We start from the raw sequence: 142,654 nt of genomic DNA on the forward strand, positions 1-142,654 counted from the left end.
CCCCGCAGCCGAGCGGCGCGGGGGATGCGCTGCCCGGGGCGGAGGGCGGGGATGGCGCCCGGCACCGTTGGTTTCGCTTTCCGGGCGGGCGCCGGTCGGAGCGAGACAAAGGCGGGCGGCCGGGCGGCAGCTTCCCTGCCGGCTGCGGGCCCCGCGGGGCCACCGGGCACCGGTGTGTCGCCCCCTCCCGGGGAGCGGCGCAGCCCCCGCAGGCCGGGCCCCGCCATCCGCTGCAGGTCCTCGGGACGGCAGCGTGGTGGGTGTCGAGGGGGTTTTGCTCGGGAGCCCTCGACCCCGACTTTGAAGTTTTTGGGGCTCTGGGAAAGCGGGATAGAAGGGTTGTTAAAATCGGAGCTGCTTTTCACTGGACAGTGCCTTTTTTTGGTGGTGTTTTTTTTTTTTTTTTTTTTTTTTGTTTCTGGTTTTTTTTTCACAAAAAAAAAAAGAGGGAGAGAAATGTCTCGAAACATCTTTTTGTATAGATTTGTGTAAAACTTTATTCCAGACTAGGGGAAATAGCTCTGAATGAGCCCAGCGTTTGCAGAGCAGAACTGGGAGGTGGGGGCTGGCTCTGGTCTGTTCAATGACTTTTCTGCAACCTTGTGAATTACTCCTGTGTGTAAAGCCAGAAGTCAGGGATACAGATAGTACAGTCAGCTGAAAATGAGAGGTTTTGTTTTTTTTTTTTGCTAATTTAAATTAATCTCAAGATGTTTGCTCTTGTTCCATTTTTGGTGTGGAAAAATATTCAGAATAGATGAGTTTTCGCAAAATGGAAAATCTGATTCCTTCTGTCCCCCATTTACTCATTTACTCTAGGGTTTTGCAAATTGTTTCTAGTATGCTTAGGAGCAGGGATGCTGGGGAGGCTGCCCTGTCCTGCTCGTCTCAAGCTGGACCGTTACACTAGGACTTCCTAGAGACCGTTTCACATTGCTAGTCCAAAACTACTGGGGATGTACAAACTTGTTAAGCTTCATAATTACACAGCAGATGCAGTAAAACTCTGTTACGTGGAATACTTTGTATTGTTCTCTGGCATCGTTTATTTGACAGGTTTGTCCTGTTTACTCTTTTTTCTGAGGAAAAAAGTAGTCCCTGCAGGAGGTGATTTTTTTCACAGGCAAGGTGGTAGCATCTCCATGACTGCCAGAGCTGTGTGCTTTGGGGATTTGCAAGAAGAACAGATTGCCCAAAGAGCTCCATTCCGTGGTTTCCAAGAGCACAAATGCATTAATGTATGTACAACATCAGAGATGGGGCTAGCTACTTACCGTTTGGTGGTAAATAGGAAGTAATGAAAACAAAAATTACCGTAAGTTCTTACAGAACAGAAAAGAAAGACTTATTGACATGGAATCCATAATGCCTGTAGCCACTTTCAGCACTGAGGAAAACCATGTAGGAAGTCTGTAAGATACTCTTGTACCTATGACACATCCTGAAGGTCCTTCTTGAATCCTGGTGCCTCGTCCCAGTGAGAGTGTATGACTTCTTCCATGGAGAAATGTCAGTTTTCCTGTGTTAGGTGACAGCATCTTGCTACTGTGGATAAATTAAGATTTTTCACTAAATTTGAAAGTAGGTATTTTCTCCCTGAGGAATACATGCTCTCAGTGCATACATCTGAGAATTTCATATTTCTGTGTTGAAGATGCCACTGAAGAGCATGGGTGTTTCCTTGTTAGTAGGAGGGGAAACTGAGGTACAGGAAAATGGCATTTCACAGGTAACTGTCAAATTGAAACACAAGACTCAACCCCCAAGTCATTTGGTTTAACTAGTAGGTATAGCAGCTTCTTAAACAAAGCTCAGCAAAAGTGCTAGAAGCATCTTATTTAATGTGAAACATTCTGAGATCCTCTGATCACAGGAATATTGAAAAGTATGTAATATAGTCTGGTGGAAAGGAAATGGAGGGACAAGCAGGAGTTGAGGTAGTACTGCTTGTGACTGCATAACTTCTTGCTGAGGCTCTGGCAGCATGTCCGTAGCCTTGGTCAGTATTGCTGCTCCCACTCTACTGAGGGCTGATGGTGGAGGCAGAAAACAAGCTGCTTCCTTGGAGAGTTCAAACCTTGGAATTCTTATGACAAGATCCCATGGCAGTTTACAGAAATGGTAAAGGGGGTCTAAAACAAGAGGTATGGATAGCACAGATGTGTGGGTTGAGGGTAACCTAGATCCCTGCATCCATGTGGAAATGGTACCTGGTAGTGGGGACTCTGCAGTTTTGCTGACAATGTCATAATGTAATGTGGTGCCAAGCAACAAACAAAAGGCAATTTAACCCTGAAGGGAGATGCAGGTTTCTGGCTTGGAGTGTAAGGCAGGAAGAGGTTTTTGGATAAGGTGGTGAAGTCGATAGCATGTGGAGTCTTTTAAGATATCTTTTTATAATCTATAATTCAGCATCTTTGAGATGTTCTAGGGAGTGAAGATGAAGGGATCCCTTTGGCCTTGTAATTTGTGGATCTACTTATTCCCACACATCAAGAACCGGGGAGAGGAGTTGTTTTCCAGCATTGTAAATGTGCTTTTAATACCTGTCCGCTTGGTTAAGACAATGACTGTCCTCGGATCGGGTGTTTCAGGGCTGCTCCAGGCACCGCATCGTGTCCAGGAAGGCTGTTTCTTCTCATGGCGTAATTAGTCAGATGAATTTAACTTTTGCCTTCTTCCAAAGTGTTAGAAATTAACTGCATTTGGGGACTGAGCATGCCAGGAAGAAGAAGGTAGGGGGTATGAGGGGGAGGAGAGGAGACTGTGCACTCTTCCTGTGGCAGGGGGAACTTCCCAACTTCTTGCTATCATCACATGCTTTGATGGCAAGTCTTGTTTGTATCCTTAGAATCGTACTTGTCGCAGAATCTGGGGCCAGGCTTTGTAGGTTTTCTCTTTTCTCTGCAGCATGGGATTGGTCACTAAATGTCATCTCTGTGAGACTCGTTTTGAAGAGTCCTTTGCAAGTTTTGGAGTTGCGTCACTGGCTGTGGTGTGCTTTCTTGTGCTTCGTGTTCATGGTATGCACATCTACTCTCCTTAAACTAAAGAACTTCTGTCCTTATCCAAGTTGCTGAGCTGTGTTGCAAGAAACTGCATGAAATTTTAATAAAATGATCTGCAGGAGATTTGACTAGGTTTTAGGCAAAAGAGTCCCTTCTGTTGTTAAACTGTCCGACAACAGAAAGAAGTTTTTCCTCATGGAAAATGATTGGAAAGCATCCTGAAAAAGCTTCTGAAAAGGAGAAAATATATTGAGGAGGCTTAAAGAGTGGTGGCATGGAGAAGACCTTGTTCTGATGATGAAATCATAGAAGTAATGGAAAATTTTATTGTTGCAAATTGTACCTTAGGATTTTTTGTTTCTGGATTGCCTTCAACAAATGCCATGTTTAAGAAAATGAAATTAAGTTGTTGTGATGTTCTGTTTCTTTTTTCAGTCTCAGACAGCCTGCTATTACATGGTAAGAGGAGACGTAACACCATTGCTAATTAAAGGGCAGCAGTGCTTCATTCCTTAGGGCTAATTATTCTGTAGAAAATGGGTCAATTACTTAAAGAAATTGTTTGCCAGCAGGAGGTAGGAAAAGCCTTTATTTCCACTCCTCACCATCCTTTTGTGGGAAGCACTTCCTACCTCCATAGCAGTTGCAGTACCTTGTTAAGCTTTCAGATGCCAGAGCCATGTCCTGCAGATGGGGAAATGGCACCTGAGCAAATTTATATGTGGTCACTTCTGTCCTATGTGTTCCTGTATAGCTGCAGATGGGGCAGTGTCCAATGGTGTTCCTGGGTTGTTTCTGGAGTGAAAGAAGTGAGCAATACAAGTGGGAGTTCTGTATCAAAACAAAATTTGCTTTATGTGAAAGGTGAAGAAATATGGTATATTTCCTGATTTCTTTTGAAAGAAGTTTGATCATCTAGTTAGCTAATGCTTTCCAACATAAAAGGTATTACCTGCTTGTGGCTTGCTTGGTACAGGTTTGTAAATGATCCCTTCTCAGATCTGCTTCCTGTATGTGTTTTGGTATTCTCTGGTGGCTTTATCAGCTGACCATGCTGCTTGCTTTAGCTCCTCAGCCTCAGTACAGACTGGGTGAGGGAGCAGAGGGCTGGTTAGCTCTCTATGTCAGAAATGAACTGGTCTGCTTTTCACATTTCTGTTTACGATATGTGAGGCAGGAGTATCCAGATGGTTCCTGAGCTCCTAGGTAAGGTGGCTGTGCAGGCGACTACAAAAAGTCTTGAAAGAAAGCCAGACTGGGCAAAGACTTTGGCTCTGCAGGAGCAGATTACCAACATCTGTGCCAATTCAGAACAACGCTCTCTTTCTGGTTAGTCAGAGCACTACATTCCTTGTAAATGATACGCCCAGTAATGTCTACTGTGAGCCAGAGCTTATGCACCTTGCAGTACAGCCTAAATGAGTTTAAAAGGATTTGCAGGTGCATGCTGCTCCTTAACATGTCATCAGAGGCAAAATAAAAGCTAGACTGCTTTAGAGATTTGTTTGTGGGCATATCTGAATGAGCATACCTATCAGTTACTAGGTCAGAGGTGTCTAATCATTGCATAAAAGAAGGAAGTGTTTTATGTTACCCTTTCTTTTGTTCTGGATTTTTGTTGGTGTCAGTGCACAAGAGTTCACCACAACCTTATTTCAAAACTCCCCCGCCCTCACATGCTTCTGTCAAAGTTGGATTAAATGACGGAGGGAATCTTCCCTACCACAAATGCTGCTGTCTTGGTTTCATGGCATAAGATCCAACTATTAGTAGTCACTAGGTGAGTGTTGATAGCATAGCGTAGTGAAGCTGCTGTTTGACTTCTTCCTTGCTGGATCTTTGCTCCCAGGTGTGCCATTTATTGGATGTAGCCTATGTGAAGAACTTCTGTGGAGCACCTCTCTGTCCTGTTTTCATGATTCTGCTAGGAGCATGACAAAGTACTTCTGAAGGGGGAAGCTGTCTCTCTAGTATGGGTAGCTCTGGCATAGTGCTATGTGTACTGCCAAGTGCCTTCTGGGGATGGGGAGTCTGTTTTGTTTTTATTTCTTTCATCCAGAATACAAGCACAGAAGATGATCCAACTCATTTGGCTCCACCAGCCTAATTTGGACTGAGAAATCTTGGCTGGGGCTGTGTCTATGCAGAGCTGCAGGTAGAGTCATTCTCTGCTTGCAGCAGAGTGTTCCTGATGATCGTGGTATATTTGGCTGTTTCCTCTCCTGCTAACCGACCTAGCAAAGCTGGGCTTGCTTAACCCACGGGACACTTTGAGCCACGTATTTTCTTTGGATTTTGTATCAGCAGAGGGTTATGGTAAGGATGCTTCCAGTAAGTTCTAGAGGAGGAATTATTTATTTTTGTAATTTTTGGCATTTTCCAGATGTGTATAGTTTCCCCTAGTGGTATGATAGATAACATGTGATTTGGTTTATTTTGATCTAGCAGTTCTTTCCAAGGCAGACCTCACAATTAAGCTTTTAATTGGAAGTGGACTTGCACAAGAGCTTCAGGATGCAGTATATAAAAATGCTTGAATGTCTTACTAGGGAGACAAGAGCTGCTGTGAAGATAATGTAATGATTCCTTAGCAGTATTGGGCTTGGCTGTTGTTGCTTTCCGTTTTCCTTTGCTGCTTCATACTTTACCATGGAGATGAGATACTTTCCAAACCATCAGCCTCAGCCACTTGGGCTGACAGAGGTTAGCATGGTATTAGGAGCGCCCTGGGTAGCTAAGCCATTTCCTGTGCAGTATATATATATAGTATATATACTAAGGTGCATATAGAAAGAAGGCAGTTCATTATGTTATGTTATATTGCCTTATAACTTGTGCATGTACAAAGATCAACTTCTAGAATCCAGGTTCTCCTCTTAGATAGTTACAGCTTTTTGGAAACAATGCCTCACTTTGGTGTTTGTATTCTAAAGACCAAAATGTATAGGACACTACTGCTCACCATAAGACAACTCTTAATTCTTTTGTGGATTAGCTAGAGTGTAATTAGTTTTTCAAAGATCCGACCAATAAATAGAGCATGTTGATTTATAAAAATGTCATGCATGCACATTTTCTGATTTCTCTCTGATTTTCATGGTACAAACCCCAAGAGCTGTGTTAATGCTTAGTACTGCAATTCCAAGTTGCAGTACTTGGAGTGCTGCCTTGTGTGTGGGGCAGTGGGAGTAGGTTTTTTGTTTTATTTTTTCTTTCCCCAGCTATGTATCAGACATAGAAAGTGGGAAAGTGTCCCATTCTGATGCGAGAAATGTAGTTTCCTTGGTTTGAGAAACAAGGGCTGGACAATGTTGTGACAATGATGAACATTTGCTACGCTTAAGGACCAGGGCTTAGCAGCATTTGGAGTACTAAAAAGCTGTAAGTGCTAACACCAGCACTTCCACTGCATCTTTCATTTGAGATTCTCTCAGTTCTTAATGAATTTTCAGTGTGTCTCTGTGAGGCTGGTATTATTAGTGTCATTTTGCAGACAAGTAGATAAGATAAAATGCTTGTATAAGCACATTCAGCAAGCTGGGAAAAGAAGGAATAAAAAATCAGGAATACTAATGTTTCAACCTGGTTTTGAGCTACTATTTGTACTTTTTTTCAGAAAAGAAAGATACGAATTTTGGTAGCTTTCCTGCCCCCATCGCCCCCCCCTTTTTTTCCCATTGGGTTAGGCTGCATAGAAGTGAGACATTATTATGCAACATATCTAAGCGTGCATGTGATTCTTGAAAAAATGGTAATCAGATAAGTTGCCAGGCAACAGTACCCTGCCTTCAATTACCAAAAAGCCAGTAAGTGTGCTTTCATGATGTAACGTGCGTTCTGTACTTCTTCATAAAGAAAGTGTAGGTGGAGTTTTGTAAGAGTTGCTCCTTTTTGACTCATCTCCTGCTTTATCTGCCATATTGTGAGGTCAGATTTGACCCCAGTTTTAGAGAAAAGTATTCACAGAACTGGAAATCAACAACGAACTTAGATGAGCTCTCAAAGATAATGAACAGTATGTGAGTGTATATGAGTAAATAACCATTCCCTGTGATGGGTCTGTGAGTGTTTGATGGTTCAGCAGCTTACAACAAGTAGTTCAGAGCTCATCCTTGGGACCATGAAAATTAAGAAAATGGGTGAGAGATTTATGTTAAAAGGTAGATGACAGGAATACACGGCAAGCTGTGAGAAGTATTAAAACACTCACAGTGGCCCATTGGCCCAAAAATGTTGAGAGCCATGGTAATTAATGAAAATATGTATGTAAATCCAGCTGGTTCATTTTCATTGCCTTAGCAGAAGCAAAATGGAAGGAACATATGCAGGGATGAGTATACACAGAGGAAAAAGTATAATAATGTAAGACAGCGTGAGGGAATTCAATTGTGTGTTTGTTTGAAACCTGAGTTTAATTTTTTTTTCAAAGATATTGCAAGATAACAACAGCAAAAAATAAAGACTCTTGGAAGTTATTCTAAATGCATTTTTGCTTTTGGCAATAAATAGCCACAAAAGCATTTACAGAGACTGTAGTTGTGTGGGGATGCAGGCATCTGCCCAAGCCTGTTCAGATGTTAGGTGGTGGCATGGCTTTTAGAAGAAATCTGAAACTCCAGAGGTCTAATGTGCTCCTCAGGGCTTTGACAGAAGTTTTCAGTACAGATAGGGGACCCACTTGGATATATCTGGGAAAGTATGCACATAACCCTGAAATCCCTTGTATTCCTTGGGTTGCAAGTTGTTGCTTTACAGAGTTGGTTTTCTAATTGTTTTGTTGTTGTTCCAGAAGGAACAAAAGGCATTTGCATTTCAGGACATGGGGGACTGTCCCACATATCCTGCAGTATTTCAGTCCAGTGTAGGAACAGGTTCAAAAGTCCTCATCAAGAGGCATGGTGGGATGTCAGTTGAAAGGGAAATCTGCATCATCCTCTGCCAAAACAGGGGGAGTTTCTAAGAAGACACATGCTCACTTTCTGTTTCCAAATGTGGCACTTTCTTTCCAGGAGAATCCCAGATAAGTCACGGAGCAATGTTGTGACTTGATTTTTCTGTTGCACAACTTACCACTGGGTAGTTGCATGCACCTGAGCTTTCTTTGTAGAGAACTGCAGAAATAATGAAGAAGTGTAATTACTAAAATAGGCAGTAGAAGGGACGCACAACTAACCACTTTCCAGTTAGGAATTCGCTTTCCTTTTTTTTTGCTTTTCTTTGTATTCTCATTTGATGAGCAGTACTGCTAGATTATGCTCATGTGCAGTCCCCAACCTGCTGACACCAGGAATGTTGATGTCTGTGTCAGAGGAACAGTCAGAGCAGGAAGTGCTGTTTTGGGACATCTGAGATTTTAGTTTTTAACTATTTTGTATATGCAAGTGGATGTTCATGCTACTCTTATTGGTTTTCTGTTTGATTTTCCCTTACTACAAACACTACGCATTTTTAATCATTGTATTTTGACACAAAAAGTCCATTTATATACAAAACAAAAAACCAAATCCCCTTTTCTGAATGGCTTAAGCTTTGTATTAATCATGTGAGCCTTAAGGTCAAATCTTCCTCTTCAGCTTTACTGCTCTGCTCACGTGTATTAATGACATAGTCTTTACTAATGAAGATTTCTTCAATGAGTGTTTTCCTTCAAATGTAGAAACATTTGTAACCAAAAGTATGGTTTCTCCAGCACTTGGAGTTCAAAGTAATGAAATACCTTGTGAAAAGGGAACTTCTTACTTCTGGGCTGTGTGCTGTGAGCCAAATCTGAGAGATGATGATACAGCTGAAAACCAACAGTCTTTAGGGTAGCATGGGGTAGCATTCAGATGGCTGATGAGTTCCTTGGTCTGGCTCTGGGTGAAGCCCCGTGGGTGGCCTGAGCACTGGTGCCAGGGAAAGGGATGGATTGAGCAGGACTGTGTTGTCCTAAAGTTAGGTTGGCTTGAAGCCTTTTGTAATGTTAGTGTTTCTGTGTTGAAGGAGTTGGGAATGTGTTGCAGTTGCTTATTTTGTATGATTTTTTTCTCAGTCTTTTACATATCAAATTATAGACAAGTATGTCTGACTATGTAAAAAGCATTCTCAGTATTCTTGTGATTCTAGGAAAATGCCTTTTGAAATTTTATTTGCATATGTCTGATAAATAGCTCAGTAGAAATCTGTGGCAAATATCCAACTGTGGCAAAATGCATATAAGGAAAATAGATTATGTGCAAATAATTTTTAGGAACACTGATGTGACAAAAATTTATACCAACGCTAGACAACAAACAAGTTCTTTCCCAGTCTGATACACAAATATGTAGCTAGTAAAATAGCAAATATTTCTCATGATAAGAGGGACTCCAAAGTAGATGTAAGCTTCAGTGCATAGGCAGAAGGTGCTAGATGTGTCCCAATAATACCCATATTACATTGATTTAATTAGTCGGTTTATGCTATTCATTGCTCCATTAATCTTGTTGGGATTTTTTTGGGGGGGGAGGATTAGTTATTTAATCTGCATTTTTAATTGGAGTGGTTTTGTAGTTCAGTGTCATCTAAATAAAAACAGTGTAGGTTTGTTTTTTGTTTATTAAGGAAAACATGTATCTCAAATTCCTCTTGGATTTTGGTGCTCAGAAATGCTGAGATTCATTAGGATAATGTGAAGAACTCACTTGTTACACAGTCTGACACATAAATGTCCTTGCTTTAATTTCTTCATAGGCAATTAATCCAGAAAAATGCTATGTATAGACAAGCCCTTGGACTGTAAGATCTGTGAGGCTGATTTAAGTAAGGTGTTGGATACTTACGTTTTGAAGCTGTCACCTCAAGGCATGACTTCTGTCAAAATCAGGAATGTGGTATCCTAAATGTCAGCATTTGATGAGGAGAGCGCCAGCTCATGGGTTCCACTTGCTTGGATCATGCAGCTTTGCTGCCTGACCCCAACATGGAAGTGAAAGGCAGTCAGATCACTGGAGTGGGGATGAGAGTTAGTGCCAATGCCTCCAGGAACAGGTGGGGTGCTGGGTGGGTGGCAGTGGCAAGGGTCTGCTTACATGAGGTCCACACTCTGTTCTGGAATGGGAAAGAGAGAAGTAAAGTGTGATGATTGGAGAAGTGAGGATGAGAGGAGGTTGGGGAAGATGAGGCACTGTTAGGAGAGGTAGGATGGGGGTGGAAAGGTATCAGCAGTGAAGCTTACTTAAAAAATTGAGACATTGATGGGGAAAATAGAGGTAAAGCAATTTCTGGCAGACCCTCCAAGGGTTAACTGAGAGCTCAGCTGAGACGGTAGCACTGAACCTTTGGTCACTGACTCCAGTGAAGTTGCTCCGTGTGTTTGCTGTGGCTGAGATCCAGAAGGACAGTGGAGAGCAGAAAGGCTCAGCCTCACCCAAGGAGAGGCAGCTGTCAGGGTGCCACCCTGGGCAAGGGGCAGGTACAGGTGCCGTGTGGGGGCTCTGAAGAAGTCAGGTCTTCCAGGGCCCAAGGTACTGGAGCTAAGCTATCCATACACTTAGCTCGTTCAGTGTTTAAAGCCTCTCTTGTGTTCTGCTGTATTAAAATTAAACTGTACTTCTTTGGTTTAGGAAGGCTGTCTGGTTGCTGTATTAGCTGTTGGTCACACGCCCCTGGGCTGACAACGACTGGCATCTGAAACGGCTTGGACTTGCTGGAGGCAACCTAGTCTACCTGTGGATGCTGTGAGCTAGGAGCTGGCCAAAAAGTGGGAGATCTCCAGGATCCCTCCCCAGAAAAGGTAAGGTCTGGAGGGTAAAACTGGTGGGACTGCACTCAGACCAGAAAAACAGAACAGTTCTCTGAGTACAGAGCTGACTGCGTTGTAGATGGGACCTTTGAAATTTAGATATGTAGACTGCAAAGTTATTTCTATTGGTTTAAACCTCAAGTTGTTTTCTGGAGGCGTAAGATCGCCGTTTGCACACATCACCCTTGATTTCTGTCTGCTGTGAGTCACATCATTCTGATTGCTTGTAATCTATACAGCCAAACTTATCAGTGTTATTGTCTCTTTGAAACCTCACACTCTGATAGCCTTAGGCAGTTGAAACAATCAGGACAGTGGAGCAGCATCTCTGAGCTAAACCAGAGCAGTAGGTAAAGAGCAGAGGGTTGCTCTCTCCTGTGAAAGCACAGGTGTGAGTTGGATGATGAAGAATCTATTCCTGGCCCTAACAAGCAGTGCAATCTCTGCACCTGATTCATCAGTGTGTTACTGTACTAATCTTTTTAGTCTCATCTTGCCACTCTCCTGTATGCTGTGGCAATCAGTTACACTTCCACAGAGTGCATGTAAAATGCTATCAATTTGGAAGGGTGATTTATATCCCAGAGCAAAACTTTATATTGATTCTGGTCAGTGGGGTGGATATTGTGGGACCAGAACAATTTCCAGACCCTGCAGCACTTACGACATGCTCTTTGTGTCTGCAGTATGTGGCATGGTTCAGGCTACAGTATTGTTTTCCCTGTTGTGGATCAGCTTTCATGGGTAGGTTGTGCACCGTACTTTATTTCTAACTGGGAACTCACTTTGAATATGTAGATGCTACATGCATAAACTTCAGATATATGTAGCACGATCATCCCTCAGTCTGTCCTGTCTCAGATGTCTCATTACACTCTCCTAGTTGTAGTGCCTAAGAGATCCTGTGTTGGGCTGTTCTGTTGTCCCACTCCTCTGGGTATTCTTGCTCAGAGACCCCTGATACTCTCTGAGACTGGGGAGCAGACCCAGTCAGCTGCTGAAGGAAAGCAGTAGACTTAATTGTGGCAGTGTTAACAGTGTGGATAAGCAGGGTCAGCTCCTGCCTAGAGCTCCAGCTGTGATTTTGCTGCCCATTGTGTAGCTGATTACTGGGCTTCAGTTGATCAACAAGTGTCATCTATTGAGTGGCAAAGTCCAGACTAGTGCTGCAATGTTATGACAAAGCAAGTGTCAGCAGCTTTCCGAGAAGGCAGATGGTGATGGACTGAGCTTTGTATGAGTCCAGACGTTATGTTAGTGATGCAGCAGTGAATATTTCTGAAGAAAGCTATGTCTGGCAAGTGCTCTGGTATATGGTACTATTGCTGTGAGTAGAGCAAATGCTGCTTCTTGCTATCCTCAAGAACCATCGAATGAAGCGCAGAAGTCTCCTATTACTGTTAAAACAAAAACTGAGTGCTGTATGGGCACAAGAAAACATGCATCCATTGGCAGCAGAACAAGACTATGAATTATTCATTCCTCCGCCTCCTGTAGGTTCCATCCACTCAGGCTATTCAGTATGCTGTCTGCTGGAGATGCAGACAGATCTGCTTTCAAAGCCACGGGGACAAGACCCTGCAGACTGTGATCACCACTCTGTTGAGCTTGTCCTTCATTAAACTGGCTTGGGCATTGTTGTGATATCCTTGAAGACATAGAAGTAACCTCTCATCATCCCGTGGGCTGTAGAAATGATGGTCTTCTTAAAGCAAAAGTTCAGCCTTTGTTGTAATGTGCCCTACTCCATTTTGAGAACACTTCAAATGTTCTTAAAGAGCTTCTTGGAAAGGAAGGGAATGTTACTTCAGTCAAAACAAGACATCGTATCTTGTGTTCAGACCAGTTTTCAGCTTCTCATTATGTCAACCAGCTGGATGTGCCCTAGAGTGAGTCACCTTTGAAGTTGTCCTAGTCCAGAAGCTGAAGGAAACTGTGGAGGCTAAGATAAAATCCCAGACTGCGTTTGAAAAGTCCTCACTAAAAAAAGTGGTGGAAGCATGCTGAGAGGGATGACTGTCCAGCTGGGTTGAGAGGTTGGGTAGGTTTCACAAAGAGAGCTGTCAAGGAAGAAATGGTTGCTTCTGAAGAAAGTAAAATGTGTTTGTCATCCTATGGTCTTGACCAAAGTGAAAAGGCGATAAACTGGAAGAATACCTTTTCTTTGTTTGTTTTTAATCAGTGAAAGAAGTAGACAAACAGAGCAGGCAATGGATTTGTGGTTTCCATAGTGATGTAGCTGTGGAAGCTTTTGTGTGGCTGAGCTTTGCCCTCACTGCAATCACACTTGAAGGCTATGACTGTTCAGTTTTCCTGCCAGGGAAATTAAGTATGTATCAAACATGGAACTGGCTGAAAATGCAGCTGCATGTTCATGAATGTTTGCTATGTTACCTGAATATGTGGATGCTTATTTCTCCTTTATCTGTTGTTCTGCACTGAAACAGTGCATCAAACAATATTGATACCACAGTTCTTGCTGCACCAGGCAGTGATGTATTGACCTCTGTCTGTCCTTTGCTTTCTGTCATCTGTATGTACACACACATCCCACAATACTGGTGCCTGTGACTCTGCAGACACACTGATTTCAAACATCCACTGGTCAGGAAACATGCTTAACTCTTTTGGGGCATGCTAACTGATCAAGCACCACCCCGTGAAACTTGACAGGTGTACTTCATGTGGTTCATAGCTATCAAGTCACTTGTCCCTGTATCTGACATTAAATCATGCTTTGTTTTAATGGGCATTGTGAGGGTGTTTTAATAGTCAAAATACATGATCCTTGGGGAATTTTTGCATGTGGAGAGAGCTGTTTCTGACTGTGAATGGTTGATTAATTCTGGCTTTCAAAACAAGTTGGAGGGGAGTTTTTCAGCATCTCAGTGATGAGATTACCGGTGGATCCTAGAGGCAGGGGAAGGAAAATGCTCAGTGTGAATGCTGCGTGCACAGATCAGGCAGTTATGCACATACTAGTTCTGCACACACACTTGCATTTTCCAGTCTTCATGGTTCACAGGCATTTGTGAACCATTCTTTTTCACTTGTACTGCTGCTGGATGCTTTCTTGCTGTCTCCCTGAATAGATCTTCTTTACCTTCAGCATTTGTTTTGCTTGTCTAATGGATGTAATAGGTCATCTGTTGCCTTTATAGAAAGGAATGTTAATTATTTTCAGAAGGCTAATTAGGTTGCTAATGAGAAACTGTACTGCAGAAATATTTCCTTTAATTACTCAATCTTAAGTGCTGTACAGAGAAGCTTATTGAATGTGCTGTTAAGTACAAATGCTTGTATCTGGCTTAGAGATGGACCTTCAGGCACCCTGAAAGAAATATTTTGGTAAACTTGGGAATCCATGTGACACAGATGACTGAGCAAATGAGACTGGTGCTAAGAGCTGCCTAGTTGTGCAGCCTTTTTGACTGCACCTCAGTTTGCCACTTCTGCAAGTGACTGGATGCAGTTGCTCTTTCTATTTCCGTTTTGCCTGATGACTTTTGTCAGTATAGGTAACTGTTTGTGTTACCTGCCAGTCCAATCTATAATTAGATGCAGCCCTCACACCAATAGTTCAGTCTAATCAGCCAGATGGCAGTCAGGGAGGGGCACAGAGAGGTGGAGTGACGTGTCCAAGGTCATATTGCAGATCATGGCAAACCTAGTAATAAAGCAGAGGTTTCATCAGTCCTGTGTCAGTTCACTGCACTGTTTGCCCCTTGTGCCTCTCCTAGGGCTAGCACAGCTCATTACAAGACTTGCATCAGTTTGCATATTGCTTCATGAGGCAGCAGAGCTGCTCAACAACCCCATCCATGTAGCCACCTTGGCACTGACTTAGGAAAGTCCTTTTCTTGCTTCTACTTGCTTCACTTCCTTGTTGTAGTGATACCGAAATCAGCCAGAAAATAAACTTTCTAATACAATTTGAAGTATTAGAGAGCAGGCATTCTTTATTACAGTGCTGGACACTTTCAGAGGATATCTCCTCTAATTGAATGTGTGTCATGAAACTTTACAACAGGGTATTTATTCCATCATGATTATACACATTCATTACAATGTACTTCCTAACTAATACAGAAACATTACTTTCCCTAGAACTAATTTGCATTCATCTGCCTCCAACTGGAAGTCCTTTTATGGTCCTGGAGGGTCATCTAAAGGGGTCTCTGGTGGTTGTACTTACTGAGTGCCCCAATATGACAGGTGACCATTCCTTGAACTTTTCTTTGGGCATGCATGTTACTTCTTGTTACATAACTTGCCAAAACCCCCACTATATTCCTAATTTTCTGTTTATCCACTGGTTCCAGCTACATTTATCATCCTGTGTGCATACTTTTGCATTCTTTTATCTTTTTTTGATAGTTAGTCTTTTAAGCTCTATCTAGCAACTTCAGGGGAACTGAAAATTTTTATTCTTTGTGTTATCTATCAGTCTCAATGCCTTTTAGAATTGCTTTGGAAGAACTACTGTAGTCTAGTTGATATTTTAGTTTTAGTACTCCCAGGATGAAAGTTGGAGTGGATTGCTAATGTCCCCTGCTTTTTGACTGCTGAGCCTTCATGCAGCTCTGTAGAAGAGCTTCACTTTTTTTCAGCATCCTCTGATACCCAGTCTGCTTGTAGCCAGACTCTTGGAACTTTTTACATGCTGTGGCTCTACCAGGGAAAATGTGAGGGCAGGCTGCTGTATGGGGGCTGCTTCCACGCATAAGATGCTCCTTATTCTTTAATATACTGGTCATTGTAAACTCAGCAGGAGAAGGAAGGAAGATCTGTCAATGTTGTGGATGCAGTGCAAAACTTTGCATCTGGTACTGTGCTGCCAGAGTGTCTGAGTGCAGGTGACTCAGTAGAGTGACTTAGACATAAGAAATACCCAAGAAAACTACTATCAGCATGGGATGGCAAAAGTCACCCTCCATTTCTTTTCAGGCACAGATGTGTGCTGCTAGAACTTTTATCTATCTGCCACGCATGCAGCACTGCCTTGGCTGAGGCACATTCATTTAAAAGTTCACTTTGCCTATGTAATATTTAAGTTAACTTTGCATATCTTTCCAGCTGTGGGAACTCTCAGAGACAGTGAAGATACTTAGCTGCAGTGTAATCTAGCTTCTAAGTACAAGCCGATGCAAAACAAGCACACTTGAAAATACTAACACTTGGAACACCTTGGCATTGCTATGAACTGTTGTGCAGATAGTGCTGTTTGGTCTTTGTGTAATGTGATGGATTTGTTGTTGCATGTGTCAAGACTAGTAATATTATGGAATGATATTTAGATTGTTTTAGCAGGAGACAAAAACTTACATTCTTACTCATTCTACCAACAGTGTATTGCTTAATAGCTAGTGATTGTCATAGAAGTCCTGGTATGCTGCAGGTTTGTGTACATCTAAAAAGGAATGGACAGCTGACCAGAGTGTGTGTCTCCAGGACTGCCAATAGTAGAAGCACAGTTCAGGCACAAAAATGACAACTCTTAAGCATGGACATAAAAATGACAACTCATAAACATGGACAAGACAACATATGGTGCCTCTCTGGTTCTATTTGCTATGGGTCACCTGATGCTCTGTTTGCTGAGCAGATTTTAAAGATGGTTTAAAAAGAATTTAAGGTTTGGGGTTTTTGAAAAGGGTTATTTTTGGTGTCCAGTGTGAACACTATCAAACCATTTTACTTAAAACTGAGGAATTCTTTTCTAGTCTTAACACAAGACAGTTCCCAACACACAGATGAGAACTGACATCTTTGTTCAATTGGTATTTTGCCCAGAGGCATGAGGTGCCTATTGTTGCCCAGAAGGAAAGCAAGATAAAGAAAAAATCTTGTTTGATAAGACCTGAAACTACCCTATGTAACCTCAAGTATTTCACCAAGGTGAATAAATCAGTGTTGTACATGCTTTAAGCACCTTTAAGTACGTACTGGAAAGATGCAGGAAAGATAGCATCAGGAATGATCAATTCCACTTTCGTCTACAGAATGTGCCCATCTCTAGGTACCTTCACAGGCTCTAGTAACTACAAATGGGAGCCTGTACGGAAGTGAAGCTTGTAAGGTACCTTGGATAAGTGCCTGAAATTCGTGAATTAATTTGGGCCGTTGTATGCATGCGTGTATGAAATGTTTATATGAAATTCAAAATCTAGTAAAACCATGTCATGCAAATAATTAATTTGTTAGAATGGTATCATGTTGTAGTAATAGTGTAAGGCAGATTACTGGAGGCAAAAACCAAACAAGTCAGAAGTGCATTTCAGTCAGTGAGAGCTCAGTGTCAGCTCAAAAGAAGTATCAGTTCCTCACTGCTTAAATAACAGCTGTGCCTCCTAAAATAACAACCAGTTGTTTAGAGGGTATCTTTAAACTTTTCTTGAGATGGTAGAATGAAAGCTGAAAAAATCAGTTGAGTATAAAGGGCACCACAAATGAAGATCTGGGCAGAAAACAGTGTGACCCTGGGAAAGCCCTGCCAATTTGGGAACTCTGTGCCCAATCATTAATGGGCCAGGACACTCTTGTGTGATTCAAGACAGCCAGCGCAGCTTCACCAAGGGCAAATCCTGCCTGATAACCCAGTAGCCTTCTATGATGGAGTGACTCCATCAGTGGAAGGGTGCAAGCGTCATTTATCTGGACTTCTGTAAAGCCTTTGACAAGGTCTCCCACAACATCCTTCTCTCTAAATTGGTGAGACATGGATTTGATAGGTGGACTGTTCAGTGGATAAGGAATTGTTTGGACTGTTGCATCCAAAGGGTAGTGGTGAATAGCTCAGAGTCCCAATGGACTTCAAGGAACAAATGGTGTTCTTCAGGAGTCTGTACTGAGACCCTCTGTCCTCATAAGACTCTGCTTGGAGTGCTGCATCCAGCTCTGGGGTCCCCAGAACTGGAAGGACATCACCCTGTTGGAATGAGTGCAGGGGAAGGCCACCAAGTTGATTAGAGGGCTGGAGCACCTATGCTGTGAAGACAGGCTAAGAGAGCTGGGGTGTTCAGCCTGCACAACAGAAGGTTCTGAGAAGGTAACCTTATAGAACCTTCTAGTACCTAAAGAGGGCTACAAGAGAGCTGGAGAGGGACTTTTTACAAGGGCATGTAGTGATAGTCCAAGGAGTGATGGCTTTAAACTAAAAGAGAGTGAGTTTAGATTGGATATTAGGAAGAAATTATTTACTGTGAGGGGTGGTGAGGCACTGGAATAGGTTGCTCAGAGAATTTTTGGATGCTCCATCCCTGGAAGTGTTCAAGGCCAGGTTGGATGGGGCCCTGAGCAACCTGATCCAGAGGAAGGTATCCCTGCCCCTGGCAGGCTGGTTGGAACTGGATGGTCTTTGGGGTCACTCCCAACCCAAATTATTCTGAGATTCTCTTATTCTTGTCTCCCCTCTTTAAATACAAAAGGACAATTACATGGTGTCTAGGTAAAGCATTAGGTTACAGTTCAATGGAAGGAAGCCAGTTGAATTATCCATCCATTGAAAAGCCTCTACTGTGTTTGGATGAGACCCCCGGTTGGCAGGTTTGCCTCCATGCTGTAGAGGATGACACAGCCGTGGTTGTTTCCTTTTCTGGTTGTGCTTGCCAGGCCCCATGGGGAAACTGAGTCTTTCCAACCAGGTGCAGAGTGCAATAAACTTCCTCTGACAAGTTGATAGAAATGAGTGGAAGCTTGGTACTTGGCAAAAAGAGAAGCTGAGTACAGGAGGTGTTAAGAAAAAAACGAACTGAACCTCATGGCTGGGAAGTTGTGGTCTTACCACTTCCTCTTCCATGTTCCTATCTGATGTAGATGACTCTTCCAGTGTTTCAGCTGAAGGTGTCCTGTGTTTCATAGCATTCAGCTACTAGGCTGCCATGAGACTTCAAAAATAAGCCTCTTCTGGGAACCAGGTGAAGTCTGTTCAGCTCAATATTCCCTTTTCTAAGGAGAGGTGATAGGTTTTACTGAGTCAGCTGATATTGAGAGGGAGGTGAAAGGGGGCCAGTAAATTACAGATCCTCACGCCATCTTTGGGGTTGAAGCTGTTTGAAGTTGAATATCATGTTTCTGTCTCTGATCTGACCAAAGCAGTAAGATCAAAATTACTGAAAACATCATCTGGATCTGCAGTAGCTAATTCTTCCTGGCATGAGCATTTTCTTGTGGAGCCCTGCAGTGGGGAAAGATTGAGCACATCACAACCCCAGCTGGATGGAGACACTGGGCCACCAACTCCTCCTTCTTCACACTTGTGTCTCCACATTTTCCTAAGGCCCCTCCATGATCATCACAAATACTAATTCAGGGTCATTGAAAGTTACTGTCTGGATTGTGCAGAGAAACATAAGTGCTTTTTTAAAGGAAAGAGAAGCTCTGATAGTGAGAACATGAACTTTCTGCGTTATGCATCAACCTGAGTTATCTATTCTGGAAAAAGCATTTTCCAGAGTCAAGTAAAAGAATACTTTGTTATCTTGTCTCTCTTCTGAGATGGCCAATAATCTTGGCCAATTAGTGCCTGTGTTTCAATTACGAGCATGTTTTGTCAATCACTGGGAATTAAATGAATATGTATAAGAAAAGAGCTCTGTGTGTTTTGGAACATTTTCTTTTTTGAAGCATGTAAAACAGAATAAAGACAAATACACCAGCAAGAAAATTGCTGTGTCTTCTGCTGCAGTAGCTGTGTGTGTGGACTCAAATTCAAGTCTTCTTCTATCATTGTGCTTTTAGTTTTTGCAACTGTGCCATCTTTCTGCAGCTGAGAGTGGAAAATGTCTTCTGTGCAGATTGACAGTTGAGTGAAGACGTGAGTAGTATTTTTACATCCTTGCTGAATTTAGGATTAGACTTAGCAGTTCTTAAGGATTTTCTTTTCTAAGGTGGAAGCTTAATTCCTTTTTCAGGTGTTTAGAAGTAGGTGATATTGACATAATGCAGTTACATTCCACAAGTCCTGAAGCAGATGCATGTTAGCTGCTATTCACAAGAGATGGTTTAGAATTTTTCAGAAGGCTGGATGTGTAGATTGGATCTCAGAAAAGGGGTGAATGTGAGTTGGGTCTCAACCATAAACTGATAGATCTGTAAAGCAGTCTGAAGCTATGGTATAGCTTTATTTCATGATCTGGGCTTGCTGTACTATGAAAGGTAAATTCCTGAACTTCAGGCATTTAGAATATTCTGGCGCAGCCCTCTGCACATATGTACAGACTTTTCTGTCTTAAGGAACCCAAGGTTAGGGTTACACTTAGGTTGACTAATAAATACAGGTAGATTTTGAATATTCTTCAGTATTGGAGCAATGAATTTGTTGGTTTTATTGGGGATACTGTTTAGTATGACATGGTCATTTGGACATGCTGCAGGCACAAAAGGAAATGTGGAAGAAGGGTATAAACATAATATTAAATGGATCTATTTTCAGAGAGGCTCTGTAAAGGCTGAAGTGAGCACACTCTGTGAAGCTGTGATAAATGATTGGCAGGTTGAAGGTATGAATCTAAATCCAATAGTAGTGTTTGTAGCATTTGTAAAAGCTCACCTCAGCACAAAAATGAACACATTCAGAAGAGGCAGTTATGGGAAAAAAAATCCATCCCCTTCAAGCAGAGGGGAAAAGAGGACAAATCAGCAAATAAAATAGGACAATATATGAAGGTGTCTCTATATCTTTATATATCTATACAGCTAGAGGTAGAATTCAAATTTATGTAGACATAGCATGTTGCCTTCATTAAAGCAGGTATCTATGGTCCAGTCCAAACTAGAGAACAGTCCACGTCTGTGATTTGGGAGAGAGGCAATAAGAAGCTCAGAAACAGTAGGAAAAGAACCAAGGTGGCATCAGCTCTAGTCAGGGGAGACACAGGCCATCCTTATGACCCAGCTCCCTGGTTCATGAGCTGGAGTGCATGAAGCTGCAGCTGGAAGCACATGTCTCAGTTGGAAGAACAGTGATGGGAACCACTACTGGAACAGTACCTTCAAAAGCTGACTGATTGGAAAAGGAGGGAACTGTAGAATGCAACAGCAAAAGCTTACGGACCCATGCTGAGCTAAGAAATTAATGTCTGAAGAGCTAAGACCTTCCTTGAATGCCAGGGAGAAATGCCCTGGCAAATACCAGTTCTACATGGGGCCCAAAAGTTGAGTTATTCTTTTTTTTTGAAAGAGCTCCTGAGTGGACAACTTGCCACCTTTCAGAAGATTGAGTTTCAGTCATGTTTCCCTGTGAGAAAACTCTTGTGCTTCCTTCTTGGGACACACAGCACATAATCAAATGAATGACCTGAAGGGGAGTCATAAATAGCTAAATGTTAGAGGTTTATGGAGGATCTCAAGCTTCAGGCTTACAAAAGAGAAAAATGACAGGTGTGCATAAAACATGAAGATGGTGTTTTTGTAATTGTAACTTGAATGCTAAGCTTCCTGATACCTTTAGGAAATAACAGTGCTAAAAATGTCAGCCGTCTTTTGCAAAGATATAAATAGGAACAGAAGTACCCAATACAGTGGGGCGTATGTTTGCTGTATAGGAACTAGGCCCTAAAACCTAAGTTTTTGTTGACTTGTTATTCAGGACAGAGAAATTTGACAAGTCTATGAAGGCAAATTTACCTAAGTGATGCTGAATTGAAATAAATATGAACAATAAAGTACAAAACTCACCACTAATTTATTTGTGCATACAATATCTTTCCACTGCTGATTACATACTTTGTAAGCTAGTGATAGCATGATTAATACCCATGGTATGGTAATTGGTGGGCACTAGTGGGAAAAACTGGGCAACTGCTTAGAGGAGCTCCTTTCCCAGCTGTTGGCATGGTTGTCTACTTGAGGATCTTGTTGAGCATGATGAGGTGGTCAGTAGAATTCTGAGATTTATCCTCTTCTACCCTTCCTTTCCAGGATGTTTCTGCCTCTGATGTCTGTGTGAACTTGAAATTAAGAAGATGAGGTAGATGAAGTAATCTTGGAGGCTCCACAGGGATTCCTGTTGTGAAAAAGCATAATTTAGTACTCTGAGACTGCTCAAGTTTTACACCAGGGATGTTAGGAGGAAACTTGAGGAGTCACAGCCTTGTGAGTAGCAGATAGCACTTAGGAGACCTGATTCTTTGACATCTCAGAAATTGTTCAATATTAGGAAGGAAAAGATTATATATTGAGAAGCAAAAATTATTTGATGTAGAATTACCACCAAGAGATTTCCAAAAGGGGAAAGAGAGAAGGAAACTCTTCATAACAGTCTTGGGCTATGAACCTGAAGGTGCTTAAAAGTGTGCTCTCTCCTGTTTCATCTGACTTTATGCAGTATCTTCTGCTTGCAGGGTTTAACCCTAACTCAGCTTAGACCAAGATGCTGCGTTTCTTTATGAGCTGCAGCAGTTCTGTTCCTTCTAGAAGAAGAGTGACTGTCCAGTTAAACTATCCAGTTACCTACTATCAGTTGAATTCTGGGAATTTTTAAAGGCTTGCGCACCAGTGAAGAGTAATAAAAGGAGAGGGAAACAGTTCTTTACAGTTGTGTATATGCAACAAGAATTTCCATAAAAGAAGCAGCTAGTTTTATGAAATGATGCTTTGACCTTTGCCTGTAGGAAATGAGGAGAGACTACTTTGAATCTGTCAATGATACAGTTTTAAGTGACTTGGATTGTGTCAGTATGTTAGCAAGCTAGGATTTTAGATATTTCAGCACCTTGGTCATAGTATTTTTCTCTGCCAAGCTTTATTTTCAATGTGAAAAATGTTTGAATGTTTTTGTCTTTTTTTTTTCCAAATCTGGCTTTCATCCATTTCATCCTGATTCTGGCTTATTTCTGAAGACTGTTCAGAAGTGTTGGGCTAAGCATATTTGTTTGTTACTGATACTGACCTTTGTAAGTTGACCAATTTTTTATTGTAGGTTGAAGCAGAATGATTTATTTGCTTTTCATTTTGCTTTGGAAAGATGAGGCATTTGCTAAGAAGAAAAAAACTCTGCCTTTTCCAAAATGAACTGTCTGAATTTCCAAAAAGCTGTAAGAAACCATATAAGATGGGTGACACATGATGTCTTGCCATAATGTTGTCTTCTCTTTTCATGTGTTGGCTGTGTAGTGACAGTGGAAAGGATAAAATCTTGTAAACTCTTGTGTTTCAGGCAGGACAAATTCTCTCTCTCCATTAGTTACTCTGGTTTGGGTTGCTTTTAAGGCATGATATGCATTATGTTCTTCAGTCAGCTAATATCATGTGTTAAGCTTTTGAAACACACATGAATTTTGATTACCACTGTACTTGAATACACAGTTTGATATGAAGGGGCCCAGCTTACAGGAGCTTAAGAGTCAGGCAGTTGCCCATTAGGGAACTATGAGGCCTGCAGTCACAGTGTGTGAACGTGTCACCTTTTGAAAACTGGGTTGTAGGAACTCAGGTCTGCTCTCACTGCAGAGAAAGAAGTCAACTGTCCAGGTTAAGATAATGGTGAATCCAGCAACTAAGCGCCGAAAACTGAAGGATGGCTGATACAGATTCTCAGAGCAGATTGTGCTCCCTGGACATGCCATCTCCTTGGGGACAGACCTTCCGTAATTCTGGCTCCCTCCTCCTCAGTGTTAATGGGAAGCTCTGCCTGCTCCTGTAGGAGAGTTCTGGCTTCAAAGTCTCTGCTTTGTGCTGGAGGCACGTCAGGCACTTGGGCTCTTGCTGGACATTTGCTTGTTTTGAGAACCGTAGTATCAGCAAATGTTGGGAACTCAGGGCAGATTTTTTCGAACAGGGAAAGGCAGCAGGTAAGGCTCAAGAGCCTTATAGCAACAGGCTTGGAGAAGAACAAGACCTTACCTGAAGGAGATGCTGGGGAGATTTAGGCTTAGTACTTGTAGATGTCAGGTTTGGATTCAGTCATTTCCACAGTGTCTTTCAAGTCTGCTACTTGCATGACTCTTGGGGCTCTTAACTTCTGTCAGGTACAAAGGAAACATTCCTCTTGGTCACTGTAAGTAAAGAGCTACTGCCTTAATTTGTTCTCAAGTTGGAGTGGTCACTCAGGTGGGCTAAGGTGCCTTCACATAAGGTAACATTTCTTGCAATGTGTGCGGCAGGACATGGAAAGTCTCCACTTTCTGCACTTCTACTGCCATTCATGAGATCACCTTAGTCAGAAAGCTATTCTTTAAACAATGTCTTCATATTTTCTCTTTGTCCTCTGAGAAGCCACCCCCCTCTACACTCCTTCCCAAGAAAACCCTACCTTTCTCCTTCCCGTTGTGAAATGGTACGTTCTGGGCAGTCCACACACAGGCATTACCACTAAGGACCACACTTCCCCATCCCTTTGGGTTAGTCTGGTAATTGGATTAATTTAATCTCCTTTTGTCGTCATTCTTTTTGACTGTATCCCAATTCTCTTTGGACCAGATTTGAAAGATAGACAGGGATCAGAGGCTGCCAGCAGGTACAGAGTGAACTGGGCAAGGGAACAAGAAAACAAGGAGTGGCAGGAAAATGATGTGCCTTTTATGGGAAAGGAGCTAGAGACAAAAATGAGGGGAAAACGCAGATAAGAAATAGACTGTGCTTTCTTACCCCACAGTATGTGGAAGGGAGACAGTGTGCATCCTGATGGACGTAGAGTCCAGACAGAGAAGTGGCAAAAACAGATGAGTCAGAAGTGACCAAAATCCCAGGGCTCCAGATCCTTCCTGAGGGCACTGAGAGTCTGTATTTGGAGACGTCTGTGGTATGCTTTTAGCTTCATTGCAGGGCTTGATTAATCGATCTGCTGGAGCTCTTCCACACTTCAGTTGAAATCCTATTTTCTGAGCCACAGTTAATTGAGGCTCTTAGTTACCTGAAGGATGAATATCTCCTCAGAGTTATGACTTCAGCACATAAGTACCACTAAGACTTTACTGTATAAATCTTTAAACACTGATGAACTAATGTCTTGGGGCCAAATCTAGTACCTAGTGTTCTGTACACATCTACTGTTCTGTAAACCTTTACTTCTAATGGTGTGTGAGACCTCTCTGACAATGTTGAAGCCCGATTTTCAGCATCTTCATTGAATGTTGTCCATGGTTGCAAAGGTACGCTTGTTAGGTGTTTACTCACAGGGAAAATGCAAAATAAGAATTACACTTAAAGAGGTATTGCTCAAAAATGCATGTCAATTTGCATCAACACGTTCTCGTATCTACTGTAATCCTTGCTAAAGCAGAAAGCAGATACACATCTGATTCTCCCATTCTTAAGAAAGAACACAGTAGCTGCAGTGATGTGCCAATGAAAGTAATTAAAAAGTCATGTAGAATGGTTACTTTTACATAAGTACTATTTGGGTAATAAGAATCTGAGGAAGGAGGACATTAGCAGTACAGCTCATGGGCAGGAAGAAGCAAGTGCCCTTCACTTCAGCGTGGTGTGCTACTCATGGTCCTGTCGTTTGGAGAGACTGAAGTATCCAATTATGTATATATCTCGGTTGCACTTTTTCAAATTTAAAGAGTAATTATGATATGTAATATAGGGTTATAGATGTATCTAAGGCATTTCTTAGAAATACAAACATGCATGTTATAGAACTAAATATTAGTAAATATTTAAAATATGAATTTATAAAATAATATTGTGCCTTAACTTTTTAACTTGCAGAAATAACTGGGCACTATGAGTAAGAAACATGCTGCAATAGTTCAAGTTCACCTGCGGTGGATCAAGTAGCTGACAGAATTCATAGCCTCAGGACATCACTGAATTAGGCGAATTCTCTCATGGAGGTTTTTGTTTGTTTTTTTCTTTTATTAGCACTTCAGAGTTAATTCAGAGTTTTCTTGATGAAGTCTCATTACACTCATCCAGAGCATCTAAATAATTCTGCTGGATTAAAGGGAATAAAGACAATCTGTGAGATACTTTTTTTTAAGCACAGTCTGGCTTGGTAGCGGGGAAATGGGCAGAAAGCCACTGCAAAGGAGAGCTTTGAAAAAAAATGAGCCAGGCAGTGATCAAGAACTTAATCAGGCGTGAATACAACATACACTGAGGTCTCCCCTGCAGTGCTTGTGTGAGACAAATCTGCCATTATTTCTTGGTCTACCACCAGTCCATATTCTGATCACTTCCCTCTTGCCTGCCAAGGCTGCATCACCTACAAAACCAACTGTGAGTATGGAAGTGCCCCTCTTGCACAGAGGGGTCTCACGTGAAGTGGGGCAGTTTGGGATGTCAGTCCTTTCTCCTTACTTGGCCTGGTGCATCAGTTTTACCTGTATCTTACCTCAACCTAGGGGATTATTAATACCCATTTCAGAGTTGAAATTCTAAAATATTAAAGTGTAATCCTGGTTCTTTCTTGCAGCTGTAAGTCAAAGTCCTGCGCTGATGACAGAATCACAGAATGGGTCAGGTTGAAAGGGACCACAGTGGGTCATCTGGTCCAAACTCCCTGCTCAAGCAGGGTCGACCCAGAGCACATGGCACAGGATTGCATCCAGACGGTTCTCGAGTATCTCCAGTGATGGAGACAGGACAGCCTCTCTGGACAATCTGTTCCAGTGCTCAGTTACCCGCACAGTAAAGAAAGTCATCCTCATATTCAGGTGGAACTTCCTGTTCATCAGTTTCTGCCCATTGCCTCTTTGTCCTTGCATGGAGTTATTCTTCCTCAGGTGTGGGACCCTGCATTTGTCTTTGTTGAATTTCAGACAGTTCTTCTCTGCCCATCTCTCCAACCTGTTGAGATCCTTCTGAAGGGCTGCACAGCTCTAGGGGATATCAGCCACTCCTCCCAGCTTTGTGGCCTCAGTGAACTTGGTGCTGCAACCAGATTTCTGTAGAGAAACTCAGTTCTTCATATACTTTCCCGCTTGTTTCCTTTAGGTGGAGTGGGCTCTTGGCCCCTTCATTGCTAGCAGAGTTATGCAAACGGGCAGGGCAGTCAGGGAAAGGACTTGAGTGTTCCTTGGAGGTCCATGTATGGTTTCCATAGACTTGGCTTTTTTTTCTCAGCAAGCTGGAAAGAAGGTCCTACTAGAGAAAGAAAGAAAGAAAGAAAAATTTTGTGCTGGCCTAGCTCAGGCTTCCTAATAACTTTGTGTTAGAGGAACTATTTCTATTTAACTATTTGAAATGTAATTTGCTGATGATGGAAAGCATTTTCAAAACTTTGAATTTAAAAGTGCCTTATTTTCCCCAAAATAGCACAGTTTGAGCAGCCTCAGTGCAAGCATGGTCATCCATGCGCAGTCTCCATGCATTGTTTGCTCTCTGCTGAGACAATTGCATAGCTGGCAGCTGTGTTTCTGATTTTCAGGAAGCTGCTGCCCATCCCACTGTAAGTACCTCAGTAATGAATGTCATTTGTTTTCCTCAGGAGACTGAATAGCTCTCATACATTCAGAGCCTTTTGGTCAGTATTACTGTCACGCCGTTAAAAGTTTTGCATCACCAAGTTCAATTATCTACTTGAGGCTTTTCACAAATCAGTATTTCTTAACTGAATCCAGTCTTGGCCTTCTGTTTGGATGCTTCTCCTGCTAATGTCACACAACTACTTTTCAGCTTGATTCTTTTATCATGAATTGCTGCCCAATAAAACAACAGTTTTCTGCTTTATGTCCCTCTTGAGACCTTTTTGTGCAGTATTGCTTACCAGACACCAAATAATTTGGTGGGGCTGGGAAATAAGATGCTTGGGAAAAGCTGCAGTTTTAATTGTTTTGTAAATGCTCAAGTGACTTGTAACCATTAAATTGTACAGTCCTCAGCTTGTGCAGTGATGTGCTGTGGCTTGTGATAGCCCCCCTAAATGTATCCTCCATTCCTTTTATGTCTTACTGTGTACTTTTTGTTTTATTTTGGATGAAATATTTTACAGGAGGAGCTGTGATTTGTGGATTTGCTTAGTGCCCAGGACAGTGGAACCAGTTATGTTTGGGCTAGCACAGATTGGCATCTGCCCTGTCTTGGGATGCTCCTAATCAGCAGGAAGTCTGTGAGGACTCTTTCAAGCATATTGTAAGAAGAAGTTTCCATTGAGGTTGGGCCACCTGGGCACAAGACAGTATAGAAGGCAAATATTCAGACAGCGCCATTGCATTGATGTTTGTCTCTTTGCAGTTGTGGTGAAAGCCATTGGATTCAAAAGAACTCAACGGTGGTCTTTGGATTGGGTTAACTTGTGTTGTAGATGTCCCAGACTTGATCTAGATTCATTCAATTATCAGATTTCTAGTGTAGTGACTAAATATTTGGCAAACAGTAAAAAAGAAACAGAAAATAAATAGAGTTCTATTAAGCATGTGGTATAGAACCAGGAAAGAGGAATCTTCATTGCACAGAGGAAATAGTGGGAAGTAGAACAGGACGTGGCTTGTTGGACATGTTTCTATGAGTCTTTGGCTTTTATAGGGAGGTATAAGGCAACGGAAATAATTGGTGAGGGCAACCTTGGAATAAAAATGGAGGGGGAGAGGGAAGGAGCCTCTGTGCATTTGATCCAACTTTGTGAATAGACTTTCAGAATTACAAGGGTGCTCCCAGCTAACAGTTCAAATACATTTAATGTAAAGCTGTAGAGAGAAGTGCAAGGACTAAGGATCACAAATGAAAAAGTTAGAAAGGCTTATAGAAAAGAGAGGAAAGCCATACAATCCCTTGGCAACTTAGTAAAATCTTTACAATAATTTTCTTCTCTGGGTAATGATGTTATATATTACAGAAACATCACAGAATATTCTGAGCTGGAAGGGACCCACAAGGATCATCAAGTCCAACACTTAAGTGAATGGCCCATACAGGGATCAAACCCACAACCTTGGCATTATTAGCATCATGCTCTAACCGAGCTAATTACATTATTATTACATTTTACTTTGTTTCAATTATTAAACTCATCTTAACCCATGAGTTTTACTTTTTTTTTCCCCCCTGATTCCCCTTCCCATCCCACTGGAGAGCAGTGAGCAAATGGCTGTCTGGCACTTAGTTGCTAGCTGGGTTTAAACCATGATGCTTTCTTACTGCTTTCTCTTACTACTGTACCTCTGATTTTTGATTTGTTCTTGAAATTATGTCAGAATGGAGTAATGATATGAGGATTCAGAGTCCTAAGCTTATCAACTGTGTTGGCAAAATAACCAAGTAACATTATATTGACAAACTGTCCTTGTTTTGCAGTGCCCTTACGCATCAGCTTCTTATGGACTGTGTGGATATACACCTCCTGCGTATTTCTCATGTACCACCTCCTCTGCTGTCTTGCAGGGTTTCTTGGGACTGAATTGTTAGGAGACATGAGGCAATCTCTAGTGATTCTTTAATCCTCACTATATGCTGTTGACCTTTCTCTGTAGCATGTATTGATGGCTCAGTGTCCTGTGTGAAATGGATTCTGCCATTAGAAAATGGGTCTTTGTTCAAGCACCCAAATCATATGAACTGTCAAGGCTTTGGTTGTGTGTCTCGTTAAGAGAGGTGTGAATAGATCATGGATACAGCTCTGTTCTTTTCACTTTCAATATTCCTCTGTGCATATCTTCTTCATGTTTATTACTATAGTTCCGTTTTTCCTTACAGAAGTTTCTCTTATCTCCTATCAGAATGTCAGTTATACTGCATGTTAATACTTTGTTCAGAGAGGCACTGTGTTTACAGGGTAGGGCAGGAACAGTCTCTTTCCAGATGGCATGGAATGACTGTACATAAGGTTAGTGTGGTCCTTTCCTAGCACATTGCACCACAGAACTGACAAGTGCAGAGTAGGTTAAATAGGGCTTGGTAAGGAGTCTGGAGAAACTCAACTTGAAAGAGTAAGTTTCTAAGAATGAAAGAGGTCAAATTCATCCTGTGGTGTAAATCTGCAAGGCTTCCGTAAAATTATGCTTATAATCACCTTGTGTCATTGACTGTAGCATGGCAGATTTGTGAATCTCTACAGAAAGTGTAAAAGCTAATTGTGCTGAAACAGTTCAGTGATAAGCATATTGTGCCTTTTCAAAACCTCTTCACCAATTTCTTCCTGTATAGACAGAGTTGGTTCTCATTTCCTATTTATCATGACTAACTACCCCTCTCTAGGCTCAGCTGTTCCTTTTTATTTTCCTCCTTTGTGCTTTGCTGTGCTGAAGCCAAATCTGAATGGATTTCAGTGTCTCTCTTGTGCTTTTTGACTTGGTATCAGGAAGTCTGACACCATAAGAAAATTAATTTACAAATTCTAGCCATACAATGGATGAGTTCTTCAACAGGCAAAATAAAAGTTCAGCTGAATAATGAGTGCAAGTTATGGTGTCTCTAAGTGTAAAATCTCTGAATTTTCTCCTGCAGTTCCCTTGCTGCAGCTCCCATCAAAGCTCAGTTTTACACTACAGTAAACATTTTGGGTATAGAGACTGGAAAGACCCAGTTTTACAATGCTGTGTTCATCTAATCTATTCCATAGTAGAATCAGAAAGGTAAGGTACAGTGGTGTTTCTTGAAAAGAGCAAACATGTGATGTGGGCTCCTTGTGGAGTGACTATATTTTTCTACTGACTTGCAACCAGTAAATTCTTTGGCAACCTTGCCCCTGGCAAAGCTTTTGTACTTATCAACTCCCTCCTTATCACCAATATAATACCAGCAGCATCCCATTTTTCAGGCAGAGCAGTATATGTTGTTCAGGCCCATCCTGAGTCATGGAGCCCTGTAAGCTGCCACCTTTCCCCAGGACTTAAAATGTGCTGTGGTAAAAATGAGAGTCACTTCTTTCTCAGATTTATCCTTTGTTACAAGTTTGTGTGTTGCCATCTAGGGGACAAGGACTTGTGACATCCTCATTGACTCCTCTGTCCCTCTCTCTCCCTCTTCCTTTCAGAGTGCTGCTGGGGTGAGTGCAGAAGAATGGCTGCGGCAGAACCCCTGACGGCTTTCTCACGATGGTACCTCTACGCCATCCATGGCTATTTCTGTGAGGTGATGTTCACAGCTGCCTGGGAGTTTGTGGTCAACTTCAACTGGAAGTTCCCAGGTGTTACCAGTGTGTGGGCACTCTTCATCTATGGCACCTCCATCCTCATTGTGGAGAAGATGTATCTGTATCTCAAAGACAAGTGTAACATTTTAGTGCGCTGCTTCATTTACACACTGTGGACATACCTCTGGGAGTTTACCACTGGCCTCATCCTACGCCAGTTCAATGCCTGCCCATGGGACTATTCCCAGTTTGATTTTGACTTCATGGGCCTGATCACCCTGGAGTATGCCATCCCATGGTTTTGTGCTTCTTTCATCATGGAGCAGCTGGTGATCAGAAACACCCTGCGCTTACGATTTGATGAGACTGCTGAGCCGGGGGCCCCCACCGCCCCCGTTGCCTTGGCCAATGGCCACGTGAAGACGGATTGAGCAGTGACTTAGAACCATACTTAGCAATCTGAGAGAGCCTAGACCTCTACCACAGACTGACAGATCTGGCTCTGAGGTACTGCTCCTTGCTGTATGATAAGATTCATAAACCCCATTTTTCTAATGGGGGTGTGCATGGGATATACCAGAAAAAATGGAACCAATAGATTTTCTATGGATTTTACTCTTTGGGCTCCAAGGACCAATATCAGTTACTTGTTAGTTAGGTCGTTTCTGATTTTAACTTATTACTGATGAAAGCAGTCCATTTGCTTACACTTTAAAGTGGAGAAAGAAGAAAAAAGAAATGCTACATCAGAAACACATCCAGAAAAACCCCACCTAATCAGTGGATGGGCATGGACACGCCAGCTGAGTTAGTGATTGGCTTACTCCATTAGGCAATATTCAGGTGCTTGCTTGCAACCAATACCTCCCGTGGGACCTGAGATGCTGCAGGAAAAAGGAAAATCCATCTGCTGTTGAGAAGTACCTAAGACTGGCAGTCTGCTGGGGAGGTAGATGGTGTTCCCCTCTCCAGGTCCCATTGGCCTCTCCCCAGGTTCTTTGTTGCACCATGAAATAATCTGGTGCTGGACATCTTGCTGAATTTATACAGATCTTGTACTTTTTGAAATCTCAGTCCTGATACTCACTAGAAATTTTTTCCTTTTTTTTCTTCTTTTTTTTGTTTTTCTAATAAAGGCCTTTTTTGCCAAGTGAATTTTACCATAATCTGTGCTATCTGAATCTTGGCAAAAGGCGCAAGAAGTAGTGCAAGTCTTCCCATCTCCTCTGTCCCTCCAAAGCAGATCTTGCCTGGGGGTCTGCTGCACATTCCAGCTCCCATCTCAGCCGTGCAAACCTTGTAGAGACTATACAGCCCAGAAGAGTTTTCTGCCTTCCTTTCCAGGGATTCCTCTGTTTCTGGTGATGTCGATGACTTTGCCTGCAGCCCATTGTATTTGAAGGTCAAAACCTTCATGTGGCTAACATGGCATTCACGATTTGGTCCTCTGGCACTGACTCTCATGTTCCTTCAGCACTGGCAGGCCTTGGTTCAGTTCTACCTAGTGTTCTGCTCAGTGTATCAAGTGGATTTGCTTTTTCTTCTCTTTTATTCTGCTTTAAATAACCACAACCATATTGTCATGACAGTAACTGGAGGCAGCAAGAGATATAACATGCTGCCTGATACATTTATTAAAAAAAATATAAAGCAAAACACCCATCTGAAAAGCACGCCCTTCGTCATACTCTGCCTGAATGAGTTAGGGTGTGAGAGCAACTATGGAGAGGTGGAGCAGGAGGGACTGCTGCGGCTTCACTGTAGACCTACCTGCACCAGGGACAGTTTGAAATTTAACCTATTGGGAACACTTATGGAGTACAATGACAGATATGGTGCAGGGAAGGTGTTTGATAGGGGCAGCCACAAGTTTGTAATTCACTCTGTCAAGTCTTGGCCTTTGAAGTTAGCAAGAAACATGGAGCTTCCAGCTGTCAGATGCCTCACTCCTGAACTGAGTTATGGGGAAGGTTTGCCATAGTTGTCCTGTAGGGCCAGATTAATTTTTCTTGTTCTTCCACCAGAGCCAGCAGAGCTGTACCAGGGATAATTTGGCTTGAAATGCAAATCTGTTGTAGGATTCCACTCTTACTTTGGAAATAGTTGGGCCATTTCTGTGTAGGTCCCTTGTCTCTGGTAGGGGGTGCTCAGCTGTGAATCTGCTCCTTGCCCTGGCACAGCCATTCCTGAGAGGAAAAGCACTGCTGGCCCTGTGAGTAGAATTGTTTCTTGGTTCTGCTCTTACAAGGCAGTGTTAATCCCTTTTTGTATCACACAGAGAGCAATTATTTTATTCCTTCCCTTCCCCTTTTCACATGGCATCCATTGCTGGCAATGGACACATGAAAACAATGGTGGCAAGGAGTTAATCAAATCTGCCCTGGGTATGCAATGTATCCCGAATCACTGAGAATACTTAGGTGGGTATTTAGAGTTCCCTTTTTATAGTTCATTTAATTAAAAGAGAACAAACATGGAACAGATAGTTCTTTTGATGCTGCGATGCCAGTGTTATGAAATCAGAGGAACAGTATGTAGTTTATCAGCCGTGTTGGTCTCAGGAGTATAGACCCAGGCAAAATAGTCACCTGAAACTGTACCTGGAGGAAAAAAAAGCTTTGTGTGTGGGATAATGTAGATGAGCTCTACTGAACCAGAACAAGAATTGCAAGGTGCAAATGAGGATTGGGATCCCACCATTTTGGCCCTGGTTATGTCAAGATCATCAAATGCAGTGTCTAAAGCTGGGTTGTCCTCTCACAGCATAGCTTAAATGTGGTGTTGTGCTGTCTCCTACACCACCCCCACATCATGTAAAGCCCTCAGCTTTACAGAAATATCCTTAGGATCCCTGCTTCCTCCTTAGCTGTTACAAAGCTCTTTGGAAAGGTTAAAAGGAGTTAGTAATGTGGTGTGGAGGACTGGTTGTCCACAGAGCTGACCTGGTGTGCAATAGCAGTCGTGTCTGTTATTGCCTGTACTTTAGAAGGTCCCATATAAATGACACTTTATTTGTGTTTTGCTGAGTTATGTAATATTTAACTGCTAAACTATGGAAGGGTTTCCCAGCAGCGTCTCGTATCCTAGGGCATTATCCTTATTGCCTGTGTCATTGAAACAGCTGTTGTAGTCTGCTTTCCACTGGTGTCTGATGTGTACCACCCAGCTCTTGCATCTTCATAGAGTGGTAATTTATACCCAGAAGTGCACTTTACTTGCAGCTTGCACACCAGAAACAGAAAAGGACCTGGCAAATTCTTAAATCATTTAATTATGTATAATACCACATACCTAATGCAGCAGGATTAGCCAGACTTCTCCTTTCTGAGCAACATGGCTGCTGTCAGAGCTTTGTCTTTTCTGCAAAATCTCCCTTTTTAATACATGTGATGCTTCTTACAACATCTTGCAGAACTGCCCAGAGCACGTTACCAGGATCTCAGTGGCAGCTCAGTGAGAGCTCGGGAGCTGGACTGAAGTTGAAGAGACATTTACATTAAGAAGAAAAAAAAACGCACAAGGCCTAACATTTGTTTGTATGTGTATCTTCCTCAGTAGATTAAAGTTGCCTGTTTTGAGTTCACCAGCAATAAAAAAACCTTGTGATTTATCTACCTTGTCCTAACTGCAGCAAAGATAGAGTGACCCTGATCTCTGCCTTTCTTTTCCAGGGGGTGGTGGGATATGGACTTCCCAAGGTTCCAGTTTTGCATCTGTTCTCTCGCTTATCTCATGTATAGTCCACCCTAAAGGATCTCAAAGTACGTGATAAATAAATACAGAGTCTGGTCTCCTTCACACAAGAGGCAGTTCAAGCATTACTGTGGTATCTGTTCATAATCCAAAGATCTTGCCAGAAGGGAATGTTTGATCTACAGCAGGACCAGATGGCATTTTGGTCTTTGGTGTTATAATTGAGAGAAATGTGTACATATGTACCAGGTACTATTGTGCCTTTGGTCTGAGTGCATTTTGTAATTAAAGCAGAATAATCCAATCAAGATTTTGCTTGACTAGTCCTGTGACTATAAAAGGTAAAAAAAACACTTGCAGGGCTTTAGCTGCTTTGAGAATTAGGAAGCAGGTGACTGAAGTCCTGAGTTCAGTAGCACTGCTCTGCTGCTGACTGGTTTTCTTAAACCTGCAAAGAAAGGGGATTTCTTCACTCATGGAAACTTCTGCCCTTTCTGTAAATAAAACGTGAGCCACAACCACGATGTGAACTGAAACCAAATGTGTTTCTATTTTAGTTTATCCTAGGCCCTGAATACATGCAAATATGCCCTGTATTCGGGGGGAGGCGTGCAGACCTGAGCTCTTTTCCTCCACTTCTGCCTGCAAACTGCAGCTGAACCATCTGAGGGGGAGAATACTCTCTTCCCCTTCCTTCCTGCACAGTGGCAGCTGCCAAATCCCTCTGTGGTCTATCCCCCGTTGTAGAAAGAAATTTTTCTTCTTATATGGCCCCTTAGCAAACCAGAAGCTGTTAGTAATGTGTGTCACCTCACCCAGCTGCTTTGGCACCTAATGACCACTTTGCATCACAGAGCTGGTGAGAACAGATGAGCATTGTCCTTGTTTGGCAAATGGCCTCCCTTTGAACCTGTCTTCCCTTACTCCTCCTGGAGTGCCCTGAGCCAACTGCTGGGGAAGGGACGTTCCCTTCCTTCCACCTTCTGTCCCAGAGAATGGAGCAAACTCTGCAGCTGCTCAGGGGCATTGGCACCACTCAAGTTTTTATGCTAACACAGGTCTGTCTCCACTTGGGCAGGGGAACTTTGATTTTTAAGGGCTGTAAGGCTCTGGACTTCAGGCTCATCACAAGCAAGGCTTCCACAGACCTCAGAGTGATTTTGTAGCATGTGGAGTAGCTTACGTCTTCTAGGATGGAAAGGGTTTGCTCCATTAAGGGTTTGACCACTGGGTTTCCTGCTTTGTGAACAAGAGGAAATTTACAGAAGCAGGTGGTGCCCCCAGTATGTGCTCTGCTTTTGGCCCCTGGGCAGCTAGCACAGATGCCAAAGGAAAAGGTGCTGTTTTGACAGAAGTCCTAGGCAGGGGCTGGGCGTGCCCCGGTTAGTTTGTCCAAAGGCACCGCATCTTCAAACACAAAGTTGTGCTTTCCCACTGAAATCTTCACTACTGGTGGAAATGCAAATGTTTGCTTGCCCCAAAGTGTATGATTGCTTGAACTTACTCTGAACTCTAAGGAGCGTTTAAAATGTCCAGTCCTCTTTCTCTCCAGGTGATTCCCAGCTTACAACTTTGGAAAAATACGTCACCTTGGGATATGCAAGCTACTGCTCATTAAGCCAGCATAGGTACTAAAAGCCATGCAGCGCTGTGCTCCATCCTGCTGAGTTAATCATGCTGAGAAGCAGAATAGAAACACTTCAGAGTGTGCTGCCGTTTGGCTATACCACTTCAGGACCTGAATTAGTACAAATGCCTGCTCAGGAATGCATTTTGCCTTATAAAATGTACTCTTAATTCCATGCTTAAGAGGAAGAAAGACAGAGATCCAAATGAGCTTCATCACTGCTTCTGATCTTACTTGAGATCTTACTTGCTTAAAATTTCAGCTGCTTAATTGAGACCCTGAAGACCAAATGTGGAAGGTGACTTCTTAAGCTCTGGAGCTGGTCAGTAGCATCACACAACTGCACTCTGCATTGCACGGGCTGTGCTGTGCAGCTCCAGTGCACAGCCAGGATGGGCTTCCACCGTACAAGGACTGTGATGAGTAGAGGGGGTGATAAAAGCACTGCTGATCATGGTGGCAGAGTAAGGACTGGTCATGACATTCCCAAATCTTCAAGACCTAGACAGGTTGAAAGAAGCTCTTCATATTCTCTGTATCTGGCACTTCTCACAGGTCTAAAGCAAATTGGCAGTTTTTTTATTCTAAGAGATGCATATCATTTCCTTGACTCTTCACTCTGGAGTCTGGGCAGCTCACTCCTCCTATTCTAGGCACTGGATTTTCTGCTATGAATGGCCTTCATTAGTGTCTCAGAAAATAGCAGTTTTTAAATCGTAATCCCAAATGTTTGACGTCAGTTTGTATTTATGCTTTAGTCAATTTAGGAGCTAAAGACCCTTAAGTATCTGGTGATGCTGTTTGTTTATACTGTTGTTTGGCATGCTGTCCTGCTTTAATGCTATAATGCAGAAGAAAGAGAAGGAAATACAAGTAATTTGCTCCTTAATAAAAATACATAAACATGCATTTGAGACAACATTTATTAAATAGCTGAGATGTGCATATGCTTACAGATGTCTGGCCTTTCAAATATGGGACACTTTCTAGTGCAGAATTTGCTTTCCATCATAGTTAATCACCTTTGCAATGTTTCTATATTGCTATTTCAGTGTGGTTCTTTACGTAGTATTTTGGGAATGAGAATAACAGTATTTTCACTTATCACTGAAGGATTTTTTAAGTGCTTTTCACAAACTAATGAAATAATTCTTCCTTCTGAAGAATTACTGAAGTGGGTCAGAATTAACTCCAAATAGCACTTACCAGGAGCTAATGAAAATGTCCTGACAGTTCCCAAAAGGCCATTTCAGAAAGAGAAAAGGGAGTTTAACACTTCACCTCTTAACCAAGTTTCCGTATTTGTGGAGTGAGTTAATAACATTCCAACAAAGTTGGGAAACTGGGAAAGTGCTACCTGGTTTCCACCATATGAAGCTGTCCCAGAAATGGTTATGCATATCGTCACGTTGCTCTGTCTGCCCAGCACATGAAGGGACTGTCAGAGCCGATAGCCCAGTATCTTGTATAAAATAGGACTGATTCCCTCTGTCTGCTACATAATCCCATCTCCATCAGTAGAATACTTTTGGGTAAATATTGCTAGGGGCAACAAGCTATGTTAAAGGCTAAACTGAGGTGACCATCTGCTCTATCAGCTCGTGTTGCTGTTACTGCAGAGCTTATCTGTGATGCTGTTTCCGTTGTCAGACCACTCATCTGATACCACAGCTCTTCCTACTGCTCCTCTTTCTCCAGCAGCTCCTTTGGGGTATCCTGTCCTTTTCCATGCTTCCAAGCCCACTGCTGCAGTGACAAGTAACCAAGCCCCCCTACCCTAGTCTGAACCCCTCCTTTGACAATTGAACAAAAATGCTGTGTTAAATGATTGCTGATGAGTGTACCTTCCATTGAAGCCTACAACAGTTGCGGTTTTCAGTGCTTTGAAAAGCAGAGAACATTTTACACACTTGCCTTCAGGTAGAAGTATAGCAATAAGTATGCAATTACTGTTCAGTGCATTTGCTCTACCTTCCACATAACGGTGGAACACAATAGATTTTCAAGGCTAAATTCAGCAAAAAGCTTCTCTGGTCAATCTCTTTGAGTTTCAATGAATGTAGAATAGTACATAATTTCACCTCATCTTCCACATAAATGTGTATACACATAGTGAGTATGTTTAGATGCACAAACATAGCTGGTGGCATACATGCTGCATTGTAATTCCTACCAGCAGCCATCCCCTGTTTAGCTGCCCACTCACTGCCACTTTCTTGAGCAGATGAGATCCAGAGAATATCTAAAATAAAGTCCACATACATATGAGAAAGGTTAAGATCTAAGTTGAATGTTCTTGACCTTGCAAGCTGCATGTCTGTGTGCTTTGGTATGGCCTCAGTTAGATGTGTCAGGGTATTAAAGTCCCTAATTGTTAAGCAGTCAGCTCAGAGAAGGAAGCTAGGCCTAGGTTTTTCAAATATGTTTTACATATGGTGTTTAAATCAGATTAAGTCCAAGGCAAACATATCATACTATCCTGCTTCATCTTTAAAAAAAGGGGAGTTATCACTTGGGGGCATTCTGGTTCCTTTGATAGGGTTTGGCTTCCAGCCTGTATGCACTCTATTATTGCTAAGGAGAGCAGTGTGTACTCTGCTGAGTCAAACCCATCCCATCCACTCCTTTTCCTCAGCTAAGGCATCAACCAAAAGTACTCCCACCCAGGCTGTAATGTTGATCCTAGTTGTCCTGTTCTTCTGCTGCTCCATCTTTTGGCCACTGATCTGTCTGCTGTCTCCAATCTCAGTCACATTGCAAATTCTCCAGGCCAGGCCTCGTGTTTTTGTCATCACATTGATGTGAGCATGTCCCTAATTGGATCTGTAAGTGCTATGTTATTAGAGACAGTAAGCATTAAAAAAAGTTTCTTGAAATTTTCAAGGATAAGAGTAAACATCCCAGCTCTGTTCCACAAATAAAAGAGCTTGACCAAAACATCCAGGAGGTACCTCTGTTGACCCTTTCCATCCAGCCTTGTCTGCCACACAGGAAGGCAAATCCCTGATAATGATTTGAGCATGCCAGCAACACCAGAGTGGAGCATGGCTTGTGGCACACTAGGAGCCTCCTCTGTGTGACTCCTCTTCAGGTGACACACAGGTGTCCACCTTAGCCAGATGCTGGCATTCTCTAGCAAAACAGATTATTAATGTCACTGGATGGTGAACTGGCTCTTCAGCAGAGGCTGATTTCAGTTAGCATGGTAATGATAATGCTACTTTAGTAGATAAGTGTGATGACAACACACAGCTGTCCTTTGATCTCACAGTAAGGACAGCATGGCCCCCAGCAGTGTGCTTATACTGGGGCTTTGTGCTGCATGACTGCTGAAAGTAGCGCAAACATCTCCAAACAACAGCATAGGCTGCAGTTGTCCTGGCCACTGACCTCTGAGCATGCACCCAGCATGAAACTTGTGGTGTTACACCATCCCAGCAAGGCTACCTGTAACCTTATGGCTGCCAGCAAAGCCAGCAGTAAACCTGGCCTTGACTGCTGTCTTGTATGGTTCATTAAACCTTATTTCTCTGCTTTATCTTCCATTGCCCATCCTGTCCTTCCTCTCTGCCTCACTAGCTGCCTCCTGGCAAGGTTTTATTGCCCGTTAGGGCTTTAGTGTTCATCTCTATTTCCTGTTTTGGATCCGAGGACTTAATCCTTGCTACCTGACAATTTTTTCTTGGCTGGGGCTTCACAGCATTGTTACCTCCAGCTCTTTGTTGTCACCTCCTTATGGCCACTCTGTTGTCTCTCCTTCCTCAGGAATCCCTGTTCAGATCAGCTGTGTCCCCAGTCCCCAGCACCCCCACCCAGTTATGCAGCTTTTACTGCCATCTTCCCATGTTCCAGATCTCTGCCTCCCTCCTAGCTTGCCACCATCTCACTAGACCAGCATTTTTCTTGGCTCCTCTGGCATCTCTTCCTGAATGAGCTACCAACAACTTGAACCACCAGCAGCCAGGGTGGATTTCTGGTCCCCTTTTTCTTCTCATGTACCCCCCTTTTGTCCTTTCTCCCTGGAAGATAAATAATGGGAGATATTATCATAAAAAATGGGAAAGGCAGAGACATCTTTGACCTTGTCTTCTGCTCTTCCATATTTGCCTGGCCTTTATGTTTTACTACCTTGTCCCTGCCCCCTGAGGTCTCCCTCCTGGACTGGTGCTGGTGTTTCACATTACTCATCCTGTACCCAGCTGACCTGCTAGAACATACCCTTCTCCCCATGCCAGTCTGTCTCACTAGCCCTACAAAACTCAGCAAATTAAATCATCTGCGTATCTATTTCACATATTTATGAGTGAGATACTAATCCCTGCATAGTGAAAGGGTCAGATGCACAAAAGGGGAAATGAGGACATCAGCATTAAAGGGAGAAGTGGGGGAGGGGAAGACTGAGACCGAGAACAAGGGCAGGGCAGACGTCAAGGAGATGAGTTTACAGTGTTGAAAAAAAATACAGAAAACTGAAATGAGCAGATCTGAGTATCATTGGCAAGCCACCTTGATTGTTCTTTCCTTGCTAGTTCTGCATTTAAAGCACTCTTTTCTGCTTCCTACACCTATGTATTCAGAGCAGAGACCAAGTCCTCAACTGGCTCAGAAAAATATATAAAGAAATTTAAAAAACAGGAGATGCCCCTTTTCTCTTGTGTCTTCTATGAAAAGAAATGTCTCTCCTTCCCTTTCACGCCCAGTGGGAACGCTGATCTGTCAGACTGATCTATTTGCCAAGGCTGTCCTCCCAGGCCTCCTTGCCAATTGTCACTGTGCAAGCAGGAAAACTCCTCCTGGCTTCCCCAGCACAGCTCATGTGCCGTGAGGTCCCGGTGGGCAAAGGATTTGCATGTGATGCCATGACCGCGACCTCGCGAAATGGCTCCGTTTCCCATCTGTTGTGTGCTGTTGCCTTCCAAGGACACAAAAGCATGTGAAATGTCTGTTGGATACAGATACCTCTCAGGCTGCAGCCACGATAAAACAACCCTCCTTAAAGCAATAGAGAGAGATTGGGTTTTTTATTGCCCTGTAAAGGATTCTGCAATGAGTGAGCTGGAGATTTGACAGTTGCATCCCAGTCATATTTTAACACAACACAGACAGCAGATGCTTCAAGAAGATTATATTTCTTCATGTGCATTGGGTCTCCAGGGAGATTACACATTCAGGGTCAAGGGCTTTAGAGGGCTGGCCCTACAGCCCTGCAGGAGGATTTTTCTGTTACCAGCAAAAAATATCTGTAAAGCACAGGGCATTCTGCCAAGCCCTCTATATGGAGTCAGCAGGAAATGCTGCTCCCAAGAGATTTTACCTACAGCTCTGTCAGGGATAGCTTTTATTATAACAATAGCATTGATCAAATATCCCCATTGCTGCATCACCTTGCAGCCCAAGTATTGGGGCTGAGCCTGAGCAGAGGAGCAGTGGTTACTCATTGAACTGTTAAAAGGCTATTTGTGTGTGGGAAAACTCTCTGCTTTTGTAAAGGCGGGCAGAAATGGGCACTTTGTCACTGTATGGTGTTTTTGAAATGCAGATATCTTGGCCAAGAAAATCATTAGCTGGTCAGCTCATAAGACCATGCAACGGAGACAATTATATGCAAAGATGCAATGAAAGCGCTCTTGGGGTTCTCACTGTACACACTGACAAGACAGAGATGTTTTAATGAGGTTTTACAAAGAAGCTCCCTCCTCCTACTCTCAATCCTGCGTGATTGTTATCTTCTTTGTATATTGAAGGATTAAGACTGAGCAAGCCCTGCTGGAATAGGAATTGCCATGAGATTTAGCAATCCAAACCTTGACATCAGCCCCTCTAAAATCCAGTCCTGAACTATCTGTAAGTATCAGTACAACTCAAATGCAGATACAGGCACTCCAGGGTGCCAGCTCACAGCCAGAGTACTCAGTGGCCTCTGGGACCAGCCTAGCCCAGCACAGGCAGGTGGTACTCACCCAGGTTCTGGCAGGTGCTGAAACCAGACTATTGCAACAAGGAGTGCCTGTGCAGCCCAGTTGCTTGCAAGACAAAAGCATGCACCAGCACAGACATGGACCTTCCTACAACTGGTTCCTGAAAAGAAGGAGAAGGTAGTGGCCTTAGTCTGGAATAATTTGTTATTCTGTGTCTCATGCTTGCAGGCTCTCGCTCATAGCTTGCAGGCTCTGTGTAAAATGCTACTAAATCATAAAGGGAATGTTTTATGCTCACTGAATGGTGAAATCAGTAACACTGGATGAGAACCAAAGGGAACATGGACCTCACTTATTACTGCCTCAGACAAAGCTGCTTCAAATGTCCATGTTTTGGTAAGGAAAGAACACCAACCAAGGAAACCAGGATTTACCTCAAGTGCTGAAATCTGCACAAGAGAAGGAAGCTGGTTTTAACAAGTGCCCTCCAAAACCTGCAGAGCCATATGGGGTATCAGTGTGGCTTTGTAGTGCTGCTGGCTTAAAAACATGAACTACCCCACTATGTTCCCCCCACCCTCATGTACAGAGGTTAATGGTGTCAGAAATGGTAAATGTCAGGAAGTGTTCCCGAGGTGGAATGTAGATAATAAATTTCATTTTACTAAGTCATCAGTCGTCCCATCTGGTGTATAAGAAGGAGGTCTTGCTCTTCTTGGATTCCTTCAATATCCACACTTCCGTGGCTGAAGTGGTGTCAGATTTCCTTTTTTCTCCAGGTTTTGAACAGGCAGAAGGAGGAATGGAGGCACTCGTAAGCAGAGGAAGTTAGCAGCAGGGAGGAAAGACTCTGAGAATTCCTGTCCATACTGTAGTGGTTTGGCTCAAAATACTCATTACTGTTTATCTTCTGTGAGATAAGAATTACGAGAAATGCAAAGCAGGCACCAAACTTGAAAGAATATAAAGAAGTTTATTAACAGACCTAAAAGAGGGAAAAAAAAATTATACCACCTTCAGAACTCTCCTCCTTCCCCCACCTTCCTCCCTTCTCCCACTGACAATGTAAAAAGACAACCCTTGAGATGTTCAGTCTGTTTACCATTTCCACAATAACCTTGTTCAGTCCATTTAGAAAGAGAAGTCTCTTCTTGCTCGTGCTATGAAAACATTATCACAACGAGACAGCCGCCCACTTCCAAATATTGTTCAGTCCATTTAGGAAGAGGAGTCTCTCTGCCTGCATGTGAGTCCCTTCCCCCGACTTGCAGCTTTTCCCGCAACTGCTTTCGAGGGTCCACTCTTGAAGTTTTTTGGGGTACAATTTTAAGGTTGAACCGTTCAGAAACAAAAACAGAGGCCCTTCTCCTTCCCTGGGAGCAAAGGGTCTTCCTCATCTTCATCGTTAGGACTATCTCTGGGAGCATCTCTAGGGACTGAGGTTTTCTCCTTTCCCATTTGGAGCAGAAGTCCTCATCTGGTCCATCTCTAGGGACTGAGGTTTTCTCCTTTCCCGTTTGGAGCAAAAGTCCTCATCTGGTCCATCTCTCCCTGTCCAAACTTCTCATGAAATTACAGCTGCGTCAGCATCTGCCTATCTCAGTGCAGGTGCTTTTGCTCACGAGCTGAACACTCCACCCCCCATATCTTCATGAAATGACAACGGGATACTTTGATATTCACAGCAGAATTTCAGCTTTAAGCATCTCCTCTCTCTCTTCCCTCAGGTTTTCAGCTCTTCACAGCAATAAAAGGGTTAATCTCACCTCGGCCTTGCAGCTTTGCAGCTGGAATGTTGAATTTTCCTTATCGCAGTGGAGAGGGGGGAGAGCCGAGCCGCTCCGGCTGCCCACGGCAAGGCAGTGGGGGGGGGTTCCACGGCTGGAACAGGTCCATGGCTTCAGGATGGCCGTGGCCCTCTGGCCCCCACACGGGGCCCGCAGCCACCTGTCCCAGCACCGGAAACGAGAGAGAGCTTGGGGGGGAGTTTGCCTATTCTTAAATGTGGATCACAGAGGTGGTCACAACTTTAAGTGGCTTAAAGAATTGTCCATATTCAAACTGGCCAGCTGATAGGTTCTGTCAGGTCCCAGAGGAAACTGTAAGCACCCCTTAGCAAGGACATCCCTTCTGGGACTGTGCTTGCTAACCGATGACACATACCAACCTATTTTTTTTTTCCATTTCATTTAAAATACATCGTTTTGATATTATGTGTTGATTTCAATTGTTGACAGATTGCATAAAGGATCCAGTGTGTTACTCTTGGCATTTTTGGCAGATAGGAAGGCAAGCTATCCAGTTAGGATCAGCAGCTAACCCAGAACAAAGCTTAATCTCCAGCCAAAAGCTTAATCCAACAGAAACCAAACATCTGCCCTTCTCGGGTATGCTGAGATGGAGACAGAAGCCTTGGCTTCTGGATGGCTCCAGAATTGTTCTTCATCTTCTGATTCTTCCCAGACAGCAATGCAGGGCATGGGCACTCGCTCTGTGGTTTAGGTAAAAGACTGTGGTGTAGGATGGCAGAATTACAGCTGTGAAACCTCAGAGTGAACCCTACATAGGTCTAGGACAATTAACAGTATCCCTCCCTTGCCCTGTAAAACATTCTGCTCTTTCTGGATTTTCTCTCCTAGTGTCTCTTTTCATACACAGCAGATTGAAACCATTATCCCTGGAATAAGAGGGTGAATGCTGCTTTTTTTTCAGTGTATCTCATTTCTGACCTCTGCTGCTTTTTACTATTCTAGTCCTGGTTTATAATAAGAAATTGAAAGCTCAAAGATTTTCTTCACATCTGACATTCATTCATCCTCCCAGCTTCTTTCTGTCCCTGTCAGATTAAAGGCAGAAAGAAAGAAACAATCAAAATTGTGTGTTTATGGTCTGTGTTTTTAATACCCAAACCCCTGCTTCTGTTCTTAGTCTGATTTACTGTAACTTGATTCACTTCACTGACCTTATTCTGAATCCTCACCAATGTAAGAAGAAAGTTGGGTGATATATTTAAATACTATATATTTTAAACATAACACTGAGAGTTAAGACAAACAAGTCATCTTGCTCATCTGTCCCTTCCCCAGCTGTGATGACTTGTCTATATTCCCAATCTTAACATTCAAGCCTAGATATTTGAAAAGTGACCATAGATTTAGAGTGACTCAAGTTTTATCAGTCTGGGACATCTCTCTCCTGATTCTCTTCAGATGGCTCCAGTAAGAAGTATGTCAGCTGTGCACCCCTGGGGATGAAAGTATTTCAAGCTGGAAGCCTTAAAATGAAGCCAGCTCAAATCAGAGGCTTTAAAAAATCATTTGGCCTTTGTATGTGACTTGGTGAGTCCCCACTGCGAGGTCAGGGAAGCACACAGCTCCCAGTGGAAGCTGAATGAGATCCAGTTGAATCAAACTTTTGGTACCATACGGCTGTTGAGTCACACAGCCCAGGATACACCTGTCCCTGCTGATGCCGTGACAGCACAGCTGATGAAAGTCATTGATGAATGCAGGATGTCTCTATCTTCTGTCAGCTCAGTGGCACCTTTCCTTATGGTGCACTTTATTTTGCAAGGCTGAGAGTGTTCTCATTTAATTCCCTTTCCCTCTTTGCTGTGAAAACTGAGGTCTGGGAAAATATTCCTTCAGTTACTGAACTGGATTGGACTCTGATGCTTCATGCAGATTTACAAGCCTATATCCTAAAGACCACTGAAACAAAAGTTCAGTTATTAGACAATTAATAGGACCCCAGCTCAGCAAAACAGCTAATCATGCATTCAGCTTCTTGCTGTACAAATGTCCTATTTTACTTCAATTGAGTATAGGCCTAATTTGCTGCATAGTTAATTTAATGCAATTTGCTGTAATGATTTATTTAAAAAATAGCTGTGGCTCTGTAAAATCAATTTGTCATGGGTAGTCAATATAGGGTGAGGATAATGTGATCATAGCTATAGATCATGCCCAAACACTGAGTGACAAACATGCTTGCCTGGATAGTCTCTATAGTAATTGAGTTGCTCATCCCAGTAAAATGGATAAGAAGTACCATGCTTCAAGGTAAAAAAATAGTCACCACAGAATTAACCTGAGCTCTTCTTTCCTCTGTGGTTAAATCTTCTATAATTATCCACTAAGAGATCTCTTCCATCTGTTCTCCAACACTGCTAAGACACAGGACACTGGGCCTCTGTTTTGATCTTGTTTGAGACTGCTGAGTTCCTTGTAGGTGTGTGTGAGCATGAGTAATATCCAATTGCAGGGCATGAAGATGTCTCATTCTTTCACAGGCAAGCAGAAAACTATAAAGCACAACTACTGTGGCAGTGGAGACATTCTTCTGCTTTCTCTGCCCAGGTTTGGTGGAGTGTTCTGTCTTCCAGGCCACTCGGCCACCTTTGGAAACCCTTCAGCAACATCTTCTAGGAGAATGGTGACGATGTCTGGAGTAGTTTCCTTTGTAGTTCCAGCCATAGGGATCTCATTCATTGCTTTAAAAATAAGTAGAATGAAATGCATGCAACAGCCAAAGGCCCCAGACCAAACGATTAAAGGAATGAAATGTTCCAGGCTTTGTTTGCTTTCTGGTGTGTGTGTTGTTTGAAATAAGAGCTACTGGGCTGAGATCAGCTGCAGGATTATCAGAGCAATCAATCTGTATCATCACAAAGTGAAGACTCTTTTCTCCCATTTCTGGCAACTGCACAGGGATGAGTGTCTGAGATCTACTCTTCTCTGCTGGTGTTGTCTGAGCAAAAAAGCTCATCTCTCAGTCAAGTCCACTGGTTCCTGTTGTCTCTTTTCTCCACTGAAGAATTCTACAGATGGAGCGAGGGCTGTAGCTGAAAGCAACAGACGTTTTACCCTAATTGCTAAAACCAGGCACCATCAGTGCTAATTTCATGGTGTCTGAGTGTGATGACAAGGGATACACAGTGCACTTTCACTACTGGTCACTGTGAGGTACTTGGATTTTTCTAGTCTAATTGCAGCTTCTCAATAGAGGCTGGATGCTGTGAAAGCCCACTCCCGTGATATTTGTCACTTCTTTGTCTATCTCAGCATCTCAGGGAAAGCTGGAGGAAATTCTGTGTTGAGAGTGGCAAGGTCTGGTGATTGCAGACTGCTACTGGGACAACCACAGCAACTTCAGTAAACAGAAGGTCAAGACAAGGCAGTAAAAAAGTGGATCTGGTAAGCCACAGGTTAAAGGCAGGAGCATGTCAGGTTTGTTTTATGTGAGGTAAATGTGGTTTAGCATGTACAGGTAAAGATATGTTCTGGTAACAACAACTTCACAAAGACTTATGCTGCTGCTATATCAGTTCATGCCCTTCTCATCTACCAGAAACTTAACAGGGAAATATAAAAAGTCCAAAGACTTGAATGAATCCTCCTGTCCCTTTAACCAGAAAAAGCTAAATGAAGTAGGAAGCTGATCTTGGAGGGTAATCTTCTTAGATGAGTACAGGCTAAAAGTGGAATAATCCCCGAAGTCTCTCAATTTGTTTGTTGTAGTTTGGGTAGAAAGCAAACGCAGATGAGTTTTTCAAAGCTGTAACGTGCAGGTGGGGCTGTCCTTCTGCCTGCAATAGCAGTGAGTGTGGCTAGTCTGCTTTTTTGTGAAAAGGGTAGGAGGTACAGACACTCCCTTTCAAAAAACTCTATATTGCTGCTGAATATTTCTGAAATAGTTTTGGGGGTTATGGATAATTCTGGGTTCATAGCAGCATGTATGAAGAGGCAGAAAACAGAGAAATGCCTTCTGTCTTCCTGAGGAAAAAAAAAGTCTTTTTCCTGGGTGTAAAGGTGTGTGGTCAGACAGGTCTTCACTAACACCTGAGGAGGATTCATTAAAATTGGGTTTAATCCTTCCTGAGCAGGAGGAAAAAGGTTAATTGCCTGGGGAGAAGCATTTATCCGGTCCACAGACGATTCAGAGGACTGGGGGGTGGGGGGAAGAATAAGTCAAAATGAAAAGATGGGTTACTGTTTCACAGGTCTGTTGTTCTTGATTTGTTTATTATAGTTGATGGCAACAGTGCTGAGCAGCTTCTAGAAACAACAGAAAGGTGGTCTCCTTTCCCCCCACCCCATCCCTGAAGCAGATGCATCTGGCAAAATCTCGAGTTGAAGTAGCTTTGCTAAAGCTGTGCTGGTATGGACGGCATGGAAAATAAAGTGTTTTTAACCAGGGTGCAGGCCTCCTTGTGAGATCTTTTGAATTTCTTTTTTTGAGATGGGGAAACCTCAAAGGATTGGAAGTAAATCTCCAGTTCCTCTGGGGAGATAGACACAGACAGAATACTTTATTGGAGGGTCCTTTGTGTACTGTTATTGAGTAACCTCTTGGGACCTTAATCCCAGGAAAGCATGGGCTGTTCTATAACTGTTTTCCAGTCTCCAGAGCTCATGGGTAATTTCTTTCTATTAAAGAATGTGGTAGGCATCAAGCAGATAACCCCAAGGAATAAGAATATATTAGGCTAATTAGACACTAGTCAGCAAGCATAAGGTGGAGAATTGCTTTGAATATCTGGATTACCCTTGTGAGTCAGAATTGTTGCTGTATTCTCCTGGAGTAGGCGCTTTTGGGGAAATATTTTCACAGGAGTAGGGGAACACTGCTAATTTTAAGGCAAGAATTGATAGTTGGAAAATAGTAATAAACCTGAGGATTGTAGTCAGTATCAGTGAGCTGATGCTGTGTTGGTAATTACGTGAATCATCTGAAATGTTCCAGAATGCAAACTATTATCTGAAAATGCTCACAAAAGGCTGTCTTGGCTTTGAGGAAGAAACTTTTCTGTGGAATCTGTTCCAGAAAGGAAACATTTTACCATTATCTTTTAAATTCTAGGGACCTGCAGAATTATTAACTACTGAGTATTTATTTGGGTAAGAAATGATAAGTATTTCATCATGTGTCCTTAAAATTAGACTCTATCCCTTTCTGCTTGCCCCTGAGCAAGCTAATCACCATTCCCCTTTTTATTTTAATGGGTGTGCTTGATGTTAGATCCTTTTGATTCTATGAGACCTCATTTGTTGTTGCTGTTATACTTCTGCCTTTCTGTGACTCTTCCTCCAGTGTTGCCAGTTTAAATGACCTTCTTATGTTAATGTGGTGGAACTCAGTTCTTCTAAAGTAATCATCTCTTAGCTTTATTAATCCTTTCTTGTTATAAGTTCCAGAAGGAGCAAAAGGCTTAGCCTAGCACAGTTCTCTGCTGTATCATGCCTGACACATGAGTCTATTGGACCGGCACCCCTTACTCTCTTTGCAGACTAAATAGGTAAAACCAAAGCCAAGATGGAAAACAGATACCCTGTTGTGGAGGGGCTTGACCAAGGTCACAGAGCAGAGCTGTTTGCAGAGTGCCCTGATTCCCCAGCGACTACTGTCCTAGTCAAACATATGGAAGCTGTGGTGCTGCCTGCTGTGTTGCTGCTTGAGAATGTTGGCAGTGACTAAGCATATGTGAACACAGCTCTGGTTATCCTCTGAATGTTCTCTCTCTCAAGTTACACAGAGAAGATGATGTACAATTATTTGGCAGTAGGTTTAAAGGTGTATCTGCATATCTGAGAAGCAGACTGTGGAACAGTCACGACACCTCTGAGAAATGATGTTCAAAGAACTTGCAGGACAGGCACCTGGCTGTATTGATTTCGCTCACAAATTTTCTAAACTGCTTGGCTGGTAAGATTTTCTTCCCTTGCTCAACATCCCAAAACAGTTCTCTGGTTTAATACAGGTATTTTGTTTATGTAGAAAGTGGAAAGGAAGCCTGTTGGCCTGGAGGTGAAGGGAAAGCCCTGATGCATTTGTGGGAGGAAAGAAAAGTCATCAAGGCAATGCTCCCTTTTACTCTGGTGGGAAGGTAGGGCTTCTGCTGCCCCTGTACTGGGGAGGAAATAGTAGTTCATAACAAGTTATACTATGGTCATGTCCCTTTTTACACTGAAACTAAACTGCAGCAACAGACATCTTTTCCCTTTTCTTACACAGCTTTTCCCAATTGTGACTCATATTTTTCAAATCAACTTTTAAAGGCCAACTACACTAGGAGGAGCTCTTCCTCCATGCCATCTCTCCCTGTTCGGCTGCCTTTTCACTACAGCTCTGAGTTGCTTTTGTATGGGCTGCTTTCTCCCTGGCCAGCTTCTTAAATCCTCTGACTTCTTTGAGCATGTAAGTTCCCTTCAGGGTATGACAGAAACACTAATTCCCTCACTCTTTTTGAAACTACGGTTGTTGGGCATTTCATGATAGCTTCGTGCTGCTTCTGCTGTTCACTCATTTGGAAGAGTGGCTGAAGTGTTCTGTAGTTTGCAGCTTCACTGTGGCATTTGCTTTTCAGAATAGACAAAAGCCCAGACATGAAGTTCCCAATGTGCAGTTTTTCAGTTAGGTGTCCAAGGTAATTTGGCTCATTTTTTCTTCAGTTGGGTTATTTTTCAGTACTGTAAAGATTATGCAGATAACTTGTACACAGTATTAAGTTCAATACTTTCTACTATAACTTAGAGTGAGTTGGAAAACTCACCCCCTAGACATTCATGTCAGTCATGTTTGATGACTGCTTCTCCCTGTTACATTCAGAAATTCCCTGTATCAGGAATAGTGTGGCCAGCAGGACTAGGGAAATTATTCTTCCTCTGCATTTGGCACTGGTGAGACCACATCTCGAGTACTGGGTCCAGTTCTGAACCCCTGAGTTCAGGAAGTACATTAAGGTGCTGGAGCATGTCCAGAGAAGGGCAACAGAGGTGGTAAAGGGTCTTTAGTTCAATGAGGAGCAGCTGAGGGAGCGGGGGTTGTTTAGCCTGGAGAAAAGGAGGGTCAGGGCCTTATCATTCTCCACAACTACCTGAAAAGAGACTGTAGCCAGGTGGGGTGTGGCCTCCTCTCCCAGGTAACCAACAGGACAAGAGGACATAGACTTAAACTGCACCAGGGGAGGTTTAGGTTGGCTGTTAGGAGGGATTTCTTCACAGAAAGAGAGAGTGGGCATTGGAATGAGCTGCCCAGGGAGGTGGTGGCGGCATCACTGTCCCTGCACTTGTTTAAGGAAAGACTAGATGTAGCACTTAGTGCCAGGGTGTGACAAGGTGGTGTTCGGTTATAGGTTGGACTTGATGACCCCAGAGCTATTTTCCAACCTAGTTGATTCCGTGATTCACATGATGGGGCATTTCTCTCACAGCTGGCAGCAGACCAGGTGTCTGTGAGCCCTAAAGATGAAGGCAAGCACATAATTCCAATATTCTTTACTAACAACTGACCGCGTGTATGGCACTCTCCATGCTAGGGACTTTCGGGTTTTGTAGATGCTTTTGTGCAGAGGACGGAAAGAATTTCTACACTACAGCACAAGAACCCCGTGCAAGGCTCCACCTCCTCGGAGGCGCTCACGTTCACGGGCGAAAGGAACACTGAACACCCCACTGGGCCCTCAGTCTCGGCAAAAGAGATCAGTCTCCTGACTGAGCGAGTGCAGGCGGACACTACCCGGAGCAACGCCGCCGCCATACCAGGCGCGCCCGCTCTCGGGAACTACCGCTCCCGGCATGCCGCGCGCACCGCCGCTGTCAGCGCTGCACGATGATTGGCGGCAGCACAGCCAATCGCGAGCGCAGGCCTTGCCCGGGGGCCCCGCCCCGCCGCGCCCACCGCGGGGAACCTTTGAAAAGTTTTCGGCTGCGCGGGGTCGGTCCCGCGGCGGGGCTGGTCCGGCACGGCCTGGCTGGGGCTGGCCGGAGACCCGCGGGGCCGGGGCTGGTTTGCCGCGGGAGACCCCCGAGGCGTGGGGTGAGGCTGGTTTGCGGCGGGAGCGGGTTTTCTGGTTCCCGCGGTTTTCGCTGCCGGGGCGAGAGGGGGCCGGGCTGCGTCTCCGGCTGCAGGCGCATCCCTGTGACCCGGCCTGGTGCGGCGGAGGGAGCTTGAAACTTTGGGGTCTCTTCCTGTTTAAGGAGAATTTTGTAGAGTGGGCAATAAAGTTTCCATCTTGTGAAGATGTGAAGGCCTGTGCATCTGCAAAGTTGTAGCAATTGTGTTATGGCAAACGTTTGCAATATTTGCACTTGCTACATTATAAAAACCTTTGTTTTGCCTACATGTCCGTATGAATTAATGCTAGGAATGTTGCCTAAATAGTATGTGTGAAACAGCGCCATGGTCAAGCGTATGTGTGTGTGCGCTTTCGGTTGTACTGGGCTGGACAGCATCCCGTGGCGTTGTGTTCAGTAGAACTCAGTGTCAGTGGGTCACCAAAACTGAGTGTTGTATTCTAGCAGTGTATGTTCTAGGGCTGAATGCTCACTGTGATTGCTCTACAGTTCATGTTCAGGCATCCAAAGATAATTTTTTTCTTGCCAGTGCAGTGTAGCTTGAGTTCTTGTTCAGCTCATGACTGTGTAATTTCCAGCTCTCTTATGTCCCTGAAACATCTGTCCTATAGACATTGCTGACATTTCCGTTCTTACTGGTATGTTCGCATACATGGTCAAATATGAGGAGATGTAATTTAACGAAACTGCATTCAGACTGGTAACGTAATTTAATGTGACACAGGCTTACATGGGAAATCTATATCACATTACATTATGTGTATGTGCACACCTCCCTGTTCTTTAGCAAGGAGTTAGTGGAATCGTCCACACAGTCGTATTCAAATCCTCTTTCAAAGATTTTTTTGTTTGCCCTGTAGATTGGGAAGCATGGCTGCTAAGAAACTAAGAAGAGCACAGTTGTCTCAGGAGATGTGTGAAAGGCTGAGTCGCTATCAGATCACTACCTGTCAGGTGAAAGGGTTATTTTTTTTGTGGGGGGTGGGTTTTTTGTGGTTTGATTTGGTTTGGTGGTTTTGGTGTGGCTTTCTTTTTTTTTTTTTTTTTTTTTTTTTTTGGTTTTGTTTTTGTGTTTTTTTTATGGATGTCAAATTCAATTTTTGGTAGTTTAATTAAACAGGGAGCTTTACTTTCTATAAAGTAGAGGGGGCATTTCAGACTCTATCTGGCCTGCTGCCTTGTAAAAATAGAGCTTCAAAATGATAGATGCCTAACTAAAACATTTAAACTTTTATGTACTTGCTGTCCGTGTGGAGGTAGGGAAGTTGCAGAAGCAGCTCTGCAGAGAAGGACCTGGGGGTGCAGGTGGACAACAAACTGTCCATGAGCCAGCAGTGTCCTTGTGGCCAAGAAGGGCAATGGGATCCTGAGCTGCATTAGGAAGGGCATTGCCAGGAGGTTGAGGGAGGTGATCCTGTCCTTCTACTCAGCCCTGGTGAGGCCTGACCTGGAGTGCTGTGTCCAGTTCTGGGCTTATCAGTACAAGAGAGACAGGGAGATCCTGGAGCAGGTTGAGTGGAGGGCTATGAAGATGAAGAGGGGACTGGAACATCTCTCTTACAAGGAAGGGCTGAGGGAGCTGGGTCTGTTCAGCCTGGAGAAGAGATGACTGAGAGGGGACGTCATCAATGGCTATGAGTATCTGAAGGGAGCGTTGGTAAATCTGTGGAATATGTACTAGTTTTGTACAGATTGCATCAGTTTAGTCCCCAGCCTGGATTTGTAGGTTGAGCTCTCTGAACTGCTCTATAATCTTTCAGGACTTCTTATGTCTTTCCCTCTTGGAGCTAATGAAAGTGACGGGACAGAGCTTCTATGAGGTGCAGAAGCTTCTTTGTAAGGTCAGCCGAGCTTGTGCTCCCAAAATGCAGACAGTAAGTATGCTTGTGTTGATACTGTTTTGATACAATATCTGGGAAAAAGCTGAACATTGTTGCTCATCTTTTTAGCTGGGAGGCTTGTGGTGTCTCAGTTTTATTGCGCAAGAACATAAAGTTTTTATTTCTAAATGTAGGTCTCTGATGTACTTTAGGTTGATGCAGTTACATTTATTAGGTATTATAGCCCCATGAGATTGTTCAGGCTTGCAGCATCGGTTCCAAGTGCAGTAGGGAAATAAGTCATACTCTCTGGCAATCTAGCATGTAAAATTGCTTCTAGTTTGGCTCCTGCAACTAAAAAAATAAAAATTTTGTTTAGTCCAAGAAAATAATAAGAATTCTGGTATAAATTTGGTTTAGGTATAGAAGTGGTGCCAAGAAGTGAAGTGATCCTGAAAATAATTTCTTGAGGACTTTTTCCACCCGTGTAAATGAGCTGTAGTGTAGCCTTAGGCTACAGTAGCCTAACTGGGGAGGGTGCAAGAACGAAACGCGTTAGCTGCAATGCAGTGGCGGCATTTTCTTATCTTTTTTGAATTCACGTGAAAATGTCTTTTAGAACAGAGAGGATACACACAGTTCTGACCCCATTCAATGCAATCCCCTTTTTATTCCTGACAAAAATAATCCATGTCAAAGTTTATTATGTGTAATTGGCGTAGTAATTGTAGCAGTAATTCTGTGAACCTTTAAATTCACTAATATGCTGCAATAAAGTTAGTAATAGAAGAATTAATAACTTGTACTGAATGTATTTAAAGCTAGCTAATTACTAGTTTTTCACCAGTAACTGTTACTAATTAATAAATTGGAGAGAAGTGGAAGTTTAAACAGAGTTCTAGAATTTGCTTTTGCCTGTCATCCACTCTTCTCTATTCAATCAAGTTTCTTTGCTGAGAAGCCTGGCGAATGCTGAAGTTTATCAGACAGCAGTGGTCAAGGTCTGTTAATAGAGAGCGAGCTGACAGGTGATCAGCTGTGTAAGTGCCTGCAATACAGAGCTGTGCTTCCAGAAACAGATGTTAGCTGTTTTTAAGGGATGTGAATTTAATCTTTGCAAGCACAGGATACCAAATGGACTTCATGTCTGAGTGAGTGATGTAGCATCAATACCAATGTAGCAAGAAGGTTTGACAATACCTTTGAGTAAAAAACCCATCTAAATAAATTAAATAATAAGAGGTATAAATAAGGGGAAGATACTGTCCGGATATAACATTGGAAGCAAAATTTGAGAGTATGCCAGGATACACATTAAAGCCCCAATTTCTGGAAAACTTGCCTTCCATTATGAAGTATAGAGTGAGGACTACTGAGCTCATCAGAGAGGAAGTTAGTTTAGAGGTGACTTGATCACATTGTAAACTGAGTAGAAAAAGATAATCATGTTAGAGACCTTCTAGAATCTAGGTGAACAAAAAGCTGAGCAAGATTCAGTGGCTGGAAGATAAATTTAAAAGTAAATCCTTGAAATGGGAAGAAATAAGAAAATCTTTAGAAACTAACAGAGGGTGTGATTGGAAAAGCTTGTCTACAGATGTTATAATTTTTCATTGACTCTTGCTTTAAGGATTGAATTTTTTTAGTGAAAGACAGTCTTGTTCAACTTTAATTTTGTGGGCTAAATCCAGAAAATGCTGGGTAAAATTTTAGAGACCATGTAAAGCAGGAAAGAAAGAATAGAATATTCTTTCCATGGTCTACAGTGTTTATTTGCAGTTTACAAGGTTGAAGTCCTATCAGAGGTTAAATGAAGAAGTGATTAAATTAAAATGTTTCAAATCCTTCTACATTAGTTCATGTGTTCACTCTTAAAGTTTGCAAACTCCTCTCCCTTTTGAGTGAGGTACATGCCCTTGGTTATAATGGCCTGTTGTGTGTCTTGAAAGCTGTTTTGCTGGCTTGTTGTCCCAACAAATACGGACTGAAACATCTGGGATTCAATGGTGTGGTTATTTCCTTAGTTATCAATGATTTCTCTGGAGGTGCTTCCATAGTACATTGTATTCCCAGCAGAGTGTCTTAACACTGGAATGAATCTGATGCCTGCATTTCTCTCAGGCATAGAGAAATCTGATTTTCTGGAGTGGTCAGTCATGGCAGGTTATGGTGGTATGCTGTAACAGGGCTTCAAGAATCTCTCAAATCTCTGTTGTTGGGCCAGGAGCCTGAAACCTCTGGGAACTCTGTACTATAGAGCAACTCTGTTTATAGGTCTTGGGCTGTTTCTCCTAAAAATCAAACTTCTGATGTTCAGGATGCTCTGTGGTTAAGGTAGTGTCAGTTCTAGCAGAAACATGTTCTGGTGTTTCCAGATATGTTCTTTCATTTTGTTATTTTTTCTTTGTCTAGTTTAAGTTGATTTCCCAAAGGAGAATAATTTGTAAAAAACACAGAATTCTAATCTTGGACCAGTTTGTCTAGTCAGTTGAAGAACTAGGAATGCCAACCATTTTCAGTTCTGTACCTGTCCTGTCTTCTTGACAAATCTTCCTCACCAAAGTGGAAAATTATGAATGGCTATAATATCAACCCAGGCTTATTCAAAGACTCAGGAATCTTTAGGAAACGTTTCCCTTAATCCATGTAGTTGCAAATTGGTAATGAACATTGATCAGGGAGTTTTACAGGTTGGAAACAAAGTTTGTTGAATAGGAGCAGAAACAACTTTTGTCACGTCATGATTAAAGGCTTATTATTTAATATTGTGGTGATGGAGAAAAAAAGACTTAAATTTACTCTGTGAGCTATAAATGGGATATAAATATGAGGAAGGATGATGAGCTAAGAGCAGAGTATAGCTGAATATAACAATACTTCTCTCACTGTTGGTGTTAAGTCATACCAGGTTGTTGAAAGCAAATGCGATTTTCCTATTTCCATTAAAAAAAGCATTTTCTGATTTGCTTGTTTTCTTCTGATATTTTTCCCTCTTTTTGTAGGCTTATGAAATGAAACTAAGGAAGTGTGTCAATCCTTCTTCAGCTTTTTTATCTACCACGCTCCATAGTTTGGATAAAGTCTTGCATGGTGGAGTGCCTTGTGGATCCCTCACAGAGGTAAATTGTTTAATATATTTTACTTTAGTTGAGCATTCTACCTAGAAGTCAAAAGTCACAGATACGTTGGACTGTCTTGTGTCAGGTGCTTCAAACACTATAAAATACACAAAAATTTTTGAATGAGAACAGTCCTTGCCAAGTGCTTTTCTTTGTCTACTGTGGCAAATTGTCACAGCAGAGGAATAAAAATGAGACATGATGAAAATCTTACTATGAAGAAAATACTTTTGTTTTTTGCACCCTATAATCAAGCTAGATTGATTTTGATCTATGATAGAAATGACTTATGAAATCTAACGGTGATTTAAAACATGCTAGAGTTCAAGCAACACTGAGTTGAGACTAAACAGTTTCTGCTCTAGGATCTCTTATGTAATGAGGGGCTATTATTTTTTAAAGATTCTGAGTATTTCTTTTTGTGGACAATGGAATACACACCATACAGGTTACCATAAAAATGTTTAAGAATGCATCCATGAACTTAAATTGATCTGTCAGAATTAATATTTTCTTCATATCTAGACCTAGCTTTGTTGTCAATTTATTGTAAGAAATTTGGAGCAGAAGAACTTAAGGTGAATACCACAAGTCTTTAAATTCTGGGAGAAACAACTTGCTATATTCTGTTTCTTTCAAGAAGAGCTGTTCCTATATAGTAGGAAGTATATGTAGTAGTGATATGTGTGGTCCTGAGATTGTAACTCTGCTGCTGTTGAGCATAGTGCCTTAGCAGGAGATGAGCTTTTGGTTCCTAAAAATATTTTCTTTATCAGCAAAGCAGTGGCTGGACTTTGTCTTTTCTTATGGATTGTGGTTCATGTGGTCAGCTGATGAAATAGCACAGTCCATGTTTGAAAAGAGATGATGCATGCTTACAGCTACAATGTAGCTTTCCAGGAATTCTGTGTGGTCCACTCACCATTCCTCACTGGCGTCAGAGAATGGCTGTTCACATGCCTATGTTGCTTAAACTTCTGAATTGTGCTTCTTTAGCCGAAGTGGAGAGCCACTGCTGCAGAGGCAGGAGAAAGAAGTAGAATAGAGATGTGTCTTTTCTGTGATAGGATGATTTGTCCTTGATCTTGTAGCTGGCTGAGGAGTGGTGCCCAAATATTTGAAATACTGAATATGAATTTTTTTTTCTGCTAAAAAAACCAAGTGAATGTGATCCTTTTGGATTCTAAGAGCCACACAGTTAATTTACAAGGCTGCTGGTAACAGTGTCATAAATATTTGTCTGTTCTTAATCCTAAATGGAGCTGTCACTCAGCAGTCAGTGCAGTCTGTTTGATGTGTTCTTGCCTGAAGACCAGGTAGAATGGCTCTAGAGCAGTAATAGAATTCAGGCTTGCTGATTGCCATGTTCTTGGCATTGCTCCAGAGGAAGATCTGGGGAAAAACAGTGGTTAACATGCTGGGAGTTTTCGGGGAGTTTAGTTGACCTTTAAGCTTTATGTTGGCTAAGTTTTGTTTAAAAGTAAGCTCTGCAAGCAGTTGATCTCAAACTATGGATGTCAAATGTAATTTTCCTGAGATGATATAAAATAATGCTCTACAGGAAGTTAATGTAAGTGCTTAATTTTCCAGAGCTACATGTTTTGTACTACCTCTTAACCTGGTTAATTATCACAATACTCAATTTTAATATTCCCCCCCAGTGATTTCCTAAAATATTTAGCTCTTTAAATATAAGAAAACATCAGTAACTGTTGATAAACTGTACTTTAAGAATAGTCATGCTCCCTATGTACCATTGTATTTAAAGTTAGTTGGGGGGGAATGAACATATTCAAAGACAGGCCAAACTTTTATCTGAATGTAAATGAAAAGCACAGCACCAGGAAAGGTAAAATTATCCTTTTAATTTTTCTTCTAAAAAAAAGCATTTCAATGTGAATTTTTTTGTATTCTAAGATATTTTGGTTAAAAATGAGAAGACCTGCCTGGTGCAGTTCTCTACAGTGGGGGATCTCACCAAGGGAGGGAGGGAGATGTTGACATCTGTGCAAAACACGTAGTGGATGAGACCAGAACTGCAAGCACTGCGTCCTTCCACCTTGAGCTTCGTTGATGACTGATACATAACTATTTACTCAGAAATACTGTAGAGATAACTAGGTAGGATCCAGAAATTTGATGAATAACTCAAAAGATAAGATGTGTCTGAGAAAAAATAAAATAGTGTATTGCTTTTTATTTGCCTTTTAGATACTCAGTGTGGAGAGCAATTACAGCACCTATTAGGGGTTTCTCAGCAAATGTAAAGGCAGATAACCATTAACTATACAGAAACTGTTTTTTTTTTCTTTTAAAGCCTGGTTCTTGGGATTTTTAAAAGCATTTATGCAAGTGTCTTGAGATCTGAAGTAGTTTAAAAGGTTGGCAGCACTCTGAGTGTTCATCAGGATTATTAAATGAAATTTTAGTAGAAAGCTATCAAGTGCCTGCTGCTGCTGCTTTGATGCTGTGCTTCTGCTGCTTTTATGCTCTACTGCAGCTTGTGAACGTTTTCAGGTCTTTTTCTTTTCTTTTTTTGGATTCTAGTGATTTTAGGATTTAACAACTTTAATTTGCTTTTTTGCAATTCACTGGAGCATAGCTGACAAGTAGATTGTCTTCTAGTATTTTTGAATTAGACAGATATTTTAAGTCTGAGAGAAGTTCTCTTCAAAAGTATGCTGGATTCAGCATTTACTTCCTTATTGGTATGGCTAAATCATTGTCTTTCTGTTACTTTAGCCAGCAGTGAGGGTGGCTGGAAACTTGGAATTTGAGTACCTTATCAGAGGGATTAAGATTTGTGGTGGTATCTTCTACAGCCAAGACTTCTTGCTTTTTGAGTGCCAGAGGGATTTGATTTGCATTACACTGTCTCAGATCATTCTTTTTCCAAGCCACTATTAGGTTTTAAGTCGGAGACTAAATCATAGCTGAAATTCTGTGGTCAGAGCTTTTGGCCAAGTTTCATGACGAAAAATTAAAATAGTTACTTTTTTTGAATATTGAAGAGTTTAATCTTCTGGTAGATAAAGAAGAATTAGCTCGTTGTGATTTCATCCAAACCCTACAGGTGTGCCAGAGAAAATAATACATAACTCATTGAAAAATAATTTATCTCTGCCTAATAAAATATACTTTTAAAAACTGTTGGAGTCTTCATGTTTCTATCTAGGTGATTTTTTTTTCAGAGCAAATTTAGAGTAAAACAAACCAAAAAAACTTTTTGCTGACATTCAATTTACATTTATTAGAGGGATTTCAAGTAGGATTCTGTTGTTCTAAACACTTGCTGAAACAGTGCTAGCTACAATAAAATGTAGTTTTATAAAATTGTTCACTGTGGATTATTTAAAAGCCTGTTTTAAGGCGCTTTAAAGGAATGCGAATTAAACATGAAGTATTGTCTTTGGGAATAGAAATACTTTCTTGCTCCACTGGCTTGCTTCCTTGTGCTGGGTCATACTGCAAGGTTCCCTCATTTTCTGATATGATGCTCATATCCTTGGACATTTCTATAGCATCTCTGCTGAATTAGCTTCTGTATCAGCCACTGAAATGGATGTTGGTTCCAGTGCAACTCCCAGGCAAGGCTAAAACTACAAATGTTTTTATGAATTATCCTCACAGTTGTCCAAACATTTTAATTTAACAGTCTGGATTGATATCCTTGCCTCATTCATTTCAAGTCGTCTTTTTAACAAGAAACAACTGGTGAGATTCATTGGCTATCACAGTCTGAGGAATGTGTATTGCCTCTGCACTTTTTATGTATGCTTTGGGTTCATATGAAATTGTAGCAGCTATTGCTGATATGATAGTTTGTAATTTATGTACACTGGCTGGGGAACAGATAATTGCATAAATATGACTGATTCCTGATCTGTAATTCACTAAATGCAGTGTGTGCTTCTAAACAAAAATCATCTAATGCTTCTCTTGCATTAAAGCTTCAAGTAGATTGATTGATATGGCTTGGCTTTCAGGCCTTGTTTAAAGACAAAAGTGATTAAAAGGATTTTAACCAACTTTAACTGTAGCTAATGTGATCCTTCAACATTTCCCTCTGTGCTTCAAGTCATGCTGCTGCTGCTTAAAAAAAACCCCATAGAAATACTGTAATATCTCGCAGTGGAGGAGTGTTTCTGCTTGAAACCAAACTACTGTGCATGTAGTCTCAAAAATCAGTTTGATTTTGAGTGTCTGTTGTAAAGTTTCTTTTTAAATTTAAAACAACAGCTCTGTATTTAGGCTTTTGTTCTGGCAGTACTAGGTGTTTTGAGAAGGCATGCTTTGTTTTACAGTTCAACCTCCCTGGAGAGACTTGCTTTTACACCTTGCATTACTTGTTTGTTGCTCCTAGCATCAGAATGAACCCATCACTGTGTTTTTACTGCCTAAAGTCACTTTGGTTTTGCTGTTTTTTGGCCCTCTTACTATTTAAGATTTCATCATATTCCTTCCCAGAAGTGGTGACAATGCGATATTGTATTTAAAGACCCTCTGTAGTAGTAATGAACTTACAATTATCTGAACACAGAGCCCAGCATTCAGATACAATCTCTGGAAGATCTGCAGTGGATAAAGAACAGCAGACTGCCATCTCTAGGAGAAAAATACTGCTCTTAGAAACTGGTGATCTCATCAAACAATGTGTTCTTTGGATCCTGGTGGTTTTTCTCTTCAAAATCACACTGGAACCTTTTCATTTGAGCTGAGTCTGCTCTCTTTGAATGCTGCTTCACCACAGGGACTTTCAGTGAGCGCACGTGGAAGCTTAGAACTGGGGAGCTGGTCTGGATCATTGCATGGTGTTGGTGTTGAAATATGGTAATAGGGAGTTAACACCAATGAAAAACCACACACTGCATACTGCAGTGTAGTCTCTGGGGCAGATAAAATCTGTCATGTATATATGTGGTTCATATTGACCATTCAGTCTTTATAAGCAATTATCCTTGTGATTTCTAGGAGACCTGGTTTAACCAAGGTAGTGATGATTCCTAAGGAGTTGTTTATGTCTGTGAGCTCTTTAGCTCTGGACTTTGTTTTCAGCTCTAAAAGCCATTGATGACGATGTCAACTGTGAATCTTCTAATTCTGCTCTATTTTAGAAGGTAGCACAGAGACAGATGGAAGAGAGCTAGGTGTCTCTAGGGAAGATCTTGTGAGATGAGGGGGAGAGTAGGCGACCTTAAATTTTAAAGGTAACAATGATGTCAAAGAAATAAAGTGTAAGCATAATGCTGTGTCTGAAAAGCTTTTTATTCTTCAGGGGATGAGTTTGTCTGCAAGGTACAGATCCAAGAGTAACTGCAAGTTGGTCTTTGTGGGCTGTGTTGTGTCTTTTCATGGCTGTCTCCTCCTTTGGTAACTGGAAGAGCAGAATTGGAGGGACACTGGCTGATGTGACTGAAATAAGAGTAGAATTATGGTGATGGATGTTATGTTGCTAATCTTTTTTTTTTCCAGATAACTAGCCCACCAGGTTGTGGCAAAACTCAGTTTTGTATTATGGTGAGTGTTCTGGCTACACTGCCTGTAAGCATGGGAGGACTAGATGGGGCTGTTATATACATTGACACAGAGTCTGCATTCAGTGCTGAAAGGTAAGATGCAAAATTCTAAAATACGCATAACTTCTTAGCACCTTTTCTCTTGGAACCTTCAATTATTTTTTGAGCAGTAATTGTGCACTTTTAAATACTGGTGGTAATTATTAAACATTCCTCTGGTATATGCAGCTATTCCGTAGACGATGAAATTAATTTAATAAAATGGTTTGCTCACCTTCCTAATTTGTATGATGTTGCAGATTCTGGTATGACAAGGTGAATGGCATGATTTTAAATTTATAAATGGTCCTATCAGTTCTGTACCTGAAATCTTGCTTTGCAGTTTGGTTTGTGGAATTAACGGGAAGTTAACTAGAGCATGTAAAGGCCCAGCATTTTGACTACAAAGGCAATGGAGGTTTTCCAGTGAACAGCGGGACTTGACATTGCCCGTTTTCCTTCAGATTTCCGTCCTGTTTCTGTTGAACGGGGCCTTGTATCCTCCTGCATTTCTGATTCCCTTCTGCATCTCCTATGTCCGTAGCAGCTATGCAGTACCATATTACCTTACTTCTGTAATGTTTCTGGTTCTTCTAATATTTCCTGCTTGGCCCATGCAGCTGAAAGGGCTCGGCTGTGCACTGCTGGTGTGTTCAAGTGCTGAATGGACAGGAGACACTCTGTGCCTTATTGCCTGAGAGTTACACGTGTGGGTTGCCACTGCTTCCCATGTTAACTGGCTGATTAACTGTTGAAAAATCCAGCAGTGTAGCTCTAATTTACTTTGCTTAGTTACCAACTTTGCTAAACTTTGAGGCTTTGATGGTTTTGGGATTTCAGTTCCTGTGTCCCTGTTGTTTGTTGTTTGGAATGAGCAAGTTCAAAAGTTATTAAGGGTCTGGGGAGGGACAAGAAGTAAAGTATTCTAATCCTTATTTGTGTAGAAAAATGGGCAGAAAGAGGTTCACTGAAATAATTCATATATTTCCGATGATTTAGTAGCTATAGCCATGGCATTAATCTGGAGTATCAGAGTAAATGTATGTCCATTGATTATTCGTTTCAAGTTATCATGGATGAGAAGGTGGGATTTCTAACCCTGTTTTTTATCAAGGTAATTTCACAAAAGTTTAAAGTATAATATATTAAAGAAAAAAATCTTCAAGCAATGGCTCTGCAAAATATGGTGCTTTCTCCTTACATACCACTTAAGTTTTGTTTCAGGTCCCTGAAATGTAAGTAGTAAAAAAAGTAGGACCTAAAGAGTGCGTTAAGACTTGTCACTTAGAAATGAATGCTAAAGAAAAGGAAAGCAGATGCACATGAAAATGAAACTGCTGAAAATAGAATAGGACGTAGAAAGGAAACATGGTGAAAATAATATTAAGGATAAGACTACTTATGTATTAAATCGTATTTAATATTGCTCAGTTGCAAATGATAAACACAGTTCCAGCAGACTGACTATACCTTATACTTTCTATGCTGCATCTTCTAAGGAGCTGAACCATCAGAGCCAGGGAGGTGCATATCCCCTTTTCCCAAGGTGTTTGGGAGCTGGAGCATTTTCCATTTGTGGAGAGACCGAGGTCTTGCTCAGTATAGCGGGGAGAAAGCATTGGGGCAATCTAACAGTGGCCTTCTCTTGCCAGTGAGGAGGCCTTAAGGAGATGGCACAGGGGTGTATGCTGGGAGACAGCAGGCATACATTGAGCTTCATTTCTGGGCTGATACATGGAGAAGATTTGCAATTCCTAACTGCCTTCGTGGTGAAAAAACTTCGCCCAGAGAGGTGGTGCTGCCACCTTGAAGACTTGTGAATTAGATAAAGACTCAAGTAACTTGTTCTGACTTCATAGCTGGCACTACTTTGAACAGAATGTTCCCTCAAAATCTCCCGAGTTCTCTTTCTAATCCGATTTTCCTTATGATTCTGCAATCCTGTATTATTAATAGATGGCAGGTAGAAGATACGTAGTTTTTGTTGTTGCTCTCAACACTTAAGACAAATACTCATTTAATAGCACCTTAATTTAAAGGGCTTGATAGAGACATTTAGCTGGCACTATTTTTATTTAACATTCAAAAGTCTCTACAGAAAGTCTGAGAAGAGTGTTTGTATCCCTTCTGCTTTGTAGGGCTGAGAGTTGCTAAGTAATACAGGCTGTAATGCTGTGCTGCTTCTAGAAAGATACTGCATAAAGCTGGGTAATTTTATTTCTTGTGATGTAAACTCTGCCTGGCAGGTCTTACTTCAGGGAAGGGAACTTTGATTCCATGAACTTTCGCAGTCTCATTATTCTCTAACATGACAGTTTAGTTCAGTGTAATAGCAAATACTTGGAAGAGTGATCAGAATTGAGGCTGGTCTTGTAAGATACGCCACGGGTTTCTGTAATTTATGTATTTTTCCCTTGTGTAAGAGAAAGCTGTAGAAGTGCAAGTGGTGTCTGTCATTCCACTTCACCAGAACATGGACAGTAGGACTGGTAGATGGAAAGGGCCATAATAAGTGTGGAAATCAAAATTGTTGTAATCAGTTATATAGTAACCAGCTATTAACTGAAAACTTACTAGACTTTTCAGAAAGTCTGAAAAGAATTTAAGTTGGCTTTTGTCACTAGTCATACTGCTGGTGAAAAACACTAGATACAGATTTCTGTGTACCAAAGCTGAGAAAAAACAGATTTATCTATCCCATGGGCTTCTGTCCTGATTGGAGAAAACACGTTCTGTGCAATTTTTGATCTCATCATGACAAAAGGCATTTAAATATTAAAGAACTTTAGCCTGCATGGAGCTCTGTAAGTAGTGCTTCAATCTCAACATGTCGTTTTAGGTCAGTGTGTATAATGATGTTCTTTGTGATATGCATGGCTGTAAGAAAGCACAGTGGCATCTCGTTTCATGCAGGCTATTTAATGGCAGCTGTAGCGGGTTGGGTTTGTAACCGGGCGGAAACACCAGTTTCGTGTAGTGGTTTGGTCGAAAATACTCATTACTGTTTATCTTCTGTGAGATAAGAATTAGGAGAAGTGCAAAGCAGGCACCAAACTTGAAAGAATATAAAGAAGTTTATTAACAGACCTAAAAGAAGGAAAAAAAAATTATACCACCTTCAGAACTCTCCTCCTTCCCCCACCTTCCTCCCTTCTCCCACTGACAATGTGAAAAGACAACCCTTGAGATGTTCAGTCTGTTTACCACTTCCATAATAACCTTGTTCAGTCCATTTAGAAAGAGAAGTCTCTTCTTGCTCGTGCTATGAAAACATTATCACAACGAGACAGCCGCCCACTTCCAAATATTGTTCAGTCCATTTAGGAAGAGGAGTCTCTCTGCCTGCATGTGAGTCCCTTCCCCCGACTTGCAGCTTTTCCCGCAACTGCTTTCGAGGGTCCACTCTTGAAGTTTTTTGGGGTACAATTTTAAGGTTGAACCGTTCAGAAACAAAAGCAGAGGCCCTTCTCCTTCCCTGGGAGCAAAGGGTCTTCCTCATCTTCATCGTTAGGACTATCTCTGGGAGCATCTCTAGGGACTGAGGTTTTCTCCTTTCCCATTTGGAGCAGAAGTCCTCATCTGGTCCATCTCTCCCTGTCCAAACTTCTCATGAAATTACAGCTGCGTCAGCATCTGCCTATCTCAGTGCAGGTGCTTTTGCTCACGAGCTGAACACTCCACCCCCCATATCTTCATGAAATGACAACGGGATACTCTGATATATCATAGCTTCACAACAGAATTTCAGCTTTAAGCATCTCCTCTCTCTCTTCCCTCAGGTTTTCAGCTCTTCACAGCAATAAAAGGGTTAATCTCACCTCGGCCTTGCAGCTTTGCAGCTGGAATGTTGAATTTTCCTTATCGCAGTGGAGAGGGGGGAGAGCCGAGCTGCTCCGGCTGCCCACGGCAAGGCAGTGGGGGGGGTTCCACGGCTGGAACAGGTCCATCGGCTCCAGGATGGCCGTGGCCCTCTGGCCCCCACACGGGGCCCGCAGCCACCTGTCCCAGCGCCGGAAACGAGAGAGAGCTTGGGGGGGAGTTTGTCTATTCTTAAATGTGGATCACAGAGGTGGTCACAACTTTAAGTGGCTTAAAGAATTGTCCATATTCAAACTGGCCAGCTGATAGGTTCTGTCAGGTCCCAGAGGAAACTGTAAGCACCCCTTAGCAAGGACATCCCTTCCGGGACTGTGCTTGCTAACCTATGACAGCAGCTCACCATTGCCCTAATAGTCTACATGATTAATTGTACAGGTGAGCAGACAAAATTCTGTCTCTGGAAATTCTGCTGGACAAGTTTAGATGTGATAAGTGATGTACCTAATGAAGGAGATTCAGGCTATTGAAATGGTTTGCTCAGGGTAGGTATATTGACATTCAAGCTTAGTATTTCTATTTTTGAACCAAATAAAACTGATTTTAATTTTGTTTTCCCTAAAATCGCTTTAACTTAGTGTTTTAATGAAATGGGCCTAAATCAAAAGCATTGAGATAACCACCAAGTTGTGCCCACAAGTATAATCCACTAGATGCCACTCTTCTCAAGCTATAGGTGGTAGGATGTGTCTGTTTAAAATACAAACAATTAAGTATTTTTTGTTACTAAAAAATAAAATCTTCATTGTGGAAAAAAATTTCTGTGTACAGATTGTAACTACAAGTTTCAAAGTGAAGTTCTTGGATTGTCTCTTTAAGGATCTAGGTGAAATTGTCTGGTGGTCAGAGGAGTGGAACTTCTTTCAAGTGATTTCTGAGGAGTTTATAGGCAGTCAGCATTTCTAAAATGCATACCATTTAGTTTCCTCAATGATTTTACGTAAAAAATATAATTTAACTGAAAACTGTTTAGTTTTACATCTGTATGAGAGATTTTTTCAAAGTCATAATTTGTGAATATGAATGTATTTTGACAACAAATAATAAATATCCAGTTTCCTCTGGCTTCTTTTGGTGTTATCACCTGTTATCTGATATACTTCCTTGGTCTACTCTGATAATAAGTAGTGGTATGCTTAGCAATTGTAATTCAAGGTTTTGAAGGGTTATGAATTTGCTAATAAGATAGTGGAGAACATTTATTCATGGAAGCCTGCATTCAGTTCTATCAGTAAAGGAGCCACTTAAACTGTTCAGTCTTTTTGTTACATCATGTCTTGCTGTTTGGAGCTGTGGTATCTGAATGAATGCATGCTTAGTTGTAGATGCCTTGGCAGCTGGAGCCTCAGTCACCTTCTGACACAATGGTGTTTACTTTTTTGGTTTTTTTGCTGCGTTCTAACAAGTGTATTTTAATAAGATTTTACAAGCCCTTTTCATAAATAGGTCATATAAACCAGAAATGGTTATGGTGGAAGTCTCCCATCTAAGTGACATTGTTCATGTTTTTAAGGAGATTATCTGTGAAAAGATTTTTACTTTGTCAGGCATATTTTCCATACATGTACTGCATGCATAAATATTTGCAGTTGAGCTGGGCTCTGTTCTTTGCAGTCCCGCTTCCATGTTCATTGGGTCTTCTAATGGTTCTTCTGCTTCTTAGCAGTTTGTTAAATTTCTGTGGTCACACAAAGCCAACTTTATGATTTCACTGCAAGATAAAGGTGAAAAGTAAGATGGTTAGAACTGGAGAGTACTTTTGTTGAAATGAAGTTAATATTTAGATAAAATAATTAGAATAGGAAAATGCTTGGTCATTGAGTAGAACCTCTGGTATAAAAGTTGAAGAACTTATTCAGTAACTAAACTTTGCAGTTTCCTTCTAGAGGAGATAGGCCCTTTCTTTGCATATGGACACGTGATGTCTTTCCCTAGTGTGCCATGGACTCAGCATCACTGGAAAGAGACCCTAACTGTTCTGACTTCCTCTGTTTCAGTCTGACTGATAAAGTATGCTTTTCCTTTTAAAAAGGTTTCCAGTCTTAGTTGGTATCTGCTTATGGCTCAGAGGTTTGCTGTATTGGCTTTCTGAATGCTTGGTGCCTTATGAGCCTGTATTATTCTTTGTGCAGTATTATGCCTTTTGTTTTTTGGGTGGTTTTTGTTTGCTTGTTTGTTTGTTTTAATAGATTGATTGAGATAGCAGCAAACAGATTCCCTGCTTATTTTGACTCGGATGAAAAGCTGTTCTGCATGACCCGTAGCATCCACCTGTACCGAGAGCTGACCTGCTGCAGTGTACTGAAGAGGTATTCTTTTCCATAGTTTAAAAAAAAAAGCAAAAAACCCACAATTTTGACTGGATTTTCTATATCAATATTTTTGTATATCAAGGTTTTGTAAAGAGTAATTAATTTATTTGAGACCTTTTCATGTGGATACCAGCATGGTGTCTAACAAAGTAACAGAAAGATTGACATTGCTCTTTTCATTTCATAACATGTGACTATTCCACTTGATGTTTTTTAATTTCTGATAGACAATTTCTATGTTATCTGATCCTTCTAAGCCTTTGAAGGGGAATGTTCAAGATACAGATATTCTCTTGGATTGTGGAGAGACCATACTATAAGAGTTACATTTTCCATGAAATAGAGTTTGTTCCTCCAAAGCAGTTTACTTCCAGGAAGATGGGGACTCCTCCAGCAGTGGAAGGGAGGAGTTGTTTAACGATCACCAGCCTGAGTGCTATTGTTGGCAGTGTTGTATTGTCATGTTGTTACCTTATGTTGATTTGTGAACAAATGTCACAATGAAAATTAATTAAGTTACATTTTAGCATCATGTTGTGTGTTTTATGTTAGTGGGAGAATTATTATAAGAATAGTTTCTTTCTAATACAGCTTTATCAGTGAACAGCTAGTAGCATATTAAAGAAACATGGAATGGCTTGGGTTGGAAAAGAGGTTTAAGATCACCTAGTTCCAAACCTCCCATCATAGGCAAGGATAGCATCCACTAGGTCAGGTTGTTAATGGCCCCGTCCAGCTTGGCACTGAACATTTCCAGGGTTGGGGCATCCACAGCTTCTCTGGGCACCTTTGTGGGTGCCTCACTACCCACTGACTAAAGTATTTCTTCCTAACTTCTAACCTAAATCTCTCTTCTTTTGGTTTAAAACCATTTCCCCTTGTCCTATCATTATCTGCCCATGTAAAAAGTCAGTCTCCCTCCTACTTATAGATCCCTTTGAAGTACTGGAAGGCCGCAGAGAGGCAGAGTTTCAATGTCCACTTTACTTGCTGTCTGCCATTCAGGAGTTGTACAGCATAGTGTTGCTAACTAGAGGTCTTCCAAAAGTTTCTTTTGGAGAGATCCTGCCTTGGGCCCACTGAGCCTCAGATTCCTTTTCAAATCTCTTTAATACATGCAGATGTTAATGGAGGTGATGTGTGAGGAGGGAAAAAGAGGGACTGACTTTCAGCTTATGAAAGGAAACTTTATTTAAAAAAATTTCAGGGTTATAAAATGGTTCTATTGTGTATATAATGATATCAGTGACTTTTTTTTTTTTTTTCAGGATTATGTCTTTGGAAGAAGAAATTATTTCAAAGAAAGTTAAACTCATAGTAATTGACTCTGTTGCTTCAGTTGTCAGAAAGGAGTTTGATACAAAACTCCAGGGCAATCTGGCAGAGAGAAGTAACTTTTTGACTAGAGGAGCATCAGTGTTGAAGTATTTGGCAGAGGAGTTCTCAATACCAGTAAGTTCTTCTTCCTTTTCTATGTTTTTGTCTTACAGTATCAAGTAATAAAATCAGAGGAGGAGGAAGATGACAGACGAAGACCAGACAATGATTCTAGTAGGAATCTTTAAGCAGGTTCCAGTTGGAATGTAATTAGGTAATGGAAGAACAGTAGTTGTTCTGCTTGGTGTGTTTCTTCTGTGATATTTTTAAAAATTTCTTAGAAATTATTTTTATTTTTTGTTAATTTGTGACTTTAAATAAGAAATTACAAGATTCCCCAGCTGTCTCTCAGTGCATTGTTTTTGTTTTTTGGTTTTTTTTCCTTAAATCCTACATTTTGTTGCCGTTAAATACTGTTTATCCTGATGGTTCCTTTGTACTGTATTGTCACTGTAACTAGTGTATACCCTGGGTAGCTGAAGATCTTTTTCTGCCTCTGTTTCTTTTACTTAAGTTAATAGAATCTCAAAAAGGCTTATGCTCTGGAACAGCATAAATTCCTTTTGTAGCTGATAATGTATGCTAACTTCTGCAGAAGGGAAGGTAACAGCTCAGCAAATCCTTGTCTGTGGACTTGCCCATAAAATGCAAAGGAAGACATGGACACTCAGTGCAACGACTGGGTAGACCTGACTGAAAAGTGCTTTAGAAGATGTAAACTGCATATGTGTTTGTGTGTGTGTTTGTTACGTGATCCACAAAGGGTCATTGCAAAAGATACCATTGAAACTCAACTCTTTAAAGTATTTCCTGGTATGGGTAACTACTCATCACTCTAGTGTAAGGAGAAGCTGTGGTAAGAATGTGAGTAAGACTGGTGGGGCCTTTTTCACTCTGACGTTCCTGAGGTCACAGAAACTATCACATCAGAAGTAGGCTGATGTAACTTAAGAGGAATGGATTTCCTTCTGCTGCGTGACTTCAAGAGTTCTGATGGAGAAGATGAAACCCTGCCTAAGTGCCTTTAAAGTTCATGTACAAAAGATAGCATCCTAGTCAGTGCACCCAGTAATGTTTATACTGCTTTAAGAAGCCTGGAAAGAATTGTGTGTAAGCATGTACACTCTGATATTTTGAGAAAATATTATGCATTCCTTTGAGAAAGGGGAGAATTTTTATGAAAAGACACTATTTTTCTCTATTTCTCCATTTTCTTCTTCTTTAGACAGCCCCAGCCCCTCCTTCTGCCTTCACTGAAATGGTGAAGCTGAGCTGCATTTGAAGCTCTGACATTTCATGCTGCTGTCCTGCTTAGTCAGAGCAACAGTATTGATATGCACAAAAATCTTAGAATTGGACATTATGAAGTAGCCTAAGACTGTGATCCTAATTCTTCCTACATAAGAAGAATATAAAGCTCTTAACATTTAGAGGTTTCATTATGTTAAAGCTGACATGTTTGCTTTGAGACATTTTCAGTACCTGATATTGAGATTGTTTCTCACTGTGAACACTTCAGCAAGGAGTTCTGGGATTTTTAGCAGGAACCTGTGCTTTGGTTACAGCCTCTGACTTTTTGAATTGGTTGATGAGATGTCTTACCTTTTAATTTAAATCTTTGAAGATCCGTGTAATTACATGTGATACACAAATACACAAATTGGAAACTTGTATGTTTTTAAAGCAACTATTGATTAGATTTTTCCAATTTATTTAATGCAAATGCACTCTGTTTTCGTTTATCATCTTTAGCAAGCATTGCTGGTTGGTTGGTTCTAGAGTATTTTAAATATTTGTTAAAGTTTATGTTGCAAAATAAACTCTAGCAAGTATTAGTTAAGAATTCTAGGAGGGCTTGGGCTAGAGATTTGGGTTCTTGCAAACATGGATTCCTAAGCAAGACTGTCTGGCTAACATGCAAAATCCAGTGGTGGAGTGTGTTATGCATCAGCAACTGTTGGTGCAAACCATAAAATCAGTCTGCTGTTCCATATGTTGCATTAACTTCCCCTACAGAGTATCTGAGGTTCTCACTGTAAATAACTGTGTTGGAGTTATTTCAGATGTTTTTACTTACCTAGAAAATCATAAATACAAATTTCTACTTAAGGACATTAGTAAGGTTGCAAAGTGATTTAGATCACTAATAAATTGGACACATGAATATAATGCTTCATGGCACAATCAGTGCAGCTAAATACTAAATCGGGGAGCAATTAGGGAGACTCAAACTGAGGCTGATAGGATTTGAACTTGAAGTCAATCCTTTTGGCTGTAGCTAAAGGTCTGGTGAAAAACTTTGAGTAGTTGAACAAGGGAACTGGAAATTAGGAGATACCAGCTATAACTCTTAATGGAGCAGTACATCTGCTGTTGACAGTCCAGAGAGGGGGGTGAAAAATCAACTTCCAGAGAACAGCCTGGAAAATGAATGGGGGAGAGCAGTCTTAGTAAAGCTTCCTTTGTTTAGCTTAGCTAAGGAAATGTTAAGGGCTTCATTAGTCAATATGCACCTACTCGACAAAGAGGTATTTGATAAAAGCTCTCTTTGGCTGACACAGGTGTACCACAGGTCTGTGGCTGGAAGCTGAATTAAGCAAGTTCAGACTTCAAATAAGGGGTGTGTTCTTACTGGACTAATTAACCATTGGAATGCATTACTAAACATAAATAGCTGCTTATCATGAGCATGTTTAAGTGGGTGTTCTTCCTCCATTTCCGAAAAGGGAAATGGGTTCAAACAGGGTTAAGTTTGTGGAAACCCTGTGCTACCATGTTATGCCATAGTTAAAAGGATTTTAATGCAGTTATTTTTGTTGGCATTATAAACTCTCTGTTTATAATTATGTGTTCGTGGTGTCAGGTTATTGAGTTTGATGTGCAAGAGTGGCTAGCAGTCATAGTTTTTACCAAACTCAAGGGGAGCTGTTCCAAACCCAGGTAGCTCTGTATGGTATGAAGTATTTGGAAAAAAAATTGACCTTGATTATACCAAAACTGATGGTGGTTGTTCATTAACCTTTCTACACCTCTATTTTCAGTTTGTAAAATGGGGCAGAACTGTTCATTGAGAAGATGCTGTGAGGATAGGGTCATTGCTAATAACAAAGAACTTAATACTGAGTCCAGGACAATATATAGATGCTCATTGGAAAGAAGCAGTTGCCATCCTCAGTGTAAAATTTAAAACGGTTGTAGTAAATGAAAACTTAATCTATGTCTTGAGATGAGAAAAAAATAATAAACATATTAATTGAATGGTCCCATCTTAGCCACTGAATGAAGCGAGTGAAAGTGGTTTGTGACTGTAATTTTTTACTTGACTGAATTTTTTGCTGTTGTAGGTTTTTGGTGTTTCTTTTTGTTGTTGTTTGTAAAGTACAAAGAAAAGCAAAAGGTTTTTTTTTAAATTTATGGACATTAGTAAAGCTTAAGTTGTTTCTTAAAAGTCAAGTAGGATGCCTGATCACCTTTTTTTATCTTTTCTTCCATGTAACTTAGCAGTAAGCCCAGGTTCATTCTAGGCATTTTAAGTAATGCCAGAGCAAGAGGCAGCACAAGGCTTAGATCACTTATGGCCGACTGACAGGTGACCTGGCAGCCATACTGATGACTGAACAGTCTCTAAAGCTTTTGCCTCCATGGGGTAATATGTAGCATTGTCCCTTTTTTCTGGCACAGAGCTGAAACCAAAACATCCTTTTTTTCTCCCAGATTTGGTTGGAACTAGCCAGTGAGATCAAAAGCAATTCCTAGAAACTGAGAAGGACAGCTTGATTATCAATCAAACAAAATCCCCTTTTGTTTTGAAATCCAGTGAATATGCAAATCTATATGAAAAAATTACCTTTATCTGTTGATAGAGCATCTTGTAGTTGAGAGCATTTGGATCTGAATGTGTTCTCTTACAATGTGTTGATGCTGTCTACCAGATTACATTTAAGCAACAGTAATGAGTCCTGTATGTTTCCTGTCGAGCTTCCTGGCTTCCTTAACCTTCTGCAAAAGAAAGAAGGTAAAATGCACTTTGGATTTTCTTTCTTCTCTCCTTCTATATTCACAGGAAACTATATATTATTAGTAGGTGGTATTTGGTGAAAATAATTCAGGGTTCGTGCTAGTTAAGAGATGTCTCCTTTTCAGTAAAGAGCTAAAACTAAAACCCAATATGACTAGAATTGTTGTTGAGATTTAAATATTTACCTTATAAAATGAGTTATTCATAGACTCTGATTTTCAAGTCATTAATACTTGAGAAAATGTGTGAAGCTGGCTAGACATCTCCGTGAAAAAGTACTCCAGAAGCGGCAGTTGCAAAACCAGACTGCTTTAAGCATTCTCTTAAATGTCAAATTGAGACTGAAGATGAAATTTATTTTGGAAAACCCTAAGGCTAACCAAATTACAACACTTGCTGTCCTTTCTGCTTTTGTCTGGATTGTGTTCTTAGATCACTGAAGTGAACCTTTGTTATTTATGATCAATATGTTGGTTATTAGTACCAGCAAATGTATAATAGTATGATCTGGGTTTTTTTTATTTGTTCTTTCTGAAATTATGAAGTAACTTAGGATGAGAAACTTTAATCTCTCATGTGTGAATTTTTAGAGCAAATGAAAGACAAACCTTATGTAATTACTCCCCAATGCTTTCATTTTCTATGCTAAGTAAATTAACAGTAGTTCAAGAAGCCCACAAGTTCCACAGGTAATATTTCTCCCCCTTTAGAATTGACATTCTCCACTTAAAACGTAAAAATACACTTCATATTTATGATATGACAACAGATCTGTCACAGTCAATTTTCTTTTCACACTCTGATCTCATAGATTTTAGTTTCAGTGCTTCACAATCACTTATGCATTGTGCTACTTAAACTTACACCCAACATTTTCATTTACTTTAGAAAGCCAAATGTTTAGCTAAATTGTATTTGCCTTTAGGTCGAGTAAGTTTTTTCTTCTCAAAATCAGTTCATATGCAGAAATTACTTGACATCTGCAGTGCCTTTTCTGCTGTCTTTCGTTAAGTGTATTTACTTGTGTTGTCTCATCTTCCTGCAATAAAGTGTCTCAGAACTGAAGTGCTTCTGTTGGCACAGAGGGAATATTCATGCTGTTTTCTTTTTGTTTATAATCAAGTATTCCCATTTGGTCTCATTCTTGCTTCTTTTTGTTCTGTTTGCACATAGATCATTGTTGTCACCTCCTGTACTTTTGACATGTTGTTCTGATATTTGAAAATACTAGTTTAGGGAGTGCAAAACTAATTTCAAAATAAAAGATTTCTGAATTTCAATAAAAATTGTTTAGATCCCAGTTCCCTTTGAATTGGAAATAAATATGTAAAGAGTTTGGTACAAATGGATAGTTGATTTGTTGCTACATTGTGTAGCAACACTGTTTGATGACTTTTCCAAAAATATGGGGATACATTAGACTTTCAGGTTACTTTGTCTGCATCTGGACTGTAAGCTGCTGAAATGCAAGCTTGGTTTCTATATTTTGCTATTAAAAAGTATGTTTAGTACCAGTGTTACAGAAACAGTAATTGAATTATCTTTGCAGGTTGTTTAAATCTAGAATAAGCGAAACTTTACTTGAAAAAATTAGGGAACTACTTCCATTTTGAAGTTTTCTAAAAAGAGAAATCTCTTACAAGTTATACCACATTGAAACATGCATTTCTTTAATGAAGAGTTAACCTTAACAGAAGAAAATAATTTGGAATTGAGTTACCAGAACTTAACCAGCCATATATAGGCCAGATGTGGTTCAAACTGTTTCTAGTGGTGAGAATTCAGTGGAAAGTATGGGTCCTTTTCTGTTAAGCTGCTGATATTTATGTATAGTGTCATGTCACTCAGGTTTTAAGCATATTTTGGGTTTATGTATGTGAACTTGAATACCCTTTCCAACTGCTAATAGAAGCATCTTCATATTTCTACATAATCACACTGAACTCTTGGCCATCTGCTTGCTCAAGGTTTATGTAATGATGTAGTTCTCCTTTCAGTGTGGGGCTGCTACTTGTGTTGTTCCTCTCCTTCTCCCTTCATATGAGTAGCTTTCATACTTTTTTCCATTAAGTTTGTGTATTCCTCTAGGCAGCAGCCTGAAAGTTAAAACAGTGTGACTGGTTAGAAGACACAGTAGAGCACCTGAACCTGCAGAATTTTATTAAGGTAATTAACCAGGTTCTTGGAGAAACTGAGTAGTCCTCCAATCAACTCAATAGGATGAAAAGATCCTAGTGTCTTATGCTAATCATTCTGTGAACATTACCCACAGAAGCATAAATATTTAGAATAATGTAGATATTGCACAATTTGCTGCCTTTATTCTTCTGTATGAAACAAAGAATCTTTGAGTAGACCTGCCTTTGTTTTGAGCCATGGAAAACAGTAGTTAGTTTGTTTCGTAAGTCAGGAAGATTACTTCCAAAACTAATTTTCTTGTAATAAAAAACAATTCTTGTTCTCTTCAAGATGTTTCACTTCCCCTGCACCAAAATTCATGTTGGTGTTCATGGCCTCATTAAATGGTGAACTGAACAACATTAGAAAATGGCATTCGTGCTAGCTGTATCAGAATTTTTGGTTTCAAACATATTCTTTTTTGGTATAAAGAGGAGCACCTAACCTTGTTCAGTGCACTTCATCTGCTTAAGTAACAAATAGTTTGTGAAATGAGTGTGGTGAGGCACTGGAACAGTTTGCCCAGAGAAGTTGCAATGCACCATCCCTGGAAGTTTTCAAGGCCAGGTTGGATGAGCAACTTTATCTAGCAGAAGGTTCCCTGCCCATGGCAGAGGAGTTGGAACTAGATGATCTTTAAAGTTCCTTCCAACCCAAACCATTCTATGATGTTAAGATTTCCTACCATGTAATATTTAGCAGTACTTTCATGCCCAGAACTGAGTCTATAGCTTGGATTTTTTTAAAATATTATAGTGTTAGCCTTTATTTTTTTACCTGCTTAAAAAGTAAATGTCAGAATTTCACATTTATGTGAACAGTGCTATTTGTAATGTGGGATTTGGCATGAATTTTAATTTTTGTTGTTGTTTACTTGGGAAGCCAAGATGGTTAAAGGGGACATACAGAACAGCATTCCTTCTTTGCCCTTGCTAAAACTTCGTAAACTCAGTTTTTATTGGCAGACTGTTTATGTTTCAATTATTCCTCCACTCCACAGTATTGAGCAAAAACCAGTTTTGAGGAGTTAATTTGAATGTTAAGTGTTGTTAGAGTGGCAAAGTTAGATGGCTTTGTCTTTATGGTTGTTAAAAATTATCCTCAGAAGGCACAGCTTTGTTTTAGTTTAAAATAGCTGGTTAAAATGTAATTATAACTGTCTGCAGTACTGCTGCCATTTGTGTTCTTTTTTAAATGTGTCTGGAGAATATATGTTTATGCAGTTTATGGCCTGACACTGTTCCTTTTGGACCATCTATACCATAAAAAGTTCAATACTGCTGAGAAAAAGGAATGAGGAATGGTAGAGCAATGTTTCCTGTTTTCATGTGGTGGTGAAAAGGAGGTAGTTTAAAGTTATGTGATACTTGAATTCAGTTTGTTTTTTCTTTTAAAGTATTCCCTTCATTGCTTTTTCCATTTTACAGTGCAAGTGACTTTGCCAAAAGCTATCATTCTGCACAATTGCACATATGAAATTATGCAGAAAGAACCCACCAGGCTTAACATATAGGAGAGGGAGTTGAGAGGAATGAGATTTTGTTACCAGATTTGTTTTTGATCTGCTGTATGATTATGCACAATATTTGCTATAAAGTAGGGCAGGCACTTTCTCTGATATCTGCCTTGACTTGAATTTCTGAAAGAGTTCTTCCAAAATAAATAAGCAGTTTCTTGTGTCTTCCAACCCTCATTGTTGTTACAATTCTCTGAGTTACCTTCAGCTGATTTACATAATCTTGAAAGTGAGGTGCCCAAAAGTGGACGATATTCCAGATGAATCTCTAGCAAAGTTTAGTCATGGAGAAGGATTTCTTCTCATGCCTTGCAGGACATCTCATGCTTATGCATTGTAACCCAGTTTGCTTTCTTTGCAACAGCCTGATGCTGTTTACTTACCAGTTATTAAAATCTTGGATCTGCATTTGCTGACTTTGTTGTTTAGCTAGTTGCTCCTTCTAATGTTATTTTTCCTGACTGGCCAAGATGATTTTGAATTCTGATCTCATGGTTTACCTGCAATCTCCTCCCTGCTTACCTGTTTTTCAAGAAAATTGATTATTCTTTCCATTACAGATTCTTTGTATAACTATTGGATATAACAAGATTTCATGCAGACTCTACAACTTTATTCAATGAGAGACCTTTAAACACTGATGATTGCTATGTGTCATTTTCCAATAAACTTTGCATAGATTAATCTAGGTTATAGTTTCCTAGTTTTAGTAACATACTTATGTATGATGTTCTGTTGCTAAAATAAAAATACAGTATTTGACAGGGGTTTTTTTGTTTGGGTTGTTTTTGTTTTGTTTTTTTTTTTCCCCCTGCCCTATCACACTGTTATTCTGTATGTGCTGTAAAAAACAACAGTTAATTGTACTGATGGGCTTTTATGCCTTGGCTTGGGAGTTTAGGGTTTGACAAGATGTACTGTTTTGACTGTATGAAAAACTGCCTGAACCTTTAGGCCAATAATCTATTTGTGACTGCAGAGAAGTACTTATGTTTTGAGTATTCAATGCTTTTTTTGCATTTTTTCTTGTGCTTCTTCCTTCCTCTGATTTTATTTAAACTGTAAGTTCTCTAGGAATATTTCTGCATTTGCATAATGTACAGCTGAAAGTGATTCTAGTCTTTAGACGGGATAACAATGCAAAGAATAGCTGACCAGATTGCAAGTTGTTAGAAAAATCTTGATGGGTCTTGAGCTCTTTGTTGAATCTTGAGCTCCTGTATGAGCTCAGTATAGACAAATGAGTGATTTGATTTCCAGATTCTCTAGTGTTTGTTTGCTTTTTGGTTATTCAGCCCCTGGACTTCTGGGAATAGTGAGGACCAGCTCTGCAATTGTTACTCCTAAATAATATTGTACCAGCCCCCCTGAGGCATAAAGGGATGGGGATAAAACAAAATTAAGATTGGGCAATGCTATGTCTCTTATAATACAAATGTGCCCAGAGATCAAAAGTAAAATTCTACTTTCTTGGAAACTGGCAGCAGTAGAAGTGATGGTACCACTTCCTTCTTTGTGTCTACAGGGCTGCTTTGTGAGAGCATTGCAGTCATGTGGAACTAGGTGTGCTGCTGAGGCTGCTCTTTAATCAGATATGGTCTGGAAGCTCCATGATGCAGTCTGCTTGCTGCTAACTGCAGAACCTGCCTTTTGCAGTCTGCAAAATTTCCTTCTTTCTACATGTAATAACAGACAACCAGACTAAACTACTGCAGCTAGATGGTTGATGATCCTGTGCTGCCTTGAAAATAGAATTATCTAGGTTTACAGGACAAGCTTTTCAGTCTGCACTTTTTCTTCTGCTGTTGAGGCTCTTGTGCGTTAGAAGAGTTCTTTGTTTTGCTCTGGTTTCCTTACTCTGTTTTGATTGGAATTGGAATCTGTGATCTATAACATAAAGTCTCCTGAGAAACTTCATTCTGACTTTTCTACAAGAAGACTCCATCTTCTTTATTGAGAACAACTATGTTTTATATCATTGTTCTCTGAAGTTTCAGCTGTATGTGTTAATTTTTTCACCCCAGTTTTCTATTTAAAGTAGAAAACCTATCATTTTAATAGCAAGCATTTTAATTAATTTGGCAGAAATGTGGTATAAAACTGAGGGAGAGCCATTTCAAATACAGATTCCTTTGAGAGTCTACATGATCTCAGCAACCTCATCAAAACTGTCATGTTACCTCTCTCTAAAATGCGTAGCTATATCTCATTTGAGAATCTAGCATTTCTGCTGTAGTATAGTAGGTAAACAAAATGAGATTTCAAAGTTTTTATTGAATAGAACTGAAAAGTTTTCTGCAAAGTTTTGATTAGAGCTGCTGGTTTTTCTTGGTAAGACTACATCTGAATTTTTGTAAAGACAGTATCTCTTTCCAATTCAATAATCCTAACATCTGATACTCCAATTTGGATGAGCTGTATTGCCCACTCCAGCATTAAAATAACTTTCTTTGCCTCTAGATTACAGTATTTTGCATACTTTACTTTTGTATTTATCATATCTCAGACTTTTGACCTAGGCAAAGAGTGCTTTTCTCTTCAACAGTATCCGAGGTCTTGACTGGATTCTTGGCAGTCCAAAGTATTACATATTTCATTATGTTCTGATTAGCAAGATACACTAATACATGAACTAAACACTGTTTTTTTACGCAACTGAAACTCTTAGTTCTTGAGAGAAAAATTGCTTTAGTAGTATTTACTACTTAGATGCTTTTTGTAACTTCATAAAGATCTCCCCTAGGGAAAAAGGGTGCTTGCTTAATGCTGCAGGCACATGCTGGTGCTCTAGGTACTTTACTTACCAAGAATATTAAGTTAAGTAAAATGGCTTCAGATACTGGCAGTCTTTGAAATACCAAACTGAAGTTATTTTCCTATAAACTTTATAAATGCTATGAAAAATACGAGTGAGCTACAACTGTGTAATTGGAAGTTCAGTGTGGGGTGATGTGTCTTTTTCTATCAGTCTTAAATTTTTGCGTCACCGAAGGTTGGCCTTTGTTGGGCTTGTGTAACTTCCTCTGGTTGCATGGAAGAGCTCTATGTCACAGCTCTTTCTGGAATTGTAATGGAAACAGTCATACCTGGGCAGTGAGTACAAAGTTTCTGAGGAGCCCTTGGGTACAGAACATAGGCACAGAACTAGAGTACTGTGTATTTAGAGCAGATATTTTTTATTCTGCTTCTGTGATGTCCCTAATCTAGAGCTGCTAGAAGCAAAGAGAGGCTTCTGAAACACTTTGTGAAGCTTGCTCCTGCTTGTCATATTTTCAAGGAGCAGATTGACAATAGTAAAGGAGATAGTTATTTTAGAGATACTGTTTGAGATTGGCAGCAACACTTACTGCTTTGTCTCCTTTCTCAGTTGGCTTAAGGGAGTCACAGAAGAGCCACCACCAGCAATGTGGAAATCCACTGACCTGCAGCTGCCATTCTGGAGGTGTCCCTAGAAAAGAAGACATCAGATACAAGCTGCAAGCAGAATAAATTACCTGTGCAAATCACAAGTGACACACTGGTAGTAGGTTAATTGAGCCTGCTTACAGAAAGCATGAGTAGTCAAAAATCAAGAGGTGGTCAACCAATGGCAGAGATTAAACAGGAAAGAGGGGATAATGCATGCTTATTTCTTTCCTACTTGCCTTGTAATTCATTTCACTATCACATTTGCAACTGGTTTGTGCTTGCTTATGAGCCTGAACAAGGATGTAAACCAGCTGAAAAAGCAAACCAGGGGAAAAAATGTAGTGGGCAATTGTGCAGCTGAAGAGGCACTAATATAGGCAGAAAGGAGGAGCAGGAGTGTGTGGTTTCTGGCAGTAGCACAGATTTTGAATGTAAAACTGCATCTTTGGTAAAAAGGATAGCATGAGTAAAAATGCTAGAGGGATCATTACTGAGAAGAAGCAAAGAAAAACCTTGAAACATTCTTTAAACTTTGAACAGTTCTAGGACAGCCTGTATAACATACCATAATCACAATGCTTTGTACTTTGACTAAAGGTGAACCAATGCCTGGTTTTATACAACCTATGCTTACACTGCTTAGGGCTTTTGTGCACTGTTAGGTCAGTGTCCTGGTTTTAATCTGCACATTCTGATTTTAAAATGCATCATAATATGCTGTATTTGGAGTTGTAATTTATCTGTGCATAATGAATTATAGCTGAGGTCAGAAATTATGCTGAATAGTAGATTTTCAAGCCACAGTATTTCTTCCTGTGCTAAAATTCAGAATGATATGTATAACAATCCATAAAATAGTTGGTATGGTTCATAACATGCTTGTGTTCCTTCATTATTAATCGTTTCATATCCATCTGTCAGTGTGCTATGGCCGAACTGTTACCCAAGTTTTTGCAGCTGCTGCTTTAAGAGTCTGTATAATATAATTATCTCCAGCTCCTGTTCTTTGTCTGCTAGTAAGAGGGAATTTTACTGAGAACTTACTAAATTGTCCAAGACTGTAAGTTCAAGTTCAGGTGAAAGTCTGTGATCTTGATTTAACTTACTTGGCATGTGGTACTTTTCCTGTTCTTTTGTTTTTTGGACTACATTGGTTGCAGCAGTTGTTTCAAGTAATAGTGGTTTGTTTCATCTCATTAGAAGTTCTGTACATAGTTGTTGTGGTCCTGTATCTTGTTGTACTATTTTTAAGAACATTTTGTGCAAATTATAGCTGCTGATTTGATCTGAAGATAGAGCCTGTAGCGAGGTCTGATTTGAAATGAATGGGGCTACGGTAGTATGTGGGGGGCTTTTTGATACCCTCTGTTAAAACGTGGATGAAGATGAATTTGTTTGCAGCAAAGTTAGCTCTTGATGTAGAAAGTAGTATGTATGTAGATTGCCAAAGAACTTTGTGCTTGATACTGAACAGTTACTGGAGAATAACAGTTCAGATTATTGCTAAAGCAAAATAGTTTCATACTAGTTCCTTGGAGATGCAAAGTTTCCAGAAGTATTTGTGTGGTCCTCTGTGTGTGCATGTGGTTTTTTAAAATTCCAGTGCTGTCAAATTCCAAGGACCACAATTTGTAAATCACAATAGATACACACTTTTTTTCTTTTTTTTTTGTGCCAGGTAAAATCTGTTAGCATACATATGAAATTTCTTTAATTATAAAGTAATACTTGTGTATGTTTGAAAGAATTTTTGCCTCCTAGAATAACATATTTTTTGCTGATAGGATATGATGAAATAGTTGTCATCTTTTAAAAAATAATGGTAGGGAAAAAATTGCATTGTGTATACATGACTGTCTCACCTGCATTTGGTCCAATCATTCACCTCTGACTGGATCTCTTGCCAGTCTAAGATGGTGGTTGTTAAAATGGAAACAAGTTACGCTTCCATTAATTCCCAAAGCCCTAAAGTTATTCTCCTGTCAGAGGCCAATTATTACCAGCCATTAAGTGATAGTAGACTGGTCTGTTACTAGGAATGTATTTCAGTGGCCTTCATTTCTTGTGTGTTTGGGGCTTTTTTCTGTTTATGGAGTGTTTGTCAATAGGGCTAGTTTGAAAGAATGTCTTCTTTTTGGTTATTTCAATGCTCATTTTTACTTTGAGCTCCATTTGCCCTAAAGCACCGCAATTTTGCTGTAGGCTTTGCAACCATTCCTTCTGAAGGAATAATTGACTAGGAATAATAGTTACATGTTTCTCCTCTCAAGGCTGTACAATCTGTGCAGAAGCCTTTACTCTTTCTTCTTGGTCACTGCAGCTGAGTCTTTGGATGGTAGAGGTGAGGTCTGCATACTGGTCATTATCTCATGGATTATTGCTACAATGACTTAGATACTGCTCTTTTGTCCATAGAGCACTCCAAATATAAGGAGGTACTAAACAGAGGAGATCTGTGAATAGCTAGGAAATGAGAGCTTGTATAGCAACTTAATTTGCTGTTTCTGGAGTGCAGTAAACTACTGGAACTCTGTACATTTCACCAACTTGTTTGGAGTGAACAAGGCAGCCTGGCTGGTAGATGCTGCTTAAGAATGTGGACCTAGCCCTGGTACACGTGTAGAGCCTTTTGAAGTTTGGAGCAGGAAACCTAAGAATTTGTAGCCAGGCCCAAAGCCTATTCATGTCATGCAAACACTGCAACTGATTCTGTTAAACCTAACTGTATTATTTATCTACGTTTGGGTTTTTGTAACTGTGATGTTCCTCAAATACTGAGCATTACCAAAGAAATGCTGGTAATTAAGAATGATCTGTCACTTTACCCCAGTTCATCTGAAGGATAGACAACACTGACTCTCTTGGCATAGCAAACTGCCTTCTTTCTAGCAGCCGAATAACTGACATTTCGGATTCTGCTGTTTAAGGAATGATATAAGTAATTGGCATTTTCTTGAGGCAAAACATGATTTATATTTGGTCCATAAATTTTGCTAAATGTGAAAATGAAATTTCTGTGGTACCAGACAAAGGTGCCTGATTCACGATGCTGTGGTATCAGTGATAAAAGTCATATAGGTATTCCTGAAATCTGAAAAGTATGCACAAACTCAGTTGCTGTCGTGATTCTGTCAGAAACTAGATGGAATTACAGTGTTAAAATATTTTTTATAAATTCTAGAGATTTTTCAGTAATCCATGTACTAACACAATCTGTGACCTCAGAGTATTTCTATTACTTCAGCTTCTTTCTCAGCTTCAATAAATCTCCTTTCCAATTCAGAGTTGTAACTGATGAGGTAAAGCGAAGAAAGACTGATAGGAAGTGGTGTGAAAGTTTGGGAGTTTTTAAATTAGCTCAGTTGATGCAGTCAGGAAAAGGGAGAGCTCACTAGAAATCTGAAGAGGAGCTTGGGGAAACCTGCCTGTCAGTTGGTCTAGTAGAGTATTTCTGCCTGTAAACATTCCTTTGTCTAGTTTAGGCTCTGTGGAGTTACTGATGAGCAGAGACATTAAGCTTTCCTACTTTTGCTGTGTCATTTAATCTGAAAAGTTCATTTATGTTTAAATTGCAGGTTTGTAATACACTGTAAGACACCAAATGCTTGTGGTCATTTGTAGCCCTTTGAATGTGAGCGATGTAGTAAAGTACACACTACTAATATACTTAATAATTTGGCATGAATGAATTTCTTTTTGGATCCACTCTCCTAGTGTAGACATGTGGAAGTTTTATCAGAAGAATAAAGACAGCAGAGTTTTTTTGTGAAATACAAATACTTGTAAATTATTTTGTAGAACAAGCAGCTTGTAGTTTTTGATCATGCTGAAATGGAACCTCCTCCCCCTTCCTGCAACAAATTTTAAAGCAATTGGAAGTGAAAACTGACATTGAGACCTCTCTTGAGTTTTTGCTTTGTCATCACCCTGGAGCTTTATCTATTGTATATAGCCGTTGAGATCATCTGTCTTTCTCCTAAAGGTTTTCTTTTTCCTTTCCTTCAGTATGTACCTCTCCTGTTTTGCAGGTGAATGCCTTTTATTGTTTATCTTTCCTCTTATCTGCTCTAATTTCCAATTTAAAGACACCTTTAAATCTACCATCTTGTTATACAAGTCTCAAAACTAAATCTAATTTCAATCAAGAGTGATTTTTTTCTTGGAAGTAGTGAAGAAAGTGCAGCCTAAATTGAAGTTAAACCCCTTTGTGTGATTTTCTTGCTAGTCTTCTGTTTTCCACTCTCTTCTTTACATTCTTCATTTTATCTGTTCAAGGCTGAAGGGATGTTCCCCACATGCTTTACAATAGCTGTTGGTTTACAATGCCTGTTTAGTCATAGCTGAATTTCTTGGATTTTTTAGTTTTCTGAAATAAGCACAGCCATGTTGTCCTGGCCAGTTAGAATGAAAATGTGTGTGGCTGAAAAATTCAGGCTGTACTCATCAGACTTAGACTCACTAATATTTTATGTATTTTACATACGCATATATTTTATATATGTGGTGAAGGTGAAATAACACTCATAATTTTCTGACAACGCTGTGGACTTTTGTATATGCATAAATATGTAATCATACACAAATAAATCCGCACTTTATCTTATGAGGTATTTAATTTTTTTCCTGAATAACTTTTTTCACTGGTATGATAGGATGCAATATCCTTGCATTTTGACTTGTTCATCTGTATTCTGCTGTAGTTCCTACATCCTTTGGAAAGGAACAGCTGCGTTGCTAAGTGGTCTTTTTTTAAACTTGGGTATCATTGTATCAGCTTGTGCTTTCTTGAATTCATCTCTCCCATTCACTTTTCTTATTTTTGCAAATATTTCTCCAGTCTTAAAAAGACCTTCTTGAATGCTAAACCTGTCTTATTTAGATTCCTTCCATTTGTGGTGCTCATGCACAAGCATTTTGCAGGAACGGTACAGGCGATTTTTGGTGCTGGATATTGTGCTGTGGTTTATTTGTTCCTCTCAATTCAGTTAAAGCACTAATTAGACAATAGATGTGTTTTTCAGCTGTATAGGTTAAGACTAAACTTAAATGTCCTAGTTCTTCTCAGGTATGTTTTCTCTATTGATAAAATGAAATATAGGTATGGCAGGTGATTTGCAAGAAATAATTTCAACAAGGTTCTCTAATTATACTGAAACTGTAGGGACTGGCTCTTGAGTTATCAAAACTTAGATAGAATTAATTCCCTGTTCTAGAAGTCATTGCAATCTATTTTTTTCTTCAATTTTTTGGACATTGAAATACTAGCATTTACATTAAAATACTAATCATAGAAGCATTTTCAAGAACTGCAAGGAGATTTTTTTATTCATGTGGGTTTTTTGGTTGCTCATTCTATGTAAATTGCATAAATGCTCTGGCAATGCTGGTAGAATATAGAGATGATGTAGAAAGGAGCCAACTACCTTTTAAAAGATGAATCACAGGCGTTTTTTGTTTTCCATATTTTCTGAATACCAAATACATAGGTATTCTGAATTGTATTCTATTATTCATTTTGTATTGCACCAGCTCATTGTCTTTAATTTTTGTTCCATTGATCGCTTTTCAGAAGATGTTCATGGCCTTTTGATAGACAAATTCTAGTAGCTAGATGTCGAACTAGAAGTTGTTTGGATTATATTCTTAGCTGTGTTGTCTGATACATCCCCTGGCTCAAATTTGATATGCACAGGAAAAAGAACCTTTCATGAAAAGGCCTGAGGATGAAGAATTCTTTATGGCAAGTCTTATTTGCTCAAGACTGAAATAAGTTTGGTATTCCTACTATGATGTCCAGTGTACTGTCCTATAAAGATTTTGGGTGGTTTATTTCAGACTAAGTTGTTGAGTGTGTATTTTGCACGGTGCCTGATTAAATTTGCTTTTGACTGTGACGGTTGTCTGGCTATTGCCTATGGAAAACTGGTACTGTTTCTACAAGCAAATCAATTATGTTAATTTAGATTCTTGCAGTAAGTGTCTAATCAGTGCTTGCTGGAGAATAATAAGTATAGGTGGAGTTGTGGAGAAGCTTATTTTTGTATGTTGTAAGTTAAATTCTTTCCCTAGTAAAGATTTTACATAGTTGATTTAGCTGAAGAACTTCAGTATTCACTTTTAGATTGAACAAAACAAAGCCTTAATTACCCACTTAAGTCAGGCAGAGTGCTTTGTTAGCTGAAACATGCTCTGGTATTCGTTATTCAGTGGTGATTTTTTTCATTATACAAGTCTTTGATGCTCCCATTGACAAAATTGGGGATTTGCTCCCATTGACAGAATTGGGGATTGGCTGTACTGGAATTTTTTCTGCCAGTTGGTGAAGCCTTTCATGCAGAGCAATATCCACAAGGTGGTGCCTTTTCATCACCAAACGGGGAGAGGAGCTTCCCTTTGCAAAGTTGTGTTGGCTTTCAGCCTGTTGCTTGGCAGAAATGGGAAGTTCAGATACTGAGGTGAGTGTATCCTTTTCTCCCTGAATGTGGAATGAACCTTATCATTCTCGGTTCTTTCCAGCCTTTGTGGTTGCAAACTGTTTGTGATGCTCAAAAGCTCAGAGAAGAGAAAGGTAATGGCTTGGAAATCAAAATTGAGCCATGTTGGCTGAATCATGAAAAGCTTCTCCCTGAAATACTGAAGTTGTACAGGTCAGGGAGGATATATGCTGCCAGAGTGAAATCACACCTAGAATTGCAGCAATTTTTCTGTCAGGTTCAGGTCACCTTGTTGTAACTATGCAGGAGCCTGAAAATGGAAGAATGTGCAGTGCTTTAGGCAAGTGCTCTGCAGTTTGGGGAGTGGGCAAAGGGGAGCTGGCATAGCCTTGGCCATCATAGTTTATCTTTGTAAGGTGAATCCAGTTGAAGATGAGGCAGCTGGAATATATTCTCAATAAATCCTATTGCAGAATAAGACTTGAGAACAGAAATATTATAAGGAGAGTTTTTCACATGACCTGTATGTAATTCCCAGCTGTGAACCCTCTGGCAATAAGCATGAAATCCAAAACACAGCTGATAGGGAAAAGGGCTGTTGTCAGCTCAGACTGAACACTTGAGTATTCATAGCATGGTACTTTGACAGACAGACATTGGAGTACATTAGAATAATTTGGTTTTGAGATTTGTGCAGGGTCCTCCTCCTAGCTGTGTGTGCTTCCAGTTACAGTGGTAATCAGGGCTGAAGGAGAACCAGGTGTACACCATATTGTACTTCTTTTCCTGCAGAACAGCAAGCCTTCAACCGCCTCCCCCAACCACTCCCTTTGTACCTCTCTGCCAAATTTCCTGCTGTAAATTGGTCTTATATTTGCCTTTATGTACCTTGTGACCCCTTCAGAATATTTGTGGTATTTTAAACCCTGAATTGTGTGCATGACACAGTGTTTAGTTTGGAAGCAAAGTTTAATCACACATGCTGATTGTCGTGTTTATTTTGGGACCAGTAAGTAAGAGGCAACCTTTCATATTTTATTAGTCTGGATGAATTTTCCCTGTTACTTGATAACCATGTATATGTTTGAACTTAAAAAAAGTCGATATTTAAAGGAATTCTGGAACACAGATGGCATTTGAATGCAGCCTCTCATCCATTCTGGGGCTGGATTCCATTGGACACCTAAACTTGGGTGTTTGTGGTGCACTGTGGTGATAGTGATAGAGTGGCTCTTTTGTTTTTAAAGGATTGTGTATAATTTCTCTCTGTGTGCCAGTGAAGCTGGAGAGGGAGCTGTTCTGGAAAGAGCAACATTGGAGGAAAGTCTTTTTCTATTTGTTTCTTCCATCTACTACAAATGAAGGGAGCTGTGTTGGCAGAGGAAGGTTATAGCTCTGAAGCCCTGACCTTATTTTGTTTGCTTCCCACACGTCTGCATTTACAGCAGAATAAGCAAGTATAAGATCAGGATTCGCTACTCCTCCCAACCTGCCATCTACCCCTAACATCCCAGCAAAACTGCTCCCATGCTCTGCAGTTGATAATACATGTGGGGGTAATTTTAGCCCCAAATCTTAACTTTCTTCGAATGCTGAAGGGCTTGGGGGTAAAAAGGAGTGAGTTTCCATGAGCCCTTTTTGAATAGAATGTAATGAAAAAGGATGTAACTGAAAGCTGAGAGGAATCCACCAGCAAACTTTAATGTAGCATTGCAAGGACACCCTCCTTGAGTATTCTGATTGCTGAAGGAAAGCAATTTTGGTGCAAAATTCTGTACATCATGAAATAGAAGACATTGTATGAGATAGTTAAAGCTGTGTGTTGTGCGAATAAATCCAAGCTGTTTTTTTTCCTGTAATATTTTACTTGTGTTTTTCTTCTATAAGAAGCTTTCTTTCAAGAGAAGTGTTGGAATTCTCCCCTAATAAAGCAGTACACTTAAAAGATTTGATAATCCAGGGATTTCTGAGATACCATGTGTTTTCTGTTTAAAGCCCTTGTGTAGCAAAATGCAGTGTTGTTTTCATGACAGTTATCTGGGGACTCCGGGCAAATGCTGTTTCTCTGGTGTTTGCTGTAAGTCTTCCCTCATATCTGAATTCCTTGATCTTGTGAAAGAAAACAGGAAATTTTAAGAGCATAATCAAGATGAGAGGAAAACTAAGCTGATTCTTTATTGTGGTTTTTTTCCTTTGTTCTTTTTAAAATTTAATTGAAAATATGAAGATCTGCTTTAGACCATTATATTAACTTGAATTTCATACCTCAAAGGTGACTGTCTAGTCTTCTGAGCACAGTGTGTATGTCAATCTGCATGGAAGACAGTGCTTGTAGATATGGTATCAAATCTGGCATAAAATTGGTGAGTTATTTCTGTATGATGTTTTTGGCAGTGTTTTCCATTTCACTTGAGTGCAGACACAGTAGATGGCACTTGGGTCACTAATTTTATGATGTAGGAAAGAAAGCCAAACTCAGTTACAGAGTTAGCTATTTGTAGCAATAGGCACATTTTATTGCAAGAGCAGCTTCAAAGGTTGCTATCAGTTAAGTAGTCCTAGGAGAAAAGACAAACATGCACAACTTCTTTTTCAGTACAAGCATGCCATCTCCAAGTCCTGAGCTGGTTGAAGTTTTGTAAAGAAAACTGGGCAGGACATGATCAATTTGAATCATAAATACATAGTGCCAGGTTCCCTTCAAACATGTTGACAGTGTTTGGTTTCATAATCTCTTGTTTACAGCTTATTCTCTAATAGAAGTTCTTCATTTATTTTCTTCTAGTCTTGCTTACTCCTGCAGAACATTTGTGATGTGACCTCTGATAGCAAGTGAAAGATAAAAATCTGCTAACAAAGTGGATGTCTAAAAATATTGTCTTATTATCAGAACAGTTTGAATACCACGTTCCTTACTGTGGCTAGGTTTGATAACCAAGGCTAAGTGTATGCTGGTAGTTCTGCTAATCAAAATGTAAACATTTGATGTAGGGTATTCCAAAGTGGTTACCTTATACTGTGTTTGGTGATGTACCCTTAGACAGTACTGTTTGGTCATTTGTTGATTCTCAACATTTTCAGTACTAACATTAGGTAATGGACTGACAGTCCTTAGAATCAGAGCAGCAATGTGGACTTCTCCAGTAATGTTCTCTCACTATGATTCAGCACTAAGGTTTATTGCTAAGTTAAGAAAATTTAGTCAGACTTAGTCCATGATTCATTTTTTGGCCTTTCTGCTGATCCTCTTATAATACTTATTATAATGAGGAGACTATCAGACTTGACTAGAACTGAGCTTCATTTATGTTGCCTTCCTATGTTGTTTTATCTCTCTGCCAGTTTTAGAGTTCATAAAACTGTTTGAAAGCAAAAAATTGATGTTTATTTACTAGAAGACAGAGTTCTAACTTTATCTTCTGTTTTATTTAACTAATGTTTTTACCATCTGTAGAGATCCCAGTGGTGCCTCCAAGGCTTCCAGAAGCTGCACCATGCCATGTCTCCATGAGGCCAGTGCCAAATCCCTGCCCCATGGTGGGGCATGGGACATGTGGTGTGCAGAAGTACCCTTCCCTGGTGATCCTCTTGGGGGACCCAAGTCCTTGTCATCAAGGTTGCAGCCCATGGATGGTGTGAGGCCTGTGGAAGCCCCCTGGTGCTCTGGGCCTGTGGCTTTTGGAGTCAGGTTGGTTGGGAACGCAGGCCAAGTAGGTAAAGTCTCTCTGGTACAGAGGAGAATGGCTGAAATGTAAATATGGGGAGGCCTGGCAGATTGATTTTATCACACTCTCCCGAACCTGTTGTGGCAAGTACCATGTGCTTACAATGGTGGAAGCAACCACAGGATGGCTGGAAACATATCTTTTGTCCCATGCCACGACATGGGACACTATCCTGGGATTTGAAAAGCAAATATTATGGCAACACGGTACTCCAGAAAGAATTGAATCAGACAATGGACCCCAAAACCACTTTACAGCCACTTGGGCCAAGGAACACGGCACTGAGTGGGTATGACACATGTCATGTACCAGCCTCTGAAAGATGGAATGATGTAATGGACTGTTAAAGACTACACTAAGAGCAATGGGTTATAGGGCCTTCAGACACTGGGATAGACGTTTAGCCAGGGCCCTCTGGTTAGTCAACACCAGATGAGCTTCCAGTCAGGCTGGCCCTGCCCAATTAAAAGTTTTATGTATTATAGAAGCAGGTAAATGTCCTGTAATGCATGTTAAAAACATGCTGGGGTAAACAGTCTGGCTTATTCCCGCCTCTGTGGGATTGCTTTTGCTCAAAGACCTGAGTGCCTTTGGTATAGATATTTATGTATGTTTTACCAATGTTTATGTGATTTGTCACTACATTCGGAAAAAAAATGCTGTGTGTTAAGTAGATGCTACCTGGCACTGAGTTTGAACAGTGTGACTTTGCAAGGAGCTTACATCTTGGTTTGTTTTGCCTTGAGTATTTGCCAGTGGCTTTCATCTCATAGTACTGCTCTTTCTGACAGGTTTTATGTATGTGTACTGGACAGAAACATAGAAACAAGCAGAAAAGTGTAGGGAATTTTATTTGGGAGTGTAAATTATTATAGCTGTCTACTAACATGGTGTCTTCATGATTTGGACAAGTCCTCTGATGATGTAGCTGCATCTGTCCCTATTTCAGGATGCTTCATTTAGGCTAGAAGGTAATTAAACCCTTTTAGCAGCTGTCATGTTTTTTCCTTCCAAGAAGCCAGCCTTTGATTGAGTCTCCCCAGTAGGAGGTGCCTTTTTGCTTTGCCAGTTGGAGAAAGCCCACATCCACTTACAAAGACTATACTGGAACTCAGAGGCATTTCATTTTAATTCCAGGCAACCATCCCTTTGCTGCTGCCTTTGGAACAGCTCAGCTGTGGAAGAAGTGAGCTAATGTGAAGTACTCAGTGAAGCCCTGAGGTTTACAGTTGGAGTAATTAAGGAGAGGAATTGCACACCCTGTACTTGATTTTTCTTTTAATTAGTCTTCCTTTGATCTAGTAACTCAATTTAAATTTTAAGATTTGAATCAACAACCTGCCACAGTATATTGCTTAATTCCTCTCCTTCTCAGCCCGTAGACTGATGCAGAATATGGTTTATGCGTTCTGTTTTTTATTATGCTAGGGAAGGTTTTGGCTGTCACTCCTACTTCGAATTTTCTACTGGGAGTCTTTCGTTCTCTCCCATCCTCTCTTTTGCTCCATTCTCTCCTCTTCTCCCCCAATCACTTTCTTTATCCTCAGATATCTTTACTAACTTCATGTTCATTTTAGGATGTAGTTGAGAATTGTTTTAGAAATCTGCCTCAGGCATCTTCATAGATTATCTCCCTCACTGTGAATTAGTCCCACCCTTCCCATGTGACTTCTTATTTGTTCGAAGAGCTGTCTTTTTCACTGTTGCCAACTGCTTCCTGCACTTCTCTGCCTTGCTGGATGAACCAACCAATTTTAGTTCTTATTTGAAAAATCTTTTTTTTTTTTAACTTCTACCTTGGCATCTGAATTCCCCTTTCCTATGTGAATATGTTCCATGCCTCAGTTTATCATCATGTTGTTTTGTGATTAGGCACAAGAGAGTTTGCACGTACATTTTCACATTGTATCTGCAACTTGGATGTTGAAGCATGCTAGAAGTCTACTGTGATTGTATTACTGATGAATATTCTTTATTTTTCTAGCAGGTTTTGATTAGTATAGTCTATGTTTGTTGTCCCGGCCCTCTTTGATGGAAACTACAAGCTTTAGAAGGAGAATGACAATTTAAGTCAGAGGCATCAGGCCAACCATCGTTTCTTGAAGAAAAGTAATGAAAACATTAATATTAACATAAACCAAATAAGACTTTAAGTTTTTGAAGTCTTATCCAAAACATTTTCCTGCCAAAAAGCTGCTGGGCAAATACAGGAAATGGTATAGGAACCTGGCCTATCTGCTTTAGAAAAATAAAACTTTATATGAATTTCGCTTCTAGAAGTTGGATATTTTAGAATTCATCTAAGCTATGTTACTATTAAGCTTTTGTTGTCTCTGAGTGGATGTGTGCCCTTTTATATTTTATAAACAAGCAGAAAGCTTTTGGAGCTTCTTATACAGTTCAGTGCACAAAAATGCTAATGCATACATGCTGTACTTGTGATCTCTATTTGGCAACCAATCAATCTTTTTTTTTTCTTCAAGTGAAGGAGACTGTGCTTCTGATTTTTCCATGATAATTTGCCTTATCAGTGATACAGCTACCTATTGTTTTTAATTCTTACCACGATATGTATATTCCTGCTAGCTTTTAAATTTTGCCTGCTTTATGTTTCCTGTTTTGTTCCTCTCCTTGAGAATCCCCAATGCAGCTGCCATGTGGCCAGTGGAATTGCTAGTAGGTGGATGAAAAGAGACCTCATTTAGTGCCTTGCCTTATTGGTGAATTTTAGCTAGCTGCTCTTTATTTTAGTAGCAGCATTACAAAAATACCTTTTGTGGGTTTCTTTAGTTTGGTTATCTAGTTGAATCCATTGCATTTTGAATTAATGAAATAAAGAGGAGTTGTGTAGGCTTTCTTCTCAAATGTAGTGGAATCTAGCTTTCATAATTCTGTATTTACTCTCTGATACTATACATCTTAGCTTTGATAATGGCAATGAAAAGCCAAACCAGTTCAAGTCTTATGTGATTCCATGGTATAGCAGATTATGTTGAAATATATCAGGTAAATTTTTCTCCTTTAAACAATGAAAGTGCAAGTCTTTATAGCCTTTAAGCAAGCCAACAGAACCTAAGGAACAAGTGAGACAACCAAGTATTCAGTATTTAAAAAATATGAGTATGCACCTTAAATAGTGTAACCTTTATATGCTTCTTGTCTTTGACTCAGGTGGTGGGGACTTCTTTTGAGAGAGATTTTTTTTCTTGCTGTAGTTAGGGCAGTTTCCAGTAAAACTGATCTATCTTGAGATTTTGAAGAGCAGCAATGAAATAGCAATGAAATGATAACCAAGAATACTGTCTTGGCTTTTTTTTTAGATTGCATACCCTGCAATCTAAATGCTAGGCCACATTGGATATTCCATTAAACTGTTGTGATGTAGCATATATGCATTTATTCCAACAGTTCAGATTATTCCTAACTGCTTAAAGTGGGGTTTGCCATTCATGTTGAAGCTATTCTTATAATAGTGGCTCCCAACAGCTGACACTGAGCTGGAATTCTTGAATGTGATTCCAAATCAGATAAAATCATATTTGAAAAGCTCCAACATAAGTGTAAAATTGTATCTTTACACATCTTTCATATGGAAGTAACTGTTTATCATAGAATATTTTAGACTGTTTGCTTGCTAAAGGAATCTCATAATCTCTACCTAGTAATGCAAGTGATGCTTTGCTGTTGCTTTTAGAGAATTTCAGTCCTGCAGGTTATAGGATGGCTTGGAAGGAAGTAAATAATCTTACTGGGCTCAGGCTTTTTCAGTATCTCTGGTAATTTGAAATACAGATGATGGTGCGAGTGTTGAGTATATGGTCATATGTGAGTGTCCGAGAATTGAAGGGGTAAGGTGTAAGACAGGATGAAGACTGGGAGTCCTCCCAGCTTTTCATGGTGCAAGAAGTTTCTATTATGCCTTGCCATATATCTTATTCAAATAAAAGCTGTTTATAGGTGTGCCAGCCTTTCTCAGAAAACTGCATAGAAATGCATCCCCTTAGGCCAGAGATCTTTGAACACAGCACTGAAGAACAGGAGAAAGTTATGCTTGGCTTGTATTCACTCTATTATGACTTGAAATTGAGAAGTAAAGATAATAGTCATATGACCAGGTTCAGCCTTGATAAAGGAATAAGTATTTTCTACTATTGTCTATTCCATCACAGTGGGAGCTTTAAAAAAAACCTCCATCCAGAAGGTTGTTCCAGATACTCACCAATCTATTGATTCTGCTCTGATTAGTACAGGGATGGGTGACTGTAATAATGTAAGTTTTTTAGGCATATAACCACAAAACTTTGCAGTGTATAAGATCCTATTCACCATTTCTCTTTCAATCTTGCAGTTTGCCACAGGTTTGACCTCAGGTGCTTGAAGGACCTACAGTTTCTCTGAGAATGGTTTTGACTGTCTTACAAGCTTTCTAAAAGAAAGCACTGAGAGAAGAGGCTTGCAAGCAGAATGTTGGGACTTAAACAAGAGCTTCACCAAAGGGTTTCATTTCTGGGAGAAATAAGAATGGTTAAACAATTAATTATTTCACAAAGAAATACAAAATTCCCTTTGACTGCTTGGCTTTTGTAAGGTCTTTATTACAGGTACAGTTCTATATGCTAAGTGTTAAAAGTGAAACAAAAAAGCCCACAACCTTGTAAATAAAGTTAATTCTATTGACACATTGAAAATAGGAAAAGCAAAAAAACACTGCCACTGTTTTAGATCTGAGGAGGTTGATGAAGCACTGCATTGTAAGTTACACATCGTTACCTTGATTACTTGATTTTTTTTGTTTTTACAGACCTGCAGGACAATATTTTTCTGGTAATCTTTAAATAGAAGTTCATAGTATTGCAATGGAGTGAGTCGATTTCCTTCTAGGTTTTGAAAAAGCAAGACTAAGGAATGGTTGCATTGGTCTTTTCCTATGCCTTGACCAGAAATCACTTTAATGTAATCCGAAGTCTGGACTGAATTCTGCGTGATTATGGAGATTCAACAAAAAAGCAAAAACTGGACAATTTTTCCAAATACAGGGAAATTTTAGATTGTTTGGATAAAGTGATTGATCTCTCTTGCATGACATATATAAAGTTCTGTTGCCTCTGGTGGGTCCATTGTGGAAAAAATCAGAAATACAAAAGAAAATGTAAACTAATTTAAGGAATGAGCTGTTTCCCCAGTAGCTTGTCTATTTTTGTCCAATCTTGGACAGCTATTAGCTAGTTTCATTAATATGCTGCAGTGTAGAATTCCATGGGCAAGAACACCTCAAAAAAAGACATGGGAATTTTTTAATAATGTGACATGGAATTTTGAAAATTGTGTTAGTAAAACATGGTTTTTAATCATTTGAAGACAGTGAGTCTCACTTTTCTGGCTGGCTGAGAGCAATATCCATGTGTTACTTTTTATATGAGATCAATAGCTTTTAAAGCATTCTGTTTTGGAACCAATGCTCAGCTTAATTTATAGCTTCTTAATTTATAGCTTTCATAGCTTCTCTTAGCACCATGCAAATTAAGTGCAAAGCTTGTTTAACATAGGTCACAGCAGGGGATTTGGGGGGGTGGGGAGGACATATTCAGAATTAAGATGAGCAAAATCTTAAACAGCTTTAAACCCATATAAAAGGTATAATTTTAAGATGAAGTGGATGGAAGAGAGAGCCTCTTTTGCAGGAATGTTGCGAGAGTTCATGTGAAGAAGTAGGAATTACTCGGTGTTTCCCTTTTCATGGCATAAAAGGTGTGGTGGCATGACACTGTACCGTGCTGTAAATTAAGTCTCTCCTGATGGGAGAGAATTTACTGAAAGTCCTTGCAAGGAGTTTGAGAGATAAACCGAGACGTCTCCTTTAGTTTCAATGCTTCCAGATAGCTGTTTATTAAGTCTTATCAGAGGAACAGAGCCACTAGTGTGACCCAGGTACAGCATAGAAGAAAGAAAAGCAGGAGTGAGCTCAATTATCAAGATTTACACAGCCTTTTAAAGATATTTTAACCAATAGTTACTAAAAATGTATATTATTTTCACTTTCCTACCAATTATTCAGTAACACGGGCAGGAACTGCGGAATTTTCTATCCAATCATTCCAAACTACTTTTACTGCAGAATATGGGGTAGTAGAAGAAGAAGAAGGTCTAGAGAACAACAACAATCCTCCATTTTGATTTTTTACTCTTATCTATTTACTATAAAGAGAAGCCTAAAACCTCTAAATTTTTCACCCTGTGACAATCTTACACAGTAGTCTATCACCTAATTCACACCACTGTATTTTCTAGTTGTTGTCTGACTGTTGGTAATTTTTTCCAAGTTTGAAGCTAAAACAGTGTTGTTCAGGGGGGTAAAAACCCTTAAAAACAGGCAGAGAAATGTTCTCGGCACTCTGGGTTCCTACAGTGGCATTGTGGGTTTTGGTGTGTTTTTCTGGAGGGATTGTTTCTTGCCTTGTCCGTGTGCTTTTTCCCAGCCCTGGTTCTCTCTGATAGCCATGCTATTAACACGCATTCCCGTTCTTCGCTTTTGCTTGGTCTGGCCACTCTGGAATGAATCCTGAACCATTCAACAAAGTGTATTAGCTTAGGTCCTGCAATACACTTTCACTTTGTAAGGTGGTATTTATCACTAGCGATGTTATTTTGGTGAGGAGCTAATTGTCTGTGGGATTTTTTATTGATGGGAAGGGAGTCCTGTTTTTTCACTTAAGAAGTGTATAGTGTCCTTGGATGCATTTGCACTGAACTACAGCAGTAAAACTACTGTGTCAAACAGCTCATGCTTATTTCTGTTGTGCTGGCTTTATCAGGCCTGGCATGGGTACCTAAATGTCATTAAAGGAGCAACTTTGCTACTGATGAAAGATGCAGGTGCTTATCTTCACTAGGTGCTTGAATAGGTGCTTGTTTTCATGAGGTTATGAATGCTAGTAACTTGTTGAAGCTAATTGGTAAAAGTAAGTGGATTTTCTCCACCCATTTGATCTCAGCTGCACATATATGGGCCAGCTGATACTTATACTGTCCAGTTACAGTAGTGCAGTCAGATCTCTAAGGTGAGATGGCCGTCAAGTAGTGCATGCAAAAATATGAGCAATGATTTGGCCGCTTCTGTTGATTTCACTAGAAATGTTGTGAGATTATTGTCCAGTCAGTAGAGGAAAGTTAAGTTTTTACAGTCTCATCTGAAAGATCTTCATATGGTAAATTCTACTTGCTTTCATTTGCATCCTGATGCAGATTAAAACTGATTCCACAGAGTCTAAGTATTTGAAAGTTGAGGCAGAGAAATGCAGGTCATTCCTCTGTACCATTTAATAACAACATTTTGCTTGTAAATCTAATTGGCTATCAGCTAGTAAATGGAGAAGGAATGAAAGACAATGGAAATGCTGTTTTAATTTTGAAGTATCATATATTTGTGTTTTGAAATGCAAATACCAATTTAGAATTTAAGAACAATAACAAAGCAGCCTCATATATCCCCATTTACCCTGCCACTTTTTCATTACAAAGCAGATCTTTTAGTATTTTGTCAAGTGCACTTAGTCTTTCATGTTCAAGACAGACTGGCTGAGTGGAAGGTTTGAGAAGAATAAATAAAGGAGTGGGAAACAAAGGGGGTGTGTCTATTTACTCGTCAAAGATGTGGAATTTGCAGATACTAAAGCAGAATCAGCTGAGGATTAAAACCTAAAGGAATGGATAAAATGTTGTGCTGCTTTAGGTAGACGCTATTTTCCCTGTGGGCATTTGAATCTGACTGTTTTTTGTATAGCCAAACATGATTTACAATTTCAACATGCCCAGTGGGATAAACCTGAAAATGTTTCATAACAAAGATAACCAGTATAAATGGTATATGGATTCTTTATTCATTTGATGGTGAACCTCAAAGTAAACATCACTAGTTTCCTGAATGTTTAAGTGGTACTTTACTATGTTTGACTAATGGGTGTTGTGAGTTTGGGAATTTCAAACAGCAGGATGTATTTCACAGAGAATAATACTTGAGTGAAACAGTGGTCTGTCCAGCAAGATGTTTTTTAACATAGCTTTCTTGCCCATGTAAGTTGCAAAAAGGTTGTAAGTGCCCACTGTGCAAGGAAACCAAGTCTCTTTAAAATGTGTGTTTGGATGCTTACCATTAGTGTGTAATCTCTTAAAAATATTGTTCTGTTTGAGAGATGATCCTCATAGTTGATTGTTGCTTCTTTTTTTAAATACAAAATAATTTGAAGATTGTAGCAATGGGTAAAAAAAGTACATACAAGACAAATGTGTGGCTATTAGTTTATTTAAAGATAGGATATTCAGAAATAAAATTACTGTCGTGCTGTTGTTTAAGTATTGTGACCTGCCCTGAAGCTACAGGGCACTGTAATTTCCTTTTAGCAGCAAAGCAAAAGGGCAAGATTAAGGTTTTGCTGTAGATGGTACCAGATCCTTTAACCATTCATTTGACTGTTGAACATTATTCATCTTCCTAAGCTAAAATGGCACCACCTGATAACTTGACTCTAAAGGTTACTTTGTAGTGATTGTTCTTTTAATTTAAGTGCTTGTTTGGTCATTATCTGTTTGAGGCTTTTTATTTATTGCAGCAAGCATATATTCAGCTGTCATTGGTATATTTTATAAATGCTCAAGTAATGGAAGGCTATTTTTAAACTCTAAAATCTATTGTGGGTAGTCTGGTTACAAGGTACACATCAGCCTTGAGATTATAAAGATAACAAGCATATTGTTGACCCCTCAGCACCTTAGGTTCAAGCCTGACAGTATTGTGAGTAAGCTCCAAATGTTACTTCTTTTCTGTCTGTTGTAATTGTGGCTGTGAATAATTTTTCCAAAGTGTTTCTCTTTCCTGTAAAAAACCCAAGAACCTGTCAGCTAGAACAACAGTATCATAGAGAACCCTTCTGTTATGAAGGGTTTGTGCTGAGTTTTGCCAGTTCAGATACCTTTCCTTGTTTTAAACTCCACTGGTTGTGATGAGTAGCTGTTTCCTTTCATCCTTCTGTATGCGCTGCATATATTTTATAAAAGACATTAGGGTGCTGCTTTCCTGTCAGGGCCTAAGTAAAACTAGAATAAGGTACCTGGTGGAGAATTAGAAATGTGAATTTCTTTTAGTTTTTTTTTTTTTTTAATGTGGAAATGTTAAAGTAGATGAGGCAACTGATGAAGTAGGATAGGGAGACCAGAAGAATGGTGTCAGTAGTTTACCACATGCTTAGTTTGCTTGAATTTACTTTTAAAGCGAGTTTTGCATGTTCTGTATGCACACACACACACACACTTCTGCTACAACAGAGAATCTACCAGCTGCACAGAACCTGTCGAGCTTGTTTAGCAGCAAAGTGATTATGTGGTGCTGTGCAGCACTGTTAGCCCTTGGGTACTTATTGTGTCTACGCCGTGCCATGTAGGGTGTGATGTGCAGTATGTAACAGCAGTTGTATGTACCTGTATTGAAGAAAGGGTGTTTCCTTGATTCTGAAGGTTGTTTTATTTTTTTTGGAGATACCATTGGCTTGATGTGCCATGTGTTAGTGAAACAGGTATGTCAGTGTTAATAGGAGCTGTACCTTAGTCTTTGCTAGCTGGGAATAAACAGATCTGTACAGTACACACTGCCTCACTATGGTGCTAAGGTTTTCCTCATGACTCTTGCATGCAAAATACTGCAGACAGACAATTACAGACAGAATCTGAGCTATCTTTACAAAGTATGAATTTGGCTTCTAGTTCCCACCTCAGCAGACTGTTACCATCTCATTTCATACAGATAAAAACTGCATATAGTATTAAGTATATTTCAGGGGAGTTATAGAGATGTTGGTTGGGCAGGAGCTCCCTCTGATTCTGATTTATCTGTGCTCAATATGCATAGACATGCGAACTAAAGTAAATTGGTGAATGCCTTGGATTAAATTAGAGAGATGAAAATTAATGCAGAGTAAATGCATCCATAAACATATTTAGATAGATGAAGGATCCCAGCAGGCATCCTAGTTATAATTAAGAAGCTGTGCACCAACGGTTCTCCAGTTTGTAGTCTGTTTGCAGCCTGTAGAAGAATAAACAGAAGTAAAAAGTTATGTCATTGTCAAGTAGTGCTAGAGAAAAATGAATATGTAGCATCAGGTCCATCTGGCAGGGAGAGACTGACTTTCTTACCAGAATCCTCTCCTCTAAGTTCCCATCAAATGAGCAAGGTCTTTCTACCACTGATATGTTATTTGCTGTCTTTATTTCTTTATTATGCATTAAGGTGATCTAAGATATTACTTGACTATTTTCTATTATGTTGAAAATGTGTATTCCTATAAAAGAATCTGAAATGGTACACCAAATAGACACCAGTAGTTTTATTTCTCAGAATAATGTCATTAGCATAGTTGCAAAGTAGTATAATTTGAGAAAGTATTTAATTTTCAAATGTTAATAGCAGCTCACTTACTTAGCTATACTTTTGTGAAAAGTATGTGTGTGTAAGATGTGATAAAGGAGCAAAAAGCACATCTGCTGAAAGGTGTATAGGGCAGACTCTCACTTCTTGAATGCCGCGGTGTTAAAGAAGCTTCTAAGTCAATCTCTTACACCAAGTCATTATCTTTTAATGGAAATTTTGAAGAATAACTACTTCTGTACAGAATTTTGTTGTTCCAAATTTCTCTTTAAGTTCTACTTAACGATTATGTCTCTGTCATTTATTATTCAGTATTAAGAAGTTAGGAACTTCTATTAGATTTATATTTGTTTGCTTCAAGTATACTTTCACCTTAACTGGTTCAGTTAAGTTCAGTTGTAGCATCCTTCTGGACAGTTACCGTTTGTCTGTAAGACTCTCACCTAAAAGAGTGAGGGGGAATGTGTGTAGTGTGGATGGGGTTGAAATGGGCATGACGCCATTGGCAACCAGTCATGATATAGAAAAATAAATAAATAAATTTAAATGAAAGTCTGTCTGCAGTTCTTAAGCATAACTCCTAAACCTTAAAGAAACTTCTCATAAGGAATCAATTTGTAACCAACTTAATGTTGTGTATAGAAGATGAATGCTTGCTTTTCTCAAGTATTGTATTGAAAAAAGAGCTGCATCTTGCTTGGCTTGCTGCTGCACTGTGAGTGTGTTCTAACTGTGGTGTACATGAATTAGTTTGGGTGCTAATTTTTTCCATAAGTTGCTAGCTTCATGTCCATTGAGAGGGAGATATTTCTTAGCACTCTTTTTTTTGACAGACAAGTTGCCTTAATTCTGTGTTTTCTGGAAAACTTGCTTTTTTTTGTTGTTTTGGTAGATCACAGGCATGTTGAACGTTCTGTTTTTATTAAACAAATACCTATAAATGGGTATCTATAAAAAAGCAGGTTTCCAGTTTCTTTGGTAAGAAGTGTAGTAAAGTATGTTTCTATTTGTAGTGGCTGGTGCAAGAATGTAAATACATTTCTTTTTTGGCCTTACTGACCCATAGTACATCAAATTAATGGTTGAAGTTACTATTGTCCTTTTTCATTGCTATAAAACCTCATACAGGCTAGAACTGTATTTTTTGTAGTTATTCAACCAGATTTATAGGTAAGTAAATGATAGTGACCTGGTAAAAGAAAAATATTACAGTCTAGTAGATGAAACGTTTAAAAGCATCTTTGTTTAAAAGCCTTCATGTAAATGAAGTGTATATAGTATAAAACCTTGCAGATGTGCACTTTTTCCATGATCACAAAGAAGTCCCCAGAGGAAATCTGGGAGCTGTATTTTATTGTCTCACTGAGGAATATTGCCATATGAAATGATTCATTCCAGAAATCTTCCCCCTAGTGGGTTTGCAGGACTGGCTCTAAGCCTGTAGCTTAGAAAGCAGAAAGTGTCAGAGAGTCTCCCAGCAGTAGAGGTATGAAAGAATGAGCAGTTCATTTGATGTGATTGCTACAGTACTGCAGGTTTAAACTTGTAGCCAGTTTGTCAAAACCAGAAGGATATGGAAGGTATGTCTCTATTTCCTATAGATAAGGAGTTTAGCAGACTTCATATCTTTCCAGGGTTCAACATCTCAGTATGTGTAAATGAACAACTGTTTTAATTAACTGTAGTTTTGGAAATGAGCACAGGGCAATACATTCCAATTTCGAGTTCTCATAGCTCGCAGTTTTGACTAATTTTAAAAGTTATGTAAATTTATATTTTTGAACTGCATATCACGCTAAGCAGGGATTTTTCCCTGGAAAATCACATACGCATACAAAATATATGGCCAGGTTATGATTTCTGCTGTATTAATCTTAGAATCATTGAGGCTGGAAATGATCCTTGATATCATCGAGTCCGACCATTAACACTGCCCTGCCAAGTCCACCACTAAACCAAGTCCCTTAGCACCACAACTACATGTCTTTCAAATACCTTTAGGGATGGTGACTCAACTGGTTCCCTAAGCAGCCTGTTCCAATCCTTGATAGCTGGAAGCTTTTGGGTTTTGATGTAGTCTTTAGTCCCCTTCCCTAGGCAATAAGTAGTAGTACTTTTGAATATTCTCTGCTAATGAAGTGATTACTTCATTAGTGAATACAAAGCTCCTTTCAGTTGTTTGGAATATGTAAAAATTCATGGTATTTTCTTAGATCATCCCTTAACTTCTGAGAAAAATAAGGACAGCTGTCAAAATCTTTACCAAAAAGGAAGGGCTCCAAGAAAGGAAAAATAATAAATGCTTTGTGTTTCTTGCTTGGGTTATTTGATACACATAAACCTGAACCATTGAATGGACAAAAGTCTGGCTTTTGTGGCCCATATGTGCCTCTCAGGTGTCACTTTCCAAAAAATACACTGCTATCATATTAAATACAAATTTAAAATATATTCTGTTGCTCTTTCCATCAGAAGCTGCTTCTCTGAGGTAAATCCATTTTGGTCACCTCTTCACCCCTTTTTAAGGGGGTGCAGTCAAAATAATGGTCATGGTTGTTGATCTCTTCTGGCTGAGTTTTGGGACTGCTCAGGTAGATGCACCTCACCTCATAGGTGAGGCATTGCAATATAGAACTTGTATCCATTACAAAAATGCATAAGATCACAAAACATGGCAGTAAACATTTATATGAGATGCAATTGTAAATAATGACTTTTCATGTTTATTTTCCTTTTAAAGTTGGAGAATAACTAGTGAGTCAATGCAAATATATTAATTCAAAATCTGTATTAGTTTTTTAATCTGAACTGTAAGATTATACACACCAAAAAAGAATCATTCACTTTCCATTGATATGGAAACTATAAGGTGAGCAAAAGAAAGTGCAAAAAATATATGCCAATTTTTAAGTGACCCCCACACCTTTGTCAGACCAGGTTAGCATCATCTGATCATGTTTTGAAGTTTATGGTGCTATTTGTTGTGCTTAAGTGTCCTGACAGTTTACTGGAGATTTTTTGTTGGTTTGAAAATTCTGGTCATGTTCTGCCAGAGGATGTACTAATCTAGGTGCAATGCCAAATAAGTAATAAAACACAATCTTTTTATCAAAAGACATACAAACTTTTCAGACTTCCTGGTTAGTATAAATGTTGATAAATCTGGCAGGTCTTGGAGCTTGGATAGCCTTGGTTGTCATATTTTATTTTAATACCGAGAATCTCAGAAGTGAGAGATTATTTTCAAGAATGATTTTGATCTTGAATATGTAAATGTAAGTCAGAAAGGTTACCAAAAAAAGTAGAACTTGACGTCTGCCTACATTTTCAGAAAAATACTTGGCATTTACAATTTAGCCTTGAGATAGAAGATCCCTGTTCTAGAAGCTACTAAAAAGAAAAGATATCTCTTAGACAGTGATATACTTTGTTTAGAGGATATAGTAGCAACTCTGAAAGAATTTCTCTTCTAGAGATCAGTGAGGGTCTAATTAGAGAAAAATGAGTAAATTTAACCAACAGGTTAATAAAAATTTCATTTTGTAGGTGTTCCTTTACCCAACCACTATGTTGAGCAAAACATGGTTATTTTTATCTTAGTCCAAAGTTAAAACACTCCACTGGTTTCACTTATTTAAACTTAAATAAAAAGTTAAATATATTAAGTATATTTGAATAGATTTGTTGGACTTCCTTGGGAAAAAAAGTGGTTTGATTATTTGGCAAAAATGCAGCGCAATGGAACTGTAAGAAAGTAAAATTTGTTACTTCTAGTGCTTTGGGTTTTCAGGCAATTAGGAAACATTTTTGATGCATTTGTCTTTTAAATAACTTAGGAACATTTGTTAGCTTGGACTTGGTGCTGTGTTGTGATCAGCTTGGGGTGGTGGATAGAACAAGCCTCTGTTAAGGGCACAGCCTTGTCATCTGCCTGCAAAATGTTATATGGACATATGCTGACTTACTCTGTTTCATGCTGGCAGCCTGCCTGAAAGATATTCTTTGTCCCAAAATAATGTTTCAAGTTCACAGGGATTCAAGCATTACCTCACAAGTCTAAGGCTGTTTCAGGAAATGATGAGACTTTTGGATCCCCTGCCATGCTGGATAACTTAACATCCAAGGAAGAAGTCTGCAAGTCCTTAATCCGTGAAATGGCCCTGCTTAATACATCTCCTAATTTCCCAAGAAGAAAGTGAGCGCCTGCTTTCAGATGTTTAGTGCCAACAAAAGCATGGAATAAAATACTGTCCACAGTAAAAGCCAGGAGAAAATTTAGGGCCAAGGCTTCTCTTTAAGGAGGTCTTCTGCAATATCCACTGTGTCTTGCCCTGCTGATCTTTATGGCTTTGAGGAATTAATCCAGTGATAATATATTCATATAGATGGGATATCTGCCTGGGGTCTTATTGCCTGGTAACCCATGGTTATCTTCCTGAGTCAGTGTCACTGTGTGTTGTTTCCTGCAGGCATCGGTAAGTATGCTCTTCACTGCTGTCACCACTGGTAAGGTGGATGGGAAAGATCTCAGTTCTGATAGCAGTCTGCCCTTTAGGCATTTTCCACCTTGAATATATCCTTAATGATATGCTCCAGGTGTCTCAAATACGGAAATGGAATTTCTGTGAAGTAAGTCTCATCTTAAGCAAAACTTCATTCACCTGAAACTTCACATGTCTTTGCTGAAGGCATGTTCCGTTTTGTTTTTCTTGTAAATGGCTGAATAATTAACATCCCAATCTTGGCTTGTCACAGGTACAGTGACTGAAGGAGGAGGCTCTGGTAATCACTCAGCAAAGGCTTTTTGAATCAGGCTGCAGTGGCATGAGTGTGAATTAAGACAGCCGTGTTTTACTACTATGTTGTGTGTATCTGTTCCTTTTAAGGTGCTTTCCCTGGTACCCCCCTCGCTGCCCACACACGAAGTTCAAACACTGGCAATATCCTGAACATCTGTAACACGGCTGCCTGGAACTCCTTGCATCCTCCCAAGGTTACATTATTTCTGGGGCTTCCAGAAAATGCTTTCAGGTTTTGGTTTTTTTTTAATTCTTTAGTGTCTAATTTCAAATTAGGTGGTGGCTACCTTAGAGCTTCTCACAGGGATGTGTGTGACACAGACAATAATTTGGAGTAGAAAAAGACATGCAACCTATTGAGTTGTGGTGCCAAATATCCAGACCTGAGTGTAATCTCTCTCTTTTATGCCTGGTTGTGTATAGAGGGTGGTGGCTGGGCAGAATGATAGAAACATGACTTTGAAATGTCATCCAGTTCCAACCACCCTGCCATGAGCAGGAACACTTTCCACTAGATCAGCTTGCTCAAAGCCCTGTCCAACCTGGCCTTGTACACTTCCAGGGATGGGTCATCCACAACCTGTGTGGGCAACCTGTTCCAGTGCCTCACCAACATCACAGTAAAGAATTCCTTTCTAATATCTAATTAGGACACCTACTTCTTCTCCCCTGTCATGTATATCATTTGGATATATTGCTCTGAAACCAAATCTCAGCACTCCTGTGAATAAATTGCTTGTTTGCGAATGACTTTGTGATGACTTTCTTACACTTCAAAACGGCACCTTAGGAGCCTTTTTAATCAACAGTAAGTTTACCTGCTAGTACCTAATGTTACAAATGCATCACATGGCCAGGGTCAGCATTCAGTATGTACTGAAATACCTGTAGCTGGTTGAGTTAAAACCACCTTACAGCTAAGTTCTGGACTTCCTCTTTTGAAAGATACAGTGCAGTGTGGTGTATTATTCCCCTCTGTCTTTTTGGCAACTTGTTGTTTTTTGTGGACTGTTTAGAGTTGTGTACTTTCATGCTCTTAAGTGTGTTTATTACTTGTTTTTTTTAAATGGGTGTAAACCAAAAGGGAGAAAGAACAACTGGCACCACCTAATTCCTGTGATGGGAAAGGAGAATTAGGTTCCAAAAATATTAACTTGGGGTGAAACTGCATCTTTATGACTCTCTATTTCCTGGACCATTGTAAGCTTGTTTCACAGCCTTAACGTCAACTAAATGGAGCTTGTTTGATATTTAAGCTCTATTTTTAATAAAGGGGGAGTTATGGGAGGTCTTTAAAATGCTGCTTCATACTCAGGAAGTGAAGTGGTTTGGCTTCCTAATTAAATATGATGTTTGGTTATTTATGTAATGAAAAGATGGCAGCTGCTATTTGTCAGATAATCAGAAAGTACTCAGAAGGAAAATGTTCAGTCCCCAAGAAACTGGTTAATCTTTTTATATCTCATCTTGGATGCTGGCCCATTGTATGGATCTGAAAGCTTGGGGGCACTGTCTTAGGCCAGGTCTTCATCTGTCACACTGTATTGTGTTTCCTATTCTGAACTGCATCCATGTCTTCTCCCTGTATTCCAAATCTCTGCAGATGTTCAAGGATGATAGTATTTATAGTATTGGTTTGAGGAGCAATTTCTAGGTCACAGATCAGTAGCACTGTCTGATGTTGTCTGAGAGCAGATTAAATCCTTGTAAAACAGGGAGTTAGAATGTGTTTAAATTTATAGACAAAGATATAAGTGTTTTAGCCAAACATGGATTGTTTGCATGGCTTCTTGCAGGTTGATACATATGTGAGGAGAAACTGAGACACATATTTTTTTGATGTTCAGCTGCTTATTTATGAGTTGTCTACCAAGTTTTTCTTGCCTGAGTGCCAGCAGAATCAGACAGACAAATAATTTCTTTGCAAATATTTCAGAGTTACTAACAGTCAATACTTAACCCAAAAATTCATTCTCTGGCAGTTTTAGACATTTTCTGGAACTTCCTTTTCTATTTATTTCTATCTGCTGTTTTCTTCCACATGAGTACATATACATGCCTGATAGTTTGAAACAACTATCAGCAAAGCATTTGAATTCCTTCCTAGATTCTCCTAAACCTTTAATTTTGAGCACCATTTGTAAGCCTGTGATTGGTTTTAGACTTTCTTTGCATGATACCTGTGTTTTTATAAAAGCTTCAACACAGATATAATACTAAACATGAATGACATTTGATTAATTGGTTACAATGAAAATAATATTTCAGAATTGTTTTTGTGATTGTGGGAACAGATGTGCCCACTTAAGAAGGCAAAGGATTTTTTTTTTAAATTTCACATTGGTGCTGTAGTTTATGCTGTTGCTTTGACAACTAAATTTAATTTCTTCCCACCTAGATGTTACTAGACTGTTACCACAGTCTGCCTTAAGAAATCAGATCAAGGGATTCACATATTGATAAGCAAACTAAAATAGTGTCCATGCCTCTTTTCCAAAACCAGCTGACTGCAACTGCAGTGTTTTAAAGAATACCTTTGTAACAAGGTGATTTGCAGGCAAAAATAAGACCTTCAACATTTTACTAAAAATATCAGGTGTGAAATAGGATTTTTCTTACCTCCAATTGTTACAGAAATGAATAGCTTTTAAACCACATGAAGAAAACATTAAAACTGAAACAATCCTATTATCAAGGTTCCTTTTGATATCTGTATAGTTCAGATTTTACATTCTACTTGGGTAGTTTCCTGGGAAAGCAGGAAAAGTATTGTAAAAATTTTTGCTTTGAAAATGTAAGCAGGTTGAACTCTGCATAAAACTAAGACCTTTTTTTTTTTTATATGATTTTGCAATGCACCCCAAAAGTTCTCTCTGCACATGGCCTTCTGTTCTGTGAACTTCAGGTTCTCAAGGACCTGGTGCATAATCTTTTGATATTTCTGCTTAGACGAACCAGCTTTGAGTCAAGCTTGGAAGCAATCTGAGGGCAGTAGTCTGTATGTGAGTAATTATTCAGTGCTTTCAAAAATATCAGAAAGACTTGTTTCTTAATTTTGTAAAAGCAGTTGAAGTCAAAATGTGATATTCCTCAGACACTGATTTACCAATAAAATGGGGTTTTCTGTCTTTTCTTGATGACATTCTCTAGTGAGTTGACCCAGCACAGCAGCTATGCACTGACCAGCTGCTTGCTTCCTTCCCCTCAGAGGGATGGGGGAGAGAACTGGAAAAGCAAAACCAAGAAAATTGCATGGGTTGAGATGAAGACAGTTTAATAAGTGGAGAGAGGAGAAAAAAGAATAAGAAGTGATGCAAAGGCAGTCATTCACCACTGCTCAGTCAGCATCCAAGCAACAGTAAACATACTGAAGAGACAGTAGACATACTGAAGCTGCAAATGACTGTACTGGGGTGTTAGGAAGGATACCTCACTTTCCTGGTAGTAGTGTGTGCAAATAATGGGAGCTAAGATTAGTCAGGGTGAGATATGGTGTTTTGTGTAATTTGATATTTTGTTAGTATTACTGTACTGTTAAGGTTTAAATTTAATCTGTGTGGGACTTCGGAGGAAGTGTATTGGGACAGGATTCTACTGCCAAAGCTGAAAGGGTGAAATGGAGAGTGATTGACATTTAGACCATTAGTTTAAAAAACAGATGTGATAGGTGGAAAGATTAATGGGTTTTGCTATTTGAGTGTTGAGTCATTACTATATTTTGGGTAAGTTTCACACTAGTTTCTTTGTGGTTGGCATTTATGGCATGGAATATTTTAGGCTTTCATGAAAAGGAGAGATTGTTGATTAGCTGGAGCAAAGTTGACTTCCTTTGGGCATCTGATGTTAGTTATGATATTATGTTAATGGGCCACCTGAAGTATGTGTTTTGCTTTTGTAAAACATAATTTAGGAGTGTCAATACTTAATGTCAGTTACTGAGGGCATGATTTGAAGATGTGTGATCTAGGCTTAAAAATCAAGATGCTGGTATTTGTGTATCTACTCCTGTTTTTTGGTAGTCTGACTCTTAATATTGATATATGAAAATACTTGCCAGTTTTCAGAGACTTTGTGAGAGTAGGGTACTGTATTTTTATTAAACTGTTGTTTTGCTCTGTAAAATAATTTGCAAAGTAAAATAACACAGTAATTTCTGCTTTGCTAAAATATTTTATCTTGGGATCTCAAAATGCTTTGTAAATGCTGATGAATAAAACCTCCTTTCACTTCTGCAAAGCACATGGTGGTGTTCACATTTAATGTGAGGAATGGAACCCAGATGTATTAACTTACAGTCCTGTGCCATAAGCAGCAAATTATCTCCTCCCCTCTGTTTTTATGTGAACTGTCTCTGCTTTCCAGCTCTTCACTTCGTGAGACTTTTAAGTGCAGTGTAGTGATTTACTGTTGATCACTTTTCTAACATTTTATTCTAAGTGGAACAACCCTGCAGGTTATGAGTTGTGGGATGATAGAAAACAGGAGCTCCCCCAAGTTCAAGCTGTTTTAAAAGTCTAAAGAATTACAATAAAGAAAATAAATAAATGACTGGTGTCAGAGAGGCCTGGTTTTACTGTTAAACTGTCATCAGCTCAACTCTTGACATTTTTGTATCTACAAGTTTGTGGTTGCTCCCTTTAAAAAACCAAAAAGCCAAACACAACTGTCCTCTATCACTGTTGAACTTGCAACTAACATGAAGACCTGTCCTTTTTGGTTTTCTTTAATATCTCTTTTTTCAGTTGCAATACCTAATGGTGTGGTCATTGTGTGCCTGGTACCATTGTAGCATTTGTAGCATTGTTTCAAAACTGCTGATCCATTGGTTTAAAATAAGCTCAGCACATCTGTGATGTCCTTTAAAGCTGTAAGCAGAAGACAAATACCTGTTACTGCCGTTGTTGTTCTTACTGTGTGCTAAAGACATTTGCAAAAAAGTGCATCAGAGATTATGGTTACTTCTGTTGATGCCTTTTCCTGGTCTTAAAATGAAAAATCAAACATGCTTAGAAGGGAAAAAGGGGTTTTACCTCAGTATTTATTTTAAGGATCCTTAGGTGCACCACATCGAGGTGGAATGTGCCGAAATGCACACCGCAATGCACACACATGATAGGTCGGGTATAACATTATAGGTCTTACTAATTAGCATATCTATCAAAGATTCCCCAATGAGAGGCTCAAGTGAGCCCCCCTCCCCAAGGAACCTTCCCCATGATGATTCTATCTTAGTTTTCAAAATGTGTTCTGGAGAGGACCTTGGTGTCAGGGGCTTCTAAGATGTTTAGTCTTCTAACTTAACAAAATAAGTCTAAGAATGTAGGCTAAAACCCACTAAGAATAAAAAAGCTATAAAAAGGTATATAAAAGGGGTATAAAAGAAAAGGCAAAAAATCATCAGGGCATCAGTGTACTCCAGGAGATCTTGTGGGAAGGAGGGTCTTTTATTGGTGACACTGTGCTGAACTTGTCTCAAGTTGGGAATGGTGCAGATGTTTTGTGAGATTCATCCTTGATCTGCAGAAAAAGCATATGTATATGCAGATATAATTCAATTATTTGATCTCTCTGTAGTGCCTCACTTCCCTACTGAAATTGTTTAGCATATACAGTTCACATGATTTTAAAATGGTAGCCTGGAAGCCCTTAGCACTGAGGTATTGGAAGAAGTGCATTGTCAAGCACCAATCTCATTACATCTTGCTAGTGTACTCTAGATATACCTCAGCTGTCTTAAACTGACACCAAAAGGGGACTAAGAGCTTTCTTTCTCAGATACATAGGCTTGTTTCTTCTTCCAAGCAATGGATTTTAAAATTAATCATTTTGTTAAATGAGCATATGCAAACTCAGAGTAAAGAATTACCTTTGCAATGCATTTGTTAAATGTAATACTACTATCAAAAGGCCTTCCTTTCTCCCCATCACTATGAAACAACTGTACTTGATTCAGAATAAGAAATTGGGTAGAATGAGGAAAACACATGCCTTTTTTTTTTTCCTTTTCCCCCTCTCTGCTTAATCTCTGTATAACTGAATGACTGCAAGTGCTGGTTAGAGAGATTTTGTGCAGAAGGGCCAGAAGGTAAGGAAGGAGCTGAAAAGCAAAACTTCTCCCTAAGGACAATTCTGGATAAGAGAGAGGGTACTTACTAGTGACTTTGTTCTAGAAATCAGTCTAATAACAACTTTGAACAACTGTCTCTCTGTTAGCCAAAATTATCTTCAAGGTTTCCAAACTTGATTGCTCTGAGAATAGCAGCTCCATGGTACTGAAATTGATGTGCTGTCAGGAGTTTTGTTCATCCCCAAGTTTCACTGGTCTGAACAGAAGCTGGGAAGATTAGGACTTTTACCTGAATACTCACGTGAGAATGATGAGCTTTACATTTTCATGGTGGTATCAATATGACTGCTATTGAACATTGCTACGTGTGTGCCATAATAACAGGATAATTTTGAAATAAGGGAGAGGGAGTGAGCATTTATCTAGTAACTTCTAGATTCTAGCAGAAAAGCACTATAATTTTTATTTCTTGAGAAGATCTGGGAGAAGAGAGATGATACATCAGAGAAACAGGTAGTTTTCTGATGGAAATTTTTTTAACTTTATCTGCATGAGACTAGTTGATAGATCATTCTGTCTGAAGTTTCCTGACAGTTTTTTGACATATTTAAAGATAAACTATGCTACCAATGTTGCATAAACAATCCTCTTGATTTTTGCAGATGCCTGTTCTGAAAAAAAAGTGCCAAAGTTACTTGGAGATGAAAATACTCTAGAAACATGGGCTGTATCTAAAGGAAGACCTTATGCATTTCACGTGGACTCTCTAACTACTACTTCCTTTCCTGGCACATTGATAATACAGTGTGGTGGTGACAACATTGAGGCTCTTCTGTAAATTATAAATTATGTAGCTGACTGTGTGTATGTATTGTATGGTTCTGAGTAAACCTGCCCATCAACAATTTAAGCATGGAGACTTTTCTCACTTAGGCAGTGTTCATGGTCCTTATCTTTTTTGATTTGCATGGGTGACCTAAGGGCAGCCAATTCTTCACACTCTCCAGCTCATCTTAACTTCCTTAATTTAAGATTCAAATTTTCATTCACGACTTTGTGCAGTGTGCTCTAATTTGTTTGGTTAACAATCGCTAACAATCTAAAACCTGTTGTTCTGTTTCTCCCCTTTGTTTTTAAAATCTCCACTTGTTTCTTATTCAAATGTCCCTATCTCCTTGAGGATTTGTTTTGGTTGTGTCATAGGAAGACTTTAGATTTCCTTGTCTTGGGCTGTGTGACTATTCAAAGCCAACAGAGGCTTCATTTGCAGTGCACTTTGATCAGGCCTTTGGTATTTAATATCAAGGTTTGTCCCTCCTGTTATGAGCTATGCCAATCAAGCATAGGCAGAACATATGAGGCTACTACTCCTGGAGATCTTAAGTTGCTGAGATGTGTTGTGTTTGTAAATTGCTGAGTTCCTGATGAGGAAAGGCTAGTATTTTTGCTAATTATTGAGATAAAGTAATCTATTTACAGCCTTTCACTTCATCTTTTATCCTAATAGGCAAAAGGCACTACCAAATCTGAACTAAAGAGGATTAGATTGTCACAATTCTGATGATGACAGCCGAACTTTGACTGCAGGTTGGATTTAGCTCCAAGGAAATTGTATGTCCTTACTGGAACGAAAAGTTACCAAATTGTCAGTAAGCTTGAGTAAGATGAAGCATGGCCGAGGAATGGGTATGGCCAATGTCCAAAATTCTCAGTGGTAGGGCATTTGAAATCTGAGTATGTCTGATGAACAACTTACTTGTGCTTTAAAATAAACAGTGGACAGTAAATTTAATAATGAATGCAATGTAGAAAGTGAACAATAACCCAAAGTTATTGGGTATATTATCCCGTGCACCCACCTTCTATCTAATTAGTCTGAAATGACCAAGTGGAACTAATTGGACAAATGATTCAGGCCTCAAACAAATGTACCTTCCTAAAAAGTTAAGAAATTCTTACAGGCAAGTTTGTTTCCCCTCCTGTTTTTGAAAGATGGGGTAAAAGTTGCAAGCAATGAGAAATTCAAATTAAAAAGTTCAGCTTCTAAAATAATCAGAAGCAACTTGCTGAAATAGCAGCCTTTATGAAAATGTTTTATGTACTATGACTATGCAGTGTATTCCAGTAAGATTACAGAAATTACCTCAAGTTTTGCTGAAAGTATCTTAACTGTGCTACATCCACCATAGGCACAATTAGTTGGCACTAAATGAGGGGAAGTGTACTTTTCCTGAGATCAGAAAGCCTAAACTGCAGCTGTGTATGTTAGCAAAGCTAAATAACCTCCACTGCCCTTGTGCTTACATAATTCTAAGTCAGAGGAAAGCAGTTTTCCTGTAACCTACTCTTGATTGTACTTCTTTTGATGGTTAGCTTTATTATTTACGCTCTTTTTGGTACCAAGTCCAATTAAAACAACTGGACTCTAAACAGGCTTCTGTCTTAAGAAATGTACTTATAACGGGTAGCATATGGAAGCACAACCTGTTAACAGCTGCAAATTTTGTTGATTAAAGTAGGTGCAGACAAATTTACAAGAGAAACTGTTCTGTGAAAAATTCCAGTTCACTTACATACAAAGGTATCCTGACTATTTTCTTACCAGTTTCCACAGTTTCTTGCCAAGAATAATACAAAGCTTCTTGCAAAGTGTTGACACTGAAGGTTCTAAATGCTAAATGTTTTAGCAATTGTTTTGGGTAGTCTTGATTCTCTGTAAAAAAAGTCTGTCTATGCAAACACCTGGAGATACTCTTAGCTATTGCATACCACATTCGTTTCAAGCAAGCTTTCAGATCCTTGTGTGGCCACAGCAGAGTTTGTTTGCAACATCTGCTGAGATGCTCTAAAAGGTAATGCAAAATACAGGACTCTGTTGCCTAATTTTTGTTCCTGACAGAGTTTAGTGAAATTTAGTGATTATATTTGTAACTCGTTTTGACAGGAATACCATATAAGTCCTGAGCAAACAAGACTTTAAATTTTGAAAGTTTAAGATATTTTATCTTACAGTAAAGCACATTGCAAATAAATGTTCCTCTGTTTGATATAAAAGAAATTAATACACAACTAGGTAAATAAAGCATGGAAAGCATAAAGTACCGCTTCAAAGATTACTTAAATGAGTCAGTGGCAGACCCAGCATTGGTGAACTAATTGAGAATGTCAGAACATTTTGATCTCAGGTTAGCAGTGAGACCAAATGCAATATGAAGTGATATTGTCATATGCAATGTTTAAAACAAGACCAACTTTTTCACTTTTGCGTGTCTGTAATCATCTGTTGTTATTTAGTTTTTGGTTACAATACAAATACATAAAACTTTATTGAATTGCTGTAGGAGCTTTAATCTGCTTTAATGTCCTGAAGTGTATTTGCAGTGCTCATAAGTGATTAAATTCAACTCATAAATCAAACCATTTGAACTCATAAATCAACCTGCAGGAAAAATTTCTGTTGAAGTACAGTGGTACAATTGGAAACAAAAATTTTTATAGATTGAAGTTTCTAATTCTCATGTTGGGATTTTATACATAGAAGCTGAAAAAATTTCATACTCCCAAGAATTTACTGAAGTATGTGGTACTAATTAAGTAACTATGTCCGTACATATATGGAACAAGCCTATGGTGGAGCCAAGGTAGTAAAATTTAGAGGTAAATGTCAAACAAATGTAGTTCTTACATAAATATTCTTTCTTGTGAATTGTAGACGGAATTTTTGTTATTCAGTATTACACGAAGTGTGCTTCCCAAGGAACACATTATTTCCTTTTCTGCTTGTGTTTTTGTCTAATATATTTCAGTAGAGATATATATATGCACACATACGCATATTTTTCTTTTTTTCCAAGACAGTTACTTTCCATATCAAACAGGCTGTTTTTGTTTGTTTTTTTTTTTTTTTTTGTTTGTTTGGTTGATTGTTTTTTGTTTGGTTGGGTTTTTTTAAGTGGAGAATAATCTAACTGTTGCAAATTGTATTTGTTGAATAACAGATTTTTAAAGGAGAAAAATTAAATATTAGAGAGCACTGTGGATAACCTATGAAAAGAGCTTCCAGACTAAAGATGTATTCTGGTTGCTGGTCAAGAAATACGAAGTTTTTCACCTGAAAGTCAGCTATTCATATCTAGACCATGAGCTCAAATGAATCAGAATAATGGATAAATATTAGTCATCTTACTATAACCCATGTGAAAAGAACTATAGAACTGTGTTTAAAAATATTAAGATGTTCTTGAAGGCAGTAGGACTGAAAGAATTAAAGAACTGGGGATTAAATTTTTCTATGCAATCTTTTCTCTTTTGTTATTATGAGAGTATCTGATATCACTTTGGATTTTACATGATATCTCTGCCTCAATCTGTTCAGGGAATAGGTCTGTTTGCAGCGAAGGAAACTGTTTTCAAGCTCATTGCATCATTGGTGTTGCAAAAGTTGATTTTTCTGAAGTGAGTAAGACTAATCAAGACAGCTGTTTTCTTCCGTAGAGAATCAGATATGCCTTTGGTACTATAAACATATATAAGTATACTTAGAGATGACTAAACCACTCTAAGCAGGCCTTTCACGGCTGAACACTAATAGTACATCTCATTGTGGGTGCTTGGTTTGTGAGGTTAAAAGTGAAGTGCTCACTCCTACAACTACATTCAGCAGAGGCTGTTCTTTTAATAAATTAAATGTTGCAGCATGCCATATTAAATGGAACAATCAAGTCCCAAGTGCCTCAAAGCAGGCAGCCAAAACTCTTCACATCAATCTGTTGTGGCTCCATTCCCTGTCTGTAAATGGATGAATCTGTCTCTCAGGATGGAGGTATTGTGAAGGCAAAGCAGCTGTGAAGCAGTAAATGTAGGTTCCAGTTGCTAAAGAAAAGGGTAATTTTGTGTTTAGAACAGAACTTTATTGGTGTGCAGCAAGTGAGGGCTTGGACGATAGGCTTCAGAATGAAGAGAAAACAAAATGAGTAAATTTTTTTGAGACCCATCCTCCACGCTTGTAATTGTCTTTTTGTAGCCTTGTTTTAGGTCTCACACTGGAAAGCTAAAACAAAATATGTCAAGTGCAATAAAGTTCTATGGGACTAAAAGTGAATTATAATGGAAAGAGCTAGTTAACAAAGGGGGCTGATACCCCCATCTGCAATATTGTCATATTGTCACTGAGATGGAATTTTCCTAAGCAGAAGCCTTGTGGCATAAAGCAGTCTTGTAATTCTGGCATATTTCTTGACTGTCCAAAAAAAATGAAAGAAAGCTTTTACCTTTCTGAAAATTTTATCCATTTTATGAACTTTGTGACAGAAGGTGGATAGAACTCCTTTTTTTAGCAGCCTCCCATTGCATCAAGTGTAATGCAGTGGTATCTTCTAGTAACGCTTACTGCTAGGATGAGGTTTGTAGGTAGAGTTACCGACTTGTATTAAGCCATCTAAGATGGACAAAGCACTGTAATGCTAGAGGCAGGAGAACTTGATTTAGATTAAAATGCCAGCTTGGATGACTGTGCCTCTGTCTTCTGCAGCACATAAGGCAAATTTTATTTAGGACTGCAGAAGAAATTAATATGCTGCATAACATCTTTTCTGATTAGTCTTGTATTTATTCAGCTCTGTGCTGTGGTGCTTGTGAAACCTGGTGTCAAGACAGATTTGATTCTCTTGTGCCTGAATCCTTAAAAGATTTTTTAAAATGCTCACGATTCCCCAAAGCTTGGGATTCTCTTTTATTTAGGAGGTAGAAGGAGATGGCATAAGGTGTATGGGAACAAGAGAGAGATGGAACAGTTGTTCTTGCCTCTAGAAAGAATGACTTGGAACTTTGATTTATTGAACACTTTTACAAATTACTTTTTCTCCCCTGGATGATAGTGAAATTAAAATAATGTAGGTCCTTCCTTGAAGTGAAAACAGGAAAAACTTACAAATTATGCTGCCATCAACCTAAATTTATTTCTGAATTTGTCTACATATTTTGATTTATCCTGAACTCATCCTGATGTGTCCTTCACTGCATGTATTGGTGTCTGCATTAGCCAAGGCCATATGCAGTTGCAGCTTAACTCCTGTGCTTGCTTCAGGTTTGAAAGGATATTTTGGGGAGTACTCCTCAAGTTTTCAGCTCTGAATTGTTTTGCAGTATAAAAGGGGACACACATGTACATGTTTCAGATAATTCTGAGCCTTATACAGAACTTTACCAATCTGTGAAGTTTGTAAATAAAAATATACTGAGTGAGGCGTGTGCTTCTGTCTGTGCTCGCTCTTCTGGTTAGCACTGCAGATCTTACATACTATGGCATGCACACATAGTGAACCTCAGAGCAATGACTTGAATCCTCTCTTCTTTCGTCTTTCTTTGGAAAGCTGAGGATCCAGGATAGGAGATGTGATAGAGTGTATTGTAGTGGTTTGTTATCTTGAGATGCCAGTGGCATGCAGACTGTATATACATGTTTTAGTCTAGTGGAAGTAGATTTGACTTTCAGTAGTGATGCTAGTCCTATAGGGATGGATCTGATAGATTTACACATCATACACATAGTGGATGATTGGAAATTTGCTCTATTTGGAGATGTCATCTATCACAGAGCTGCCCAAACAGCTTGCTCTGATTTTTTTTTTTCTTTCCATGTTAGGTTGGTAAAAATAAGACAAGGACCATACAAAAGCAGCCTTCTAGGGCCATCTGGAATCTGGCTACTCCCAGCTGCTGCAGGTCAGAGACTAACTGGTCTAGTGTTGGCAGGTTTAATGTAATGTAGTGGTCTAAGAGGAAATCATTGCTTTTGTTTGATCTTCCTGTACTTGTTTCACAAGCTTTCATATACCACTCACTAATCAAGAGTGCAGCTAAGTGCTAAGAGAAAGGAAGTAGTCCAGCTGCTATTGCATTAATCAAAGCACACTAGGAATTTATAATCAGCTGTATAAATAGACTTCACAATAAAACCAATCAGTGTAGTGTCACAGGAAGTGGAATCGTGTACCATCTGTATTCTTCTTTCCCTCTGAGTGCACAGGGTAGCATTATGTTGTTAGATCTATTTGATCATCTTTGCACTACAGAAGTGTGAGCTACATGGAGGGAAGCCCACCTGAGACTGCAGGTGCTGGGATGTGCTGCCATTTGTCCATCAATCTTAAGTACTTGCTGGAGGAGTTAATTTTGATCCTGTTGATCTAACAGTCTGGTTTTGCAGAGTACTCAGCAATTCATCTACTCTTCTTTCTCCTTCCCCAGTCTGCTTTATCACATCAGGAGGTCACTTGTACACAGTCTTTTTGTGTGCCCTTTAACAAGTTGCACTCCTTGGCCCCTCCCTATCTCATTGTTCCAGAGAAGAAATGCCAAGCAATGGAAGATCATTTTTTGCTCAAAATGAAGAAAAACTTACTGTTCTGTATTACAACAGAGGGAAAATTTGCATATTTTTCCTCTATGTGTGCCTATGTTCTGTTTCTATATTGTCTGTGACTGGCCCAGACTGCGACCCTGTCTTAACTGATTCTGAAATTACCAGGCCACCAAAGGGAGTTCTAGTGACTTTGGTTATTGCATTTGAATTATTGTGTTTGTTATCTTTCTAGATCCTCAGGGTATAATAGGGTTGGGTAGGATCTTTTATGTGGATCTTTTATTTTGGTGATCTTCTTGTTGTATTAGGCAGTCAGGGAATTAAAAGATTAAAAAAATTAAAAGATTTTAATTTTCTGAATTGGAAGAGGATGAAATGTGTGTTAGCACTGTGACAGATGCCCTTCTATCTGTGAATGACTTGTTAATAAAATTAAGGTTTGGAATTTTGCTAGCTAGGAGAACATCATTAATTTGGTGACAATACTTAAGCTTGGGTTTGGGTTTTTGTTTTCTGGTTTGGTTGTTTGTTTGTTTGTTTGGGTTTTTTGAGGGGGGTTGTTTGGCTTTATTGGTGTTGGTTTTTTGCTTCTAGCTGTCTCTTTCTGTTCTTAGGCATTTTTTCAGATACCTTCTCAAGATTCTACATCTAATTACTAAGCTGTGTCTATTCCTTAACATCTACCTTTTATAATCTGGAATATGAACGAAGTGATATTACTTATGATCATGTGCATTTTGCTCTGCAGTGGAGTCTTTATGAAAGTTCACAGCTTTTAGTTTTTTCTATTTGAAACTAAACTATGGTCTTTATAACAGTTAATAATTTCAAATACCATTCATGACTTCTTTTTACTATTACTTTTCATCTTGCTCTTAATCCTGGTTGTGCTCATGGAGCTACTGTAATTTGATAATAACATAATATTATTTCTTCTGAACAGTTGTGCTTTTTAAACCAACAAACCAACCAACCAATCTCATTTTTAGGAATGTGAATCATACAACTGTACTCTGTGTCATCCACCAATCTGTAGTGTTTTGAATTCACTAGATGTACTTCTTGATAGAGATACTTGTTTCCTTGGGGACAGTGTTCAAGGCTGTGCTCTGGGCCTTGATGGTATTTATGGTCTGTTTGTGCTTTGAAGTTAGACTCATACAGAAAATTAGGAAAAAACATTCATGTATTTTGAGCCTCATTTACGATATTGTATTTTTTACTTAGGCGTATTTTTTTCCAGCCAGTCTAATTGCTCTTCTAAGAAACATTTCAGATTGCAACTCAGTCTCATAACTTTGTATCTAAACAGCTTTCATTTCTTCATTTGAAGCCTTTATAGAAAACATTGTTGTGTTTTCTGGGTGAATGTTAACACTCTGCATGTTAGTAAAAGCTTCAAATCTTTCAACTTTTGTTCTCCATACCCTTCGCCAGTCTTCATAAGTTTGCTCTGCGGTAGGGTTTTCCACTTGCAGAATTGGATTCCAGCTTGTAGAGAGACTTGTAAGAGAAGGTAAAACAGAGATTTTATACTGCTTCAGAGCCTCCATATGTATTTGAATTTGCTCAATTCTTGCAAGTGATCTAGCCTGATTTTGGTAGGCCTTGAAGGGACTATCCTGTTGCAGTCACCTTGTCTCTATCCTCAAGAAACAACTCTTCCATAATATCTGAAAAAAAGGCAATGAATCAGTTGGTGCCCACTTGTGTATCCCTGCTTGTGACAAGTAGTATAATATGTGTAGAGAAGGCTAAAGTTTTTGGGTTTTTTATAGCAAAAGCTTTTCTTTGGCATTTTCTATAGCTCAGTCTCAAAATCAATTATCTGGAGGTTTTTTTTTGATCTCACCTTTGTCCTTCCATGCTCTGTATTTTTCTTCTACTTCATTTTCTTTTAGTTCTCTTTTTCTCTTAGATATATGCTTATTTTTCATTTGCACATAGGCCATTCATAAATACTTAATTCTCTGCAAATTGTGAGGTATATGCATGAAAAGGGTTTCTTCTTTCTCATTTTTAAATGAAATATGTATATAATAATGTATAATTCTTTTTTTTGTAATGTAAATGTGAAATACTTTGTACTTTTATGGTGTCCTGTATCTTTGCTTCAGTTCTTGATGCTTTCTTTATTTATATTGGGTATGCCTTTTTTTGACTCTGATTTTTAAACTTTACCTCTTTATTCCTTCTATGTTTATTCTTTCCATGTTTATTTTACTTAACTGTGCTGGTATTCAATGTTTGCTCTCCTCTCGAAGCTTTTTGTGTTTGCATTTACCCATGCCTTGCTGGTGCATTGCTGAATGTTTGTTCACATATCTTTTTCTTAGTATTCAAGTTAATAATATAATCAGATTCAGTGGCATCTGATTCATAACTAGAATATACTTCTAGGAATTTACTATAGCCAAGTTTTTCTTTTTGAATTCAAGGTTCTCCTCTTTTCCCAGTAACATGGAATACATTGTACTTGCATTGGGTTTATGCACCACTTGGCACTAACTGCAAGGCAAATTTTCTATTTACCCTGGTTGTATCTGTGCAACCTATTTAAAGTTTGAATTGTCTATGTTTCAGTGATTACTTAAGCTGTCCTAAAATTAGCGTCAGTAATCATGCAAAATGATGCAAAATGCAGTGCTGACTTTTTTATAATCTGTAAACCAGACCCGGCTGTGGTCTTGTGTTTTTATTCTCTTCAGCAAGTTTTTGCTGTTTTCAAAGTAAAAAGAAAGTATAAATCTGCTGTTAAAATTGGATCTCTTAATGCTACAAACTGCTTCACAGCATGTGGGTCTCTCAAGTTTATACCTCACAAGTTCTGTCAAGAAAGCCCGTTACAGCCCAGTCAGCAATAGTTGGCAGCTTCATTGGTAGTTTCAGGAGATCAGAAAATAAGTAAAAATATATTTCACTATATGGTCTGAACACTTTTGTTTCTTCCACTCTGTTAAGATGGTTCTCTTGGGCAATGTGGAGGCAGGGAGAATGGGATTTGATAGCTTAAATTAAAATTGCCTCCACTGCATCAGATTGTTTGTACAAATTGATCTCCAGCAATGCCAGACAACTGAATTGTCTCTTACTAAACAAAAGATGTTAAAATAAAATCCTTGTGTGATGTTTTTAATGTAATCCTAACTCTGAATCTGACATACAGTGGTGATAAAAGTGTAGTATAAACAAGCACAAAAATACTTAAGGAAGTCATGGGAGAAACGTAATGCAAATCTTCCTTGGGTCACATTTTTCAGTATTTAATTAAATTTAGTGAATTTTTTTAAAATAAATAATGCAAACCACAGTTGTAAAAAAGTGAGAGCAGATGCCATTTCCATCTTTTTAAACAGGCAATCATTCTTAACAGAATAAAAAATAACCTGTAGAAGTTCTGACTCCTTGTAACGTTATTGGCACAATCTGATTGGCACAATCAGAGGTTGTGTCCATAACAGGTTTACAGTGCAAAATTGTGTTACTGCAATAGAACAGTGGCAGGGGTGAGAGCTTGAAGTCTGTGGTGTGCTGCTGGTGCTCAGAACTGCCCAAAGCTAACGGGAGGGAGCTGTACACTGGAATCAGAGAGAAGTTATTTGCCTTATGCTCCTGCCTACGCACTTGGTCCCTATCACCCTGACTTAGAGTTAGGGGAATATCTTTTCTCTGTACATTTTCATATGGAAGGGAAGACCTTAAAGTACCTACAGGTAGATATTTTTGTTAGATTTGTTTCTACAATATTCATGAAAACATCATGAAAATTCTTACATCAGGTCTCATTTTTTTCAGAAAACCATAGCCGATTTGCATGATGCAGTTTCATATAACTGGCTAGAAATATAACTACAGACTGTGTTTCTGACGTATATTTGTTATGTCTTTTTCAAAGAACATTCTGGATTTTAAATACAAAAAATCACCTCTGATTTTAGGTACTTCAATATTGAGTTGCTGCTTAAGCAAACAAGAATAGATTATATTGAATGTCATCAAATGCTTTTGCCCATTAGGTTACCTCCATCATTGTGTTACTGCCTCATCTTGTTGTCCCTACTCTTCTGTTTTTTCTTCTCTTCCATCTCTACTGCTTTTTAAAAAAAATCCTTTAACATTACCTTGTCTGATGGAAATAGTTTTCCATTTTGAAGTGCTTGTGAATGTGCCATATACCTTTCAAAAGTGCCTAATTTATAAGTGTCAAAAGTATGTTTTGGTTTTCAAATAGAACAGCTGAAAGCTAGGCTGACACAATCAACCATCTTGACACCTCCCTTGGAAAACAGCTTAGTTTGCACAACTTGCAATAATCTGTGGTTGATTGTTTCTTTTTTTTTTTCTGAAATAATTAGTAGTCAGTAGTATGTAGGCATTAGAGTCTTCTCCCCCACTCCTTTTATATTACTCTCTTTTATTCCTGTGGCTGAAACAATCTATTGTGCTGAGTATAAAAAAGTAAATTGGTGTGGCAAAGTAAAAGATACTGCAGGACTCATACATACTGTAATATTCTTAAATCTGATAAGTATATTAATATATATTTATGCAAAATAAATTATATGTCATGTTCTAAGTTACCTGGACATGTTTTTGTTGTTAGAACCCATGGCTAGTGAATTATACAGTAGGGTAAAAATGATAGCAGTGAGTTAAATTTTGTTCAGTTTGGCTTCTTTGTTACCCTGTCTTTTTCATTAATGTGCATAAGCAGGTGATACTGTTTAGAGGTCAGTGTTACATAAAACCTTAAAGGCATTTTAGTCTGTTTTTAAAGAAGGAGAGTCATTCAAATTCCAGTTTAATATCTTTTATCATCAACGGTTACATACATGTGCCTGTGGAGATTTGCTCTGACATACCTATTTTCATGAGAGCACTGCTCTACTTTTTGAGTTCAGTAAACATTTTAATAAGCATGACTTTGTTCTGCTCTTGGGGAAACTCAGACTTATCAGTCTGGGTCTATTGAGGAAGGTGAGCAGAGGTCCTCTGGGTGTGCCAAGTCAGCAGTCTGTGCATGTTGGGGCCGAGAAATGCATTAAAGAGACTGCAAGTTTAGCAAGTCAGAACATTTTCACTATTTCCATATTTTTCAAACACATCAAGGAATGTGATTATAAGGCCTTCCAGGGATTAACTGCTCTAGTATTTTGCTTGTTTTAAATTTTTTTTAAACTGTGACGAAGGCCAAGTTTGGGATGTGCAGCAGTGCTTTTGGATCTATGAATGTGAGGAATACCTGGCTGAACTTTGAGATCTGTTCTGAATGGTAGGCAGAGTTCTGGATATGTTTTCAGACCCTGCAACTGATGGGGACTTAGGCTTATAGAGATGTAGAGTCTTTTGGTACATTTCCCATGACCAAAAGCCTGGAATGAATTTTCTCTAGAGTCTGTAAATATTCTTCTGTAGATCAACTCATCGTTAATACTTGGAAACACATATGGGCTCTTAGCAGTGAATTCAATCTCTTTAGGCTTGCAAATGTTATCAAAGCATTTTGAATACACTGGCTTAGCAATGAGCAAAAGATTTTGAAAATTGGAACGGACACGTTCTCTTCCTACCAATACTGAGCTAACCAGAAAAAGAGGACAAGACATGAAGGAACCCAACCACATAAGAGAGACACCTGTAGACAGAGGTCTGTCTGCAAAATGGGTTTGATTTTATAACTAGCTTGCTGAAACCTGACCCTAGGAGTTATTCAGCAGATTGATCTATCCCATTTAGTGGTGCTGTGTACTTTTTTGTGTGAACAGAATGATGGTAAGAGAATGGAAAATTGTTATGTTGACTATCTGAGGGTGAAAAAACATAGGTAAGCATTGGAATGGATTGGAAAAGCTTTCGCTATTTTTGATTTATTTTTTTATTTCCAAGAGCTACATTCCCCAGTCTTCATAGTTTATTCCTGTGGCCTAAGGTACCGGATCACGTGCATGTGTGTTCATGTGCTTGTGAACAGGCATGCAAAACTACCTTTGAACTTCTGGCCAGTTTCAGCCAGATTTGTCAGAAGATTTGAAAAAAAACTTCTTACAAATATGGTGACAGTAGATGACCAGCGTAAGAAGGTGAAGAAAAACTGTATGTACCTGTAACCATGAGAGAACATTCAATAGGTCTTCAAAACTCTTAACCCATTGCAAATGAATGAGAAAAATAGTCTGAGTGTAGTAATAGCATGTTCTGTCCGTAAAACCTTTGGAAAAATAGCTATGAGTTCTGTTTGAAGACCTGATTTTTTGCTTCAGGAAAAAAACCTGTGGAATAACTGGAACCTTTGTAATTAATGTAGGAATATTGATCAAATACAGAGAGAGTCCTTTTGATGTTAGTATAGAAAATGATTGCCTCTTGTTTTTATTCATGGTGTTAAAAACTCAGTCATGTTTTTTACCATAGGCTTATTGTGATTAAATATTTAATTGTTTTTTTTTGTTATCTTTTTCTTGTCATTTTGGCATTTTGAAGGGTGGGGTTTTTTCTTCAAACACTTGCATTTATACATTTATGTGTTCCAGCTGGTAGTTCATGGACTAAATCCATGAGAAACTTTGTGTCCTGCTGTCTTTTTCTTGAGGAAGAAAGGACCACATGTGAAGGCTGTATTTGAAACCCACACTGATTCCTGCATGTGGGCAGCAGTTGCAGCCTGAGTCACCTGAATGTCAGTGTATAAGAAAAAGGTGGAGGTGGATCTTCTGGTTGTGCATTTGGCTTTGCTCTTTCAGCTGCTCACTTTTCTGCAAGGTTGGGCAATTTTAACTAGAGAAAAAAGTATTTTGTGCTTAAATCTTTGTCTAGAAAGCTGAATAACAACATGTATGAACATTGAGTGTTAAAATGCTGTTTGGAAGCTTGGTAAAAAACAGGTTTGGTTTTTTTTATGGTAGCAGTTTAAAAGAACATATTTGGTCAATATTGATCATTCAAACTATTAATGAAATCATCAAATATGATTTAATATTTATTGACGTCCAGAAGGTGCTAATGTAACTTTCCAAATTAAGGTAGGAAAGAGAATTTAAGCATGTTATAGATTGCTCTAGCTTAGCACATCTGCCGATAGCATTGATTTTTAAAAGAAAAAGCCATCTCTTATACAAATGAAATCTGTCTGCACTGGCCAAGTATTTTAGCATCTCTAGAGTCCAACATGTAGATATATATGGTCCTTGCTGAGATATGTCTAGTACGTACAGGGAATGAGGATGAAAGAAATACTTACTACTAAAGTCCTCTAGAGAAATGAAAGTAGCAATAATGCTGTTTCTCTATTATCTAGCATCTTTTGAATCTGAAGAATTCAAAGCACTTTAATGCCATTTAATTCAGCTTTAAAGTGTACCTCTGTTATAGATTGGTTATATTCCCTTGCTTACAGATGGGAGAAGTATAACTCAGTCCAGTATAAAACATTGCAAGGTGAACTCTTGAGAATAGCCAGAAATAAACCCCCAGTTTTCTCCTTTAGACTTAGACCCAGCAAACTCTTTTGCAGGTGGTTAAATTTCTGCACTGCTCTCATGTTTAGTGCTAAATACTTGAATGAATACTGGTAGGAATGGGGACACCAGTTAGGAGTCTTGCATGTTTCAATCTGGGAAATGTAAAATCCCAAACATATTTGAGGCTGGTCTTGGGCTTTGCATTCTAAAATGCATGAATAATTAATTATCTGGGAAGTGATGCTAGGTAGGTGACTGTTTTCTTTAAAAAAAACAATCAGCTTCTTATTTCATATAGATCAAAATGCAGAATTTTGAAATATATCATAAAAATGCAGTTCTATACAAGTTGGGCTTAGAGTGGCCTAAGGATTGAGTGGTGTTGAAGTTCCTCCCTTTGTATTGTCAGACATCCATATGGAAGACTGAAGTATGCTAACGGAGTTGGGTGTCCTCGAGGATTGGCTCAATAGAAAATGCCATTAAACAGCATCACAAATAGTCATGGACTTATGTCCTAATAAAAAAAGTTTGTTTTGTGAAGATGGTAGTAGGTCATAATTTGGAAACAGGGAAAGTAGCATTGTGTTGGCTATTGGAGTGAACATCCATGGGTCAAATGAAAATGTGAATTTTAGAAGAGGTGCATCTTAGAGATGAAGGGAAGTTTGCATGCCAGCTCATAAGGTACTCTTCAGACTTTGTGTGTAAAATTTGTTAAGAAGTCAAAAGAGTTTAAAAGATACCAAGAAGAAATTAAAGAAAAGTTGCAACTCTTGTCAGGAGTCTCTTTTGAGAGGAGACTGAAATCCATTTGCTTGGGTACTGCACTTAGTTAAAGATAGGAATATTTGGATTTTCCCTATGCAGAAGAGGTATAGTATAAACTGGACTCCTCTAATGGCATAAAACACAACTAGTGAAGTTGAAAAGTAACTTATGCTTATTGTGGAAATTAGAATCATTGATATCATCATGTAGCAGTGGGGTTGTGAATCTGCCCAGAGTAATGACTTTTAAATGTCCTTTGATCAGCCAGAGGAGAGTACTGTATTTTGTTGCAGCTCTGAGAGTTGGAGACTAGACATGATGTCTCGATAAGTGTCCTTGTGCATTAATTTTGTAAGTATAATATAAATGTTCCATAAATACCAAAGGATATTTGGAAACTGTGGAATACCATGAGGCTAATCCTCGAACTGCATCACTGCTTATTTTAATACAGCTCCTTCAGTCAATTTAAATCTTGCCATGTGTTTACCTTGGCCCAGTAGCCTTAACATACATTTTTAGACAGCTGAGAAGCACAAGCAGTGTGGTTTTCTGGGACTGTGCATGAGTGTCTTTCAGCCCTTCCTGGGTCATTGCTGAGATGCTGCCTGGTGTGTTTGAGAGCCATAGGAAGACTGTTGGAACAAGCTTCCATTTGCTCTGTGAGTTTGTTTTAGCATCTGGCTTTGCCATTCTGTGTTGCAGTGTAGAAATGTGATTGTGAAGAAACAGGCAAGGGGCTGCTGATATTACAAAATGTTTTGGTGGCAGTAATACCCAGAGACAGGGCAGCTTGAAATCACAACAGAGGAACAAAGCTGTTGAAAAATCATTTTAAAAATGAGAAAATGTAATCAGTCATCTTCCACCCAGTCTACTTGTCACAACAATGCCAGCTGTTTTGAACACAGTGGCCTGTTTATATTTTAACTGTAGCTGATGTTAAATTAGTGAAATAATAACTAAAATGTAGTCAGTGAAGTGCTCTGCAGGGGATGTACCTTTTAAATGCCTGAATATAATTGTGGAAACAGACACATAATGATCTTTTCTCATTTTTTTCAGTTGCAGAGAAGTATACTATTAAAAAATAGTTACATTGTAGTATGAGAAAGGGAGGAACAACTTTTTTGAAAAGTATTTTAAAGTTTGCAAAATTATATGGTGTAATTATTTAACCATTGTCTATTTGGTGATTGTAATATAACTAGTTTATTCCCAGTTGAGCTAGTTGTTTGGTATTGCAGCAGGGAAGAATGATACATTCTCTTCTGTTTGGCCCAGGCAAAAGGGTGCTATAGTCAGAAAGGAAATAATGCAGGATCACTGGCAACCCATTTCACAATTGCTCATGTACAGTATGGATAAACTTTACTCGTACATCATGCACATCACATAGAAGCACTGTATTCTACTTGTGCCCTTTGGCTGGGATCTCAAGTGCCTGATAAGATGACAAGACAGAAGTTTTTCCTTGAAAATGCTCTTCTTTGATGGTAGATATTGTTAAGGTAGCAGATACAAAAGCATCCAGATATTTTTGTGTGTCTCCATTAGTTTGTAACCTTCAGGCATACTCTACAGCATGAAAGAGAGAGAGAAATAAAAGGCGCACGTACTCCTAGTAGGGTTGTGTGGCATTAAGGGATATGGAATAATCTGATGGCCTCATTATTTCCCTGACCACTTGGGCAGCTGAGCATCGTGTTAGTGAGACAGTAGAGCTGGTAGTACCTAATTGCTAGTGAGAAGTAAGAATGAGTTATATACTGAGTGCTATGTACTGTTTTCCTGGGTCCTGCAGTAAGAGGCACCAAGTGTCCTCTTGTCTCCTCTGCCCAATGAGTTACACACCATTTATTCATGCCTTTATTACATAACTTGAGAGACTTAGGTATAGTCACTATTGAATGTCAGATATATTTTCAACTCCTTATTTCTCCAATTTATGGTCAGTTTAAAAGTGGGGGTATATTGAATTTGTATCACTTCAGTAAATTTGGGGTATGCTGCTGTTATTTGGAGGTTGTCATGAGTTGGGGACAGAAGCTGAATCTGTGGACAGGACAGAAGGACAATGAAGCTGATGGAGTAGTGTGCAGGCATACCAGGTAGGGTCCTAGAAGTGCACCAAACTTTTCAAATTCACTTTAGCACCCCTGTCCCCACTCTGTATCCCTTCTGTACAGAAGATTTCATGCAGATCGCTATATTTAATTTTAATTGTCTTTGTTAATTGATTTCTATGAGAAATTCAGAGAATAAAATATACCCAGTACCTGTGTTTTGAAGAAATACTGGTCACCCATCACGGGTGAGAAATACATCAAGTAGAGCTATGCTGTACTGGTCAGGTGTGCACACAATGTTTTTTAGAAAAGCTGTTCTTAGTTTTTTTGTTTTGTTGAAAAAGAACAATAATACACACCTTGCCATATGTGTTCTAAGCCAAAATTGACTTTATTAAGCTATAAGAGGCCCAGCAATTTAAATAGCAGCAGCATTCTCCCTATCCTGTGACTTGGTGAGAAAACAGGGGTGTAGCTGAAATGAAGTAAGAAGAAACATGGAGTCTAGCAGGGGAGGGAAAAATGATGTATTTGCCACTTGGGTTGTATCCAACAACAAAAAATAATCTAATTACCTTTTTCATCTCTGTGTAACGTGGTAGGAATCATAAGTAACAGAAGTATGGACAGGTACAGGGAAGAAGGGTACAAAGATGGTGAGCTGGTTTGACTGTGTTTGTGGTCGCTTGTGCAATCAACTCAGTCACAGGTTCCCCTGCCTCACCTCCTTCACATGCTGATAGAGCCAGATTTCTCTGTTCCTTTGGAGTCCTGGCAGCAGCAGCAGCCACCTCCCTGATTCTATGGGAGATCATCTTCCAGGAAGCTGACAGTAGATATGTTTACCAGCACCAACAAGGGACTAGAGTAAATTGAAGGAAGATTTTTTTTCTTTTCTTTTGCCTGAAGGAGTGAATGAAGTATTGTGATGGGACCTCCTTTAGAGGAAAAACATAAACCATGTGATTTTATCTTGGTTGTGATGTATTAAAAGTTGCACCATTTTCATACTTAAAATAGTGGGTTTTGTGGTGTTTAAAATGATGTATGGGTTTGAAAATAATTTGGCTTTAAAAAAAAATAATGTCATGCTAAGTAGACTGACCCTACATAGTTTTATATTTAAATTTCTTTACTCCAGTGGTATGTAGAATGGTAGAATGTGAGTAAGGCTGAGAACTCATTAGATTAATGTGTGTACATATGCACAAGATGAGGTGCCTTGGGCCACAGAATGCTTACAGTCATAATGAACATGGAACCTTAACAGATGGGTATATGTGTTTTAGGACACGCGCTCTTTTATTTCTTTAACCAGAGATTCACATCCTGAATTGATTACTCTGTAACTGTTCCCACATAATTTCTTACGGTTTTGGCTGAAACATCCCATGCCAGCTATTGTAGAGACAGGACACTAGACTTGTTTGGTAAGAGTAGTAGGATTTAGTGAGCCTCTTTCCTGTTTATGGGCTGTTGGAATCCTGTTTGTGGGCTGGTGCATGGCTGGAGCGTGGGAGACGTAACCCCCATAGTGCTTCAGACTGCCTGCTGTGTCCCCATTTTACTTCAGCCATCTCACCCAGTCCCTGCTCCAAGGTTGAGCATTTTGTCTCTTCTAAGGGTCCTATTAATGTTTCACAAGTTTTTGAAAAATGAATGTAGGGCTTCTACATGAGGTAATAAGACACTTTTACTAAAGCTTTCTAGAACATTTTAATCAATCTTACAATTAGATTTAGTTTCTTAGGCCAGTTTTTTTTTCAGACAGACACAGACCTATGCTGGAAGTGCTTACTGTGATACCAATGAGAGTTTAAAAAGAAATCTCTTAGTTTTCCTTTGAGGGAAACCAAACAGGGAAGAAAGTTTCATTGCATGCTGAGTGATTGCAAAAAGGCCTTTAGAATATTGACCTTATCTGTAGATGTTTCACATACCACTTCATTAGCATTGCATCCCAATGAGTCTTTCTATTTGTGACTTTCAGAGCTGGAATTTCTAGGGATGGGGCAGTAGCTATCAAAAATACAGTTAGAGCTATTTATTGTGAAATAGGTATTTTATTGGCATAGATGACAAGAGTTGAGAAATACACACTATCTTTCATCTGTGCATTTCAAATCACTTTCCAGATGAGCTAATTAGGCTTCCTAGATAATTAGATGTAACTTATAAATAAATAATGGGAAGTGACTTGCCTAGTATCACACAGTAAATCAAAAGGTACCTAAAATGAAACCTGAGAGCTAGCTCCACAGTTCCTGCCATCAGCATGCAGTTGGTCTGTACTGACCTTGCATCTAATTAAGATGCATTTGCAGAAGACTGTGAAAAGTTGAGGACTTGAATTTTCAGATCTCTGTTGCAGCTTGTACTTCACTGTACAACATTTCACAGGGTTGCTGCAGAAGAGGAGCAGAGCTCCTTTGCTGAATCAAGCAATGCTTGATTTAAGAAGGCAGGCGATGGCAAAAATGTGGGGAACGGCTGTATATTCCTGTAACTAGGTGTAAGTTTGGACATTGTTGAATTGAGTCCTGCTTTGAGAACAGTCTCTAGATTAAATAAATAGTAGTTTGATGTTCCCCTAACACAAAGGATTGCTTTACTTGAGGCACTGCATTTGCGTGAATGTTTTTTGTTGGTTCTTTGTATGGTTTTTTTTTTTTTTTAGTTTGTTTGGTGGTGGTGTTTTCCTTTTTTTTTTATAACTGAAGATCTCATTGATCCTGAAATTTTAGTGTTTGTTTTTCTTGACAATTTCCTTATCTTTGTGAAAGAGTGGACTGGTGTTTTGTCTGTAGATTACCCCCTTTTGGTTGCTTTGAATGTCCTCTTATGAGCTAAAATCTATTATTCTTGGAATATTGATGTTATTGATAATGCTATCTCTGCTGAAGAATGGCATACCGTTTTGGAATTGTATGCATGTGATTTATGAGCTATGGAGGGCTCAAGTGCTTCATATGTAATGAATTAGTGTGCCTGTGGTTCTTACCTCTGAACTTCCAGTGTGAAAAGCATGTTGCTGACCGTGCAAAACTCACTGCTGCAGTGCAGTGTGTAGCGACACTCAAAAGCAGTAATGTCACTTTGAGTATCTTTGTTTATGCTTGGAATGAACCTTTTAAAAGCTTAAACCAAAAGTTGTTTGCCCGACTCCTTAGTAATTTGCTTTGATGCATGTGCTTGCAAAACTCTCTGGCGGCTCCCTTGTACAGCAAGCGGGGCTAAGGTGCTGTATTGAACCCCCTGGAAACGGGAGGTATGTGGACTACAGAAGGAGACTCCTAGCTTGTGAAATTTTATCCAGTTTCTTTGAACTTTTGGGGAGACCATTCAGGAGACTGAGTATACTTCTATTCAGAGATCTGCCTTACAGAAAGGCACAATTCATGTTTTTATGTTTCAGGGATCACAAAAAAAATTAAGATGGCATTTTTCATATAAAACTAAGAACAAGATAATGTTGATGTTTGTGAGGATGATATTTTTGCATAGTCTAAGTTCATTATGGTGGGAATAACTATTCAAATTCTTTCTCTAAATAACAGTACACCTTTTTAGTATTTTTTTAGGTTCCCTCATATTAAATAAGAGCATGCAAAAGACTCTTTCAAATCTTACTGCATCATTGATAACTTTTTTTAATTAATGGGAGTTATGTGTTTGCATACATAAGCATAAACATTACTTGACAAGAATTACTTCTTAGCACATTGTTCTTAAGGTACATGTAGAGAGGCAAATCAATTTCTCATGGGAAAAGTAATGTTGATGGAAAGTATGCAGCAAATCAGGGAATTAATTTAAATAATGTGTTATTAACCCAACCGAGTGGTGAGGCAACATGAACCATGATGAGCAATGATTAATTTATCTTGAAGACAAATTCATCATAATTGAATTACAGACACTGCAACAAAAGTGGCACTCAGTAGCTAGATTTTTGCCAGTAGATTACCAAGCAGCTCTTCTGTCCCCTGTGCATTCTCTGTATGAAGACACTATGACTCTACAGTTCTGTGTCTTACGTAGAAAATATTAAATAGCAGTTGTATAAGAGAGAGGTCATTGCTGAATTCACATTCTGTAATGCAACCAGATTTCTAATACCTTTCTGTAAAATGATACCATGCTCTGAAAACAGTTCTACCATCTTCACTGATGCTGTTTGTAGAAAAAGAATTACTGCCTAACATGAGCAAGGATAGCAGGTTGTAAATATGCGACGTTCTTCTAACACTAACGGAACCGAATAGCTGCAAGAATCTCTATCTCTAGAGTTCCAGTATAGGATGAGATCCTTATAGGCAACAAAATAAATTAATAACTTAATAACTCATTATGAAAGTTCCATTTTACTCTCTGGTGTTCATGAGAGATTAAAGATCAGATTTGAATACAGCAAAGCAAACTTAGCATTTTGTTGCTGCTGGGAGTAGTCCTTCATCTTTTTCCTCCCTTGCTTGTTCTGATGTTCATCCCTTCATCTGATCCCTTGGTAAATTGATTGAGATTATCAACTTGAAGAAGGCTCGTTCTGGATAAATTAGCTTCTGCCAGTGAATTGGCTCACTGAAGGATTACATGAATCAGAACTCATACAAGGAAGCATCAGGAATGTGTGGCTGAAAGGGGAATGCTGAGAGGAGTAGGGTGTATGGGACCTCTTTCCTGCAGCAGTTGATCTCTTGCGTCAACTCAGCTGAGCTCCTCTTACTGCACCTTATCATCTGCTTTAAATTGGTCTAGCTTTCAAAATGTCAGTCTGTAAAATAATCAGCATCTTCAGAGAGGTGGGGCTACCTGAGAAGACTCATGACTAGAGAATATTTCAGTCCTACCAACAATTAATTACTGTGTCAGCTGGGAATATGGACTTTCTGCTGGTATGGTCAAGGACTTTGACTTTTTGAAAGTCATGATGGTAAACAGGAAAAACCTTTTACTTTCAAGTGTTTATACACTTATATATATATATATTTATATATATAAGTGTATGTATTATATATATTACATTTATATTTCTCATTTACTAGTATTCTACCATTGTATGAAATGAATTCAGTTGTTTCAGCCAGTGATACTGTGGATGTTGTGTTGTAGCAGAAGCACAGTGTATGTGTAGGGGTACTGGCCCTTGCAGAGTCATTCATGCCCCAGTTCTTCCTGGACTGGGATCAATAACAGAGTTCTGCAACATGTGCTGTTACTGTACTGAAGAAGTATATGATGTCTGTCTCCTTAGGCAATCCAGAATTCTTTAATCATCTGCAGGCCCAGACTTGTTATGTTTTCAGAAAAAATACACGTATTCAGACTCTTTTACTATAGGCTGTTGGGTACATTGCATTTATCCTTAAGCATTCGAGCTGGAAGTAAAAAGTGCAGAAAGCCTCAGGCTTGCTGTTCCTTAGTGCATCTGAATAACAGGTATTCTCAGTGCTGGTGATTGCTTTTGCAGTGTGCCAGAAAAGTACTGGAGCTCATGCTGACAAGGCTTAGTCTCTTTTTTTTTTTTTTTTCTTTTTATTCAAAAGCAGGATACAAAAGTAGCAAGAGAGCCTGCCTTTTACTGACCTTCCAATTGTCTGTGGACAGCTTTTTTTGTGTTGTGGGGATTTCACTGGTGATAGCTGTATTGACATTACGTAGAGCTAGCTTTGTGGTGGCAGTCTAAGAGTAGGAATCACGAGGTCAGAAATCTGTTCCTGCCTTTGTCCTAGACTTAGTTCTTAATATAGACAAGTCACAGCATGTCTCTGCTGTGAAATAGGGATTATACCTGTCTGCTTAAAAACTGTGTAAGTTTGCTAACCTCTCTAAAAAAAGAAGGTTGTAAAGGAACTGCAAAATGCCATTTCAACTCTGTTTGCATTTCATTAGAATTCTGGATTTTCACTGCGAAGGAAAATGAGTATTTGTTTTATTGTCTCGGACCCCTTTGGATCCAAAGTACTGCAGCTGGAAAAAGACTTTTCCATACCCAAAGTTTCCAGTTTTCTTTCTTCTTTCTCATATGTTTTGAGAGTGTTCTGATGTTGCTGCATCTGCTTCTGTCAGTTATGTCAATTAACTGTTTGCTTGCTGGTACTTTTGAATATAAATTTTTTCCTGTGTCTGGTAGGCCTTAATTTCTTGAGAGGTGAGCCTTGGCTGCTCTGTGTGTGCAGCATTAGAAGTCGGGGGCAACTAAAACCAAGAACCATTTGAGTGATGGCATCTGGCTTTTTGTTGTTCCTTTTTAATATATGAAAATGGGAGAGATAGATGTTAGGGTCACTTTTGTCCTTGTATTTCTCCTCAGTGGTGACCTTGGAACTTTACAGATTGGAATGTTTTGGTTGCTTTATACCATTTTTGCTGTTGGTGTAAAAATTTTGAAGTCATCAGGTATTTTTTTCCTTTTATTATTATATTCCTTGGTTTGGCTTTCATAAACTTTCTGACCCAACCTCTGTTTTAATTTGCTTCAGTGCTGCTTTGCTTCTCTTTCTATCAGGAAAGTCAGGAAGTGAGGACAAGAAGTCTTCAAGTGTTCAAAATAGGAAGTGTTGGTTGTACCTTTGATGTCTCTCAAACCATGTAATGCACCTCACTGTGCTCTTCGAAGCTCATCTTTTATGACTCATTAGCACCTTTTTGGGAAAGGTTGCTCCTCCTAGGTTAGGGGGAGGCTGAGGGAGGCTATTTAGTCTTCTCATGTGTTTTGTTTTAGCCTTCTGTATTTATAATGGCCTGGCTTGAAGGTGAGCACCTTCCTGTGGGTGCCACTACCTATTTTTACCAGACATCCTTCCGTGCATTGAAGACTTAAAATGTCATACTTGGAGATTAACAGATAAAGTCATTAACAAGGCTTCAAACAGCCTCTCAATGGAAGAAATATGTTTGGGCACCTTTATACAGTGTTAGTAAATTGCTGGAAGTTTGCTCCTTGTGCTTTATTTTTTCTACTTTCTTTGGACTATCTTGATAAGTTAACTGTTTCTGGAGTAACAGACAGATTAGCAAATTACATAAATATAAAAAATACCAGTTGTTCCTTTTTTGTAGCTTGGTGTGCCTTGTAGGAGTTTAAAATAACAAGCATCCATCCAGGATTGTTTTTCTGGTTCAAATGGCAACTGTTTGAAACATCTGCTGGCTAGTGGTGTGTGGGTAACATACTTTACTAGAAGCCACACGTGTGGAGAGTTGTATCTGAGCCAGTGTGTTTTAGTTACTGTTTATTTACAACAGGCCAGGCTGCTAGTATTTGCTCAAAACCTAGGCTTATGGCTGATGTTTCTCAACCTGAAAGCATGTGATTTAGCTAAAGGAGATACTATTTTCTTCAACATTTGTGTAGCGTATAGGTATGTGAAGTGCAATGAGCTGTGCTGTAAGCTGTCCTATTATGTATTAATTTTGAGCTAAGCTTATTGCTGTTGATCTTACAAAGCATTCCTAGATCTTGTCTGTTTTTAGAAATGGGAGTCAGCATGAGCTAATAACAGATTTTGGACATGCTTCTAACAGCCTTGTTTATTCTTACTTGTTTCCTACTGATTTACCAAAATATGAATATTAACTAAAATCTTTGTTTCTTCTAAATCTATGTTTCACTACCTCTTTTGTTGGTATATTAGTATAAATCACTCTAATTTGCTTGAAGGAAATAGAGCAGTGCTGAGTAACAACTGCTGAGGAATGAAAAATCTAATAAAATGTCACAAAGCTTTTATCTGTGAAGAGACAAATATAAATACTGGCAGTTGTGAGGAGCTTCGTACACATCAGTGAGGTAAAATGAAATAATACAGAAATAATACTTTTGTTTCCCTCTTTCAGTGGTTTTGAAGAATTCATCATAACTTAACAAAAGATAATACCTGTTTTACATCTAAGTCCAGATCTTGCAGTCAATATGAGTTGAACTCAGAGGAAGAAAAGGATTCATGGGGAGGATGGTTTTCAGTTGCCCTTATGTTGCCAAGGCCTGTTTTGGGGGTTTTTTTTGTTTGTTTCCTCAGTGAGTAATACTGCAGCTCTCTTAGGCTTCTAGCCTCAAGGTGATTGTGATGCTCAGAAATCATCTTCCCACTTCACTGACAGTACACTTCTCCTCTTGAGCATCAGAAGACAGGAACAGCCTGCAGTAGTTGAAACTAGACCCTATAATAGTCTATGCAGTGGCAAGGATCTGAAAACTGAGATTCTCAAGTTGTGTCTTCCTTGTAGTTACGTCATTATTCAAACTTGATTGAAGTTTTTCTCCTTTTAGTTTCAGTATCCTCAACTGTGAAATGGTAATGTTGATAACACTCAATTCTTAAGTGCATGGTAGTAGAAAGATAGTATTTCTAAAGGCAGGAGAGTTTGTAAGAATCCTTTATGTCTTAGGAATACCAAAAATTAAAAAAAACCCCAACACTGTTGTTATTATTATTGGATTTTTTTTTTTTTTTTTTAATGAATGGGAAAACATTCTTGGGAGATCTCCATGAATTCACAAATTTGTCTTCATCTTGAGACATTTGCCAGCAATGCCAAATAACACTGGAGCTATTGTTAGAAGGTAACCTGATACTGTTATTGTTCCACTTAAATGGAGTTCTGTGAGTCAATGCCAGCTCTCGTATTGAGGGAACTCAATCAACTGGAAGAGTTTTTGGTTTCCTGCATTACTGGCCAAGCAAATGAGAAGAATTCATTTAATCCAAGTATGACAGCTTACTCAAGAAGCATCTGAAGGAATGAAATGTAAATGAATTGTCCTTTGCAGGGGAAATATCTGGACTATAAGACAGAAGTGAGAAACACGGTTTTGGAGCTGGTAGAGTTTAAATATATAGAAAAAAGTCTATTTCTTTCAAAAGATGATTAAATTAATGTAGAGTGAGGGACTACAACATTTCATTTAGGATATTATTAGAGGAAGTGCAGTTAGTTTGGATCAACTGCATTTCATGAATTCAAAAGAAGTTTTATTCTGTTTCAGAAACTTTTCACTGTTCCTTTTACCAGGTCTTTTACTCATGTGTATGACGGATAGATAGCAAATGGCTTGATTCACTCAAAAAATCAGAAGAATTATCTACTTCAATTGACTTGAGTGAAAAAATACCTTAACGTTGAACTGCTTTTCAAAATTTGGCTTTCTTAGAACAAATTAGAACCGTTAGCTGGATTTGTATCATTCACTTACTTTAACTGAATTTAATTTTTGGGCAAGAGGCTTAAAGCAAAATGAAAAAAGGAAATGGTGTTAAGTAAAACTTGGGGGGGGGGATCACTACTTTTAATTTAGAATGTAGAAATTCGTATAGACCAGTTTGTAGCTTTTGAAGATTCATTGCCATTGCAACATTAAGTACTTCTCTCTAAGTCACACAAGCACAATTTTTAGACATGTTTCTGTTCACTTCTGTGGCAAGTGTGAGATATTTACCATTTAAAAGGAAATAAAGAACCTGGCAATATTTATGTAGAATCAACAGTGTTTAAAACATTGGTACTTTGTGCAGGTTTTAGCTCTTCCCATTTCCTTTTCAGCCTAGTTAGATGTAATATGAAACTTTGTATCCTAAAGTACAAGGCAGAGTTTCTTGTAAACAAACGGCTTTGTGATGCATTGGCATGAAAAATGTTATGGAACTAAAGGTAGTGTTTGGTTTAGACTGCTAAAAAACAAGTGCTTGGTTGATGATGAATACAGCTAAAAGTAAATTTCATTAGTTTTTGTGTATGCTAACTAGGTATAGTGTAGGAAATACAACAAAACATATGAATTTTATAATCTAAATTTATTGTTGATTTTGTAGCAGCATTCACTTGACTGTAGGTAATTTCCTGAGGATTAAGGGCCAGATGAAGTTAATTGATTGCTCCCACTCAGTCACTAATCTTCAGGGACTTGTTTTCAGTGCTTATACCTAATTTCATAAGGTGCAGTGAATTTGCGTTCACTGTATTTATTGTAGATATTGTATTTATTGGATATAATACAGAATCACAGAATAAGCTGAGTTGGAAGGGACCCACAAGAGTCGAGTCCAACTCCTGGCCCTGCACAGGACACCCCAAGAGTAACACCTTGTGCCTGAGAGCAGTGTCCAAATACTTCTTGAGCTCTGTCAGGCTGGTGCTGTGACCACTGCCCTGGGGAGCCTGTTCCAGTGCCCAACCACCCTCTGGGTGAAAAACCTTTTTCTAATACCCAACCTAAACCTCCTCTAACTCTGCTTCATGCCACTCCCTCAGGTCCTGTTACTGGTCACCACAAAGAAGAGGTCGATGTTTATATATGTTGTGTAGAGGGAGGAGGATGAGCACAATCTTGGTAAAGTTTCAGTGAGTGGTTGTCTCCCAACATCTGTGCTCCAATATCAGTAACTAATTAAACAAAATCTTTATGTACCTGGCCCCCATAATAATTGGGAATTGCATGTTGTGGTTGGCTGTATTTCTCTGCAGATGCAGTGTGGCTTACATAGGGAAAGTGGTTCCTGCTTGTGGCTATTATAATTTATCATATAAAAATAGTAAACATTTATCACATATTTCTGAAAATGTTACATGCAGATTTCACTGGGAGCCATTTCATGCTGCTGGCACTTACCCAACTGGTGTCAAATCAGAATGAGCTGGGCAAGGCTTTCATGATGGCCCGGTCCATCATATGCTCATTAGACAACCAGTTCATTAAAACTGGGGTATGTGTTCCATTAAAATTGAGACAAGTCCTAGAAATACAAGCCAATGATGTCAGCTGAGTGAGTTCACTTAATTTTTAGTTGGTGTTTTTAAAATCAGAAAGTGTAGAAATTCCAGTATTTCTTGCCAGGTCCCATTTAAAGGGCAACTTCTATTTCTGTATGAATGGAAGTTTTGGGAGATCAGTCATCTTTATTAGTAGACAGTGGGACCTTTGAACCATGTTCCTTTGATAAACTGGGTGGAAGGAAGGAATTTCACTCAAGGGGAAACTTGGTTTTATGGTGTCCTCATAATCCTGACTGTAGTCATCTTTAAAACACATAATTACATCATTGTGTTCCCAAGTGTGCTAGGTGTTTTGAAGTCTTTACTATGAAAAATAACTCATACATGTGAAAGGAAGAGGAAATATGTAGCAAGTGTGATCATAGTAGTTAAGTAGGTAATGGCATGAGGTGAGGTGATTTTTATGGTTTTCTTGGGTTTGGGTTTTTGTTTCGGTTTTTGGTTTTGGTTTTTTTGTGTTTGGTTGGTTTTTTTGTTTGGTTGGGTTTTTTTTGTTTTTTGGTACATGAGAATGGCCGGATTTGGGAGAAACTTGAGGCTTGTTAGGGTAAAAGGATTTTTAAATGAGGCTAAGAGTGATGGAGATGAGGAAGGGAGTTTGAGGGAAGAGGTCTGGGTAAGTGGCTGATTCTGTAGGGAGGTCTGGCAGAAGAAATGTGCTTGGCTGGTTTGTCATTGCTTTCCCTGCCTTTTCCTCTTCCTTTTCTAGTCAGCAGTCATTTTCCTTCTCTATTGCTGATCCCTCACAGCACCTGGAAAGATGCTGGTAAATAGGCAGAGAGCTGCCTACTTTTTCTCTGGCAGTTGTCTTTAGCACTGAGCTTTTCTGGGCTCCCAATAAGGATGCTTTTGTTGTCCAAGCAAGAACCATGGCAGGTCACGCTCCAGAGCTGTCATGGAAGATTCCTGGCAGAAGGGGAGTACAGGCAGGGTGTGAATCTCTTCAGGATTTCTGTCTCCAGAAGCTCCTTGTTTTATGGAATTAGTACTTCCAGAATTTTTCCTCTTTCCTTTATGGGCAGGATTTGCAAGTGACTGGACATGTTTGGAAGTATTTAATTTTTCAGACAAAACAGGAGCTGTTTTACCTCTAGATAATATCTCTGTTGTCATCAGAGGCAAGCTTCATTGCTGGTCTAAGCAGGTGCAACTGTATTGACTTGAGAAAAGTTGCACACATATTTGCCAGGGATGAATGTCTCCTGTTTCCACCCACATAACAGTTGAGTAAATAATGATGCACACAGTTCTCATAAGGGGATTATAGCAAAGCCACAATGGAGTTTATTCAGTTTTGATAGAATCAAGTGACTTCACTTTATAGGCTGATAATGTGATTTACTCCCATACCAAGGATTCAGGTCTGTACCAGGTACAACTCGTTTCACTTGTGCACACAAAGCATTTAACTGAGTTTGAGATACATGTTTTCTGTCGGCTCATTTATGAGTTATTTGGTACAGCCATGTTTAGGATCAACCATCCAAGATCCTCTTATGTCTAAAAGGGACTAAATTAAGAGCTTGTGATGCAGCAGTTTTTACTGGCATGGGATATATACAGGGGTGAAAACAAAATAATAAACTTTTCTGCAGGCATGTCTTAAGTCATATTGGTGTGTTTATTTGGAACTCAGTATGAGGGGGTAGGCAGGGGGGCTTGTCTTTCCCAGGCTCTGTGCACACTTCATTAGGGTTACTTTATTTATATTACAAGGTCAAATGTGATCTTGGTCTCTGACTTAAACAGAAATTCCCTTGATTGTTAGTGAGACCTTCCCC

General features: G+C 39.4%; 2 protein-coding genes across 3 annotated transcripts; both read left to right on the forward strand.

Moving 5' to 3' along the window:
• The first annotated feature begins 10,674 nt into the window (after positions 1-10,674).
• On the forward strand, positions 10,675-34,337 carry LOC121672924 (transmembrane protein 229B). The gene is made up of 2 exons (XM_042045850.1): positions 10,675-10,761; positions 30,629-34,337. Exon 2 carries the CDS (start codon positions 30,655-30,657, stop codon positions 31,156-31,158), a length of 504 nt encoding a protein of 167 aa, XP_041901784.1. The 5' UTR covers positions 10,675-10,761; positions 30,629-30,654; the 3' UTR covers positions 31,159-34,337.
• Positions 10,681-70,078, forward strand: LOC121672923 (DNA repair protein RAD51 homolog 2-like). Of its 2 annotated transcripts, none has more exons than XM_042045847.1 (7): positions 10,681-10,761; positions 52,680-52,773; positions 53,580-53,693; positions 56,642-56,758; positions 62,231-62,367; positions 68,379-68,498; positions 69,770-70,078. In XM_042045847.1, the coding sequence occupies exons 2-7, from the start codon at positions 52,690-52,692 to the stop codon at positions 69,999-70,001; spliced, it is 804 nt and encodes a 267-aa protein (XP_041901781.1). In that variant the 5' UTR covers positions 10,681-10,761; positions 52,680-52,689; the 3' UTR covers positions 70,002-70,078. The 2 variants fall into 2 exon arrangements, with proteins under 2 accessions (XP_041901781.1, XP_041901783.1); XM_042045849.1 differs by lacking the exon at positions 10,681-10,761 and adding an exon at positions 51,614-51,781 and having other exon boundaries at positions 69,770-70,077.
• The last annotated feature ends 72,576 nt before the right edge of the window (positions 70,079-142,654 follow it).

The sequence above is a fragment of the Corvus kubaryi genome, unplaced genomic scaffold (genome assembly GCF_017639235.1).
Source record: "Corvus kubaryi isolate FWS band 111438036 unplaced genomic scaffold, C.kubaryi_AGA036_p1.0 65047, whole genome shotgun sequence".
NCBI lineage: Eukaryota > Metazoa > Chordata > Aves > Passeriformes > Corvidae > Corvus > Corvus kubaryi.

Excerpts from the sequence above, each read along its gene's own strand:
- LOC121672923 (XM_042045847.1), top strand. The coding sequence starts at position 52,690 with ATGGCTGCTAAGAAACTAAGAAGAGCACAGTTGTCTCAGGAGATGTGT. Across the intron at positions 52,774-53,579 it reads ATCAGATCACTACCTGTCAG|GACTTCTTATGTCTTTCCCT; the intron begins GTGAAAGGGTTA and ends ATAATCTTTCAG. Across the intron at positions 53,694-56,641 it reads GTGCTCCCAAAATGCAGACA|GCTTATGAAATGAAACTAAG; the intron begins GTAAGTATGCTT and ends CTCTTTTTGTAG.
- LOC121672924 (XM_042045850.1), top strand. The coding sequence starts at position 30,655 with ATGGCTGCGGCAGAACCCCTGACGGCTTTCTCACGATGGTACCTCTAC.